Here is a 144,179-nt window from a genome sequence, read left to right as displayed (position 1 = left end):
CGCTTTGGTCCACCTCTCCTTCAGATGAAGAAAACCATTACACCGTGCTTCACGGTTGGGATGGTGTTCTTCGGCTTGCAAACCTCCCCCTTTTTCCTCCTAACATAACGATGGTCATTATGGTCAAACAGTTCTATTTTTGTTTCATCAGACCAGAGGACATTTCTTCAAAAAGTACGATCTTTGTCCCCATGTGCAGTTGCAAACCGTGGTCTGGCTTTTTTATGGCGGATTTGGAGCAGTGGCCTCTTCCTTGCTGAGCGGCCTTTCAGGTTATGTCGATATTGGACTTGTTTCACTGTGGATACCGATACTTTTGTACCTATTTCCTCCAGCATCTTCACAAAGTCCTTTGCTGTTGTTCTGGGATTGATTTGCACTTTTCGCCCCATAGTACGTTCATTTCTAGGAGACAGAACACGTCTCCTTCCTGAGCGATATGACGGCTGCGTGGTCCCATGTGTTTATACTTGCTTACTATTGTTTGTACAGATGAATGTGGTACCTTCAGGCATTTGGAAATTGCTCCCAAGGATGAACCAGACTTGTGGAGGTCTACCATGAGTTTTCTGAGGTCTTGGCTGATTTCTTTAGATTTTCCCATGATGTCAAGCAAAGAGGCACTGAGCTTGAAGGTTGGCCTTTAAATACATCCACAGGTACACCTCCAATTGACTCAAATAATGTAAATTAGCCTATCAGAAGCTTCTAAAGCAATGACATAATTTTCTGGAATTTTCCAAGCTGTTTAAAATGTATTTAATTTTCTGACCCACTAGAATTGTGATACAGTGAATTATAAGTGAAATAATCTGTCTGTAAACAATTGTTAGAAAAATGACTTGCACAAAGTAGATGTCCTAACAGACTTGCCAAAACTATAGTTTTTTAACAAAAAATTTGTGGAGTGGTTGAAAAACGAGTTTTAATGACTCCAACCTAAGTGTATGTAAACTTCTGACTTCTACTTTGTTTTTCCTTCTTAACACTTTTCATTTCACTAAAACAGTAGTCTCTGCCTGCTTATGTCACTAGGATGATGAATGCAACTTCATACTCCAGTTCAAATGTCATTACCTCCTTCATATTATTAATTACCTTGTCCTCTAACATTTTTAGGGCAGTTTCTCTCGCCATCCTGAGTGAAATTATTTGGGTTGAGGAGATTATCTTGTGGCACTTCATTCTCCTTGACGTTTCAGTTCAGTTAAGTCAAACCAATTATCTGCTCATTATTATTACCCAGAAGACACTTTAGTGGGGAAAGACATACTTTCTTCCAAAATATTTATGCCCAAGGTAAGTCAGACGACTGTGGTAAATGTTTCAACTCACGTATTTTATTTTTGAATGTAAACGGCACGGTGCTTTACAACACGGTGCTTTACAACACGGTGCTTTACAACACGGTGCTTTGCAACACGGTGCTTTACAACACGGTGCTTTACAACACGGTGCTTTACAACACTGTGCTTTGCAACACGGTGCTTTACAACACGGTGCTTTGCATCTTTGCAACACGGTGCTTTGCTGCTTTACAACACGGTGCTTTGCTGCTTTACAACACGGTGCTTTGCTGCTTTACAACACGGTGCTTTGCTGCTTTGCAACACGGTGCTTTGCTGCTTTGCAACACGGTGCTTTGCTGCTTTGCAACACGGTGCTTTGCTGCTTTACAACACGGTGCTTTGCTGCTTTACAACACGGTGCTTTGCTGCTTTACAACACGGTGCTTTGCTGCTTTACAACACGGTGCTTTGCTGCTTTACAACACGGTGCTTTGCTGCTTTACAACACGGTGCTTTGCTGCTTTACAACACGGTGCTTTGCTGCTTTGCAACACGGTGCTTTGCAACACGGTGCTTTGCTGCTTTGGAACGGTGCTTTACAACATGGTGCTTTGCTGCTTTACAACACGGTGCTTTGCTGCTTTACAACACGGTGCTTTGCTGCTTTGCAACACGGTGCTTTGCTGCTTTACAACACGGTGCTTTGCAACACGGTGCTTTACAACACGGTGCTTTGCAACACGGTGCTTTGCTGCTTTGCAACACGGTGCTTTGCAACACGGTGCTTTGCAACACGGTGCTTTGCAACACGGTGCTTTACAACACGGTGCTTTACAACACGGTGCTTTACAACACGGTGCTTTACAACACAGTGCTTTACAACACGGTGCTTTACAACACGGTGCTTTACAACACGGTGCTTTGCAACACGGTGCTTTACAACACGGTGCTTTGCTGCTTTACAACACGGTGCTTTGCAACACGGTGCTTTGCAACACGGTGCTTTGCAACCTGTACAGTTTCTATTAAGATGTCAGTCGAGATCCTGTAGTAAAACTGGAACAAATCCCTTCTTCCATAGTCATTGTGACATTCTTTGTCAGAGCTCCTACACATGCGCCAGATGCCTTTGAATGCTTGATGACAGTAACTTTCAGGGACTCTTCTCTTGTGTCAGAAAAAGGCTTGCTCAGACTTGCAGAATACCGAGCTTAACACCCACAACTTATTGTATTAAGAACCATTTTACATTTACATTTGACATTTTACCAGAAGCTCTTATCCAGAGTAACTTACAGTACACATAAAACATTGCGTATTTCAGCACAGTTTATTAACATAGGCCTAAATTGTGTAGCTGCAGGGTCAAAGTGAATATTGTTTAACTTGCTTTGGCACAAGAGAGGGATCATTTACAATCCAAAACAACCACGCAACACCATCTATTCCCCCCAGACCCAATTATTCACAAGAAGACACAATACAGTGGCATTGCTGGGCTCTGGTTGAATTGCTGCTCTCCATGACATTAAAACCCAAACCGCAGATACGATGGGATGACTCGGCTTCTCAACTAACACATCGTCACACACTGTTGTGGAACAGCGTTCTCATGGAAACCAATGATTCTTGCCATATGGTTAAAAACCTGTAAAACACCCATTAAAACTTTGTTCAGAGTTTAGCTTATTCACTTAAAGTTGGATGAAGTGCAAAGAAACATGCAGAATGAGTTGTCACTTTTGACGACCCATTTCAAAGATTTTTCCTAACTCTTAGTGTATTATGGCTTGCTTGCCTTCCTAAATGAATGAACGAAAACACCTTGAATCTCTGACTCGTACAAAAAAAAGAGAAAGAAGAAAAAGAAAACAATGTTCCCTCATTATTTCAACAGACTTTATCAAAGTGATCACGTGTTTTATATCTAAAAACAGTCATTAAAACACATTGGACTGTTTGCAAATTACTTTCTTACAGAAACCATTTGTCTACCGCCATACCTATGCTTGACAAAGCCACACAAACGCCCCCTCCTCTGTTCGTTAAAAATTTGCCCTGATTCACATTCAGAGCACTTTAGTAAAATGTTCCCTGCTTGACAGCTATGTCCTGCGACTCATCTTGTTTCCCCTGTGATTTCTGTGCCTACTCCCTCTCATCTCCATCCTTTCAAGGCCCTAACTGCTTCTGTAGTATGTCAGCGTAATCCCAGGCATGGTATGTCATAGTACTTACTTTATAGCAACGTGAACTTTTAACAAAATACAACAACAACGCTTCCTGTTTCGCTCTGGGGGGGGGGGGCTGAGTTTGTACATCATGCAGCACAGCTGACCTCAGACCTCTGTAGCTCAGGGGAGGAGAAAACACACAGGGAACAGGGAGGGAAACTAAATAAATTGGAGAGAAAGAGATTGAAGAGAAGAGAGAAGAATACACATTTGGTGGATGCCAGTGCTCCTGCACATTGGCTAACTGGGCTATCTGCATTGTGTCCCACCCGCCAACCCCTCTTTTACGCTACTGCTACTCTCTGTTCCATCATATACGCATAGTCACTTTAACCATATCTACATGTACATACTACCTCAATCAGCCTGACTAGAGCAGTGTATGTAGCCTGTGTTTTTACTGTTGTTTTATTTCTTTACCTACCTATTGTTCACCTAATCCTTTTTTGCACTATTGGTTAGAGCCTGTAAGTAAGCATTTCACTGTAAGGTCTACACCTGTTGTATTCGGCGCATGTGACAAATCAACTTTGATTTGACTTGATTTGATATATTTGTCCTATTTCACGCATCTACAAGTGCTAATTACATTTTCCAGGAGTTCTTATCCAGAGGACCCTCGGAGAGCAGTGTATGCAATTATCAAAAAGGAGGGGAGGGTAGAGAGGAGAGGAGAGGAGAGGAGAGGAGAGGGGAAAAGACGAGAGGAGAGGAGGAGAGGAGAGGAGAGGAGATACTGGAATAGAGGAATAGAATATAGAGGAGAGGAGAGAAGAGAAGAGAAGAGAAGCTCGGGCTCCCTAGTGTTGGATAGATTGTGCAAGCCAATACACACAACCCAATACGAACCAGACTGTTGCAAACTGTAGGCTGCTTCACAATAGAACAAACTACTGAAAGTATGATAAAATATGATACTGTGTTTATTTGTTAAAATTACTCTGCTCACCCAGTTATGGATGACAGGCCGTCATTGTTAATATAAAAATGTTCTTCACTCTCTTACCTGATTAAATAAAGGTTTTAAAAAGTATTAACATAGTTACAGTATTTAACATATTCCGTGAAATTGCCCTTTCAGACCCCATCTACCTTCTGTCAGTGGGGATGAATTCCGTCCCAGTGGCATTGACTACATTCATGTCTTGTCATGTCAAGACTACATGACATAAATCAACCAAGGTAATACAGTAATACAGTTCATTCAGATAGAAAACTGCTGTGGTAAAAACATCTTCAGTAATCAGTATTACATAGAACCCCAGAAAGACAGCACAAGCTGCATCCATCAAATCCCCTTCACAATGTTCCATCTCCCAGCTTCAAGAACCACTCGACATGGGCTCGGGCTCCCTAGGTGAATGCAGTGCTGTGGCCATGTGAGCAACTCTGACAATGAGGGCTGCGTCTTTAGGTCAGTGCAATCCCATCAAAGTGGGAGAGAGCACCTGGAGAGAAGATATGGTTTGATGAAGGCTTCAATCTTATCACAGACTCAGATGTCTCCAGGATGATGTGTTCCACCTGTGCAACTTTCAGTGCGTGTGTGTGTGTGTGCGTGTGTGTGTGGGGGGGGTGTGTGTGGGAGGGGTGTGCATGTGTGTGCGGAGGGGGGGGGGGGGCATGCGTGTGTGTGTGGGAGGGTGCGTGCGTGTGGGGGGCGGGCACATGTGTGTGGGGGGGGTCGTTTGTGCGTGCTTGTGTGGGAGGGGCATGCGTGCGTGCTTGTGTGAGCGGGGGCGTGCGTGCTTGTGTGTGGGGGGGTGCATGCTTGCGTGTGTGGGGGGGGGGGTTGGGGGCGTGCGTGTGAGTGATTGTTTTTGCATGTTTATGGGTGGAAAACCTTTCTCCTTGTTTAGGTAGAGAGAGGGAACCTTCTTGCCCTGTTGATGTTCATGGTACGGGCAGAATCCTGACATCAGTGCAACCACATCAAAGAGGGAAAGAGTACCTGATCGCAGCGAGACATCAATGATACGTTTGGTGAAGGATTTTACACCACAGAGGGTTGGAAGAGGGTCAAGGTGACATCTGCGACCTTTGCTGCTTCACAGTGTGTGTGTGTGTGTGTGTGTGTGTGTGTGTGTGTGTGTGTGTGTTTGCATGTTCGTGGGAGGAAAACCTTATTTTTCTTGAGGCAGAGAGTGAAAACCCTGTTTTCATGTTCAACCTCCGCTGTTCCTAAGAGCTCAGTTTCTCACAAAGCAGCTCAATGTTCCTCCACACAGACTTCCTTTGATGTCTCCCAACCTCTCTTTTTTTCAGCAATTATTTTCTGCATCTTCTCGACTAACTTTGGTATCTTCCTCTAAACAAATAATTCTATGTATACGTGGGAGACAAATGGCAGCACGGGTGATACTGTAGCTAGTTCCCTCCGCATCCCAGACAGTATTATAAGTAACAAACTGACAATCACGTACTCTTTATGTTCGTTGTAATGTCTTTGGTGTGTGACCTTAGTCTAGACCAGGGGTGGGCAACTCAAGGCCTCAAGGGCCTGATTGGTGTCACACTTAAAAAAATAAAAATAGAATTGCATTCTTAACTGAAGATCATGATTAGGTGATTATTGGAGTCAGGTGTGTTCGCTGGGGCTGGGGCAAAACTGTGGCACTAATCAGGCCCCCGAGGACTGGAGTTGCCTACCCTTGGTCTTGACAAACAGGCTGCTAGAAAACATAGGTGTTACAGTTTATCCTAGAAGGGACAAGAAGATTACACAAGACATAAAAGGGATTCCAAGGTGACACATACCGTAGAATCATTCTAATGACAATTGTAAGATTTTTTGTTTTCCATTATCCAGGTGTTAGCTATTCTCCAGATGGGATTCACAGATCTCTGTTGAGTCTTTCCATCAGACTCTTGGTGATAACAAGTTTAGCTGTATGTGTCTAGTTGACTGTGGCAGAAGCTGATATTGCTCCCTATTCCCTATAGGGCATCGCTTATGACCAGAGACCTTGTCAAAATTCTGTGACACACTGTGCTGGAACACCATGTTCAGACCTGTGTGTTTACTTATCACTGCCTGAAACACTGACTATCCTGCCGATCCTTGACTTCGGCGATGTCATTTACAAAATAGCCTCCAACACTCTACTTAGCAAATTGGATGCAGTCTATCACAGTGCCATCCGTTTTGTCACCAAAGCCCCATATACTACCAACCATTGCGACCTGTATGCTCTCGATGGCTGGCCCCTGCTTCATATTCATCGCCAAACTCACTGGCTCCAGGTCATCTATAAGTCTTTGCTAGGTAAAGCTCCGCCTTATCTCAGCTCACTGGTCACCATAACAACACCCACCCGTAGCACGCGCTCCAGCAGGGGTATTTCACTGGTCATCCCCAAAGCCAACACCTACTTTGGCTGCCTTTCCTTCCAGTTCTCTGCTGCCAATGACTGGAACGAATTGAAAACACCACTGAAGTTGGAGACTTATATCTCCCTCACTACCTTTAAGCATCAGCTGTCAGAGCAGCTTACCGATCGCTGCAGCTGTACACAGCCCATCTGTAAATAGCCCATCCAACCAACTACCTACCTCATCCCCATATTTGTTTTTCTGCTCTTTTGCACACCAGTATTTCTACTTGCACATCCTCATCTGCACATGGCTAAATTGTAATTACTTTGTCACTATGGCCTATTTATTGCCTTACCTCCTTACTTCATTTGCACACACTGTATACAGATTTTCTATTGTGTATATTGACTGTACGTTTGTTTATCCTATGTGTAACTCTGTGTTGTTGTTTTTGTCGCACTTTATCTTAGCCAGGTCGCAGTTGTGAATGAGAACTTGATCTCAACTGGCCAACCTGGTTAAATAAAGGTGAAATACATATTTTTTTTAAATAAAAACACAATATGAATTACAAATAGCTAATGTTCTGTGGGACTAAGCTCTCTCTTCAATGATAGACCCAGGGGCTTAGACAGGGATGGGAGGCAGTTGAGGTGAACGTTGAGCAGGTGCCTGAAGGGTAGGATATCCGTACCTCAGCTAGAGATTAACAGCCTGCAGTTTATCAACACTGAGTTGTTATCATATGTTGTAAGGTCTCTATGGCGATTCGGTAATTCAGTCTAAGCTGCACTTTGCAAATCAAAGACACTGTGTCTCTCAAGTCACTCACTCAGGGCTGATGTCACACTCAGTCAACCTTCTGTGGTGTCGAATGCATGTCAAAATGGGTATCAAATGAATTTTCATTCCTTGTAGAGATCCTCTTCTTGTTGACTGTTGGTGTGTGGTTGAGTCAACCACTAATATATTGAATTGTTTTAAGATGGTCATACCATGGATCATTTAGGAATTTGATTTCAAATTACAGGACCCCTTTAGGTATCAAAAAATATTTACAAATGATTTGATAAATATTGAATTTGGCCTTTACTACTATAGCCCATACAAGCCCATAGAAACCCATAGAAACCCATACAAACCCATACAAACGCATTGAATAACACTGATAAATGATTAAAAAAATATTGACCAAAAATAAATAATAAGGAATAAGGTTTTGAAGTGTCTTATACAAGTATCTTTTGTCCACATATTTAACCCCCTATTTTTGTTGGAACAAAACTAGCTCCGTACTTCCATTTGTTTGTATGGGTTACCGTCAGACGAGTCTCATGGGAGAACACCATTGTGTTCGTGAGAGTCTCCCCTATTCATGGTGGGGTAGCTCAAATCACAGGAGGCTGCTGAGGGGAGAACGGCTCATAACCATGTGTTTGATGTATTTGATACCATTCCCCTAATTCCGCTCCAGTCATTACCACAAGCCTGTTCTCCCCAATTAAGGTGCTTACCAGCCTCCTGTGGATCAAATGGTTCGGACACGACAGACAGAAGTTGAATACATCAGCATTACTGACTTCAGATGAGTACCATGACACTTCTAGGGGTCGTAGAGCAAAACAGCGAGACAATTTTGTAGGCCAAACCACTTGGAACCTACAGACGTTTTCGCGAGAAGACCAATCTGAAGGGATGTCTCACGGTCTGACAGACACAACCGTAGCTCGGCCACATTCCACCGCCGATGCGGAGGACCGACATTGATTGGATTGAGATGCAGCCCATGCAAAAACAGAAACTGACGGATTTTGATGGGGATTTTTTTAATCGTGGTTTTTAGATTGACTCACGGCTGCATCAATAGACTCTTAAGGATTAATGAGGACGAGCCAACCTTTTGATACAGGATGCAGTAATGAGTATTAAAACTGTCACCTGTGATAAAACAAAGGGCACTATGGTAGATGGCATTCAAAAGTTTAACCGTAGTGGCTGCTACATTCAGGTACAGTTGAAGTCGGAAGTTTACATACACTTAGTCATTAAAACTCGTTTTTCAACTACTCCACAAACTTCTTGTTAACAAACTATAGTTTTGGCAAGTCGGTTAGGACATCTACTTTGTGCAATACACAAGTCATTTTTCCAACAATTGTTTACAGACAGATTATTTAACTTAGAATTCGCTGTATCACAATTCCTTTAAACAGCTTGTTTAAATTATGGCATGGATGTATTTCAAGGCCTACCTTCAAACTCAGTGCCTCTTTGCTTGACATCATGAAAAAATCAAAAGAAATCAGCCAAGACCTCAGAAAAATAATTGTAGACCTCCACAAGTCTGGTTCATCCTTGGGAGCAATTTCCAAATGCCTGAAGGTACCACATGAATCTGTACAAACAATAGTACGCAAGTATAAGCACCATGGGACCATGCATCCATCATGCCGCTCAGGAAGGAGACGCGTTCTGTCTCCTAGATATGAACGTACTTTGGTGCGAAAAGTGCAAATCAATCCCAGAACAACAACAAAGGACTTTGTGAAGATGCTGGAGGAAATAGGTACAAAAGTATCTGTATCCACAGTAAAACGAGTCCTATGTCGACATAACCTGAAAGGCCGCTCAGCAAGGAAGAAGCAACTGCTCCAAAACCGCCATAAAAATGCCAGACCACGGTTTGCAACTGCACATGGGGACAGAGATTGTACTTTTTGGAGAAATCTCTTCCGGTCTAATGAAACAAAAATAGAACTGTTTGACCATAATGGCCATCCTTATGTTTGGAGGAAAAGGGGGAGGCTTGCAAGCCGAAAAACATCATCCCAACCATAGGGTGGCAGGGTAGCCTAGTGGTTTGAGCGTTGGACTAGTAACCGGAAAGTTGCAAGTTCAAATCCCCGAGCTGACAAGGTACAAATCTGTCATTCTGCCCCTGAACAGGCAGTTAACCCACTGTTCCTAGGTTGTCATTAAAAATAAGAATTTGTTCTTAACTGACTTGCCTGGTTAAATAAAGGTACTTCTTTTTTTAAAGCACGGGGTGGCAGCGTCATGTTGTGGGGGTGCTTTGCTGCAGGAGGGACTGGTGCACTTCACAAATAGATGGCATCATGAGGAGGACAATTATGTGGATATATTGAAGCAACATCTCAAGACATCAGTCAGGAAGTTAAAGCTTGGTTGCAAATGGTTCTTCCAAATGGTTCTTCCAACTTCCAAAGTTGTGGCAAAATGGCTTAAGGACAACCTAGTCAAGGTATTGGAGTGGCCATCACAAAGCCCTGACCTCAATCATATAGAAAATGTTTGGGCAGAACTGATAAAGTGTGTGTGAGCAAGGAGTCCTACAAACCTGATTCAGTTACACCAGCTCTGTCAGGAGGAATGGGTCAAAATTCACCTAACTTATTGTGGGAAGCTTGTGGAAGGCTACCTGAAATGTTTGACCCAAGTTAAACAATTTAAAGGCAATGCTACCAAATACTAATTGAGTTTATGTAAACTTCTGACCCACTGGGAACGTGATGAAAGAAATAAAAGCTGAAATAAATCATTCTCTCTGCTATTATTCTGACATTTCACATTCTTAAAATAAAGAGGTGATCCTAACTGACCTAAGACTGTGAATTTGAACTAGGATTAAATGTCAGGAATTGTGAAAAACTGAGTTTAAATGTAGTTGGCTAAGGTGTATGTAAACTTCCGACTGTAACTGTAAATGGTGTTACCATAGTCAAGAACTGGCAGGAAAGTTGACTGTACAATCTGCTTCCCGTTATTTAGACAGAGGCAAGATCTATTTAAAAAAACATATTTTCTTTTTAACTAGTTCATCAGTATGTTTTTAAAACGTTAAATCCTTGTCAATCCAAATGCCCAGAAATGTGTGAACCTGATAGATGGGACAACCATTCAATTAATACATATGTAGTCCATCTGAAACATTTTTGCAAGAATTAGAGAACAACATGCATTTAGTCTTGGTCACATTAAGTACAAGTATTATATCAACCGGGGCTTTCTGTAAGGCATCCAAATCAGATTTCTGGACCTGGTCTAGTTGGGGATAATGGCATACGTATAAGTATTGTCTGCATACAAATGAATATTACAAGTTTTAGCAGATAGACCAATATTATTTATGTAACTAGTAAAGAGAAAAAGAGAAAAAAAAAGAGAACTGGTCCCAGTACCGACCCCTGTGGTACACCTTTCCTAATATCCGGGAAACTAGTCTTAACACCATCACAAATCACACATTGTGTCCTGTCTGACAGATCCTTCTCAAACCACTTGCAAGAAGTCTGATCCAGGCCTACTTCAGTCAACCTTTGAATTAGAATGTCATGGTCAACAGTATCGAAGGCCTTGGAAAGGTCTCTAAATAAGGCAGCACAATGCTTTTTAGGATCTCAGTATTTTAACACATCATTATAAACAAGCGTAGTAGCTGAAAAGGTGCTATGTCCAGCTGTAAAACAGGACTGGTTCACATTAAGAATGGAGTGAGAAGTAAAAAGGGATTTTAAAACTTTGGAAAGGCAAGATAATTTGAAAATTGGACGTTAGTTATCTAAGTCAGATGGATCTCCTCCTTTATGTAGGGGGAGGACGTGCCGGTTTCCAGATCTTAGGGATAACACCAGGAACAATTGTCGAGTTAACAACACATGTAAGGACCGGCGCTGGAGATAAGGTGCAGGTATGGGGAGTCAACATTTAATATAGCGCAGACATTGAACAGGACAGGACCAGAGTCAGCACCGGGTAACATAACGACGTACAAATATCAATCTTAAACCTGGCAACAGAGCTTGGGAACAGACAGATATACTGTAGGGGAGGTAATGACACAGGTGATTGAGTCCAAGTGAGTCCAATAATTGCTGATGCCTGTGACGGGGGAAGGCAGGTGTGTGTAATGATGGTGGCAGGAGTGCGTAATGCTGGGGAGCCTGGCGCCTTCGGGTGCTAGGGAGAGGGCTCGGGAGCAGGCGTATCAATATAGGTCAATGGTTCAGCAATTAGTGGGGCAGAGAGCTGCATTAAGAAGGGATCAAGTGAACCAATCCTTATGGATTGTTTTAACATCAATCTTTTGCAAAGCACTTAGTACATCATAGACATTCCAAATGTTTGAAATTCAAATTAAGTATGTGAGTCTGTTAGTGCATCATTCTCTACAATCTGTTTAGAGGTGACTAAAAGACTCCCTCTAGTGGAGTTAGATACATTTTCAGAGACTATCCTTTCAAACAGGTGGCCAGCTGGAGGTTATTAAATGATTATTAAAAGCACCACAAATTTCTATTTTGTCTAGTACTGGACCAGAGACTGCCAAAACCTGATGGGTAAAGAGCGGCTAGAGTTTAAAATATTTTTAAAAAGACCACTTTCCGTGTCCTTGGGAAAACCAAGGGTGAAGAGGAAATTCCTCAACTCCTGGAGGACAGTGATCATTCATTGTTAAAAGTCATTAAAAAAAACATATTTCAGTACTTAATCTTCATCAAGGTTTTTCCCGTTTCACTTCAGTCAGTTTACTCCTCGATTCGTGCATCTTGGCTGGAGAGTGAAGCAGTGGCAGTGATCACTTCCCATTGGGAAAATCAGGATAAAAAATGTTCATTCAAGACCTCTGACTCAAACATTTGAACCAGTTCACATGCATAATGTAGGGACATTTCTGGTCTACTGATTAAAAAAAAGAAAGCATGACTGGGAAATTAACACCTACCAAACAACGTTTGCCATAAAATTACACAATATATGTCCCAACATGTTTTCAAAAGAATGGGTCATTACAGTGTTATGACCACATTATGACAGGTTATGACAAGTTATGTCACGTGTTATGACACTGGGTGTCAAGTGAAGCTTTACCAAAATGAACACATGAACTCCTACTGTATCTATGAGTATATACAGGCTGTGAAATCAGACTTTGAAAACACCAACACAAACATATTAATTCCCTTTAGACAGCTAGTAAGGTGGAGCACAGATTTGGTGCATAATTACAGTTTTAAGCAAAGTTGTACTAGTAAAAGCAAAGCAGCCCCAATATGATAAATAAGAACATAGTCTACGTGCGAGAAGTACTTATTACAGAGCAGTTTGCCCAGGCGACTGTAGGCGAGACGGATCAAAGCTAAACACTGCAATTATCTGGTGGGTTCTGGGTTTGGGTTGTGGAGGATGTAGAGGCTGTGGAGGCTGGGACAGCACAGTACACCATGTCACCTGCTGAGTGGGGAGATGAAAGTAGTAACATCAGAGGGTTGCAACATGGTTAACACCATCTCATCCAACCATTCGATCGCGCGTGCGTGCGTGCATTCAGTGTGGTTGTGTGTGAGAGTGCATCAGCATGTAAAATCTGTTTCTGCCTGCTTGTGTCTAAAGAACCAAGAAGAACATGTCAGTTTTAGAAACAGCCCAGATGGTATCTGCCTGGGGTCCTTTTCCCCACCTCCAAAGGATATTAGTGTTTAGCTCAGCAGGGATCAGGGCTTCTGTGGCATATGGGTCTACAATACAGAATAGAGACCAGAGTATTCCACAAATCAACATGTTTGATTTGCATGGAACAGAAACACTGCTATGTGTATAAACCAAAAAGAAATCTGGCTTGAAATCGAGTTAATACAAAGTGGTAATGTACTCACAGTCTTGTCACTTGTGTCTGGACTATTTTCCACCATTGGATGTAAATAGCTTATCTTTCAATTTGGTATACTTTGTCACATATTTCAGTTTCTCAGCTCCATGTGCTAGAGCTCTTTTTAGGGATGTAAATGCTCAGTTGTGCTACATTTTAGCATATCATCGACAGCCATTTTGAGTCTTCGGTTTTAGCTGTTTGATTTGTTGCATCTTTGAGGACTAAAAGCTCATGAGCAGCTTTAATGCTAGAAAGACATCCAAACCCCAAGGACATTAGAGAGTGTGAAAACTGTTGCTAACCGGGCAAGCTTTAAAAGAATATTCAAGTATGTTGTGTCTAAACCCAAGGTTATTTAGAATCCACAAAAACCACAAACACAGGCAGGAGGTTTTCAATTCTCTTTTTACAAAGGGGGTTTACAAGATATTAAAAGACAGAACAAAACACAAGGACAGGCCCGGGAACACACTCACACCACATTCATGACAGAGTTCATCTTTGGCTGGATGCCATCGCGGTCCGAGAGCTGTCGTCGTCGTGGTCTCGTCCATGGCTCACTGGCTGGGTTCCAGTCGAGAGAGAGAGGAGAAGCTGGATCAATAACATAATCACTCGACAATGTAGCAGTACTTCACTCAGACAAGATTGCCCAAATGCAGTATCAATAAACTGGCTGTACATATGTCAGTGCGTGTCTCTCTCTCTGTTTTCTACCTGCTTCCACTACACTAGACTGCTGCTAAGCCTATCATCACTGGGGCCAGAACACCAGGGGACCCACTGGTCAGCCAAATGCTCAATATAAATTATTATGACAACAGAGAAATAGCGCAAAGGCATTAAAAATAACTGGTCCATGGGCCTCCTGCTGTGTCATATCTCAAAAAGATATATAATTTATGTTATTATTATTTTTTTTTAATTTCAACCATCCCACCCGAATAAAAGATGGCCCGGACCTTCTGGCATTTCACAGAACTGCCAGATGGCCAATCCACCCATGAAAAGGGATTGGGATGCAGGGGGACAATGCTAGTCAGTCACAGATGAGTCTCTCTCTGAGATCGATAACATCCTGCCAACATAAAAGTCATCGCGATAAAGTCCTCATAAAAACAAATCACTCCACAGCCACAAAGGACCAAATTTAGTCAAAGGACCAAATCGCCCCCTTTTGGGCTCATATGGGTGGAATGTTATTCCTATTTTTCATAATTTCATAAGGGGCAGTATTTTCATTTTTGGAGAAAAAAAACGTTCCCGTTTTAAATGGGATATTTTGTCAGGACAAGATGCTATAATATGCATATAATTGACAGCTTTGGATAGAAAACACTCTAACGTTTCCAAAACTGTAAAGATATTGTCTGTGAGTATAACAGAACTGATGTTGCAGGCGAAAGCCTGAGAAAAATCCAATCCGGAAGTGCCCCAGGTTTTGAAAGCGCTGCGTTCCAGTGAGTCCCTATTGAGCTGTGAATGTGCCATCAACGAGCTTACGCTTTCTACCTATTCCCCAATGTGTCTACAGCATTGTGACGTAGTTTTACGCATTTCTGTTGAATGAATAGCCGTAGGTTGTCGCATTGCGTAAGTGGTCACATGGTGGCTCCGAGAGAGATTCTCGTGTAAAATACAGAGGTAGCCATTACTCCAATCGGTCCTACTGAAAAACGAATTGTCCTTACGGATATATTATCGGATAGATATTAGAAAAACACCTTGAGGATTGATAATAAACAACGTTTGCCATGTTTCTGTCGATATTATGGAGCTAATTTGGAATATTTTTTTCAGTTTTCGTGACTCCAATTTCCGGGCGATTTCTCAGCCAAATGTGAAGAACAAACGGAGCTATTTCGCCTACAAAAATTATATTTTGGGAAAAAATGAACTTTGGCTATCTACCTGGGACTCTCGTGAATGAAAACATCCGAAGTTCATCAAAGGTAAACGATTTAATTTGATTGCTTTTCTGATTTGTGACAAGGTTGCCTGCTGCTAGCAAGGCATAATGCTATGCTAGGCTATCGATAAACTTATACAAATGCTTGTCTAGCTTTGGCTGTAAAGCATATTTTGAAAATCTGGGATGACAGGGTGATTAACAAAAGGCTAAGCTGTGTCTCAATATATTTCATTTGTGATTTTCATGAATAGGAATATTTTCTAGGGATATTTATGTCCGTTGCGTTATGCTAATTTTTGTCAGGTGACGATTAAGCTCCAGGAACGGGGATGGGGAATATCAAGAGTAATAAACATTCTTATTTTTAAAAACTGCGAAACCCCGGTGTTTATGTCAATAGGTTTGGTTCTGTTTCAGTCTTCTGTGATGTGTCTAATGTGTAATAATGCGATGCAAACTCATTTCAACACTATATCTGACCGTGAGCATTTTCCCACTGAAGTCGGATACAACACCAAACTGCAGTCAGGTCAAGACCCTGGTGAGGACGTAGAGCACGCAGATGAGCTATCCTGAGACGGTTTCTGACAGTTTGTGTAGAACTGATCAAACCCACAGTTTGATCAGCTGTCGGGGTGGCTGGTCTCAGACCATCCCGCAGGTAAAGAAGCCAGATGTGGAGGTCCTGGGCTGGCGTGGTTACATGTGGCCTGCGGTTGTGAGGCCGGTTGGACGTACTGCCAAATTATTTTAAACTACGTTGGAGGCGCCTTATGGTAGAGAAATGCTCTTCAATGCTCTGGCAACAGCACTGGTGGACATTCCTGTAGTCAGTGTGCCAATTGCACGCTCCCTCAAAACTTTAGACATTTTTATTGTCCTCAGCACAAGGTGCACCTGTGTAATGATCATCTAATTAATATGCCAGACCTGTCAGATGGATGGATTATCTTGGCAAAGGAGAAATGCCCACTAACAGGGATGTAAGCAAATTTGTCCACAAAAGTTTAGAGAAATACGTTTTTTGTGCGTATGAAACATGTCTGGGATCTTTTATTTCAGCTCATGAAACATGGGACCAACACTTTACATGTTGCGTATATCTTTTTGTTCAGTGTAAATTGAGGGTTTAACATTTCTCATAACAAAACACAAAAATATGAATTCCAATTTATTTGGACTCTTACCCCAAAAAAACACATTAATGCTTTGATCCATTTAGTCTTTCTTAGGGCTTGTTCACTTTACACAAGAAATCTCAAGGCCATCCACTTGAGGTGAATGAAGAGGAGAGAAATACCAACATCTTTGGATGATTAAAGTGAGGACATGTGTAGAGGACACGTGTGGGGATACGGAATACAGAAGCATTTCTAACACACATAGCAAATTAAACCTGTTACCTTCAGAAACACAAATGAACCTATAACGAGCTAGCGGTGGATGATGAAAACAGTCGTACCCTCATACTGAAACAGTCACCAGTGGAACCCTATTCCCGCGTATAGTCCACTACTTTTGACCAGGGCTTCTTGAATAGGGTGTCATTTCGAATGCAATCTATATATTAGCTGCTATTGAATGTTATTACACTGCTAAATACTGTAAATGATTCTATTTAAGAACTCACAACATATAATTTCTCTTTGAATGGAAGTATAAATGTATACAATAACACTTTCAATGCCCTTTGCTAAAAATGGCCAATGTCATCTCAAAGCTTTAGTTGCAGCATACGAGGGAAAAGGAACAGGCGTGCAACATTATGTTATGTTATTTTCAAATCTAATTTCACTTTGTGGCTATTACAGAATTTCTATGCTTTCCATGTATGTCCATTAGTTTTAATTATGCCAATTTCTATCAAATTCTACATCAATAATATTTAGTAACATGCAAGAGAATGTCTGTTTAGGTAGAAGGTTTAATTTGCAATTATCAGCATGTGTTCACTGTGAGCAGATCAGCAATTACCACAGAGCTCTATTTTCATGTCATCCAACAAATGTAAACACCTGGAGTTTGTTGAACGGCATTGGCACTTGGATTGGAAATGGTGCTATGGTCAGATGACATGGAAATAGACGTCTTTGGCCACGCACCCCAGTGGTGGGTTTGGCGTTGAAAGAATAATGTACAGTCAGCACAGTAAATAACCCATACTGTGACTTCGGGAAGTTTTCAGACCCCTTACCCTTTACCACATTGTGTTATATTACAGACTTATTCGAAAATGGACTTAAAAAAAATATATATCCTGATCTATCTACACACAATACCCCATAATGACCAAGAGAAAACAGTTTTTTTTAAATAAATGTTTGCAAATGTATTACAAAAATAAAAACAGAAATGTTCCCCATCCAACCTGACAGAGCTTGAGATGTTCTGCAGAGAAGTGCACTGTACCTACTGTAAAATGTGGTGGCGGTTCTTTGATTTTGCTGGGCTGTTTTGCTTCCACTGATCCTATGAAGGTCAATGGCATTATGAACTTTACCCAGTACCTGACGTTTTGCCCAAAACCTGGTTACCTCTACCAGGAAGCTCAAACTTGGCAGCAAGGGAATCTTCCAGCAAGACAATAACCCCAAGCACACAACAAATAAATGATCAATTGACAACAAAATCAACATTTTGCAATGGCCAGCTCAGTCTCCGGACTTGAACCCGTTTGAAAACCTGTGGGTTGAATTGAAGAGGACAGACCATAAGTGCAGGGGAAGGATATCAAGGATCTGGGACGATTCTGTATGAAGGAATGGTGTAAAACCCCTTTCAATGTGTCCTCCAATCTCATAAAATAATTTTGAAAAAGGCTCAGTGCCGTTATCCTTGCAAGGGAGAGGGTGCTAGAGTATTGAAAACAGGGGTGCCAATCACTTTGACCACTTACTTTTCGAGTAAAAAAACTATTTCTCTGAGCAATTGTATTAGTACAAAATAGTATAATTTACCTATTTTTCCAACCAGACAATATAGCTCAGTATTTGTATTCTTTATTTTAGACAGTCATTTTTTACTCATATTTATCGATCAAGGGTGCCAATAATTTTGGTCATGACTGTTTATACAGCCAATTGTAGCAGTAAGTTCCAATGTCAAAGAGAAACATTCAGAGAAAATAATGCCTTCTGATTATGCCTTCGTGGCAAGAAAAAAAAAACATTTTGGAAGGTTAATTCCTCATACATTTATCATAACTTATTACAATCACATCTTATCCTGAGAATATTAATAATAATTTATCAGTCAGAGATCATCTCTTCTGAGTGTGAATCACTGCCTTGCAGAATAACCTCTGTTTAGTGACAATAACCCATAAAGAGCTAAATCTGCACAAAATTAGAATATTACTTGGTAGTCTTAATAGGTGTAATGAAAAAAGTTGACCTTGTTGGAATGGTATAAAAGAGGTCTATCTCTCTTGGACAGTGTTATAGTCATATCTGTACCCTAGCAGAAGGACTGTTGTCCAGGAATACCATAACCTTTCTGAGAACATAATTCCCAGAGCAAACATGTTTTTATTTTTCATTCCCACAGCTTTTCCTCTTATATAGCTTTATAGGATCATCAAGGACAACAACCACCCGAGCCACTGCCTGTTCACCCCGCTATCATCCAGAAGGCGAGGTCAGTACAGGTGCATCAAAGCTGGGACCGAGAGACTGAAAAACAGCTTCTATCTCAAGGCCATCAGACTGTTAAACAGCCACCACTAACATTGAGTGGCTGGAGGTCAGTACAGGTGCATCAAAGCTGGGACCGAGAGACTGAAAAACAGCTTCTATCTCAAGGCCATCAGACTGTTAAACAGCCACCACTAACATTGAGTGGCTGCTGCCAACACACTGACTCAACTCCAGCCACTTTAATAATGGGAATTGATGGAAATTTATGTAAAATATATCACTAGCCACTTTAAACAATACTACTTAATATAATGTTTACATACCCTACATTATTCATCTCATATGTATATGTATATACTGTACTCTATCATCTACTGCATCTTTATGTAATACATGTATCACTAGCCACTTTAAACTATGCCACTTTGTTTACATACCCTACATTACTAATCTCATATGTATATACTGTACTCGATACCATCTACTGCATCTTGCCTATGCTGTTCTGTACCATCACTCATTCATATATCTTTATGTACATATTATTTATCCCTTTACACTTGTGTGTATAAGGTAGTAGTTTTGGAATTGTTAGGTTAGATTACTCGTTGGTTATTGCTGCATTGTCGGAACTAGAAGCACAAGCATTTCGCTACACTCGCATTAACATCTGCTAACCATGTGTATGTGACAAATACATTTGATTTGATTTGATACTGTTACTCTACCTGTTAAGCAATTCATTCATATCAGTCTGGCCTGTGGTGCAATATATTCCAGTGACTCTACTGGAGAATGTTCTGGAATATTTGTTGGGGGTTCTGTGAATGTATGCAACTCAGATGAAGTGGCTTACATAGAGTACCATATGGATAGATCATATTCTTCTAGTTCCTATTAGCTTCCCTTGTCCGGCGTATAGTAGCTGGCAACAAGAGTAATTCACCATTAGGGTTGCAAAATTCCGGCAAGTTTCACAGAACATGCAGGTTTTCCAGAAATCCTGGTTGCAGGATATTGGATGTCCACCTGCTTATTCCCTTGTGATTCTGGGATTATTCCTCTTCCAACCGGGATTTCCGGAAAACCTGGGAATTTTCTCAACCCTACGGTGGGTAACTCTTAATGCCAGCTATCGGTATACACTTGACAAGGGAAGCTAATGGGAGCTAGAATAATATGTACAGTTGAGTTACATAAGTAACCAGGAAAGTAACTCGAATATTGAAACCCTACCCACCATATATTAATAGTGCTTTGCCAACCTATGATCTCATACACTTTTAGAAAAAGAAGAACCTTTTTATCTTTTCTTCCAATTCCAAAAATCAACACTCAGTAGAGCATGCTGGGAAATATGATAATGATGGGCGTGGTTTTGAGACAATCACCCTCAACTCTGGTTATTAACAATAACACAACAACAGCACTGGGGATCTTTTACACCACTGGGTGTTAAATTAATTTAACTTGTGAATCAACACTAGAAATGTTACACTAGAAAAAAAAACACTGGGCGAAACTGGCAAATTTGCAGTGTACCATTTAATGCAGTACACTGCTGGTTCATACTACCTTCTATTCTCCTACTCTCTGCTCAATAAAATCACAAAAATACTCATTTGAAAGACATAATTCATGGCAAAGATACCAACAATGTCAGTACTGTATATGTACAATTATTAAGGGAATGCTAGATATACAGGACCTTCAAAAAGTATTCAGACTCGTTTGCTTTTTCCACATTTTGTTACATTACTAACTTATTCTAAAATGGATTAAATTGTTTTTTCCCCCTCATCAATCTAAGCACAATACCCCATAATGACAAAGCAAAAACAGGTTTTTAAAAATGTTTACTAATTTATAAAAATAAAATCCTGAAATATCACATTTACATATTCAGACTCTTTACTCAGTACTTTGTTGAAGCACCTTTTGGCAGTGATTACAGCCTCGAGTCTTCTTGGGTATCACGCTACAAGCTTGGCACACCAATATTTGGATATCCTTGGCATATCCTCTCAAGCTCTGTCAGGTTGAATGAGTGGCATTGCCACACAGCTATTTTCAGACCTTTCCAGAGATGTTCGATTTGGTTTAAGTCCAGGCTTTGGCTTGGTCACTCAAGGACATTCAGAAACTTGTCCCGAAGCCACCCCAGGGTTGTTTTGGCTGTGTGCTTAGGGTTGTTGTCCTATTGGAAGGTAAACATTCGCCCCCAGTCTGAGGTCCTGAGCACTCTGGAGCAGGTTTTCATCAAGGATCTTTCTGTACTTTGCTCTGTTCATCTTTGCCACGACCCTGACTAGTCGCCCAGTCCCTGCCGCTGAAACACATCTCCACCACCATGCTTCACCATAGGAATGGTGCCAGGTTTCCTCCAGACGTGACACTTGGCATTCAGGCCAAAAAGTTAAATCTTGGTTTCGTCAGACCAGAGAAACTTTAGATGCCTTTTGGCAAACTCCAAGCAGGCTGTCATGTGCCTTTTACTGAAGAGTGGATTCCGTCTGGCCACTCTACCATAAAGGCCTGATTGGTGGCGTGCTGCAGAGATGGTTGTCCTTCTGGAAGGTTTTTCCATCTCCACAGAGTGTCACAACTTCTACCGAAGTTAGCTCCTCTCCGGGTTCGGCCGGCGCTTGGTGGTCGGCGTCGCCGGTCTACTTGCCATCACCGATCCCTTTTTCCTTTTCTGTTTGTTTTGTCTTTGGTTCTTTTTCACACCTGGTTTCATTGCGTTAATTTCTGTGTGTATAATTGTAACCTGTTGCCTGATTAGTCGTTGATTGTGAGGTGTTAATAAGTATAACCGTTATTTGTTTTCACGGGTTCTGAAGTATATGAGTGTCGTAAATTTGTTTGTTCCTCCGTACATTTGTATGGGTTTTCTGTTGTCGAGGGCGTTGTACTTTTTGATTGTGCCATTCCTGTGTTGGTGGACTTTCTTATTAAAAACACGCTTCTCAGACATCCCTGCTCTCCTGCGCCTGACTCCTACACCTACCACCTAGACACACGTTGTCACACAGAGCAACTCTGGAGCTCTCAAGGCCCTTCTCCCACTATTGCTCAGTTTGGCCAGGCGTCCTGCTCTAGGAGGAGTCTTGGCGGTTCCCAACTTCATCCATTTAAGAATGATGGAGGCCACTGTGTTCTTGGGGACATTCAATGCGGCAGATATTTTTTAGTACCCTTCCCCAGATCTGTGTCTCAACACAATCCTATCTCAGAGCTCAGAGTTATGGGTTATTGCTCTGACATGCACTGTCAACTGTGGGACCTTATATAGACAGGTGTGTGCCTTTCCAAATCATGTCCAATCAATTGCATTTACCACAGGTGGACACCAATCAAGTTGTAGAAACATCTCAATGATGATCAATGGAAACAGGATGCACCTGAGATCAATTTAGAGTATTTCTGTTTAAAAAGTTTAATACATTTGCAAGAATGTCTAAAAACCTGTATTTGCTTCGTCATTATGTGGAATTGTGTGTAGATTGCTGAAAAAGAAACTTAATCCGTTTTAGAATAATGCTGTAACATAACAAAATGTGGAAAAATGAATGTCTGAATACTTTCCGAAGGCACTTGTATGTACAAATATTCCCATAGAAATTCAAAACATTCCCACACCTGTCTTTTTAAACTAATCAGATTACTCAAACTCCTGGTGTTGAAGTTTAAACATGATTTAAAATAAATACAATTGAATTAAAAATGCATTTAAAAAGCTGATTCAGAAGGGATCTATGTAGAACCCAATTATCAAATAACCCTTTATTCTAAACAAGTTTCTTAGGATGAAAACATTTCTAGTTAGACCTCTTTGCCATACAAAGAACTCTTATTTTCCAATAATTATTCTGATAATTAATCTGATAATCTTGGTAGAACCCTATTCCTCCGCAAAGAACCCTTTTGGAACCCTTTTTTCATTTTTTTTCTTTTCGTTTTTCGTTGAGCATTGAACATAAAGCATTGAATATACTGTAGCCTGCAGTAGCACTCTGTTATTAGAGCAAAACAGCCTACATTGCTCATAAGGGACATTGGACTTAATTATAGTCCTGAATATATGTTGTAGCCTACAGTGGTAATGTTTTGTGTGAGTTAACTGAGAATTACAGTGAGGTGGACAATAAGGCAAGCAGTCTCTAAGAATAATGACTCGCAGTAATAGTTGCTGCCATATTGCACAGAGGCATACTAAGCAACAAGACAAAGGCAAGAACACATTGTTTACCACCTGTTGTCCATGTCTGCATGTACCAAGGGCACGGTGAGTAAAATCAATGGAAGCTGTCATGTTATTTTTGAACTCCACACAAGCTACTGAGTACAACCTGTCTTGGTGACTTTTAATGAATATGATTGGGTTAAACTGTCCACACATACACACATTGGCAAGGAGTGAGGAGCTAGAGAGGGAGGGAGAGGGATGTTGTACTTTGGCAGTATAAGCACATGTTTACCCCTTTGAATGTAATTGAATTGAGAGAGGGAGAGATAGGGGCGGAGAGAAAGGGGGGAGGACAGGTTATGTGCACACTGCCCATAAAATGAGGTGGAAACTGAGCTGCACTTCCTAACCCCCTGACAAATGTATGACCATATTAGAGACACATATTTCCCTCAGATTATACACATCCACAAAGAATTCGAAAACAAACCCAATTTTGATGAACTCTCATATCTACTGGGTGAAATAACACAGTGTTCCATCACAGCAGCAAGATGTGTGACCTGTTGCCACAAGAAAAAGGCAACCAGTGAAGAACAAACACCATTGTAAATACAACGTTTATTTATGTTGATTTATTTTCCCTTTTGTACTTTAACTATTTTCATATCCTTACAACACAGTATATAGACATAAAATGACATTTGAAATATATCAACCGTTTACAGGTCCAGGGACATGTACTAGTGGCGACCTAAATTCCAGAACTGAACAATAACCTGACACTCTTAGCACACAGGGTGACAAACACCTACCTGGAGGTGACAGCATTCTCTCCCAAATGTGCCACTCTAGACACAACTATTTTTTTACCTTTATTTAACTAGGCAAGTCAGCTAAGAACAAATTCTTCTTTTCAATGACGGCCTAGGAACAGTGGGTTAACTGCCTGTTCAGGGGCAGAATGACAGATTTGTACCTTGTCAGCTCGGGGATTTGAACTTGCAACCTTACGGTTACTAGTCCAACGCTCTAACCACTAGGCTACCCTGCCGCCCCGCTTTGAGGGGACTCTTACGGTAGGTACGCCTACTGCTCATCTCTTGGCAGTGGTACTGTAGATTACTTTATCACTGACCTCAACCCAGTGTCTCAGAGCGTTCCCAGTCCGCCCACTGACACCTCCATCAGATCACAGCAAAATCACAGTCTACTTGAACAGAGCAATACTCAATCATGCTGCATCAAAGCCAGAGGAACTGCATAATATTAAGGAATGCTATAGATGGAAGGAAAGTAGTATAGAAACCTACCCCAAAACAATTAGGCAACAACAAATCCAATCCCTTCTAGCCAGCCTCCTCAGATGAAACGTTTCTGTATATAGACATAATATGACATTTGAAATGTTTCATGTCATTTTTTGTTGTTGTTTATTTCACTTTTTTATATGATCTACTTCACTTGCTTTGGCAATGCTAACATATGTTTCCCATGCCAATAAAGCTGTCACGTCCTGACCTTAGTTCCTTTTTTATGTCTCTGTTTTAGTTTGGTCAGGGTGTGAGTTGGGGTGGGCATTCTATGTTTGTATTTCTGTGTTTGGCCTGGTATGGTTCCCAATCAGATGCAGCTGTTTATCGTTGTCTCTGACTGAGAACCATACTTAGGCAGCCTGTTTTCCCACTATGATTTGTTGCTAGTTGTTTTCTGTGTCTGTGTATACCATACAGGACTGTTTCGTTTTTGATTTATTTCTCTTGTTCTTTTGTATTCTGTGTTCAGTTTAATGAATATATTATGGACACTTACCACGCATTGGTCCGATCTCTCATACTCCTCGTCAGAGGAAGAAGAAAATCGTTACAAAAGCCCTTTGAATGGAAGTGAGAAAGAGAGAGCGAGCATGTATCTTTGTTCAAATGAGCCAGTGGACATTGATGATATTGTAGCCTACAATCTCTTGTGTGAGCTACCTGAGAATTACAGTGAGGTGGACAGTAAGGAAAGCTGTCTGTAAGTATAATAGTTATATATTTTGCCATATTGCACTGAGGCATACTAAGCAACAGGACAAAGGCAAGAACACATGGTGTACATCTGCAGTGTCGGGGAGTAGTAAACTATATGTAGTTCAACTAGTAATTTAACTTTATTTTGCAGTAGCTTGGTGGTAGTTGAACTCAATTCAAATATTGGTAGTGTTTTTAAGGGTGGAAAAGGGTGGTGATTGGGCAGAAGGAATAAAAAAAAAATCAAATTTTTTATATTGTTATATAAGTAAAGAATCCTTCATTTATGAGGCCTTTTTTACATTTTTTTTTTTTTGCCAACTACTGGCACACTACACACTACTTTTGTGCAAAAATAAAATATGGGTGAAGTAGACAAGAACATCGTTTTTGTATTTAATATGCTAAATTACACCTTCTGTTACCATATGATGCCAAGGTGACCTGTTCTTGCTATTTTTTTGTCTATGACATTACAGATTTAACTATGATAATTTTTCACAAAGTAGTTTGCATATAGTGAACTACTTTTTCAGTTATTTTAGCTAAATAAACAATATTTTTTATTAAGGCTGTTTTTAGTGTAGCTTAACTTCTTCCAGTATGATGTAATATTGGCTAAACTATATTTTCAGAGTAGCTTCCCCAAAACTGTGAGTTGAGCTCAACCCAATCCAACGGACGATTCTGATCTGACAAGCCTCACAGTAGGCATTGAATTCAATGTGCTCAGGATCGAAAAATGAGAAATGCTCAGTGGTGGAAAAAGTACCCAATTTTCATAATTTTGTAAAAGTAAAGATACCTTAACAGAAAATGACTGTTAAGTAAAAGTGAAAGTCACCCAGTAAAATACTACTTGAGTAAAAGTCTAACAGTATTTGGTTTTACATATACTTAAGTATCAAAAGTAAATGTAATTGCTAAAATATACAAAAGTATCAAAAGTAAAATTAAAAGTATAAATCATTTCACATTCCTTATATTAGGGAAATCAGACACCACCATTTTTTATTTATTTAATTTAAGGATAGCCAGGGGCACACTCCAACACTTAGACGTACAGTGGGGCAAAAAAGTATTTAGTCAGCCACCAATTGTGCAAGTTCTCCCACTTAAAAAGATGAGAGGCCTGTAATTTTCATCATAGGTACACTTCAACTATGACAGACAAAATTGAGAAAAAAATCCAGAAAATCACATTGTAGGATTTTTTATGAATTTATTTGCAAATTATGGTGGAAAATAAGTATTTGGTCACCTACAAATAAGCAAGATTTCTGGCTCTCACAGACCTGTAACTTCTTCTTTAAGAGGCTCCTCTGTCCTCCACTCGTTACCTGTATTAATGGCACCTGTTTGAACTTGTTATCAGTATAAAAGGCACCTGTCCACAACCTCAAACAGTCACACTCCAAACTCCACTATGGCCAAGACCAAAGAGCTGTCAAAGGACACCAGAAACAATTGGAGGCTGACTAAATACTTTTTTTCCCCACTGTAATTTACAAACAAAGTGCTTGTGTTTAGTGGGTCCGCCAGATCAGAGGCAGTAGAGATGTTCTCTTGATAAGTGTGTGAATTGGACCATTTTCCTGTCCGGCTAAGCATTTGAAATGTAAAAAGTACTTTTGGGTTTCAGGGAAAATGTATGGGGTAAAATGTGCATTATTTTCATTAGGAATGTAGTCAAGTAAAAGTAAATATAAAGTACAGAGACCCCTAAAAACGACTAAATTATTTTTTACTTAAGTACACTGACAATGCTAGGGATTACCATTGTGTAATTGCACATATATTGTCCAGAATAGAATTTGAAGTGAAGTGCCGTTGTATTGATTTAGTTGAGAGGCTTGATGATTAGAGCTTTAGGGGAACTGATGGTTTAGGGTGACTGATGCTTTAGCAGGTATTCCAAAACTGGGGTATACGTACCACCAGGGGTTCGCGCAATGCTCTCGGGGGTACGCCAAATAGAAATCTGATTCGCATTTTTTATATATATTTAAAAAAGACACCATTGTATTTAATTTTCTTTTACATTTTCAAACAGTCCATTTAGATTTTCCAACGGGGCTATACATATGAATGAGGTTTTTTTCTTGCCTGAGTAGCCTCGTTTCACTGCCAAAAATAAAATATAAACATCTAGTGTTCAGCGAAATAACAACACAATGTCAAATACAGGTAGCCTATTCAAATAATTAACATCCAATCACATTAACTGTTACTCTCTCGCGGGAATTCCACTAAAGGTCCGTATGTAGCAAAACATAGCTGCTGCTCATTCCGTTTGCTAAAAAATGTATTAATGGTTAAAGAAAGTAAAGCCCGCGTGATCTGAATCTAGTATTTACAGGGACTCTCTGTAACTATATTCAATGTGCGGGACAAAATTGAGGCTATGATTAAGAAGTTGGAGCTCTTCTCTGTCTGCATTAAAACTTCTTCGGGATAGGGGGCAGCATTTTCACTTTTGGATAAATAGCGTGCCCAATTTCAACTTCCTGCTACATATAAGATATGCTTGCTACTCATCCCCAGAAGATAAGATATGCATATTAATACTAGATGTGGATAGAAAACACTATAAAGTTTCTAAAACGGTTTGAATCATGTCTGTGAGTATAACAGAACTTATGTAGCAGGCAAAAGGACAAATCATTCAGATGAATTTTTTTTGAGCTCACTGTCTATTCAATGATATTTTCATTGGGAAACTAGATTTCTAAGGGACTTGTTTGCAGTTCCTATCGCTTCCACTGGATGTCACCAGTCTTTAGAAATTGGTTGAGGTTATTCATTTGTGTAATGAAGAAGTACGGCCATCTTGAATGACTGTCACGTTATGTGTACTGTTTGAGAGTTGCGCAAGACCAGAAAGGTAGCGTTAGTTTGTTGTCTTCCTGTATTGAACACAGATACTCCCGTATACAATTTGATCGATTATTGACGTTTAAAAATACCTAAAGTTATATTACAAAAGTAGTTTGAAATGTTTTGGCAAAGTTCACAGGTAACTTTTGAGATATTTTGTAGTGACGTTGCGCAAGTTGGAAGCTGTGTTTTTCTGGGTCATACATGCCAAATAAATGGACATTTTGGATATATATAGACGGAATTAATCGAACAAAAGGACCATTTGTGATGTTTATGGGACATATTGGAGTGCCAACGAAAGAAGCTCGTCAAAGGTAAGGCATGATTTATATTTTATTTCTGTGTTTTGTGTAGAGCCTGCAGGGTTGAAATATGCTTTCTCTCTTTGTTTGCTGTTGTGCTATCATCGGATAATAGCATTTTATGCTTTCGCCGAAAACCCTTTTTGAAATCTGACATGTTGGCTGAATTCACAACGAGTGTAGCTTTAATTTGGTATCTTACATGTGTGATTTAATGATTTTTATAGTATATTATTTGAATTTGGCGCTCTACATTTTCCCTGGCAATTGGCAAAGTGGGACGCAAGCATCCCCCCTATCCCAGAGAGGTTTTGACAAGGACAACACACAGGTCTTTCCATCATTGTATGATTTTTTGGTGTGCAAATTAATTTAAGCTTACGGACAATGTCAAATGTGATATAGCGAAGCACCTGAGTTAGTTGGGTGCGCAATTACGCAGGTTCTTTCCCGAAATGGATGACACAAACAACTGGATTCGTTATCCCTTTCATGCCCTACCTCCAGCCCACTTACTGATATCTGAAAAAGAGAGCCTCATCTAAATTGCAACAAGCGCTTCTGTGAAAATTGAATTTAATCAGAAGCTACTGCCAGATTTCTGGATAGGGCTGCGCTCAGAGTATCCTGCCTTGGCAAATCACGCTGTTAAGATACTGATGCTCTTTGCAACCACGTACCTATGTGGGAGTGGATTCTTGGCCCTCGCTAGCATGTGTGGAAACGTATTTAAGACTGAGACTCTCTCCAATACAACCAAACATTTCAGAGTAATGGGCATTCTTTCAAGCACACCCTTCTCAAAAAAACTACTACATGAAGTAGCAGTCAGATGTCCTTTGTCCTCTTAATTTTTTTTTTCTAAAACTCAACTTCAAAACACTCTCCTGCAACCGGCCTCACCCAATGTGGTGCGGATCTGTTATTTTGTAAAGTATTATTCACCTCAAATAAGGAATCCCACAACTGAAGCTAGCCAGCTCACTAGCTACTAGCTAGCAGTCAGCTAATCATTGCTAGCGGTCATCAGCTAACCTTTAGCTCAGAAAGCTCTCGCCAGTTTGTACAACGCGACTCAAACCAGAGCATACCGGACCTATTTTCTCTACATATCCCCGGATTCCTACCGCAAGCTCTGGACATTTTCACCTGAATCTTCGGAGCTAGCTAGCTGCTATCCAGGACTACCTGACATGATATGACATGATGACTCCTTGCTGTCCCCAGTCTACCTGGCCATGCTGCTGCTCCAGTTTCAACTTCCACCTGACTGTGCTGCTGCTCTAGTTTCAACTGTTCTGCCTTATTATTATTCGACCATGCTGGTCATTTATGAACATTGAACATCTTGACCATGTTCTGTTATAATCTCCACCCGGCACAGCCAGAAGAGGACTGGCCACCCCACATAGCCTGGTTCCTCTCTAGGTTTCTTCCTAGGTATTGGCCTTTCTAGGGAGTTTTTCCTAGCCACCGTGCTTCTACACCTGCATTGCTTGCTGTTTGGGGTTTTAGGCTGGGTTTCTGTACAGCACTTTGAGATATCAGCTGATGTACGAAGGGCTATATAAATAAATTTGATTTGATTTGATCCGAGTACTGGCTAATGTCGGTCCCGGAGCAAGCACTAATTAGCCTGGAGCCCATGCTATGCCCTTTCTCCCGGCTTGCTAGAGGACCATCAGCCACTCCTGGGCTACAATACTCGGACCCCGTCTAGTGCCGGCTCGGGACATGGAACCCCGCCGATCCTTCACGACTGGACTACGACTTTATCTGCCCGAGGGGGTACTCAACTGGCCTCTACATCGTGACCACCCCGCTAGCTGTCTAGAGCATATTGGACTGTTAGCTGTATAGATCCATCGGCCAATTTCTTGGGCCAGTATACCTTTTTTATCAATTGGACTTGGACCCCTCTGCTACTCGGAACCCTACTAATCCATCACGACTGGCCTATCGACGTCACCAACGCGGAGACCAAAACAGACTTTACTCTGTCGAGACGTCACTCTAAGGCCCTTTTGATAGCTTGCTAGCCCTGGTCTGCTAGCTTGTTTCCCTGGCCTGCTAGCTGTCTGAATCGCTGTGTCTCCAGCCACCCCAACCACTCACTGGACCCCTATTGATCACCCGGCTACAAATGCCTCTCCCTAATATCAATATGCCTTGTCCATTACTGTTGGTTAGTGATTATTGTCTTATTTCACTACCCCTGCTCAATATGCCCACCATTTAGTTCCACCTCCAACATATGCGCTGACATCACCTGGTTTAAAAGTCTCTAGAGACAATATCTCTCTCATCATTACTCAATGCCTAGGTTTGCCTCCAATGTACTCACATCCTACCATACCTCTGTCTGTACATTATGCCTTGAATCTATTCTCTCATGCCCAGAAACCTGCTCCTTTTGCTCTGCTCGGAACGCACTAAACGACCAATCCTGTTAGCCTTTAGCCGTACCCTCACCCTACTCCTCCTCTGTTCTTTGGTGATGTAGAGGTTAATCCAGGCCCTGCAGTGCCTAGCTCCACTTCTACTCCCCAGGTGCTCTCATTTGTTGACTTCTGTAACCGTAAAATCCTTGGTTTCATGCATGTTAGCATTAGAAGCCTCCTCCCCAAGTTTGTTTTATTCACTGCTTTAGCACACTCTGCCAACCCGGATGTCCTAGCCGTGTCTGAGTCCTGGCTTAGGAAGTCCACCAAAACCCCTGAGATTTCCATCCCTAACTATAACATTTTCCGACAAGATAGAACTGTCAAAGGGGGCGGTGTTGCAAGCTACCGCAGAGATAGCCTACAGAGTTCTGTCTTACTATCCAGGTCTGTACCCAAACAATTTGAACTTCTACTTTTAAAAATCGATCTTTCCAGAAACAAGTCTTTCACTGTTGCCGCTTGCTATAGACCACCCTCTGCCCCCAGCTGTGCCCTGGACACCATATGTGAATTGATTGCCCCCCATCTATCTTCAGAGCTCGTGCTGCTAGGTGACCTAAACTGTGACATACTTAACACCCCGGCCATCCTACAATCTTAGCTTGATGCCCTCAATCTCACACAAATTATCAGTCAATTATCAATTATCAATCCACCAGGTACAACCCCAAATCCATAATCATGGGCACCCTCATAGATATCATCCTAACCAACTTGCCCTCCAAATACACCTCTGCTGTTTTCAACCAAGATCTCAGCGATCACTGCCTCATTGCCTGCATCCATAATGGGTCTGTGGTCAAACAACCATCCATCATCACTGTCAAACGTTCCCTAAAACACTTCAGCGAGCAGGCCTTTCTAATCGACCTGGTCCGGGTATCCTGGAAGGATATAGACCTCATTCCGTCAGTAGAGGATGCCTGGTTACTCTTTCTTAAATAAGCATGCCCCATTCAAAAAAAATTGAACCAGGAACAGATATAGTGCTTGGTTCTCTCCAGATCTGACTGCTCTTGACCAGCACAAAAACATCCTGTGGGGTTCTGCATTACCATCGAACAGGCCCCGTGATATGCAACTTTCAGGGAAGTTAGGAACAAATATACACAGGCAGGTAGGAAAGCTAAGGCTAGCTCTATCATGCAGAAATTTGCATCCTGTAGCACAAACTCAAAAAAGTTCTGGGACACTGTAAAGTCCATGGAGAATAAGAGCACCTCCTCCCAACTGCCCTCTGCACTGAGGCTAGGAAACACTGTTACCACTGAAAAATCCACAATAATTGAGAATTTCAATTAATATTTTTCTACGGCTAGACATGCTTTCCACCTGGCTACCTCTCCCCACAGCAACTCGCCCAAACCTCCTCCACTTCTCCTTCACCCAAATGCAGATAGCAGATGTTCTGAAAGAGCTGCAAAATCTGGACCCCTATAAATCAACCGGGCTAGACAATCTGGACCCTCTCTTTCTAAAATTATCTGCTGAAATTGTTGCAACCCCTATTACTAGCCTGTTCAACCTCTCTTTTGTATCGTCTGAGATTCCCATAGATTGGAAAGCTGCCGCAGTCATCCCCCTCTTCAAAGGGGGAGACACTCTAGACCCAAACTGCTACAGACCTATATCTATTCTACCCTGCCTTTCTAAGGTCTTTGAAAGCCAAGTTAACAAACAGATTACCAACCATTTCGAATCTCACCGTATCTTCTCCGCTATGCAATCTGGTTTCAGAGCTGGTCATGGGTGCAGCACAGCCACGCTCAAGGTCCTAAACGACATCATAACCGCCATTGATAAGAGACATTACTGTGCAGACGTATTCATTGACCTGGCTAAGGCTTTCGACTCTGTCAATCACAACATTCTTATTGGCAGACTCAACAGCCTTGGTTTCTCAAATGATTGCCTCGCCTGGTTCACCAACTACTTCTCCGATAGAGTTCAGTATGTCAAATCGGAGGGCCTGTTGTCCGGACCTCTGACAGTGTCCATGGGGGTGCCACAGGGTTCAAATCTCGGGCCGACTCTCTTCTCTGTATACATCAATGATGTCGCTCTCACTGCTGGTGATTCTTTGATCCACCTCTACGTGGACGACACCATTCTGTATACCTCTGGCCCTTCTTTGGACACGGTGTTAACTAACCTCCAGATGAGCTTCAATGCCATACAACTCTCCTTGCGTGACCTCCAACTGCTCTTAAATGCAAGTAAAACTAAATGCATGCTCTTCAACCGATCTCTGCCCGCACTTGCCCGCCCGTCCAGCATCACTACTCTGGACGGTTCTGACTTCGAATATGTGGACAACTACAAATACCTAGGTATCTGGTTAGACTACAAACTCTCCTTCCAGAGTCATGTTAAGCATCTCCAATCCAAAATGAAATCTAGAATCACTAGATTACATACCCTCGTAAAACTGACCATCCTACCGATCCTCGACTTTGGCGATGTCATTTACAAAATAGCCTCCAACACTCTACTCAGCCAATTGGATGCAGTTTATCACAGTGCCATCCGTTTTGTCACCAAAGCCCCATATACTACCCACCACTGCAACCTGCATGCTCTTGTTTGCTGGCCTCCGCTTCATACTCGTCACCAAACCCACTGGCTCCAGGTCATCTACAAGTCTCTGCTTGGTAAATCCCCGTCTTATCTCAGCTCACTGGTCACCATAGCAGCACCCACCCGTAGCACGCGCTCCAGCAGAAATATCTCACTGGTCACCCCCAAAGCCAATTCTTCCTTTGGCCACCTCTCCTTCCAGTTCTCTGCTGCCAATGACTGGAACAAACTGCAAAAATCTCTGAAGTTGGAGACTCTTACCTCCCTCACTAGCTTTAAGCACCAGCTGTCAGAGCAGCTCACAGATCACTGCACCTGTACATGGCTCATCTGTAAATAGCCCATCCAATCTACCTCATCCCCATACTGTATTTATTTATTTATTTATCTTGCTCCTTTTCTCCTTTGCACCCCAGTATCTCAACTTGCACATTCATCTTCTGCACATACTACCATTCCAGTGTTTAATTGTTATAAATTGTTATATTGTAATTCCTTCACCACCATGGCCTATTTATTGCCTTACCTCTCTTATCTTACCTCATTTGCACATGCTGTATATAGACTTTTCTACTGTATTATTGATTGTATGTTTGTTTATTCCATGTGTAACTCTGTGTTGTTGTATGTGTTGAACTGCTTTGCTTTATCTTGGCCAGGTCGCAGTTGCAAATGAGAACCTGTTCTCAACTTGCCTACCTGGTTAAATAAAGGAGAAATAAATTAAATAAATAAATAAATCTGCCGAGTTCAGGACGAGTTTATTCTCTTCTTTTACCATCAGATGGAAGATGGAACAGAATCATAAGAGAACCCCCTCTCACACGCACTTTTGGATACAGCAGTAACACAGACTGTGTGTTTTCCTGTGCAATTATTGATGTTTCACTTTCCTCTTCTTATCCTGCCTCCAACCCAGGTCATGAATAGGTTCCCGACTTCCTGCTCTGCACATTATGTTTCTGAATCAACAAGTAGTGGTACCAAGTGTTATATTTTAATTATAATTGATAATTGAATGCTGGGAGGGCGCCATGACAACAAGATCTCATAGCTTCCCTTTTATTAGACATATTATGAATGACGTCTTTTTTTCTGACACATTCATTCGCATGAACAACTCAAAGGTTAAAAGAGTTTAGGTATTCATTCCCAGTGGTTAAGGTTAGGGCTATGGTTTGGTGAAGGATTTGCAAACCAACCAACCTCATACCATCAAGTATCATCAAGTATTCTCACAGCTTGCTAGAGCATTGTGAACTGTGGTGGCGCAGTAGTCTGAGCAGCACGCTTTGGATCCAAGTATCATGAGCTTTGCGCCCAGTGCTTGTCAATCTTTTTTATAAAATGCTTTGTTAAGTGCCGAGGAATCTGAAATATTTACGTTCTCTGATCCTTTTCAATTGTCCGAAATCTACCAGGGAAAGGATGGTTTAGTGTGATGTGCACACATACACATGCATTTATGGAAGCACTCACCCGCACACATGCACACACACCACACACAGAAGCTCACACACAAGTGTGCACACACACAGTTTAAAGATTGAGTAGCTTCTGCTCATAGTCTGCTTGCACTACTTACGACCTGTTGTACATGCCTGCAGTGAGGAGCTAGATGGGGAGGGAGAGGAATGCTTTTGTTCTGGCAATGTCAGCACATGCTTATCCCTTTGAATTGAATTTAATTGAGAATGGTAGCGAGAGAGAGGTGGGGGTGAGAGAGAGGGGTGGGGGTAAGAGAGAGAGTGAGCGAAAGAGAGGGGGTGGAGAGCGAGAGAAAGAGGTAGGAGAGAGATAAGTGGGAGAGAGAGAGTTGGGGAGAGAGAGAGGGGTGTAGAGAAAGAGATAGTGGGAGAGAGAGAGGGCGGAGAGAGAGAGGGGGGTGTAGAGAAAGAGAGAGCGAGAGAGGGAAATAGATAGTGGGGGAGAGAGAGAGAGAAGGTCGAAGAGAAAGAGAGAGAGGTCATCTTGGTATGACATCGGACGTGTTTCCCCCACCTCGTTGAAGAATGATAGTTTTTCCTGTATTTCTAGGGCACCATCGATCCAATTTCGTGTCTGTCCTTCTAACGAAGTTTCAGCACCATGGATAGCTCCTCCCCTTCTTCAGCAGTGCAAAACGAGAACAGAGAAGAAAAGCACGCAAGCACGCAACTCAAACGGTCCTTTAATAGAAAAGTTTCTGAACTATTTCCTTAGTCAATACTTGCTTTAAAGTGTGTTTCTACCGATGATACATTATAAAATAGTGACAAAATCTAAACTTCTGTGGAGTCAAACCTGGAGAGTGATTAATGTATTAGGTGGAGTTTCGTGTCAGGCTGTGTAGCGCTGTTGGTTTCCTGTTCAATGCTGAAATAACTGTGTGCACTGAACGGACAAGGGCTGACTGGAAATTAAGGAAGAGAAAATTGTATTTTATCCCCGCGCTCAATAGTTTAGTTGTATCTCCAGCACGTACCTATTTAAGTCTTCACCAAGCTTGGCCAGGACCGGGAATTCGCGCCCTTCTCTCCAAAAGTGTAGACATTCGGATACAGGCACAACAACTGGAATGGATGTATAAACTTGTTCTGAGACGTCGTGGCAGAAGAAGAAATGTGTGTTATGGATAAGGAATTATTTTCATGTGTTTGCATGCGCTCTCTGACCTTTTCCTAGTTTTTGAGCTTGTGTCACCTGCGCGGGAAATGTATATTTTATGAACCTTTTAACTTTTATTTTTAAAGATTTTACAGTCATAGTCGAAACAGTCGGATATGTAACATGTTTCCTAATACGGGAATGGTGAACCTGATGACGACCATGCAATTCGTAATGGCAAATCATTTTTAACCTAAAAACTAATTTTGAGTTTCAAACACCAGATAGCCAACGCTTTTTTTTTTTTTACAAACAGCTATGAGAAAAACTGCCTTGTTTGGGGGTATGGTGAAGTGGATCTTATGGAATTTGGTCTCATTCCTCCTGTGCTGGACTTTTGTTGACGCACAGGTAAGAAGCAAAGCTTAGGCCTAATTGTTCAGCTGTGTTGGAAATATGACATTACATTTTGTTTTAGAAGCGGGAAGTAGGGGTGCTGAGGGTTCTGCACTCTCCCCTGAATTTGTTGCTCGTTTTTTCCCACAAAAGTATTACTCTGGGCCTTTACTAGTAATGCATTAGTGGAACAATATAGCCATTTGTAGCTTTGTTGTTTAGATTTGGTTTTGATGGGTGCATTATGTTTTAAATAGTATAAATTGCCAAAGTTGAATTAATTACCCTTCAGAAATACTTCTTAAAGGACTCAGAATATGACAAATCTGGAAACATTGCAAAAATGCCACATTGGGCTTCAATGGTACTGTAGGAATAATGTGTGGTAAGACAACTGTGAAATTCTATTAAAATCACATCCAAATGGATGAAAAGCATTTACATGTGATGGAAAATATTGTCTGTTGGTATATAAATCCGATGTTTTATTATGTCTGAAATGACCAAATTGATCAACATGACCAATACTTTTTTTTGTATATTGCGATCAAAAACATATATATTTGAAAGGTGAACTATTTTGTAGGTTTTCTATATTTAATTGTAATAATATTTGGTTGTCCTTCTGGCTGAATTTGAAGAGTTAACCTCGTATCTTACTTCTTTGCTATAAAAGGAATGTTCGTCAATGGAAGTATTCTGACCTCCTAAACCACACCTTTAAATTGTTATATATATATATATACACACTACCGTTCAAAAGTTTGGGGTCACTTAGAAATGTCCTTGTTTTTGAAAGAAAATCTATTTTTTTTGTCCATCAAATTAACATCAAATTGTTCAGAAATACCATGTAGACATTGTTAATGTTGAAAATTACTATTATAGCTGGAAATGGAAGATTTTTTATGGAATGTCTACATAGGTGTACAGAGGCCCATTATCAGCAACCATCACTCCTGTGTTCCAATGCCACATTGTGTTAGCTAATCCAAGTGAATCATTTTAAAAGGCTAATTGATCATTAGAAAACCCTTTTGTAATTATGTTAGCACAGCTGAAAACTGTTGTTCTGATTAAAGAAGCAATAAAACTGTCCTTCTTTAGACTAGCTGAGTATCTGGAGCATCGGCATTTGTGGGTTTGATTACAGGCTCAAAATGGCCAGGAACAAATAACTTTCTTCTGAAACACGTCGGTCTATTCTTGTTCTGAGATATGAAGGCTATTCCATGCGTGAAATTGCCAAGAAACAGAAGATCTCGTACCACGCTGTGTACTACCCCCTTCAGTATTGGGTTCTCGGGGGGGGGGGGGGGGGGGGGTTGTTAACACAGCTTACAGTACCTGCATGTGCAACAGATCTAAATCACTGACATGCCGTGACAAACACTTTCCCCTTCCCTGAGACCTAGGAAATGTTGTTCTTAGCCTGCTTCCACTGATGACAGATTTCTTAGTGCGTAAATGAGATGACAGATGGACTGAATTCATTATTTTAATCCTGTGAGACCCAAACACTACATAGTTCATCTCTAGATGTATCTCTTAGTAGTGTTTGTTCTATGTCAGTATTATTATTGTGGCATCAGTAGGAAGCTTCTACAACATTCTACAAAGTCATTCATGCAAGTACATAACATGAAATAAAGAAATTGAGGAAGAAACATTTTGAGCCAGAGCTAGAGAGAGTTTTGAAAGTGTTGCAAAAACGTAACATTGGTCTTAAAGGGTTGAGGAAACTGAAACATTGGGACACATTCGTATCGATAAACAAATTAGAGAGATCGTTCTCCTTCCGAATTCTGCAAATATGGATAACCAAATACTTCAAGAGAAAATTTGAGGCCCCCTTTATACATCAAAATAACAAACATTCATGGCATGACCAGGTGACATTGTTAAATCCAGGAAACAGTTTAAAGAAGGATTTTTAAACCTTAATCAAATTGAGATTGTGTATATGGGTGCCAGAGGGTGAACGGGCAAGACAAAGTAGAACTAATATCATTCCATTTAAAATGCTCATCAATTGAGGTTCTTGGTCCCCATGCTCCCCCATGCCCCTCCATGCCCCCCCCCCCATGCCCCTCCATGCCCCCCCCCCCATGCCCCTCCATGCCCCCCCCCCCCCCCCATGCTCCCCCATGCCCCCCCATGCCCCCCCCCCCCCCCATGCTCCCTCATGCTTCCAGGCTTCCTTTGGACAAGAGCTGTCCATCACAGCACACATTCACCTTCTCTCGTTTCCCTTTCTATTTGACGCTTCTAATGTATCTGTGTCTGTGCCTGGACTTAAACTGTTGAGGTTGTTAGCGTCTGTAAGGTTGACCCCTAGTCAACGCCGTTCAATCAGTCAGGTGTATGTAATTCAGCCTGCCAGTGAAGGTCCATTCAGCTCCTGGCCTTGATGGACAAATATCAGTTACATTTTTCATGAATAGGTTTGCAATTCAAAGGAATACAGTACAGTACAGGTTATGCATGTGGACCTTGTAATATTGAAATATATTGTTCTGTGCAAGGACATGCACCGTCTAAATAGTGATTCACATGGCAACGTGAAGCACATTCATTATCTTACTTTGAAACGATATACAACCAGGAACTAAAATGTAAACGCTTTCAACTCCTTCCTGTACTTTAGACCACTTCAGGATTGCAGCAGGGCTTACACAAAGACAGACTTAGAAGAGGTTTATTTTTCCATATGGGACAAATATAACAACATAACGAGCTAATAAAATTTTTTAAAAAATGTCCTTAAACAATGTTTAATATTTTGAGTGGGATTTGAAAAGGAAGCATTACTTCACCTGAAGGACATTACATTCTTCTCCTCTTCCTCTTCCTCTTCCTCCTCCTCCTCCTAGTTCTCTGGTCTCAACTTCTTCACCATAATAAACAGCATGTTTATTATCAACAGGAAGATAAGGGGGAAAGAAACGCACAAACAACAACATCATTAAACTCTTCTGGTGAATCCTCATTAGGTAGTTCAATGTGCACTACTTACTTATTTTGTTAATCAGAGCTAAGAACTACAATAACACTCTATAGTCCATGAAGAAGACTATTTGAAGAGTGAGTGAACCATCTGAAAATAATTGCTTGCTCTTCTGGCCTGCAGTCTGGTAATTTACTTTGAGAGTGCTGAAATTGTGCGGCAACTATTATAGAAATAATGCGTATTGTCGCAGTCTGATGTCCAAAACTGAACATTTTCAGGAAATTGTAAAAAAATGACCATATTTTCGCATGAACAAACATAGAAATATGAAACTTTTCTGAATACATTTTCTTGGTCCTAGAGTCATGAAATGTTCAGAGTCACTTAGGAGATTTACTGTTACTGTTTTTAGTTTAAAAAATTTTTTGCTATGAGGTTTTCATCAGACAACAACGATATGCATAATTCACAGTTCTTCAGGTATGATGTGGGTGCATTATTCTTCATGAGGCTTGCATAAAAACATTTGTATTTTTAATATGTAGCATTTGTTATCTCTTTTTACATTGTGATATGTCTTTCATTACTTGTAAATCAGGTAAGAAAAAGTCTGTGACAAATCTCCAGGTCTCTGTGTAAAATAAGGTGGTAAAGAGATCTCAGCAGATAAACGTTATCACTGCTGAACTCATAACCTGTATTGACCTGTTTAAAGAGCGACTCCATTCCAGTGGCTGAATTCAACCTTTCCCCACCCAAGCTGGGAGTGCTGTGATGGGGAGTGCTGTGATGGGGAGTGCTGTGATGGGGAGTGCTGTGATGGGGAGTGCTGTGATGGGGAGTGCTGTGATGGGGAGTGCTGTGATGGGGAGTGCTGTGATGGGGAGTGCTGTGATGGGGAGTGCTGTGATGGGGAGTGCTGTGATGGGGAGTGCTGTGATGGGGAGTGCTGTGATGGGGAGTGCTGTGATGGGGAGTGCTGTGATGGGGAGTGCTGTGATGGGGAGTGCTGTGATGGGGAGTGCTGTTATGGGGAGTGGTGTTATGGGGAGTGGTGTTATGGGGAGTGGTGTTATGGGGAGTGGTGTTATGGGGAGTGGTGTGATGGGGAGTGGTGTGATGGGGAGTGCTGTGATGGGGAGTGCTGTGATGCAACAATTAGGTTGAGTTTTGACACAAGTGACCTCTACCAAGACACAATGTTGTTGTTTTGCTAAAATTAAAATGTTAAACTCCCAATGCTTGTCGCCTGCAGGGTGGATCTGAGGAGAGCCTGACAGCAGAGGAGCAGATGTACATTCTTTATGACATTAAACTCCAGTGCCACCAGAACCTCTCCACCCGCAACCCAGCCGGTAATACAACATCAAACATGCCCTAACATGCCCTATGTCTGTGACACTGTACTGCTTCCGCTACTGTATAGACAAACATACAGTAAGTAAGTATGAATTGCTGTTGGTAAGAGCGTCTGCTAGATTACTTAAAATAATACTCCAGTGTTGCCAGAACATCTGGATCCACAAACCTACAGGTAATGACAACATAACTGGCACCTCAGACATGTCATGATACTTGTTACTGTTATCGCTTATTCTTATCCACATTTTTTGAAATTGCACTGTCGGTTGGGGCTTGTAAGTAAGCATTTCACTGTAAGGTCTACCACCTGTTGTATTCGGCGCATGTGACGAATACAATTTGATTTGATTTGACTCTGTGGTACTACCTAATATATAGCTAGGTAGACCTCTGTAAGTAGGAGTACAAGTGTGATAAACTTTCCTGAAGGTGTGAGGGGGACTCAGATCACTTCTTGCATTTCAATACATTTTGTCCTGAGGCTAAGAGAAAATGTTTGCTGTTTTATAGCTCATCAAATCAAATGTTATTTGTCACATGCGCCGAACAGGTGTAGACCTTCCTGTGAATATGTACTTACAAGCCCTTAGCCAACAATGCAGTTCAAAAAAGATATCAGAAAATATTTTGAATATATTCAGAAAATTGGCTTCTTCAGAGCTGGTCCTTAAAGTCTCTGCTCTGGCTCTGGTCTGTGTCGCAGTCAGATCCACAGGATTAGGAGCAGTGTTACTCCAGAACTCCAGCCAAATCCTTACCTCTTTTATTCATGTGAATTCCCCACTTAACACTGTGCTATTATGGGTCACAGCTGCTATTAACACACGGTGAGTAAAAGCTATACGGAGTGTACAAAACATTAGGAACACCCTTCCAAGAGGCTTCTAAACAGCTTCTACCCCCAAGACATAAGATCTAGTCAAATGGCTACCCAGACAATTTGCATTACCCCCCCCCCCCCACGCTTCACGGTTGGGATGGTGTTCTTCAGCTTGCAAGCATTCCCCTTTTTCCTCCAAACATAACAATGGTCATTATGGCCAAACAGTTCTGTTTTTGTTTCATCAGACCATAGGACATTTCTCCAAAAAGTACAATCTTTGTCCCCATGTGCAGTTGTAAACTGTAGTCTGGCTTTTTTATGGCGGTTTTGGAGCAGTGGCTTCTTCCTTGCTGAGCGGCCTTTCAGGTTATGTCGATATAGGACTCGTTTTACTGTGGATATAGATACTTTTGTACCTGTTTCCTCCAGCATCTTCACAAGGTCCTTTGTTGTTGTTCTGGGATTGATTTGCACTTTTTCACACCAAAGTACGTTCATCTCTAGGAGACAGAACTGAGCGGTATGATGGCTGCGTGGTCCCATGGTGTTTATACTTGAGTATTATTGTTTGTACAGATGAATGTGGTACCTTCTGGTGTTTGGAAATTGCTCCCAAGGATGAACCAGACTTGTGGAGGTCTACAATTATTTTTCTGATGTCTTGGCTGATTTCTTTAGATTTTCCCATGATGTCAAGCAAAGAGGCACTGAGTGTGAAGGTAGGCCTTGAAATACATCCACAGGTACATCTCCAATTAACTCAAATGATGTCAATCAGAAGCCATCACATAATTTTCTGGAATTTTCCAAGCTGTTTAAAGGCACAATCAACTTAGTGTATGTAATCTTCTGACCCACTGGAATTGTGATACAGTGAAATAATCTGTCTGAAAACAATTGTTGGAAAAATGACTTGCATAAAGTAGATGTCTTAACCGACTTGCCAAAACTACAGTTTGTTAACAAGAAATGTGTGGAGTGGTTGAAAAATGAGTTTTAATGACTCCAACCTAAGTGTATGTACATTTCTGACTTCAACCGTAGGTCTGGGTAAAGTGACTATGCATAGATGTGAAAACAAATGGTGGGAGGGTGTCAATGTAAATAGTCCGGGTGGCCATTTGATTAATTGTTCAGCAGTCTTATGGCTTGGGGGTAGAAGCTGTTAAGGAGCATTTTGGTCTCAGACTTGGCAGAGAGAACAGTCTATGACTTGGGTGACTGGAGTCTTTGACAATGTTTTGGGCCTTCCTCAAACGCTGGTATATAGGTTCTAGATGGCAGGATGCTGACCGGTTGCCGTACCAGGCAATAATGCACCCGGGCAGGATACTCTCGATGGTGCAGCTTTGGAATTTATGAGAATCTGGGGACTCGTGCCAAATCTTTTCAGTCTCCTGAGGGGGAAAAGGTGTTGTCATGCCCTCTTCACAACTGTCTTGGTGTTTGGACCATGATAGTTCGTTGGTGATGTGGACACCAAGGAACTTGAAACTCTCGACCCGATTCCCTACAGCCCCATCTACAGTGGGGCAAAAAAGTATTTAGTCAGCCCCCAATTGCGCAGGTTCTCCCACTTAAAAAGATGAGAGAGGCTTGTAATTTTCATCATAGTTACACCTCAACTATGACAGACAAAATGAGAGAAAGAAAATCCAGAAAATCACATTGTAGGATTTTTAATGAATTTATTTGCAAATTATGGTGGAAAATAAGTATTTGGTCAACAACAAAAGTTTATCTCAATACTTTGTTATATTCCCTTTGTTGGCAATGACAGAGGTCAAACGTTTTCTGTAAGTCTTCACAAGGTTTTCACACACTGTTTCTGGTATTTTAGCCCATTCCTCCATGCAGATTTCCTCTAGAGCAGTGATGTTTTGGGGCTGTTGCTGGGCAACACGGACTTTCAACTCCCTCCAAAGATTTTCTACGGGGTTGAGATCTGGCTAGACCACTCCAGGACCTTGAAATGCTTCTTGCGAATCCACTCCTTTGTTGCCCGGGCGGTGTGTTTGGGATCATTGTCATGCTGAAAGACCCAGCCACGTTTCATCTTCAATGCCCTTGCTGATGGAAGGAGGTTTTCACTCAAAATCTCACGATACATGGCCCCATTCATTCTTTCCTTTACACGGATCAGTTGTCCTGGTCCCTTTGCAGAAAAACAGCCCCAAAGCATGATGTTTCCACCCCCATGCTTCACAGTAGGTATGGTGTTCTTTGGATGCAACTCAGCATTCTTTGTCCTCTAAACACGACGAGTTGAGTTTTTACCAAAAAGTTCTATTTTGGTTTCATCTGACCATATGACATTCTCCCAATCTTCTTCTGGATCATCCAAATGCTCTCTAGCAAACTTCAGATGGGCCTGGACATGTACTGGCTTAAGTAGGGGGACACGTCTGGCACTGCAGGATTTGAGTCCCTGGTGGCGTAGTGTGTTACTGAGGGTAGGCTTTGTTACTTTGGTCCCAGCTCTCTGCAGGTCATTCACTAGGTCCCCCCGTGTGGTTCTGGGATTTTTGCTCACCGTTCTTGTGATCATTTTGACCCCACGGGGTGAGATCTTGCGTGGAGCCCCAGATCAAGGGAGATTATCAGTGGTCTTGTATGTCTTCCATTTCCTAATAATTGCTCCCACAGTTGATTTCTTCAAACCAAGCTGCTTACCTATTGCAGATTCAGTCTTCCCAGCCTGGTGCATGTCTACAATTTTGTTTCTGGTGTCCTTTGACAGCTCTTTGGTCTTGGCCATAGTGGAGTTTGGAATGTGACTGTTTGAGGTTGTGGACAGGTTTCTTTTATACTGATAAGAAGTTCAAACAGGTGCCATTAATACAGGTAACGAGTGGAGGACAGAGGAGCCTCTTAAAGAAGAAGTTACAGGTCTGTGAGAGCCAGAAATCTTGCTTGTTTGTAGGTGACCAAATACTTATTTTCCACCATAATTTGCAAGTAAATTCATTAAAAATCCTACAATGTGATTTTCTGGAATATTTTTTCTCATTTTGTCTATCATAGTTGAAGTGTACCTATGATGAAAATTACAGGCCTCTCTCATCTTTTTAAGTGGGAGAACTTGCACAATTGGTGGCTGACTAAATACCTTTTTGCCCCACTGTATATTAATGGGGGCCTGTTCAGCCCGCATTTTCCTGTAGTCCACGATCAGCTCCTTTGTCTTGCTCACATTGAGGGAGAGGTTGTTGTTCTGGCACCACACTGCCAGGTCTCTGACCTTCTCCCTTTAGGCTGTCTCATCGTTGTCAGTGATCAGGCCTACCACTGTGGTGTCGTCAGCAAACTTAATGATGGTGTTGGAGTCGTATTTGGTTATGCAGTCATAGGTGAACAGGGAGTCCAGGAGGAGACTAAACACACACACCTGATGGGCCCCAGTGTTGAGGATCAGCGCTGCAGATGTGTTGTTACCTACCCTTACCACCTGGGGGCGGCCTGTCAGGAAGTCCAGGAGCAGTTGCAGAGGGAGGTGTTTAGTCCCAGGGTCCTTAGCTTAGTGATGAGCTTTGTGGGCGCTATGTTGTTGAATGCTGAGCTGTAGTCAATTAACAACATTCTTACATATGTGTTCCTTTTGCCCAGGTGGTAAAGGGCAGTGTGGAGTGCAATTGAGATTGCCTCGTCTGTGGATCTGTTGGGGCGGAATGGGTCTAGCGTTTCCGGGATGATGGTGTTGATGTGAGCCACGACCAGCCTTTCAAAGCAATTCATGGCTACCAATGTGAGTGTTATGGGGTGGTAATCATTTAGGTAGGTTACCTTCGCTTCCTTGGTCACAGGGACTATGGTGGTCTGCTTGAAACATGTGTGTATTAGACTCGGTCAGGGAGAGGTTGAAAATGTCAGTGAAGACTCTTGCCAGTTGGTCCGTGCATGCTTTGAGTATATGTCCTGGTAATCCGCCTGTCCCGGCAGATCTGTGAATGTTCCCAAGCGGCGCAGTGATCTAAGGCACTGCATGTCAGTGCAAGTGGTGTCACTACATTCCCTGGTTCAAGTCCAGGCTGTATCACATCCGGCCGTGATTGGGAGTCCCATAAGGCGGCGCACAATTGGCCTAGTTCGTCCGGGTTTGGCCTGGGTAGGCCATAATTGTAAATAAGAATTTGTTCTTAACTGACTTGCCTAGTTAAATAAAGGTTAAAAAAAATTAAATGTTGACCTGTTTAAAGATCTTGCTCACATCGGCTATGGAGAGTGTGATCACAGAGTCGTCCGGAACAGCTGGTGCTGTCATGCATGCTTCAGTGTTGCTTGCCTTGAAGCAAGCATGAAAGGCATTTAGCTTTTCTGGTAGGCTAGCGTCACTGGACAGCTCTCGGCTGGGTTTCCCTTTGTAGTCTGTAATAGTTTTCAAGCCCTGCCACATCCGACGAGCGTTGGAGCCGGTGTAGTAGGATTTTATCTTAATCCTGTATTGACACCTTTCCTGTTTGATGGTTCATCTGAGGGCATAGCGGGATTTCTTATAAGCGTTCGTATTAGTGTCCCGCTCCTTGAAAGTGGCAGCTCTTGCCTTTAGCTCAATGCAGGTGTTGCCTGTAATCCATGGCTTCTGGTTGGGATATGTACGTATGGTCACTGTGGGGACGACGTCGGTGATGCACTTACTGATGAAGACGATGACTGAGGTGAAATACTCTTCAATGCCATTGGATGAATCCCAGAACATATTCCAGTCTGTGCTACCAAAACCTTCCTGTAGCGTAGCATCTGATCACTTCCGTATTGAGCGAGTCACTGGTATTTCCTGCTAAACATTTTACTTGAAAGCAGGAATCTGGCGGATAGAATTATGGTCACATTTGCCAAATGGAGGGCGAGAGAGAGCTTTATATGCATCTCTGTGTGTGGAGTAAAGGTGGTCTAGAGTTTTTTTTCCCTCTGGTTGCACATGTGAAAGCTGGTAGAAATGAGGTAAAATGGATTTAAGTTTGCTTGCAATATATTCCCCGGCCACTAGGAGCGTCGCTTCTGGATGAGCATTTTCTTGTTTGCTTATGGCCTTATACAGCTCGTTTAGTGTGGTCTTGGTGCCAGCATCGGTTTCTGGTGGTAAATAGATGGCTACAAATAATATAGATGAGAACTCTCTTGATAGATAGTGTTCTACAGCTGCACCATTGAGAGCATCCTGCCTGACTGGTTGCATCACCACCTGGTGTGGCAACTGCTCAGCATCCAACCACAAGGCGCTACAGAGAGTCATGCGTATGGCCAAGTACATCACTGAGGCCAGGATTCCTGCCATCCAGGATCTCTATACCAGGAAGTGTCAAAGGAAGGCCCTAAAATTTGTTAAAGACTCAAGTCACCTGTGTCATTGACTGTTCTCTCTGCTACCGCATGACAAGTGGTACCGGAGTGACAAGTCTAGTTCCAAAACTTTCCTTAACAGCTTCTACCCCCAAGTCTTAAGACTGCTGAACAATTAATCACATGGCCACCCGGACTATTTACATTGACACCCCCTCCTCCATTTGTTTTAAATCAGTCTGCATATGCAAATTAGAGTGATGACAACGTAGTGAATGCGATTCGAATCATACAGATGACAGAGAATCCTCGCACTACGGTCTTAATCATGCCTGAGGGGAGGCATACTTCCTAGATGAAACCCACTGACCCTCAGCCTTAGCCCATCCCAATTCCTGCATCATCTTGGTCTTATTGCCTTGTTAATTCATCAGCACTCATTTCTGTAGCTTTCCTCAGTGTAAATTTGTGGGAGATTAAAGCTACAGAATGTTGCTTCCGGGGAACAACAAGGTGAGACTCTGAATGGTTTCCTGGCAGCCTCTAATGGGTTTTATTAATGAGTGGTGAATCTGTGAGGTAATGAATGTAGACACACACTATCCCGGTTTGGATCTAAGATGAGTCTCACCTTCACCTATGTATCAATGCCTGTCTGCTGGTGGGATGCAAGGGAAATTCATAGAGGAGCACTAGGTTCTCTCTACTGTAAGGTCAAGGTGAAGAAGACATAGTATACTGGGAATATTCTGTAACCTAACCTCCCACTGACTTCATTAATTGGGATATTCATGTGATAATGCTCTCGAAGCCAGTATTTGGAGGATATATTGGCACGAGTGTTGTCAGGCCCTGGACGAAGTCGACAGCCGGCAAACCGTGCCAGTATATCCTTCAAACACCGGCTTCGAGGGCATTATCACTTTTATACAACTGGTTAACAACATATTCAAATAATGATTGACATATTTTCATAAACTTTATTTTGATTAATTAATTTATACTATTTCATCCTTCCACAAGATATAGTCCCGACACAAATCTAGAGAGTCTCCCCAAGCCAGCTGATTGTTCGTTTTATCGATTCGGTTGCCAGAGATGTGACCCAGTAGTTTGTTGCAAATGATCCATTGCCATACTAGCTGACAAAATTCTTATCCCTTGGTTGCTAGCTAGCCAACTACGGCTAACTTACAGTCAAGGTCGAACAGTGCAGGCAGAATAACAACAAAGTAGCTGCATTTGCATTTGTTTAAGTTGTTTTCTAGTCACATTTATTTGGATACATCCATAACAATGAGCTAATGATATACGATTTCACTTGGCATAGAAAATGTGCTCACTTGTCAGGACACTGTTGTTTAGAGCAGAGGAGCTAGCCAACAACACAGCTAGCACAATCACTTCAAACTGAATCTGGAAAGACTGCAAACTTGCTGCATTTAGTTTCGTTTGACCTATTTTCTACTACATTTCTTTGTATACTGTATATCAATCAAAATGAATCCGCTTTCATGATTTCGACTGAATGAGAAGGTTGCCTGCCTGTCTCCTCCTGAACACGTTCATTACTATGGGACAGCTGGAGATCGAATTTCAATATTGAAACAATGTTGAAAATGTTGGAGAGACAGACAGCAAGTGTTTATACAAATCTCTGCTGTTGAATATCAAATGTTAGTCTAAAAGGAATGTGAGATAATGTCTAGATGAGATCAAGTTTATAAATTTGCCTGGATGGGCTGATGAGACAGTGGATTGCGCAGTGAGATGAAATAGGCATTTTAACGTCATAGCTTTAGCCGGTGGTAACATGTGGAATAGACACCGGCTGGAGTACAGTTTTAACCAATCAGCATCCAGCATTAGACCCACCCATTGTATAAAATCAATATAACTCATATGATCAAGCTATAAAATTATCCAAAGTGTACAATGCTGTATTCAAACGTCAATATAGTAGAACCTCAAAGTTAGGAACATTTCAGCATTCGAACAATCTCCATTCCCAACGTGTTCCTACTGTATCTCTGAGGTCCTGCATCGGTCACACACTGTAGTTGAAAAGAGTGTTCTGCCTCTCCACTAGATGACCTCTGCCCCCCTGGTTGGGATGGCCTTATCTGCTGGCCACAGGGTTACCCAGGAGCTGTCACCAAGGTCCTCTGCCCCAGCTACATCTTCGACTTCAACCACAAAGGTAGATGACACCCCACTCTGCCTGCATGGCAGAACAGGTTCCAGGTTCCCCATAGAAATATAATTTGAACACAACATCTCTGTGTTGTTCCCCTTTACCTGTGTATGGTTGATACATAGCTAGTTTATATTAATACTTGAATTATGTATTGTCTAATCCAAGTATACAGAAAGTATTATGACAAACAACTCTGCCTGCATGGGAGAATGGGTTCCCGTTTACCAATGTATGATTGATATAGTGCATTTAGAGTGGATTCATAGTGACTTTAGAAATTTGAATTATGTACTGTCTCACTTAAGGTGCCAAGTGAAACCAAGTAAGCTACAGAGATACAGTATGTTGATTTGTTGATATATATATATTACAGGTCATGCCTACAGGAAGTGTGACATCAATGGGTCGTGGGTGTTTGTGGAGAGCCTGAACAGGACGTGGCCTAACTACTCAGAGTGTCTGGGCCCTGGGTTCTTGAAGCCAAGCAACGAGAGGGGGAAAGTGAGTACTGTTCTGTAGCTACTGCAGCGGCCGTATCCCCACATATGCAGGAAACCCTACAATGCCACTGTATATATTGAATTGTCTTTTAGCAGATGGTTTTATCCAAAGCCAGTTATCCATAGAATAAAAATTATCAGCAACAAAAGAGTGATCCAATTAAGATCCTACATCTGTACCTACACTACCTGTATCCTTCTCCCAGCAGGACTTCTTTGAGCGTCTGTATGTCATGTACACCGTAGGCTACGCTGTGTCCTTCAGCTCTCTACTAGTGGCTATCTTCATCATCGGATATTTTAGGTGAGTGTGTGTGTGTGTGTGTTTGTGTGGTTTGGTGACCAGAAGTCCCCACAAGGATAGTAATAAAAGGAACATTTGGACAAGTGGGGACATTTCGCCGGTCCCCACAAGGAAGAAAGCTTTAGGGTTAGGGTCACAATTAGGGTTAGAATTAGGGTTTAGGTTAGGAGTTTGGGGTTAAGGTTAGGGTCAAGGCTAAGGGTCAAGGGTCAGGGAAAATAGGATTTTGAATGGGAATTTTTTGGGGGGGGCACCGACACGTATAGTAAAACGAACATGTGTGTGTGTGTGTGTGTTTGCGCCTGTCTGGGTGCATACTTGCATGTGTGCATGCGCATGTCTTTCTGAAAGAGTGTGAGAGGCTTCCAGTAATAATCAATAGATGAAAACAGACAGAGGCCTAATGGGAGTTTGGCTCAGGCAAATGAGAACTAGGAAAGCCAGTGTGGAAATAGCAGTTTCCTGGCTGTGCACTGCAGAGTGTGAAAATACATTTGGCAACATGGAAATGCAGAGTAATCTGAAATGAAAGCAAATGAGTTGAAAAAAGCTCAAATACTCCAAACATTGAGAGGAGGGATATTAAAGTAAAGAATAAAGATTTTAAGCATGGTCAAGAAGCCTTTTTAGATAGGGTTTCTGAGAAAGTGAGTATGTTTCAAGGCCAACAAACAATAAGCAAAATAGAAAGACCTGGCAGCAGTACTGGATGAGCTTTAGTCCGTCATTAAATTGTCTCATCAGGCATATTGAATGATGCAGATAGACGGGTTGGTTGTTTAGCAACAAAACCAAGTCTGATTAAACCAAGATTGAACTCTATGGCCTGAATGCCAAGAGTCACATCTGGAGGAAACCTGGCACCATCCCTACGGTGAGGCATGGTGGTGGTGGCATGTTTTTCAGCAGCAGGGACTGGGGAGACTAGTCAGGATCAAGGGAAAGATGAATGGAGCAAAGTACAGGGAGATCCTTGATGAAAACCTGCTCCAGAGCGCTAAGTACCTCAGACTGGGGGCGAAGATTCACCTCAAACAGGACAACAACCCTAAGCTCACAGCCAAGACAACATAGGAGTGGCTTCGGGACAAGTCTCTGAATGTCCTTGAGTGGCCCAGCCAGAGCCCGGACTTGAACCCGATCTAACATCTCTGGAGAGACGTAAAAATAGCTGAGCAGTGACGCTCTCCATCCAACCTGACAGCTTGAGAGGATCTGCAGAGAAGAATGGGAGGACCTCCCCAAATACAGGTGTGCCATGTTTGTAGTATCATACCCAAGAAGACTTAATGCTGTAAACACTGCCAAAGGTGCTTCAACAAAGTAGTAAGTAAAGAGTCTGAGTACTTATGTAAATGTCATATTTCAGTTTTTTTTTTTTCAAAAATTCTAAAACTCTGTTTATGATTTGTCATTATGGGGTATTGTTTGTAGATGATAAGGGGGGGGGGGGGGAATGATTTAATATATTTTAGAATAAGACTTTAATGTAACAATGTGGGAAAAGTCAAAGTGTCTGAATACCTTCCAAATGCACTGTATTTGTCACCTCCAAATGTTTATTGAAGCATAAATACATTCGCACAATGAGCCCTTGTTGTCTCTCAAATATATTGTTATAGTTCACTGTTATTGGTTATTGTTATTATTGTTATATAGTTATTAGTTAACTAGCCAGTAATTTTTTTTGCCATATTAGCGTAGACATGACATCAGTCAAAACACCTCAAAACAAGATGTGGTATCAATAACAAGATACAACGAGCTGAAACGAGCCACCTATGATTCCCCACACTGCAGCTTCTTGTCATTGCTGCTAGGTATCTGACCGTTCAGAACCAGAAAACCGCATGCCTTCTGGCCACATCGAAGCGTGTGTATCATTTTAGTGATGTTGTCAGATAAATATGAAACTCTCTGGATGAACAGACTGAAGAGAAATACTATATAATGATAATAATATTAGACTCTGTGCTTCAAAACAAGACCATGTTTACTCCTCCAGAAGTTGATGTTTTCTACCTCAAGTTCAAACCACCACAACATTCACTTCAATGTGCTCCTTATGGGCAGGTTTTGTTGCCACTCCAAACAGAGAGAGGAAGCAGTGAGCACCCTCAAAGTATATATGTTACATTAGGAAGAGGAATTTTACTTAACTAGGCAAGTCAGTTAAGAACAAATTCTTATTTACAATGACGGTCTACACCACCCAAACCCAGATGGGCCACTTGTGCACCGTCCTTTGAGACTCCCAATCACGACCGGTTGTGATACAGCCTGGATTCGATCCAGGGTGTCAGTAGTGACACCTCAAGCACTGAAATGCAGTGCCTTAGACCTCTGTACCACTCAGGAGCCCAAGGAAATTTGGTAAAGTGCAGTTGAAGAAAATTCATCTCCGATGTACTGGTGTTGTCAACTCCTCTTAAATCATATCAATGTTCATTGGTCGCATACACAGTTTAGCAGATTCTATAGTGATTGCAGCAAAATGCTTATGTTACTAGTTCCTAACAATGCAGTGAAATGAAAAAGAAGTAGACAAATAATATATGTATTTTTTTACAAAAAACTATCTCGAAATGTCTGAACGAATCCAATTAACCCAAATAACGCTAACAGTAATCCAAATCAAATCTATTCGTATATACACCGGATTCATTTACACAAGATATACTATGAATGATATCTGCATTATTACCCTCCCTCTCTTGCTCTCTCTCTCTTTCTCCTCGTTCCCTCTCTTCTTTTCGTCACATTCATTTACAAAGGACAGAATGCGCTCCAAGTAAATTTGAGTCAAGATACTTTGAATATAACGTTGTGTACCATTTGTATACATGTATATATATTTTTTGCAAATGTTTAAATACCTCATACTCTGCACTTTTCTCTGCTGAGCAGGATGTTTCCAATTGTGGATGTTCTCAGATCAAAGCATTATCATAGAGAGTCTGAAATAGCCCAGATTGAATGGGCTGTGCCCAACATGCAAAACTGGCTATTATGACCTCATTACAACCACAAGCTGCTTGTTATCTATTCTATTGTATTGTCATTTTTACCCATGTTTACCAGCTATCTTACTGTTTTAGGCTACTTTTACACAGGCAGATGAATTCTAATATTTTGCCAATAAGCTCATGTAACCCAATATTTCAAGCTGTGAAACCAGGACTAAGAAGAGGACTTCCTCACCTCTGTTTTGTTTGTGTGGGATTTCGTCAGCTAATGACCGCCACATGCTAATGAGCAAACCAAACAGCCAATTAGTAATTTATCTGTTTTCCTTTGTTACATGTGGCTGGTAATTAATACATGTTCATCGTTTATGCACCTTTTGTGCAGTTGCCTTTGTTATTACAATTAGGCCTGCTATGCTTGCTACCTTATGAGGTGTATTGTTTGTTTGCCACATGACGTGTGCTTCGCTATGTAGACACTGTTAGCCTGCTTTGGTCTTCCATGACACTTTCTACTACACCCCATTTATTGCCCTTAATTGTTAACTGCTGTTACAGTGTGTTTATGCAGAGGTTTATTCATTCATAGGCTTATCGAATTTACATATTATTATTGAATATTGTCTGTTATTATTTGTACTTTGTATCCCTTTAGCGAAACCAAACATACCTGTTACCTATCCTACATACCCAACCGGCTGGTTACTGAGTCATGTCACTGTTGAACACATCAAGACATCTAAATGACATGTTCTATGCGTTGCATCACCTTTCTCCTCTGAGTACATAAAGACTCTTAACTGAACTCCATCTCTGCCTCTGGTCCTGCTCTTATTGGAGTCCCACAGAAGATGAGCACCATCAATAAACTGTCACTCAGTTACATTGGTCCTTTGAGCCAGATGCAACACCACCTACTGTGACATGGCAGAGCAGCAAAGAAACACAGCAACATTCTCATCGTCAGATGATCCCATTCCAGGATGTGATCTCAGAAACCGATGGATACCGATATCATTACAATATCGACAACAACCTGTGGCAGCACATGGCTAACCTCTACAACCAGCATCCACAGTTTACCTGACTCCACAAGCAAGAGAGCAGGTGCAGAGTACCAGCACCATGGAGCCTGCAGCCCCCCCTTGACCAACTATCCCCTTTGCTCAGGTCCTCTGACCCCACACTGCACAGGCGAAGAAAATTCACTACCCTCGACTACATTGAATCACGTGTAGGGAACCTAAGTGCCCTGACCACCGCCGTGGCCTCCCAACTCGGTGAGGCCGTATGGATCCATTCACCCGTATCAAGCCTGTTCAGTAAGGTCCAGGTCCCCACAGTTCTACCCCAACCTCCTCACAACACACCCAGTACAACGAACTGTCAATATCCCACACCCAGCTCATGGATAGGCCAAATGACACTGCTGCCCACGTTTCAGTCCCTCTACCGCTAACATAGTGCCATGGAAAGCCGCTACAGAGGCCACCATGACCACGCAGACCTACACTGCCACAATCCCTGCCGCAGACAGTTGTTTCAAGTAGGCAGTCAGCCGAAACTCTCTAAACGGCAGTATGGAGATGTGACCACGCACTCTGCCTTGATGCTGTTAACTCCACCAAACCAGCCATGGACTGGGGGGGAACACCCGGAGCAACCAGTTTTCCAAATACTTTGCCTTGCTCAGGCTGAGTCTGCATCACAACAGCCATTATCCACTGTTCCAGGCTATTCTGGTCTACCACCTGTTCAGACTCAGTCCACCGAACAACCCTCCATCAGCTGCTCTATCCTATTTAACTGACCAAACGTGGACTGCACCTGCCCAGCCAGGTTATCCTCCATGGACCTCTCCTCTCCAGCGGACTTATCAGCTGCCACCTGCTGCACCTCTCCATCCAGCTCACCCGCCAGTACCTGCTGCACCTCTCCATCCAGCTCACCCGCCAGTACCTGCTGCACCTCTCCAACCAGCTTACCTGCCAGTACCTGCTGCACCTCTCCATCCAGCTCACCCGCCAGTACCTGCTGCACCTCTCCATCCAGCTCACCCGCCAGTACCTGCTGCACCTCTTCAACCAGCTTACCTGCCTGGATCTGCTGCACGGTCAGCCTATTCACCAGCCTATCCGCTCCAGCAACCGCACCTGCTACCAGTACCTGTGTTAAGGCTTCCCAATCTAGTCCACAACAGTGAAGTGAGTTCGCAGACTTCAAGATGACACTGGACTACCTCTTGAATCCTCATATAGAACACTTCAAGCACAGGGTCCTCATGCTTGAGCTCAAGCATGTCGACACTACCAGCAGCCCTACACTGCAGCTATGCAGGCTTTGTAGATACGATACGGACAACCACACCAACTGGCACAGAGGGAGTTCACTGCGATCCTCAACGGCCCTAATGTTAGTGGAGATTCCAAGGCCTTCCAGAGCTTCGCCCTCAGAGTAGACCTCCTGGTAAGCCTGTGGAAATCCCTTGAAGGTCCCCAAGGCATGGAGCTGTTATGCACAGGCCACATAGACCGAGTGCTGCTCCCGAGGCAGGTACTACAGGGAAAGCTTTGTGGAGCACCTACCTGCAACCTGACAGACCTCTCTGACTGGCTCAAGACCCAGGCCGAATCACAGCTGCTCTCCTCCAAGATGGCACAGCATCACCAAACAAAAAAGCCACAAAGCCCTCAAAGGGAACGACCATCCCCTCCAAGGCCAAAAAGTCAACCTGTCACCACCATTTAGCATTGCTCTGTCCAGCCCAGGTCTAGAGACAGCCAGGTTGGCAATACTTCAAAAGTCCAGACATCCACTGTCTCAAATGTCTGTGCCTCTTTTCCCACAGTGTCAAGAGCTATAATTCTCAGTGCACATAGAGTGTTGGACTAGTAACCGAAAGGTTGCAAGTTCAAATCCCCGAGCTGACGGGGTACAAATCTGTCATTCTGTCCCTGAACAGGCAGTTAACCCACTGTTCCTAAGCCGTCATTGAAAATAAGAATTAGTTCTTAACTGACTTGCCTAGTAAAATAAAAATAAAAATAGTGAAGCAGACGCCAGAACAGATCGAAAAGCCGGATTGAAGACGGAAAGCGTTGACTGAAGTGTGGTCATAATAACCATGGGCCCAATGCACCCAGAGGAAGCCATGTGGAAAAGTACATCTCAACGTCCTTCAACATGTAGCCAAGCCGAGCCCCAGTGTCCTGTTTGTCAACCATCTAGACAGAGTTTACCTTACTCACTCCAATCAGAACGAACGAGCACTGCTAAGGAGTGGACAGAAGTCCCTGAATACGTACGCCATATTAGATGACGGAGTAGAGCGGACAATCATCCTCCCCACAGCGGTTAGACACCTCGACCTCGAAGGCCAGGAGGAGTCATTAGCCCTGCGGACAAATCGCCACGACGCTGTACATCTTACCGGTTCCTCAGTAGACTTCCAAGTACAGTGCGTTGCAAAGTATTCACCCCCTTGACGTTTTTCCAATTTTGTTGCATTACAACCTGTCATTTAAATTGATTTTTATTTGAATTTCATGTAATGGACATACACAAAATTGTTCAAAATGGTGATTGTTTAAAAATGTAAATAAATTCAATAAAAATGGAAAAGTGATGCATTCATATGTTTTCACCCCCCTTTGCTATGAAGCCCCTCAATAATATCTGGTGCAACCAATTACCTTCAGAAGTCACATAATTAGTTAAACAAAGTCCACCTGATCTGTCACATGATCTCAGTATACAGTTGAAGTTGGATGTTTACAAACACTTAGGTTGGAGTCATTAAAATTTGTTTTGCAACCACTCCACTTAACAAACTGTAGTTTTGGCAAGTCGGTTAGGACATCTACTTTGTGCATGACACAAGTAATGTTTCCAACAATTGTTTTACAGACAGATTATTTCACTTATAATTCGCTGCATCACATTTCCAGTAGGTGAGAAGTTTACATTCATTAAGTTGACTGTGCCTTTAAACAGCTTGGAAAATTCCAGAAAATTATGTCATGGCTTTAGAAGCTTCCTGTGGAAGTATTTCAAGGCCTACCTTCAATCTCAGTGCCTCTTTGCTTGACATCATGGGAAAATATAAAGAAATCAGCTAAGACCTCAGAAAAACAATTGTAGACCTCCACAAGTCTGGTTCATCCTTGGGAGCAATTTCCAAATGCCTGAAGGTACCACGTTCATCTGTACAAACAATAGTACTCAAGTATAAACACCATGGGACCACACAGCCGTCATGCCGCTCAGGAAGGAGACACGTTCTGTCTCCTAGAGATGAACGTACTTTGGTCCGAAAAGTGCAAATCAATCCCAGAACAATAGCAAAGGACCTTGTGAAGATGCTGGAGGAAACAGGTACAAAAGTATCTATATCCACAGTAAAACGAGTCCTATATCGACATAACCTGAAAGGCCGCTCAGCAAGGAAGAAGCCACTGCTCCAAAACCGCCATAAAAAAGCCAGACTACAGTTTACAACTGCACATGGGGACAAAGATTGTACTTTTTGGAGAAATGTCCTATGGTCTGATGAAACAAAAACAGAACTGTTTGGCCATAATGACCATTGTTATGTTTGGAGGAAAAAGTGGGAGGTTTGAAAGCCGAAGAACACCATCCCAACCGTGAAGCACGGGGGTAGCATCATGTTGTGGGCGTGCTTTGCTGCAGCATCTCAAGCAACATTTCAAGACATCAGTCAGGAAGTTAAAACTTGGTCGCAAATGGGTCTTCCAAGTGGACAATGACACCAAGCATACTTCCAAAGTTGTGGCAAAATGGCTTAAGGACAACAAAGTCAAGGTATTGGAGTGGCCATCACAAAGCCCTGACCTCAATCCCTTAGAAAATGTGTGGGCAGAACTGAAAAAGTGTGTGTGAGCAAGGAGGCCTACAAACCTGACTCAGTTACACCAGCTCTGTCAGGAGGAATGGGGCAAAATTCACCCAACTTATTGTGGGAAGCTTGTGGAAGGCTACCCGAAATATTTGACCCAAGTTAAACAATTTTAAAGGCAATGCTACCAAATTGTAATTGAGTGTGTGTAAACCTCTGACCCACTGGGAATGGGATGAAATAAATCATTCTCAATACTATTATGCTGACATTTCACATTCTTAAAATAAATGTATTTGGCTAAGGTGTTTGTAACATCCCTGTTTTGCTTGTTATTTTGGCATTAATGTGTCACATATCAGTTTGCAAACTATGTAAAAAAAAACATCTGACACTGCTGAACATATAGCACTACCGCCAATGCTAAGATTTACCATGGCATTGTTAAGATAGAGCCCAGAGTCATAGGTATACTAAGAGATTTATGAAGCCATTTTAAAGACAGAATAACACAATACAAATTGAACAAGGGCTACTTACAGTATATGTAGGCAAAGGTGTTTTAGTGTATTCATTCGAGCCATATTGGATTCAGAATCAAATTGATTCACACCAACAGTCTTTATATGCATGAATGTTGTACACAATTCTGGAAAAACTTTCTTTCATTTACAAAATTCAAGTTTACAACTGATTTAACATCCTTTTTTAAAATAATTTTTATTTAACATCCATCAAATGTTATTATAGCAGCCATATTGGATTTTGGACGCCATATTGGATTTGCGGCAAAATAGAAAGATAATTTGTGATGCCACCCTGACTTAATTGCAAGACTAGGGACTAAAGATACAAAATCCTTTAACCAGTTATGCATTAGGAGGTTCTTTATTAAAATGTAATTTCAATGTCTTGCTATTTGTTTGTGTATGTTGGGCAGACAATTGACTACTTGTATTCCACATTTGAGCAATATCAGAGCTTGCAATATTGGGTTCCATGTATTGGGCTACATGACAAAACACAACCAGGGCTGTCTTAAAATGTTTGTGGCCTTGCCTATTAGCTTTGTCTGATGTGTAAGGCCAGTGCTTTAGCCCTGAGTACACTAGAGAGAGGGAGCACACAGGCTATTCGACAGTGTGGGAGAGGTCTCTTTATTAAGAGCCGTTTCGGGAGAATGAATAGACTCTTTCTCCGGTTAATGTATTAATGGAGCTTTTGAACAGAGCACACTCAGGGATTGACTCTACAATCCCCAGAATCATTGAGAGTGGGTGGCTCAGAAAGAGTATCTTGACAACTTCAGAGTAAATCTGTAATGTTCTCCTCGTTTAGCCTAATAGTCTTCCAAGCTCAAATAACGGGCACTTAGCAGTTGTTTTTTAATAGATAATTAGATTTTCAGCAACACATTTTGGAACTAAGGAAATTTGATTCCCCTGGGCAAAGCATAACCAATTTGGTCTAATATCCAGCTAAATTGTGTGAGACTTCTGGAGACGGTTAGTCTATGAGAGCAGCCTGTCCTAGAGTCAATCCTCAAAGAAGGACACTAACATGCTGACCGGACCGCATGCGTGCGTGTGGATTTTGTCCCCCCACACCAGATGCGATCAGGACACGCAGGTTGAAACGTCAAAGCAAACTCTGAACCAACTATATTAATTTGGGATCAGGTCGAAAAATATTAGACATTTATGACAATAGCTGGCTAGCTTGCTGATGCTAGCAAATTTTAATTGGGATATAATCACTGGGTTGTTATTTTACCTGAAATGCACAAGGTCCTCTACTCCGACAATTAATCCACATATAAAAGGGTAACGTTAAACCAAGTTAGTTTCTAGTAATCATTATACGCCGGGGGGCCTGGTTTGAGCAAACACGGAACAGAATGTGACATACCACGTAACATCCTGCACCAAAGTGGGCCACCAGTTTTTCTCAGTGAGGGAATGGATGGTGCGAGAAAAACCTGGATGTCTAGCGACAACAGCTGTGTGTGCCCAGGTTAGCACCTTATCCCTGTGGGAACGTAGATGTGCGTGGGAGGACAACTCCAGGGTACGGGTTCCCTCTCTAGAGCCTGGCGGATGTCCACATCTACGTCCCAAACCACTGGACCCACAACTTGGGAGGATAGGATTATGGGTGCCCTCTGGAAAGGACCCTCTCCTGAATCGTAGATACGGGACAGGGCATCGACCTTGATATTCTTAAAACCTGGGTGATAGGTCAGCTTGAAGTTGAACCTAGTGAAGAAGAGGGCGCACCTGGCTTGACACAGATTCCGTCTCTTCGCTGTCCGTATGTACTCAAAGTTCCGATGGTTGGTGAGGATGACGAATGGTTCCTTGGCGTCCTCGATCCAGTGTCTCCACTCCTCTAATTCCAACTTCACTGCCAAGATCTCCCGATTGCTGATGTCGTAATTCTTCTCTGTGGGGGGACAGTTTTTTGGAGAAGAAAGCACAAGAATACATTTTTTAATGGGTCCCTCTGTTTTTGTGACAACTGCCACCACACCCACATCTGATGCATCTACCTCAACCACAAAAGGTAGCATGGGATCTGGGTGTTTTAGCAAGGGGGCGGAGGTGAAATTCTCCTTGAGGAGACGAAAGGCCTCGTCGTCTGCTGGAGACCAAACCAACCATTTGACTAGATGTTCAGGAGTCTTATGGCTTGGGGTAGAAGCTGTTTAGAAGCCTCTTGGACCTAGACCAGACATTGTGCTGAACACTGTCTTCCACTCATCCCCCTCCCGGATGCGAAAGAGATTGTAGGCACTCCACAGGTACAGTTTGGTGAAGAACCTGGCCCTGTGGAGCTGCTCGATGGCTGACGGCACCAGCGGGAGAGGGTACCGATACTTCGTGGTGATGTCATTGAGTCCTTGTTAATAGATACAAGGGCGTAATCCCTCTCCTTCTTGGCCATGAAGAAGAAACCAACTGTCATCCGACGTGGAACCACAGGGGACAGGGAAGCAGGTCCTCCGGAATTCAGGTGACCAGTCTGTGATTCTCACCCTCGACCATGAGATGGTAGGGTTATTGTGCTGAAGCCAAGGTAGGTTGAGGATGATCTTGTGAACTGGTGCACTAATGATGAAGAAGGGAATGTTTTCCTGGTGACTGGGCTCCACACAGAGTGGTTGGGTGATATGTGTGATGGTTTCAGATCCTAGACGCTGACAATCGACACCGTGCAGGTCAGGCAGCAGGCTGTTAGCCAGCCTGCCAGCATAGTGGAGTCTGCCACTAGCACAGTCAGTGTAGTCAGCTCAGCTATCCCCATTGAGACCGTGTCTGTGCCTCGACCTAGGTTGGGAAAAACTAAACATGGCAGTGTTCGCCTTAGCAATCTCACTAGGATAAAGATCTCCTCCATTCCTGTCATTATTGAAAGAGATCATGATACCTCACATCTCAAAATAGGGCTACTTAATGTTAGATCCCTTACTTCAAAGGCAATTATAGTCAATTAACTAATCACTGATCATAATCTTGATGTGATTGGCCTGACTGAAACATGGCTTAAGCCTGATGAATTTACTGTGTTAAATGAGGCCTCACCTCCTGGCTACACTAGTGACCATATCCCCCGTGCATCCCGCAAAGGCGGAGGTGTTGCTAACATTTACGATAACAAATTTCAATTGACAAAAAAAAAAATCTGATCTGCGAAATAGAGGGAGCACTGAAGGAGAAAGCCACGGCACTTGGATGGTGTCCCGTCATATTTCTCAGGGAGGGATAGACGGGCATCGCTGACCTGAGCGGGTTGCTGGAAGGGCTGGTGTGCTGACTCGTTGGGTAGACTGGCTCTATAATATCCTCTGCTGTTGAGATGTTGTAGACTGCGGAGAACATCTTCCATGGCCGTCCCCAGTTGAGCCAGCTGATCATGGTGTTGATGAAGAAGCTCACCTTGTTCGTCGATCATCTGGGAGATGTCCGGTTGTCCTGCTGCTTCCATATTTTGAGTTGGTATTCTGTGATGATGGAATGGTGAGTCGGAAGCAGGTCCAGGTGAAACGTTTTAATAAAACAACAAAAACAAAAACATGACACTAACATGAGGCAGAACGCCGATACACAAGAACAATATCAACTGGTGAGTGAACATGGGGGATGATGAAGGTAATGAAGTCCAGGTGTGAATCATAATGATTAACACGTGTGCGTAATGATGAGTGCCAGGACTGGTGGCTAGTACTCTGGTGACGTTGTACGCCGGATGGGAGGAGCAGGAGTAGACGTGACAGTCACAAATTGAACCAAGTTCTATTTTAGCACCTTGATGCGGACGAACAGTGTGGGTGCAATGATTGAATAACATGTATGTGTACATTTATTTTGCAATGCCCACGCACGTGACATGAGTGGTGTGGTCAGCATGTTATGGGTGTTTTTGATTGGTTACTTAGTTGCAAATTGGGGTTTTCAGCAAAACTGCAGAACATTGTGGACCTTAGGAAATGTGATTGCCCTGGGCAAAAAGTAAGCGATTTGGTCTTACACAGTTGTGTGGAAGACCATTATGTCCATTATGTCCCATTATGTCCCATTCATATCTAACAGTGGTTTAACATCTCGGCCTTAAGAAATGAGACAAACTGCTAAACGATGTCCGCGCACCCGTGGAAATTCTGTTATCATAATAAAAAAAATCCCCATCATAAATACGTCAGTTTAAGCCATAGATATCTTTTGCATTGGATGCGTCTCAATCCACCACATCACCCTATGTTGCACTTCCGCATATGCAGTGAATGGTGACAGAGGTAAAGCGGTGTTAGTCAGTTCATGAGTCATCATGAAAATCGGTCTTCTCACAAAATCGTTTGTAACGTCTGAAACTGTTATAACCCCTCTATGGAAAGATTAGATTTTCGCGAACACGACGGTGTTCTCCGTTTTGCTCTATGACTCCCACAAACATCTAGGGACTTGTCTGTAGTCGGTACAGCCAGTCTGCCAACTTCTACTATGACCTCTGTGGAAAGGTGAGACTCTCTAAGACGCCCACAGGCTTCACAGGATTGGTCTGAAGGTACCCTGGTAGCAGCTGAATAAGTGAATGGAAGTATACATGAATACTGTTTAGTGGGTTAAATACATGTCCCCAATTTTTTTGGTGTGTTATTTCTTGCATTATTGGCCCATAATTAGCCCATTTTGCATTACTACATATAGCTGGAAAGAACCTTTGGATATCAGAGCGGCGGTAACTCACCAGCATTACCACCAGGATTATGACTTTCCCAAATTGGATCCTGTGTTCGTACCACCCAGGGCAATTTAACTTGTTCCAGAGACGGCTCCAAAACACTGCCGGCGGAGAAGCGGACTTCTAGTCCGACTCAGGTGTGCACATCACCCACCGCTTCCGAGTGTATTACTTTCAAATGTTCAGTCTCTGGATAATTAGTAGACGAGCTCAGAGTGAGGATCTCCTTCCAGAGAGACATCAGGGATTGTAGCGAAGTCTGTTTCATGGAAACATGGCTCTAACGGGATATATTGTCCCCATCTATTCAGCCATCTGGGTTCTCAGTACATTGCACAGACAGGAATAAAGAACTCTCCGGGAAGAAGAAAGGAGGGGGTGTATGTTACATGATTAACCACTCATGGTGTGATTATGATAACATACAGAAATTCAAGTCCTTTGTTCACCCAACCTAAAATACCGACCATATTACCTCCCAAGAGAATTCTCTTTGGTTATAGTCACAGACGTGTATAATCCCCCTCAAGCCGATACCACGATGGCCCTCTTAGAACTACACTGGACTTTATGCAAACTGGAAAAAACGTATCCTTTATTGTAGTTTGGGATTTTAACAAAGCAAATTTGAGGAATACGCTACTGAAGTTCTAACAACACTGACCATACAGTAGTACTCGAGTTGGTAAAACATTGGACCACTGCTACTCAACTTTTTGAAATGCCTACAAGGCCCTCCCCCGCCCTCCATTCGGCAAATCTGATCACGACTCTTTTTTGCTCCTCCTATGCTATTTGTAGAGGTCTTGATTATGGAACGAGTTGCAGCTGGTAAGGATTTGCTCTGACTCCAGCACACCTGTCTTCAACCACACAATCACACAGAGAGGGAGAGAGAGGGAGTGTACAGGGGGAGTAACTGCAGGTCAAGAAGACACCGGATGAACACCAGAGGGCGTAGCAGGAGTAGAAGTAGATATGACAAGGAACTCAACAACCCGAGCCGCGGCCTGTTTACCCCGCTATCATCCAGAAGGCGAGGCCAGTACAGGTGCATCAAAGCTGGGACTGAGAGACTGAAAAACAGCTTCTATCTTAAGGTCATCGGACTGTTAAATAGCAATCTCTAGCCGGCTTCCACCCGGTTACGTAACCCTGCACCTTGGAGGCTGCTGCCCTATGTACATAGACTTGGAATCATTGGCCACTTTAATAATGGAACACTAGTCACTCTCTAGGGTACGTAAGACGGTAGCGTCCCACCTCGTCAACAGCCAGTGAAACTGCAGGGCACCAAATTCAAAACAGAAGTCCCATAATTAAAATTCCTCAAACATACATGTATTTTACACCATTTTAAAGATACACTTGATGTAAATCCAGCGATAGTGTCCGATTTCAAAAAAGGCTCTACGACAAAAGCAAACCAAATGATTATGTGAGGTGAGTGCCTATTCACAGAATAACACAGCCATTTTTCCAGCCAAAGAGAGGATTCACAAAAAGCAGAAATATCAATAAAATTAATCACTAACCTTGATGATCTTCATCAGATGACACTCTTAAGACTTCATGTTACACAATACATGTATGTTTTGTTAGGTAAAGTTCATATTTATATCCAAAAATCTGAGTTTACATAGGCGCGTTGTGGTCAGAAATGCATTGTCTCAAACAAACATCTGGTGAAAGTGCAGAGAGCCACATAAAATGACAGAAATACTCATCATAAACATATACAAGTGTTTTCATGGAAATATAGACAAACATCTCCTTAATGCAACCGCTGTGTCAGATTTCAAAAACACTTTACGACGAAAGCACACTTTGTGATTATGTTAGTTAGCCACAGAAACGCATACAGCCATTTTCCAGCCAAGGAGTGTCACAAAAGTCAGAAATAGCATAAAAATGAATCACATACCTTTGATCTTCATCTGGTGTAACTCCCAGGTCTCCATGTTAGACAAATGTTTGTTTTGTTCGATAATGTCCCTCTCTTTATGAGCAAAAACCTCCTTTTTGTTCGAGCATTTTGCCCAGTAATCCGAATGCAGAAGGCATTTAAGTTTTAAATAAGTATAATAAAAGTTAGTAGAAACATGACAAACGATGTTTAAAATCAATCCTCCGGTTGTTTTTGTCATAAATGATCAGTAATATTTCAACCGGACAAAATCTTTGTCAATAGGAAAGGAGAAACTAGAAATGCGCGCTCCCGATCAGGCGCATGGCTGATGAATGGAAATTTCCACTGGTCACTGATTGAAAGTGCTGTACCTCCCTCATTTTTCAGAGTAGAAGCCTGAAACAATGCCTAAAGACTGGTCACATGTAGAGGAAGGCACAGAGCTTGTGAACTGGGTCCTAAGTCTTTGTATGGTGGATAGGCTTTCAATGGAAAAACAGCCTTTCAAAATAATAGTACTTCCTGGGTGGATTTTCCTCGGGTTTTCGCCTGCCATATCAGTTCTGTTATACTCACATACATTATTTTAACAGTTTTGGAAACTCCAGAGTATTTTCTATCCAAATCTACTAATTATATGCATATCCTATATTCTGGGACTGAGTAGCATATAGTTTAAGTTGGGCATGCTTTTCATCCAAAAAAGTGTGCTGCCCCCTACCCTAGTGAAGTTAACCTCATATGTATGTATATACTGTATTCTATTCTTCTGTATTTTAGTCACTCTAACATTGCTCGATCTAATGACTATATATTTTTAAAATTTCATTATTTTACTTTTAGATTTGTGTGTATTGTTGTGAGTTATTTTTAGATACTACTGCACTGTTATAGCTAGGAACACAAGCATTTCGCTACACCCGCAATAACATCTGCTAAATATCTATATGTGATCATTTAACCAAATCAAATAAAACTTTTTTTTTTATCTTTCAGACATAGGACAGACACTTCAGAACAAACTTATTGCGGGGCTATCTGTTCCATGTAGTGAATTTGTTATTCAATGTGTTTTTTTTTATACTTGAAGGAGTTTTAAAATTCAAGATCAAATAGCAAAATGATCCTTGGTATGACCTTCTTAAAACAATTCCATATAGCTTAGTAGACCATCCCTCCCCTTCCCCCAGCTTAGACAGAGCTTAGACTGTAGAGGGGTTATAACATACTCTTATGGGAAAAACCAGCGGGCCTCTGACCAGAATATCGACCACCTGCTGGGTGTGTTAGTGCTCATACAGAAGGTGGTTGCTAACACAACGCGGCCACACGCTGCTTATAGAAGTTTATATTTTCAGAGTGTCTCAGCTATTAGAGATTTTAACATTTCCTGTGCCTCTGTTTCCTGTCAGGCGTCTCCACTGTACCAGGAACTACATCCACATCCACCTGTTTGTCTCCTTCATGCTCCGAGCTGTCAGCATCTTCGTCAAAGACCGGGTGGTGCACACCAGCGCCGGCCTGCAGGAGTTTGATGCCGTGCTCATGGATAACTTCAAGACTGTGGCCATGGCGCCGCTGGATAACTCTCAGTATGTGAGTAGTATTTGTGCTGCATCTCCTGCCTGCACCTCCCACTCTTGCTCTCCTCCACTTCTCTATGCCGCTACTCCTTCACTCCTGCCCCTCCTTCACTTCTTCTCCCTAAGAATCCCAATAACCCCTGCTCTTCCAGGACTCATGAATAAATAAAACAGTGACCTGCACACACAATTGCTCCATTAGACACAATTGCTCCTTTAATTAGTCTAGTGAATGCAGCTGTGTGTGCGGGTCCTACTTCATTTCTACACATTTTCTTCGGTCCAGCACCCCTGTGATGTGCCCTTGAAAAATACAGATTAGACTTCCATGGGAGAGGCTCTCTCTTTTTTGGGATTCTGTTTGCACGTTTTGACACGTTCTTCCCATGTAACGGGAGTAGTACTAGTTTCAAGCTTCTTGTTTCCAGGCATCTTATGACAAGCGTCCTTTTGCATCGTGGTGGACACATAATTATACATGCTCTGATCCCTAATTTACCTTTATTTAAGTAGGCAAATCAGTTAAGAACACATTTTTATTTTTACAATGATGGCCTACCCCGGGCCAAACCCTCCCTTATTTTTTATATTTTTTTGACCAATTGCAGCAGAACTTTTCACATCAGAACATTTTCAGAGCTGATCTGATTGATCAAAAGATCAATTAGTGAAAAAAAAATATGATAATTGGGCTGCCTGTCTAAACACAGCCAAAGCCATGCATGCTGATGCACTGGAAAAGCTCATTAGACAGGCTGAGCTCAGTAACCCAAGGCTATAGTCTTCACTAACATGGATGTGGTTTCCATTCAATATCAACCTAAATTTCAACCCTCGTCCAGCTCTGAAAAACTCTAAGTCTGACTGTTCCCCTACTGCAACCTCCTCTGCTCTGTAATTACTGTATAGTCAGAGATACACACACTGAACATGTGAGGGAGGATAGACCACTGGGAGCACTAGCTTAGCTCTATAGCCTGCTAGCCAGCGGCAATAGGCTTCACAGGCATCACACACATTTTTTAAATGTATTTTGTTTATCAGGGAAAGCTGGTTCAAATAGTTCAAAGCTATACAGACTGGAATGTTTCACTTTAAAGGGATAGTTTGAGATTTTGGTAATTAAGCCTTTTATCTACTAGAGTCAGAACGATACCATTTGTGGATACCATTTTTATGCTAGCTGTTCCTGTAGACTACCAGTCATTGTGCTAACGCTAGTTAGCGTTGGCTCACGAAACTAACTTCCTTCATACTGGACCCAGAGACATAAAAAAAGGGATAGATAGATAGTAGATAAAGGGGTGGCAGGGTAGCCTAGTGGTTAGAGCGGTGGACTAATAACCGGAAGGTTGCAAGTTCAAACCACCTGACCTGACAAGGTACAAATCTGTCGTTCTGCCCCTGAACAGGCAGTTAACCCACTGTTCCTAGGCTGTCATTGAAAATAAGAATTTGTTAAATAAAGGTTAAAAAAAAAGGGCTTCACTGCCAAAACCTCAAACCATCCCTTTAACCTCTTCCCTTTTAATGTAGTTGTTCACCAGGAACATTTAGAATGGTTTGTGCTTCTTACTGTACTGTATTTTGTTTTCTGTTTTGCTTTAAATAGGGGCTAAACTGATCCTCGGTTTCAATCCTCCTCATTAGGAAATGCCACTGAGAAAGAGATTTTGGTCTTGGATGTGTGCTTTGATGTGGGTGTACATTCACTCTGCCAAAATGGTATACAGTTAGTTACTCACCTTTCTAGATCATTTGAAACCAGATCTGGAAGTAGCTTAGGTTTTGCAAGCTAGCAAACTTCATTCGCCAATTACTGTAGCTTCAGCCGGCCTGTGTACAGTACTACCTTGGCAAAGTTGGCTTGGCTATGGATAGGCTATCAGTGGGGCTAGTTAGGGACCGCCAGCAAATTACACAGTGTAAATTTGAAAACATTTTCATGTTGCATATCTTTTAATTATCTTTTTTCTGCTTTCAATACTTTCAATAGTTTTCTGATTTCTACAATTTATAGTTGGTTTGAAATGTATTGGAAAGTTATTTAAATTTCGAAATGTGAAAATATTGTCCTATATTGTGTAAATGAATGTACTTAATTTACTGATGGTCCCAAACAGGAATATCCAAAGTCAAATCAAATGTACCACAGTCAGTCTGCATTACGTTCAGGTTCAGGTTTCATGCAGCTGCGCTCTGAATGTATGATTACTTGGGTGCTGACAGCTGTGGGCATGTGGGCAGGACTGAAATAAATCCAACCCAAGGAAAACTGTTACATACCCTAGATTCCTTATGTCTTGCAAATCTTTATTTTGGATGATACTGACTTTAGGACCAAAATGATCCTATTTACACTTTGTAGTAAATGTTGGCACTAGAGTAAATGCTTCTGACTCATATAGATGACACATAAGCCTGAAGGCTGTCTGTTATGTGTTTACTGAGAGCTGCCACAGAACAATACGTATTTACACAGTCGTTGGTCTCTCAGGTGCGAGACACCAGCTGAACCTTTATGGTTTAGGTCACAGTGCTTTTGCTCAGAGCTTGTCCCAAAAAAGTAGTGCCAATGGCTCTTACCATGGGATGTGCATCTTTAAAAAAAATACTTGTATGCTTTTTGTTTTATGAGTGATTTAATGTGCAATTCTGCAGTCCGCTTGAGATAAGATTATGTTTTCAGTTAATTAGCTGTGTGATTTAATCTCTGGCTGAATTGTGAGTGGGCTTCTGCCCGTGAGACTTCAAAGTAGGAAGTTCGTCAAAGCATACTGACTGACCTGATGATCAGAATCAGCTAAATCTAGACAATTAGTTACAGCAAATTCCAAATGTGAGTTTTCTTTCCTCCTCCCTCTTCTCTTCATCCTGATCCTTCTCTTCCTTCTTCTCTTCCTCCTCTTCATACCCTGTGTTTCACTTCAAGGCTCCTGGATGGGTTGCAAAAAAATATATATATATATATTTTCTCCTTCAGATTGGTGAGGAGAGAGTTGACAGAAAAGCTTTAAACATACTGTAGCTTTAGGGTTCTTTCAAAGGTGGATGGATGACTATGTGGACACAAACTAAATGGAACATATTATTATTGGAACATATTATACAGTATACTGCAGTTTAGTGCATTCGAAAGGTATTCAGACGCCTTGACTTTTTCCAAATGTTGTTACGTTACAGCCATATTCTAAAATGGATTCCATTGTTTTTCTCTCTCATCAATTTGCACACAGTACCCCATAATGACAAAGCAAAAATAGGTTTTTAGATTTTATTTTGCTAATTTATAAAAATAAAGAAAAAAGGGAAATATAATTTACATAAGTATTCAGTATAACAGTGGGACCCCGAAAGTGGGACACACAAAGTGGGAGAGCAGAGACTATAAATATCTTAATCTTGCATTTCGCAGTTGTGAGTAACCTGAGGATGTCCTTCGGACTGATCTTCAGTACGTTGGGGCAAATTGGTCATTCCCCATAGCTCAATGTGGTGATGAGAGGTGCCAGAGCTTCAAACTCAGGGTTTCTGGATATTATAACATGGTCTCTAGTAGCACTGTCAGCAGATACAGAGGGAATAGAGAAAAGAAGCAAGAGAAAGGGTGTAAGAGAGACAGTCACAGAAAGAGAGGTGACTGAGGGATCCAGTGGTGGCAAAAGTACCCAATTGTCATACTTGAGTAAAAGTAAAGGTGCCTTAATAGAAAATGACTCAAGTGAAAGTCAGTCAAATAAAATACTACTTGAGTAAAAGTAAAAAAGTATATATCATTTTAAATACCTTATATTAAGCAAACCAGATGGCGCCATTTTGTAGTTTTTATTTTATTAATGGATAGACAGGGGCACACTCCATTCCTCAGACATAATTTACAAACGAAGCATGTGTGTTTAGTGAGTCCGTCAGATCAGAGGCAGTAGGGATGACCAGGGATGTTCTCTTGATAAGTCTGTGAATTGGACCATTTTTATGTCCCGCTAACCATTCAAAATGTAACCAGTACTTTTGGGTGTCAAGGAAAATGTATGGCGTAAAAAGTTAATTATTTTCTTTAGGAATGTAGTGAAGTAAAATAAAAAATAAAAACAGGTACCCCAAAAAACTACTTATGTAGTACATCAAAGTATTTTTTTACTTAAGGACCATTGAGATGGTTTGGGATGAGTTGGACCCCAGAGTGAAGGAAAAGCAGCCAACAAGTGCTCAGCATATGTGGGAACTCCTTCAAGACTGTTGGAAAAGCATTCCCCATGAAGCTGGTTGAGAGAATGCCAAGAGTGTGCAAAGCTGTCATCAAGGCAAAGGGTGGCTTCTTTGAAGAATCTCAAATCTAGAAATCATTATACACAGGCAGTTAGAAAAGCCAAGGCTAGCTTTTTCAAGCAGAAATTTGCTTCCTGCAACACTAACTCAAAAAAGTTCTGGGACACTGTAAAGTCCATGGAGAATAAGAACACCTCCTCCCAGCTGCCCACTGCACTGAAGATAGGAAACACTGTCACCACTGATAAATCCACCATAATTGAGAATTTCAATAAGCATTTTTCTACGGCTGGCCATGCTTTCCACCTGGCTACTCCTACCCCGGACAACAGCACTGCACCCCCAACAGCAACTCGCCCAAGCCTTCCCCATTTCTCCTTCTCCCAAATCCATTCAGCTGATGTTCTGAAAGAGCTGCAAAATCTGGACCCCTACAAATCAGCCAGGCTAGACAATCTGGACCCTTTCTTTCTAAAATTATCTGCCGAAATTGTTGCCACCCCTATTACTAGCCTGTTCAACCTCTCTTTCGTGTCGTCTGAGATTCCCAAAGATTGGAAAGCAGCTGCGGTCATCCCCCTCTTCAAAGGGGGGGGACACTTTTGACCCAAACTGCTACAGACCTATATCTATCCTACCGTGCCTTTCTAAGGTCTTCGAAAGCCAAGTCAACAAACAGATTACCGACCATTTCGAATCTCACCATACCTTCTCTGCTATGCAATCCGGTTTCAGAGCTGGTCATGGGTGCACCTCAGCCACGCTCAAGGTCCTAAACGATATCTTAACCGCCATCGATAAGAAACATTACTGTGCAGCCGTATTCATTGATCTGGCCAAGGCTTTCGACTCTGTCAATCACCATATCCTCATCGGCAGACTCGACAGCCTTGGTTTCTCAAATGATTGCCTCGCCTGGTTCACCAACTACTTCTCTGATAGAGTTCAGTGTGTCAAATCGGAGGGTCTGCTGTCCGGACCTCTGGCAGTCTCTATGGGGGTGCCACAGGGTTCAATTCTTGGACCGACTCTCTTCTCTGTATACATCAATGAGGTCGCTCTTGCTGCTGGTGAGTCCCTGATCCACCTCTACGCAGACGACACCATTCTGTATACTTCCGGCCCTTCTTTGGACACTGTGTTAACAACCCTCCAGGCAAGCTTCAATGCCATACAACTCTCCTTCCGTGGCCTCCAATTGCTCTTAAATACAAGTAAAACTAAATGCATGCTCTTCAACCGATCGCTACCTGCACCTACCCGCCTGTCCAACATCACTACTCTGGACGGCTCTGACTTAGAATACGTGGACAACTACAAATACTTAGGTGTCTGGTTAGACTGTAAACTCTCCTTCCAGACCCATATCAAACATCTCCAATCCAAAGTTAAATCTAGAATTGGCTTCCTATTTCGCAACAAAGCATCCTTCACTCATGCTGCCAAACATACCCTTGTAAAACTGACCATCCTACCAATCCTCGACTTTGGCGATGTCATTTACAAAATAGCCTCCAATACCCTACTCAACAAATTGGATGCAGTCTATCACAGTGCAATCCGTTTTATCACCAAAGCCCCATATACTACCCACCATTGCGACCTGTACGCTCTCGTTGGCTGGCCCTCGCTTCATACTCGTCGCCAAACCCACTGGCTCCATGTCATCTACAAGACCCTGCTAGGTAAAGTCCCCCCTTATCTCAGCTCGCTGGTCACCATAGCATCTCCCACCTGTAGCACACGCTCCAGCAGGTATATCTCTCTAGTCACCCCCAAAACCAATTCTTTCTTTGGCCGCCTCTCCTTCCAGTTCTCTGCTGCCAATGACTGGAACGAACTACAAAAATCTCTGAAACTGGAAACACTTATCTCCCTCACTAGCTTTAAGCACCAACTGTCAGAGCAGCTCACAGATTACTGCACCTGTACATAGCCCACCTATAATTTAGCCCAAACAACTACCTCTTTCCCAACTGTATTTAATTTTAATTAATTTATTTATTTTGCTCCTTTGCACCCCATTATTTTTTATTTCTACTTTGCACATTCTTCCATTGCAAAACTACCATTCCAGTATTTTACTTGCTATATTGTATTTACTTTGCCATCATGGCCTTTTTTGCCTTTACCTCCCTTCTCACCTCACATTGTATATAGACTTGTTTATACTGCATTATTGACTGTATGTTTGTTTTTACTCCATGTGTAACTCTGTGTCGTTTTATCTGTCGAACTGCTTTGCTTTATCTTGGCCAGGTCGCAATTGTAAATGAGAACTTGTTCTCAACTTGCCTACCTGGTTAAATAAAGGTAAAATAAATAAAAATAAATAAATAAAATATAAAATGTATTTTGTTTAACACTTTTTTGGTTGCTACATGATTCCATATGTGTTATTTCATAGTTTTGATGTCTTCACTATTATTCTACAATGTAGAAAATAGTATAAATAAAAAACAAAAACAAAACCCTTGAATGAGTAGGTGTGTCCAAACTTTTGATTGGTACTTTATATATATATATATATAGTTAATATGTATGTAAGTGTGTATGTATATATTTGTAGGTGGGTGTGTATATACATATTCTTCGTTTTTAATCTGTATCATTCATTTACTCTTCAACATCATATACATAATAGCTGTGTCAAAGCATAACTTTCAACTGTTCTACATGTTACTGACATAGGTCTCAACTGTTCTAAATGTTAGTGACATAGCTAACAACTGTTTTACATGTTAGTGACATATCAAATCAAATGTATTTATATAGCCCTTCTTACATCAGCTGATATCTCAAAGTGTTGTACAGAAACCCAACCTAAAACCCCAAACAGCAAGCAATGCAGGTGTAGAAGCACGGTGGCTGGAAAAAACTCCCTACAAAGGCCAAAACCTAGGAAGAAACCTAGAGAGGAACCAGGCTATGAGGGGTGGCCAGTCCTCTTCTGGCTGTGCCGGGTGGAGATTATAACAGAACATGGCCAAGATGTTCAAATGTTCATAGATGACCAGCAGGGTCAAATAATAATAACCACAGTAGTTGTCGAGGGTGCAGCAAGTCAGCACCTCAGGAGTAAATGTCAGTTGGCCAATCATTAAGAGTATCTCTACCGCTCCTGCTGTCTCTAGAGAGTTGAAAACAGAAGGTCTGGTACAGGTAGCACGTCCGTTGAACAGGTCAGGGTTCCATAGCCGCAGGCAGAACAGTTGAAACTGGAGCAGCAACACAGCCAGGTGGACTGTGGACAGCAAGGAGTCATCATGCCAGGTAGTCCTGAGGCATGGTCCTAGGGCTCTGGTCCTCCGAGAGAGAGAAAGAAAGGGAGAATTAGAGAGAGCATACTTAAATTCAGACAGCAGAAGTACTCCAGATATAACAGACTGACCCTAGCCCCCTGACACATAAACTACTGCAGCATAAATACTGGAGGCTGAGACAGGAGGGGTCAGGAGACACTGTGGCCCCATCCGATGATACCCCCGGACAGGGCCAAACAGGCAGGATATAACCCCACCTACTTTGCCAAAGCACAGCCCCCACACCACTGGAGGGATATCTTCAACCACCAACTTACCATCCTGAGACAAGGCCGAGTTTAGCCCACAAAGATCTCCGCCACGGCACAACCCAAGGGGGAGGCGCCAACCCAGACAGGAAGATCACGTCTGTGACTCAGCCCACTCAAGTGACCCACCCCTCCTAGGGACGGCATGGAAGAGCACCAGCAAGCCAGTGACTCAGCCCCTGTAATAGGGTTAGATGTAGAGAATCCCAGTGGAGAGAGTGGAACCGGCCAGGCAGAGACATAATTATTTATTTCTGAACACAGTATGGAGTCTCCTGTTCTTTGAGCTGCTGTAGTGTTGATCTACTCAAGTTTAGCTAATAGGCTGATTAAAACACCCCGAGGGCATCTTACAGCATGGAGTTAAGATCAATATGACTAGTGCTTGTCAAGGCATCTGTCAATCCCCTGGCACATTTGATCTACTCAACGACATCGAATACACACCCATGCTGATGTGTGAACGTGTACAGAAGGTCAATTGTTTCATGAGTCTCCTAATGCAAATGGATAATACCATCTAATTGGTCAAAGCAGCTCCTTTTAATATGAGAGTTAAAAGTATCACTAAGAACTAAGGTTCGCATCACGTCAATGCTCTCTGTTGTGTTGTAAATAGCCAATAAGGTTATCAACCACAGTCATCGCAAGTTTACACTGCAGTTTTATTTTTCTCTCAGTTTGAAGATACACTGTGTAAAGTTTACAGTTCACAGTGTAAAGTTGGTAAACAAGGATCTTGGTTCAGCATCACAAAGGGATCCAGAGTTCATTATCGAAGGGGAGTAGTTCCTGTAGTTCAAATTCTGGACGGTTAAATACAAATCAGATACCCAAAGCCAGTAGTGTAGAAAGAAACTCAGTCAAAGCTTGGCAATGAGCAATACTAATGTGGCTCTTTCTTCTCTAATGGCTTGGCATGACTAAATGTGGGCTGGCAGGGAAGCCATTTAGAGAAAAATCACATTGTAAGTCGTTGTCTCAAACTGTGATGGATGTGTCTACATGTGTTTCTTGGATGCTGTTATTTCCATTTAGACTCAAACTTCCTTTGGCACTTAACAGACCTTAGGCTGGAAATGGGAGTGTTGCGTCCCCATAATTACTTGTCGTCAGTTATGAAAAGCATCTGCTATCTCCCTCCCGCTTGTCTCTCAACATCTGAGATAGCATGGGCCTCCCTGGAACCAGAACCACTTACCTCTTTAGAAAGACGAGAACTTGAACAGGGACTTTGATTTAATACCTGTGTTGAGAATAAATGATTTTTTTGCGGGGGAAGGATGATTGTGAAAGACAGTGAAACCCTGGGGCAGTTCCAAAGCTTTAACGAGGTTCTATATTGATTTCTCTCCCCTCCCCATTTCTCCCTTCTCTCTCTCTCTCTCTCTTTCACTCTCTCTCGCTCTCTCTCTCTCCAGATTGGGTGTAAAGTGACAGTGTTGCTGTTCATCTACTTCCTGGCCACTAATTACTACTGGATCCTGGTGGAGGGTCTGTACCTCCACAGCCTCATCTTCATGGCCTTCCTCTCAGACACCAAGTACCTGTGGGGCTTCACCCTCATCGGATGGGGTGAGTGTGTGTGTCGAGATTTCCATTTTCATTTCACTACAGATGATTTTCATTGAGATGAAAACTATTTGGTTACAGAGACCTGTGTCTGGTGATGTCATCATAGGGCCGCAGCCTTTATGAGATTGGATTGGATTGGGTTGGTGTGCATTCTAAAAACGCATTTAGTGTCCAAATCGTTGTTTATTTAATCAAGAGCTTTGGTAATAATGCTATCAATATTTATAAAGTTGACCAAAGTACATGTTTGTCATCTAAATTAGATTTTCATCCATGTTTGCTGTGCTAGCAGCCAATACACAATGATATTGCACTGATACCTGGGGTGTTTCTCAATATGCATACTACCGTGCTCCACACTCTCATGCTCCAAGAGCATTCTCAGAGGGCGTTCTCTTGAGTACGTTCTTGTGAGGACGAGAGTGTGGAGAATGTATAAAACATTACTTTTGAGAAGCACTCGCACTCCCTCTACTGTATTACCTCGCACTCCCCCTACTGTATTACCTCGCACTCCCTCTACTGTATTACCTCGCACTCCCTCTACTGTATTACCTCGCACTCCCCCTACTGTATTACCTCGCACTCCACCTACTGTATTACCTCCCACTCCACCTACTATATTACCTCCCACTCCCCTACTGTATTACCTCGCACTCCACCTACTGTATTACCTCCCACTCCCCCTACTGTATTACCTCGCACTCCCCCTACTGTATTACCTCCCACTCCCCCTACTGTATTACCTCGCACTCCCCCTACTGTATTACCTCGCACTCCCCCTACTGTATTACCTCGCACTCCCCCTACTGTATTACCTCGCACTCCACCTACTGTATTACCTCCCACTCCACCTACTGTATTACCTCCCACTCCCCCTACTGAATTACCTCGCACTCCACCTACTGTATTACCTCCCACTCCACCTACTGTATTACCTCGCACTCCACCTACGGTATTACCTCCCACTCAACCTACTGTATTACCTCATGTTGCATCTCCCCATTCACTGAACCTTCTTCCAGTCAGGACAATGGCAACAATAGAGACACAAAAAGCAAACTTTTTACTTCTTAATTATCAGCTAGATACAGTGCCTTGCGAAAGTATTCGGCCCCCTTGAACTTTGCGACCTTTTGCCACATTTCAGGCTTCAAACATAAAGATATAAAACTGTATTTGTTTGTGAAGAATCAACAACAAGTGGGACACAATCATGAAGTGGAACGACATTTATTGGATATTTCAAACTTTTTTAACAAATCAAAAACTGAAAAATTGGGCGTGCAAAATTATTCAGCCCCTTTACTTTCAGTGCAGCAAACTCTCTCCAGAAGTTCAGTGAGGATCTCTGAATGATCCAATGTTGACCTAAATGACTAATGATGATAAATACAATCCACCTGTGTGTAATCAAGTCTCCGTATAAATGCACCTGCACTCTCAGAGTTCCGTTAAAAGCGCAGAGAGCATCATGAAGAACAAGGAACACACCAGGCAGGTCCGAGATACTGTGACCAATGTTATCCAATGTAGATTTCAATTCTTCATTGGTAGCTAGCTAACAATTATTCGTGGCTGTTTGGCTAGCTAACATTAGTAGCTAGCCAGTTAGCTCTATTGACTTACTATTGGCTTGCGACCTACACACACTACTGTGGTAATTGTAGGCAGGTAACCATTCCAAATTATTATTATTTTTTTTTAAGTATTTGTTAACGTATCAAGATCAAATATTGTTTTCAAGCAACATATTAGATGTGAATAGGCAACATTTCAATTCAAAGGGTGGGGTGTATTTTCTCACGCTTCAGCTCAAATAATGGCCGCCATTAATTTCAAGAAAATGTGCATAATGTTTTTAAGTGGTTGTCATTTCTTTGCATACTTTCCTTTGAAGCTTACATCGATACATGCTTCAAAACACGTACAGATGGAGTACTTATTCAAGAAGTGCCCTCCATGCTCCGTTTCGTATATTTTGATTTGGACTCATACTCCGTCCCTCGGAGCACGGTAGTATGCATGATGAGAAACACCCCTGCTCTGTCCAGCACAAACTATTTATCAGCGACAGCAGGCTTTAGACCAGGGGTCTCTAACAGGTGAATCGTAAGCTACCAGTAGCTTGCAACCCACATGTGAGTAGCCTCCAAACAATTCTGAAAGTTCATGCAATTTTCACATGTTCTACCACAAACTGTCATTAACAAATCTCACAAGTATCAGACACAGCAAGCTCCCAGCTACTATGTAATCAACACAACATTGACATAATCCCACCCCTGGTTAGCCACTATTGGCTTAAAAAGACAAACCTAACACAATATCTGCCAATTAATTTCCAGCAATATTTCCCCTGTCTGTCTGTGTGGTCCGTGCATTTGTCTATCACTCTTTGTGTAGTCATTTGATATGATAACTGTCTTGTGGTTTGAATAGAAATACTTTACCCCAAACCGTATCAATTAGATTTTAATTGCAAGGTAGGCTTACCTGACAAAAGTACACTCAGAACTATGAAATAACACATGTGGGATCATGTTGTAACCAAAAAAGTGTTAAACAAATCAAAATATATTTTATATTTGAGAGTCTTCAAAGTTGCCACCCTTTGCCTTGATGACAGCTTTTCACACTCTTGGAATTCTCTCAACCAGCTTCACCTGGGATGCCATTCCAACAGTCTTGAAGGAGTGGTTACTACATGATTCCATATGCTTTTCATGGTTATGATGTCTTCACTATTATTCTACAATGTAGAAAATAGTAAAAATAAAGAAAAACCCTCGAATGAGTAGGTGGTGTAAAACTTAGTGACCAGTAGTGTATATTATTTCTGTCTATTAGTTGTTATTTGCAAACATTGCCATGAAAGACTGGCACATTAGACAGCACATTCCACATGCACTAGATGCACAATGAAAGGGTCAGATGCACAATGAAAGGGTCAGATGCACAATGAAAGGGTCAGATGCACAATTAAAGACAAATTACACTCAAAAATCTAAATGTGTTAGTTCTTCCAGAACCCCAAAAAATGTGATTTCAGCATTGACATGGACAATTTCATTGTTTCTTTACGAACAATTTTTATTTTAAGAGTGAAAAACTAAAAAATCCTAATTTGGGAAAATATCACAGAATTTGGTGGGGGAAAAAATCACAGATTTTATAGGGCCCTCTTAGAGTTGTTTATTAACCATTATTTTACCATATTGACATAAAACATACTGCACTAGTACACGAAGGACCTGAGAAAGAGCTGCGGTGAAGAGTTGCAGTGGAGAAGAGAAGAACGTGCCTGTTTAATGTCTAGCAAAAAGAATTGTAGCTCACGACATGATTCATTTAAAAAACAAAGTAGCTCTCATGCAAGAAAAGGTTGGGGACCCCTGCTTCAGAGAGAGTTAATTGAACCACACTTCAGCCCACCATGATGTCCAGTCATCAAACAACCCTGCAAAGAATGTGTGTGTGTTTGCCACCTGCTGATGATAAGTACTCATTCCATAGATTCCAAATGAGTCCCCAGTACTATAGGATCACCTACCATTAACTCCTATATTGGTGTAAAGGTCTGACTCAATTTTAAGGGCTAAAACCATACTGGGGTAGAGTTCATTGAGACAGCGTGATAGTGGTTCTACCACAGGGTTTCAGGTGTGTTGCTCAGGTAGGTGTGTTGTGGGGGAAGGAACTGGCATCTACAGGTGGCAACAGTGATGTCGGTTATTTAGCTTGAGGAGACCTCCCTTTCCGCCTGTCTCACGTTGCTGATTGAATACGAGACTAGGAAGTTTGTTGGACGTTGTCTCGTTCTTCTTTTAAGAACTAATATTCATTTATATTTCTTTAAAAAAAATGTGTTAAATCATTCTTTGGTTCTTCATCAAAACAAATGCTCCCTTTGTCCTTGGAACCCCTTTACTGTAAGACCCACAGGGTTGATGTTTAAAAAATGTTTCCCACTAAGCCATTGATATTGTAATCCTTACTTTCATGATCCTAGAAACCACTTAACTGTACGACCCAAAAGGAGACTTTATAGGACACTTCAGTGCTGTTCTTAACCCCTTTAATCAGGTGACATGATAGAAACTCAAGGTACGCCACTGTCCCCACAGGTAGACAAATCTACCGTCACCGTACAACAATGCACTGTCCCCGCAGGGAGACAAATCTACCATCACCGCACAACAATGCACTGTCCCCGCAGGGAGACAAATCTACCATCACCGTAATTCAAAGCACTGTGTCAGCAGATAGACAAATCTACCATTACCATTTAACAAAGCAAGCTGAGCATAAGCAAACATACACTGTACTCATGCCCTGCTTTGTGACATAACTCCTCTTTTCAATAACACGCTGAATGTGATTTCGTAGAGCATATTTCCTCCCACTCTTTTTATTCAGTTGTCCCGCGCCAGGGAGAATTGATTGTTGATCTGACATCTCTGATATTAGATTAGTCTCTTCTCACAGCCACTGAATTAGAGTAGTCTGTTCGTCATCACAAACTGTATTAGAGTAGTCTCTTCTCACAGCCACTATCAGTAGTCTCTTCTCACAGCCCCTGTATCAGTAGTCTCTTCTCACAGCCACTGTATTAGAGTAGTCTCTTCTCACAGCCACTGTATTAGAGTAGTCTCTTCTCACAGCCACTGTATTAGAGTAGTCTCTTCTCACAGCCACTGTATTATATTAATCTCTTCTCACAGCCCCTGTATTAGAGTAGTCTCTTCTCACAGCCACTGTGTTAGTAGTCTCTTCTCACAGCCACTGTATTAGAGTAGTCTCTTCTCACAGCCACTGTATTAGATTAGTCTCTTCTCACAGCCCCTGTATTAGAGTAGTCTCTTCTCACAGCCACTGTATTATATTAATCTCTTCTCACAGCCCCTGTATTAGATTAGTCTCTTCTCACAGCCCCTGTATTAGAGTAGTCTCTTCTCACAGCCCCTGTATTAGAGTAGTCTCTTCTCACAGCCCCTGTATTAGAGTAGTCTCTTCTCACAGCCCCTGTATTAGAGTAGTCTCTTCTCACAGCCCCTGTATTAGAGTAGTCTCTTCTCACAGCCACTGTGTTAGTAGTCTCTTCTCACAGCCACTGTATCAGTAGTCTCTTCTCACAGCCCCTGTATTAGAGTAGTCTCTTCTCACAGCCCCTGTATTAGAGTAGTCTCTTCTCACAGCCACTGTGTTAGTAGTCTCTTCTCACAGCAGCTGTATTAGAGTAGTCTCATCTCACAGCGACTGTATTAGAGTAGTCTCTTCTCACAGCCCCTGTATTAGAGTAGTCTCTTCTCACAGCCCCTGTATTAGAGTAGTCTCTTCTCACAGCGACTGTATTAGAGTAGTCTCTTCTCACAGCCCCTGTATTAGAGTAGTCTCTTCTCACAGCCCCTGTATTAGAGTAGTCTCTTCTCACAGCCCCTGTATTAGAGTAGTCTCTTCTCACAGCCCCTGTATTAGAGTAGTCTCTTCTCACAGCCCCTGTATTAGAGTAGTCTCTTCTCATAGCCCCTGTATTAGAGTAGTCTCTTCTCACAGCCCCTGTATTAGAGTAGTCTCTTCTCACAGCCCCTGTATTAGAGTAGTCTCTTCTCACAGCCCCTGTATTAGAGTAGTCTCTTCTCACAGCCCCTGTATTAGAGTAGTCTCTTCTCACAGCCCCTGTATTAGATTAGTCTCTTCTCACAGCCCCTGTATTAGAGTAGTCTCTTCTCACAGCCCCTGTATTAGAGTAGTCTCTTCTCACAGCCCCTGTATTAGAGTAGTCTCTTCTCACAGCCCCTGTATTAGAGTAGTCTCTTCTCACAGCCCCTGTATTAGAGTAATCTCTTCTCACAGCCCCTGTATTAAAGTAGTCTCTTCTCACAGCCACTGTGTTAGTAGTCTCTTCTCACAGCCACTGTATCAGTAGTCTCTTCTCACAGCCCCTGTATTAGAGTAGTCTCTTCTCACAGCCCCTGTATTAGAGTAGTCTCTTCTCACAGCCACTGTGTTAGTAGTCTCTTCTCACAGCAGCTGTATTAGAGTAGTCTCATCTCACAGTGACTGTATTAGAGTAGTCTCTTCTCACATCCCCTGTATTAGAGTAGTCTCTTCTCACATCCCCTGTATTAGAGTAGTCTCTTCTCACAGCAGCTGTATTAGAGTAGTCTCTTTTCACAGCCACTGTGTTAGTAGTCTCTTCTCACAGCCCCTGTATTAGAGTAGTCTCTTCTCACAGCCCCTGTATTAGAGTAGTCTCTTCTCACAGCAGCTGTATTAGAGTAGTCTCTTCTCACAGCGACTGTATTAGAGTAGTCTCTTCTCACAGCCCCTGTATTAGAGTAGTCTCTTCTCACAGCCCCTGTATTTGAGTAGTCTCTTCTCACAGCCCCTGTATTTGAGTAGTCTCTTCTCACAGCCCCTGTATTAGAGTAGTCTCTTCTCACAGCCCCTGTATTAGAGTAGTCTCTTCTCACAGCAGCTGTATTAGAGTAGTCTCTTCTCACAGCCCCTGTATTAGAGTAGTCTCTTCTCACATCCCCTGTATTAGAGTAGTCTCTTTTCACAGCCACTGTGTTAGTAGTCTCTTCTCACAGCCCCTGTATTAGAGTAGTCTCTTCTCACAGCCCCTGTATTAGAGTAGTCTCTTCTCACAGCCCCTGTATTTGAGTAGTCTCTTCTCACAGCAGCTGTATTAGAGTAGTCTCTTCTCACAGCCCCTGTATTAGAGTAGTCTCTTCTCACAGCCCCTGTATTAGAGTAGTCTCTTCTCACAGCCCCTGTATTTGAGTAGTCTCTTCTCACAGCCCCTGTATTAGAGTAGTCTCTTCTCACAGCCCCTGTATTTGAGTAGTCTCTTCTCACAGCCCCTGTATTAGAGTAGTCTCTTCTCACAGCCCCTGTATTAGAGTAGTCTCTTCTCACAGCCCCTGTATTAGAGTAGTCTCTTCTCACAGCCCCTGTATTAGAGGCACATTCAGAAAACAATCATCAATAGCATCTACCCCAATCCTCTTACATCCTCTTCTCCTCCCCACTCGGCCTCACAGTGACTCTTGCTTGTTTGTTTTGATACTTCCCCTCCCTCTTATGGTAAATGTTGTTTTTATTCATCTTCCATTCTCGTTTGATGTGTTCTTCCTGTTAGAGAGCAGAGACCATGACAGATGTTTGAAATGTAGATGTAAAAATAACAACTTTTCTCAGGCGAAAGGAGCTGGAAATACGCTCCCAGGGAACTTTGTGTTTGTTGACTAACGCAGGCATGCTGGCAAGCAGACAGGCACACAGACTTACACACACAGACTTACACACACAGACTTACACACACAGACTTACACACACAGACTTACACAAACAGACTTACACACACACAGACTTACACACACACACATGCGCACACACACAGACTTACACACACACACACACACACACACACACACACACACACACACACACACACACACACACACACACACACACACACACACACACACACACACACACACACACACACATACACACTTAGAAACAAACCATCCTTTCTATCACAGTCAATCAATGTGATTTTGTCTCTTTGGTTAAGCCACTCAGCCGAGACAGAGAATTACAACTGCGATCCATGTCAACCCAGAGAACCATGTAATTACATTTATGTGAAGTAAATATGAGGGTGTCGGAGTAAACAAGTTGTTATGTTAGAACGGTCATATTCAGCAGAGTGGTTTGTTTTCTTGCTTAAAGTAAAAAACATGCAAATGTGTTTTCTTATGTAATATACCAACATTAAAGTTGTCCTACCTTACGTGCAATGGTTTTACACCCGCAAACACAGTCATATATATATATATACACAGTTGAAGTCGGAAGTTTACATACACCTTAGCCAAGTACATTTAAACTCAGTTTTTCACCATTCCTGACATTTAATCCTAGTAAAAATTCCCTGTTTTAGGTCAGTTATGATCACCACTTTATTTTAAAATGTGAAAAGTCAGAATAATAATAGAGAGAATTTTTTATTTCTGCTTTAATTTCTTTCATCACATTCCCAGTGGGTCAGAAGTTTACATACACTCAATTGATTGAGGTCAAGGGCTTTGTGATGGCCTCTCCAATACCTTGACTATGTTGTCCTTAAGCCATTTGCCACAACTTTGGAAGTATGCTTGGGGTCATTGTCCATTTGGAAGACCCATTTCCGACCAATGTTTAACTTCCTGACTGATGTCTTGAGATGTTGCTTCAATATATCCACATAATTATCCTCCCTCATGATGCCATCTATTTTGTGAAGTGCACCAGTCCCTCCTCCAGCAAAGCACCCCTACAAAATGATGCTGCCGCTCCCTTGCTTCACGGTTCGGATGGTACTCTTCAGCTTGCAAGCCTCCCCTTTTTTCCTCCAAACGTAACGATGGTCAATATGGCCAAACAGTTCTATTTCTGCTTCATCAGACCAGAGGTCATTTCTCCAAAAAATACAATCTTTGTCCCCATGTGCAGTTGCAGACCGTAGTCTAGTTTTTTTATGGCGGTTTTGGAGCAGTGGCTTCTTCCTGGCTGAGCAGCCTTTCAGGTTATGTCGATATAGGACTAATTTTACTGTGGACATAGATACTTTTGTACCTGTTTCCTCCAGCATCTTCACAAGGTTCTTTGGTGTTGTTCTGGGAATGATTTGCACTTTTCAGACCAAATTACGTTCATCTCTAGGAGACAGAATGCGTCTCCTACCTAAGTGGTATGACGGCTGCGAGGTCCCATGGTGTTTATACTTGCATACAATTGTTTGTACAGATGAACGTGGTACCTTCAGGCATTTGGAAATTGCTCCCAAGGATGAAACAGACTTTGTTTGTTAACAAGAAATTTGTGGAGTGGTTGAAAAACGAGTTTAATGACTCCAACCTAAGTGTATGTTAACTTCTGACTTCAACTGTATATATCACAGTAATATATGATTTATGGACAACAAACATTGCATATTTTTATACTGCTCAGCTATCAATTCGTGTTTTGTTTTTGTACACCAATCTATGATGACTAATGTGTATAGAAGTATATGTAAATATATATATATATACATTATACAGTACCAGTCAAAAGATTGGACACACCTACTCATTTATGTAGTAGTAGTAACCAAAAAATTGTTAAACAAATCTAAATATATTTGAGATTCTTCAAAGTAGCCACCCTTTACCTTGATGAAAGCATTGCGCACTCTTGGCATTTTCTCAACCAGCTTCATGAGGTAGTCACCTGGAATTCATTTCAGTAAACAGGTGTGCCTTGTTAAAAGTGAATTTGTGGAATTTCTTTCCTTCTTAATGCGTTTAAGCCAATCAGTTGTGTTGTGACAAGGTAGGGTGGTATACAGAAGATGGCCCTATTTGGTAAAAGAGCAAGGCCATATTATGGCAAGAACAGCTCAAATAAGCAAAGATAAATGATAGTCCACCATTTACTTTAAGACATAAAGGTCAGTCAATCCGGAACATTTCAAGAACTTTGAAAGTTTCAAGTGCAGTTGCAAAAAACATCAAGCCCTATTATGAAACTGGCTCTCATGAGGACCGCCACAGGAAAGGAAGACCCAGAGTTACTGCACCTCAGATTGTAGGCCAAATAAATGCTTCACAGAGTTTAAGTAACAGACACATCTCAACATCAACTGTTCAGAGGAGACTGCGTGAATCAGGCCTTCATGGTCAAATTACTGCAAAGAAACCACTACTAAAGAACACCAATAAGAAGAAGAGACTTGCTTGGGCCAAGAAACACAAGCAATGGACATTAGACTGGTGGAAATCTGTCCTTTTGGTGTGACTTGAAATGTTTGGTTCCAACAGCCGTGTCAAACTAGCCTGTTCCTGTGCTATTGCAGCTGTTATTAGTGAGCTGTTACATAGGAACAGAACAATGCAACAACATAGTTATGAAAAAAGGAATAACACAAATTCAATAGAAAACCATCAATTAAGTAATTTCGTTATGTTAGGGCCCTGGTGCTCTATTTAATTAGTGTTTAGAACATTTGTAGGAAGCTGCTGTTCTTTTCATCATTCCAATTCCAGGTGTTCCAGCTCTGTTCGTGGCAGCATGGGCAGTTGTCCGGGCAACACTAGCAGACGGAAGGTGAGTGAGAACCTAGTCCACATTCAATATGCAGATGCTTTATGTATAAATATCTAATAGCTATCCCCAATTATCTGATCACCAGATGGAATCCTCCAGCTATGGACCTCTCAAGCACCTTGTCATGCCTCCTTTATCACCCCCCTGCTCTTCATAATTATGCTCTGTATAAATATGGATTTATGTAGAATGACCGTATCAAGAGCACCATCTCTCCTCCTCCAGTTAATTGGGATTCAAAACATTAAGCTATTCAACATCATGAATACATTTAAATTATGCCGTGACTGCAGATCCAATTTTTCCTGGACTTTTTTTCTCCAAACTAAAGATCCCGAAGCTCCTGAGCATGTGCGGATCACGCTCTGCGCATGTGTTTCTTTACCTCTACTTTACTTTACTCACATATTTCTACATAAAGCAATTTAAAATAACATAACCATAGTGAATAGATTTAAGCTACCTCCGTTTCATAGCTTATTAGATCATTATACTGTCTGTCAGTCTGAGCATTTGTACCAGCATCATTTTTTGGATCAATCAAAAGACTGTTGATTTTATGATGTACAGTGTTCAGACCCCTTGACTTTTTCCACAATTTATTACGTTACAGCCTTACTCTAAAATATATATTTTTTTAACTTAAATTCCTCAGAAATCTACACATAATGACAAAACAAAAACACATTTTTGAATTTTTGCAAATGTATGAAACATATTAAACAGAAATTCCTTATTTACAATATTATTATTATTATTAATTATTTACAAATTCAGACCCTTTGCTATGAGACTTAAAATTGAGCTCAGGTGCATCCTGTTTCTATTGATCATCCTTGAGATGTTTCTACAACTTGATTGGAGTCCACCTGTGGTAAATTCAATTGATTGGACATGATTTGGAAGGTGCACACCTGTCTATACAAGGTACCACAGTTGACAGTGCATGTCCGAGCATAAAACAAGCCATGAGGTCAAAGGAATTGTCCGTAGAGCTCCGAGACAGGATTGTGTCGAGGAACAGATCTGGGAAAGGGTACCAAAAAATGTCTGCAGCATTGAAGGTCCCCAAAAACACAGTGGTCTCCATCATTCTTAAATGAAAGAAGTTTGGAACCCCCAAGGCTCTTCCTAGAGCTGGCCGCACGGCCGAACTGAACAATCGGTTGAGAAGGGCCTTGGTCAGGGAGGTGACCATGAATCCAATGGTCACTCTGACAGAGCTCTAGAGTTCCTCTGTGGAGATGGGAGAAACTTCCAGAAGGACAACCATCTCTGCAGCACTACACCAGTCAGGCCTTTATGGTAGAGTGGCCAGACAGAAGCCACTCCTCAGTTAAAGGCACACGACAGCCCTCTAAAGAGTCTCAGACCATGAGAAACAAGATTCCCTGGTCTGATTAAACCAAGATTGAACTATTTGGCCTGAATGCCAAGCCTCACGTCTGGAAGAAACCTGGCACCATCACTACGGTAAAGAATGATGGTGGCAGCATCATGATGTGGAGATGTTTTTCAGCGGCAGGCACCTAGAGACTAGTCAGGATCGAGGCAAAGATGAACGGAGAAAAGTACAGAGAGATTCTTGATGAAAACCTGCTCAAGAGAGCTCAGGACCTCAGACTGGGGCAAAGGTTCACCTTCCAACACGACAACGACCCTAAACACACAGCCGAGACAATGCAGGAGTGGCTTAGGTACAAGTCTCTGAATGTCCTTGAGTGGCCCAGCCAGAGCCTGGACTTGAACCCAATCTAACATCTCTGGAGAGACCTGAAAATAGCTGTGCAGCAACACTCCCCATCCAACCCGACAGAGCTTGAGAGGATCTGCAGAGAAGAATGAGAGAAACTCCCCAAATACAGTTGTGCCAAGCTTGTAGCGTCATACCCAAGAAGACTCGATGCTGCAATAGCTGCCAAAGGTGCTTCAACAAAGTAACGAGTAAAGCGTCTGAATACTTATGTAAATGTAATATTTCCGTTTTTTTATTTGTAATACATTTGCAAAAATATCAAAAAACCTATTTTGGCTTTGTCATTATGGGTTATGATGTGTAAATGTATCAGGGGGGGGGGATTATTTAATACATTTTAGAATAAGGTTGTAACCTAATAAAATGTGGGAAAAGTCAAGGGGTCTGAATACTCTGAAGGAACTGTAAATCATCAAATGTACAGTACCAGACCAATCTGCTGGCTAGGTAACATGATTTAATTGTAATATGGATGTTAAGTACTTGGTAATGGTAGTGATTTGACTTCCTATTAGTGGCTTGTACTATGCACTGGAGGCAGCAGCAGGTCTCTTCTGCACCAAAACACTGTAAGGATAAACTAAGGGGGCGGTAGACGGAGGAACATACTCTCCTCTCAGGGATGATTTGGTGGGTTGCCTTGTGATGATTTTGGGGATGATTTGGTCGGTTGCCTGTTGAATCTGGTGCTGAATAGTTGTTCCCAGGGTTTCTTTCATCAGGTATTCAGGATGGGTACACTGTGTGAAAGCCTGAATAGTGAGACCCTGGGCTTGCTTGCAGTTCTCTCTTTTCTCTCTCTCTCTTTCTATTGCACCTTCTCTACAGTATTCCATTAAGCTGCCTTTAAGTGTTTTTCCTCAATTATCCTCTCAGGAAGCAACCTTAAGAGAGAGTCAGCATTTGTAGAAAGATCCAGCGTTTGTAGAAAGATCCAGCGTTTGGAGAAAGAGCCAGCATTTGGAGAAAGAGCCAGCGTTTGGAGAAAGAGCCAGCGTTTGGAGAAAGAGCCAGCGTTTGGAGAAAGAGCCAGCGTTTGGAGAAAGAGCCAGCGTTTGGAGAAAGAGATAGCATTTGTCAGATGTAGCATTATCATGTGAAACATTATCAGATGTAGCATTTGTCAGATGTAGCATTTGTCAGATGTAGCATTTGTCAGATGTAGCATTTGTCAGATGTAGCATTTGTCAGATGTAGCATTTGTCAGATGTAGCATTTGTCAGATGTAGCATTTGTCAGATATAGCATTAGCAGATTTAGAATTATCAGCTGTAGCATTATCAGAATTAGGATTATCAGAGTTAGCATTATCAGATGTGGCATTATCAGATGTAGCATTTGTCAGATGTAGCATTATCAGATGTAGCATTATCAGATTAGCATTTGTTAGATGTGGCATTATCAGATGTGACATTTGTCAGATGTGACATTTGTTAGATGTAGCATTATCAGATGTAGCATTTGTCAGATGTAGCATTAACAGATGTAGCATTTGTCAGATGTAGTATTATCAGACATAGCATTATGTACATAACAAGTTAACACTACATTAAGGAATCATCAGTCATGTACAACTCCCTCCATGGTTAGCTCTCTCCATTTGGGACACACTGCTGTGCAAATCACACACTTCTTAATTAAAGCCTAGTGCATAAAACACATTATATACAAGCACTGAATACTGACCTCCATCGCCTGCACATTCAAATTATGGCTAGCTATCATACCTAAATGTGGCAGATCCTTGGAGGGAAAATTTGACAAATGCAGACTCTCTTTCCTCCAACGGGTTCCTATCTAATGTGTGACCAAAAACCTCCCAAATCATGTTAACAGAATGTCCATCCAGAATCTCCCTCGGTTCCCGGGATGAATCCTTCTCTTTGATTGGATATTCTATTTTCAGAGCTGCTCTCTTTGCAAATCATGAAGTAAACACCCGTAACTGGATTAAGTGTGCACAAATAGAGGGTAACAAATCTTGCTCAAATACTGACTGAATAAACAAAACATATTCTCACAATGAATGGGTAGGCAGACATAGCCTTTGCCATTGGTCCTGATGGAACTCAGTGATGTTTCTTTAGCTGCCCTGTCGGTCACTGTAATGAATAGGGAGAGAGGATCTCTTTAGCTGCCCTGTCGGTCACTGTAATGAATAGGGAGAGAGGATCTCTTTAGCTGCCCTGTGTGTCACTGTAATGAATAGGGAGAGAGGATCTCTTTAGCTGCCCTGTGTGTCACTGTAATGAATAGGGAGAGAGGATCTCTTTAGCTGCCCTGTCGGTCACTGTAATGAATAGGGAGAGAGGATCTCTTTAGCTGCCCTGTCGGTCACTGTAATGAATAGGGAGAGAGGATCTCTTTAGCTGCCCTGTCGGTCACTGTAATGAATAGGGAGAGAGAATCTCTTTAGCTGCCCTGTCGGTCACTGTAATGAATAGGGAGAGAGGATCTCTTTAGCTGCCCTGTGTGTCACTGTAATGAATAGGGAGAGAGGATCTCTTTAGCTGCCCTGTGTGTCACTGTAATGAATAGGGATAGAGGATCTCTTTAGCTGCCCTGTCGGTCACTGTAATGAATAGAGAGTGTCTCTATTTAGCTGCCCTGTCGGTCACTGTAATGAATAGAGAGAGTCTCTATTTAGATGCCCTGTGTGTCACTGTAATGAATAGAGAGAGAGGATCTCTTTAGCTGCCCTGTCTGTCACTTTAATGAATAGAGAGAGTCTCTAAATGGAGTTCATTATCCTGCCCAGGGAATGATCGACTTCTCTCTCCCTCCCTCTCTCTCTCTCTCTCTCTCTCTCTCTCTCTCTCTCTCTCTCTCTCTCCCTCCCTCAGTCCCTCCACTTCTCTTTCTATTTCTTTGTTTTGATACCTCACCCCTACTTCACACCCTCCAACTTTATTCCTCCTTGTTTGCCTTTCTTCAACCATCTATTTTCCTCTTCTTCTTTTCTCTCAATGATTCTAGGTGCTGGGAGTTAAGTGCTGGGAACATTAAGTGGATATACCAAGTCCCCATTCTGACAGCCATTGGGGTAAGGCAGAGTTCTGCTTTGCTTGCTGCCTCCAGTCTGTCTGTGTCTCAGAGTTGGTGTAGGATGATATGCTGCCTCACAGAAAAGTAGATCAAGTTTTCCCCTGAACTTTACGCTGTTTCATAACACAGCTGAACACCTCTGTGGCAGGGACACAGACAGATATCAGAGCAGGAAACGAAAACTCAATTCATATGATAATTGCTCTTTGTCTCTCTCTCTCTCTCTCACTCATATGTGCGTGTGCTTGTGCATGCATGTGGCTGTGTATGTATGTTTGTGCGTGAATGTGCTTATCTGAGGATCCCATCCATGATTTACCAGTCAACACCCACAATCGAAGGTCTAATAATATCATTACCGGAAAAATACCAACAACATTTTCACTAATATGTAAAGTACCAGTCAAAGTTTTGGACACACCTACTCATTCAAGGGTAGAGTGTTTAAAGCTGTCATCATGGCAAAGGGTGACTACTTTGAAGATTCTCAAATATAAAATATATTTTGAGTTGTTTAACAGTTTTTCGGTTACTACATGATTCCATATGTGTTATTTCATAGTTTTGATGTCTTCACTATTATTCTACAATGTAGAAAATTGTAAAGAAATAATGAAAAGCCCTCGAATGAGTAGCTGTGTCCAAACTTTTGACTGGTTCTGTACCTCCAGACAAAGTGATAAGCAGCATCTAATGAAAGACAAGGACAACATGAGTTCAGATGTCTTCTAATGACCTTGTTTACCATGTTACCATGGCGAACACCAGAGGCCAGAGAGGCAGGAGCTGTAGTACGAGGATGGAAAGTGTGCGACTCAATATTAGGAAGGTGCTACTAATGTTTTGCACACTGTGTATTACGATAGGTTACTGAAGGCATGTGCATATCATGATGATTAGTTACTGAAGGCATGTGCATATCATGATGATTAGTTAATGAAGGCATATGCATATGATGATTAGTTACTGAAGGCATGTGCATATGATGATTAGTTAATGAAGGCATATGCATATCATGATGATTAGTTACTGAAGGCATGTGCATATCATGATGATTAGTTACTGAAGGCATGTGCATATCATGATGATTAGTTACTGAAGGCATGTGCATGTGCATGTGCATGTGCATATCATGATGATTAGTTACTGAAGGCATGTGCATATCATGATGATTAGTTACTGAAGGCATGTGCATATCATGATGATTAGTTACTGAAGGCATGTGCATATCATGATGATTAGTTACTGAAGGCATGTGCATATCATGATGATTAGTTACTGAAGGCATGTGCATATCATGAGGATTAGTTACTGAAGGCATATGCATATCATGAGGATTAGTTACTGAAGGCATGTGCATATCATGATGATTAGTAAGTGTTGTCTGTTCATTTGATTCACGGATCCATTCAAACCTACATGTATCCGTTATTACTCTGTTATTACTGCCGTCTGCTGTTACAACTACTGTATACACAAATCCCTGGGAGGAAATATTGACACCCGTTTGGCGTCTATCCACTGCCTCATTACTATCTAGTTCAGATGACCTACTTGTTTTGTCAGTGATGTGATTTAAGCATTGACGTGGACCCAGAACATCCATTTTAGTTGTTTCTGCATGAATAATTGTTATATTGAGAGTTTAAAAAAAAACTATCTAAAACCAGGAAAAATAAATCCGATTAAACAGAATTTAGGAAAATACAAAGATAATTTGATGCGGCCTGTCATACCAAATACTGTTTATTTACCATAATATTACCAGGAACAGTATATTGACAGAACACATCTCTTCTATACCATGGCCCCAGGGAAGAGTTTCAGGGTAGAGGAGAATGATGTGCCTATTTGAAAGAAAGAAAGAAAATGAGCAGCTGGCGACGTTTCATTTCTTTGAAGTACCTTTCATGCTAGAAAAGGTTGTAGAGTCCTGCTCTAGATCTTATGGAGACCCATTTTAGCATTCATCATTTTATGAAAACGCTCAGCGTGTGGGTTTTTGGGAGCTTTAAAGATTAGACACACAGTCCCGCCTACTGAGACCCATCACCAAGCTTTTCAGAAGCTGAAGGAAGATAGACAGTAAGAATGTCTGCTTCTTATTGTTTATGGGTTTCTCTCACATTACTGAAATCAGATAATGTTGTGGAAAATTGGGGATAATAGTGGAAAATTGCACGGCGGCAAAATATTTTGATTGGGATTAAAAATTCAACTCTGCCCCCAGCTGCCTTTGTGTGTGTGTTAACTCTGGAAATGTGAGAGATAGCAACTGATATGGAAGCACACTTATCTTGGGTCGTTCCAACAATTCGGGGCCTTTTGAGAAGTGTAACTTGATTTCACCTCATTTTAACATCCTGTCATAAATAGCACATTTTCAACTTCATAAACACATTTCCCACCTTGAAGTTAAGTAACAAATACTATAGTAAGTTCCTATTAAGTGCTGGGCTGACCGTAACAGGGTTGACCATAAATGGGTTGACCATAAAAGGGTGGATGATTTCATATTAAATCAGTCATAAATCTGCTTGTGACAGGAGAATGGAAGCTTATTGTGTGGATCAAGGACCACAATTGAATGCAAAAAAAAGACAATTAAGACATTTACAGCCTGTTGATCTATAACAGGGTTGACATGTTACGCTCAACCCACTCAGTTTACCAGCACAAAACACAAACAAACGGCCAAAAAGAGTTGAGCCAGCTCCCCTGCTTTTACACTATGATTTGACTATTAGATGATCAATGTTTCCTTAAAAAATGTATCTATTTAAAAAGGAATAGGTTCACCATATATGACCAACCCGCTCGATTCGGTCTTATGTAGCAACATTTGAATTGTGTTTTTTACATTGGATAAAAGTAGAGACTCGGAGCTAGAAAATTGTATGTCATACACTACAGTTGAGGAAGAATGGGAAAGTCATTCTGCTTTGAAAGTTGATAAACTTGTAAACTCACTTTTGAGAAAATGGCCTTTGAATGTTTCGTTACACGAACTGGAGAGCTCTTCTTTGTCTACACCCATTCAGCATCGTTCACACCCTCTTAATCTATAGCCCCGCCCGTAAACTCAGAGCTTTGTCAGATTGTCCGTTTGTAAATTCATTGTTTTGCTCTCGGAGCATTCAGAGGGCACACTGGACGCTCTAGCCAGTAGGGTTGATCCAAGCGTTCTGTCCAAACAACAAGCAGTCAAACACACAAGCTAACTGGCTAACGGTGGCTAGCTTGCTAGCTACTTCCAGACACAAATGAGAGAACACCCAACTTTGACCTTTTTACATACCCTAGCAGAGCTGGTTAGGCTGTTTTTATGTTATCCAGAGCGTTGGTGACTGCAACTGTGCTGCTGGCAACAATTTAATTATGCTTTTTTGCCAACATTTACTGCAACCGGGAGCGTTTTTTTCTTCTTCTTCTTTTCATAAGTTTGTCAGTTACTTCTGCGCTCTGGCACACTCAGACGAGAGTGCTCTGAAATCGGAGTAGATAGCCAGAGCGAATTCACCAGCTACGTCTATTAACAGTTGATGCATTGACATCATGAACATTCTATTGAAATGGTCACTTGGATAGTGGAGTCTTGTGTTAAGACATGTAGCTAGCTAGCTAAAAAAAGAACCATAATCCCAACTCATGACTACACTGCATAAATCTGCAGGAAGCTAACCAACCAGGTTCAATGTCAGCTAGCTAAAATTAGGCTAAAACTAGCAAAGCAAATGGCTCTGATATATGAATAATATTACTACACAGATCATACACATCTCATTAGCTAGCTAGCCAGCCAGCTAACATTAGCTATCTAGCTACCAGTACACTTTAACTTGAAATGAAAACAACTTTCTGACTAAATTAGAAATGTGTAATATCTGAATATGTAGCTAGCTAGACTATCTTACCCGTATACATGGATGGACGCTTCTCCCTCTCTGTCACAGATGCCATGGTTGGCCTTAGTTTGAAGATGTAATCCGGAGACAGCCGTTTTATCCATCTCCTTAGCTATCATACTCTAATTCCACTCGATCTCTTGGCATGTCCAGCCCACTCATTATCTCATCCAATCATGGCTAATGGGAAGGTTGCTGACTTTTTCTATGGCTAAACCATCTAGGCTCGCAATTTAAAATGTTATTCGTATTTACAGATGGAATAGAAGTTTGTTATTAAAGCACATGAACATTCACCTGTTCCAGAAGGAATTACTGCCAAGAAAACACATTTTGATATAAAAATAAAGTTGACGTTCAAATGACTCTCATGTGAAGTAGTGACGTGTGACATAGGCCTAGTTTCCTGAAATAAGTCACATATTAAAGTGAGAGTTCAGTTCACGTAACAGGGTTTACCTTAAAATAAGGGACAGACGTAAATGAATTACTAATCACATTAAATAAATAATAATCTTCAGAAATTACTTTGTGAAAGCAACAACATAACTAGGGTTTTACAGTGACGGTGAACCTTAGGAGACATTTTGGAGTTAAGTGGGTTAAAATCTTCCCAGAAGTCTCAGAGGGTCGAGGGTCAAAATGCAGGATTTTATTCATATAAAAAATAGGAATGATTGAATTCTCCCAAAATCCTGTGTGTCGATCTAAGTAACATAATTTAAAAAAATCCCCATCAAAATGAATCTCAATCCAGGGCATCCGCCTCTGTCGGCTTTCCGCATCTGCAGTGGAAGGTGGCCAAGCTACAGCGGTGTTTGTCACACCATGAGACACCCGGAAAATCGGTCTTCTCACGAAAACAACTGTACAGTTTGACCACACTATGGACAGATGTCTCTCATGAACAACATCTTCCACACCTTTTGGGCTACAAACTAATCAACTCGGGTCGCAGAGCATTTCGGATTATTCTTTATGTAAATCCGAGACACTACATTTAGGATGATATGCTAAGTTTCATATGGTATGTATTAATTTGTGGATATCCATCACCCATTTTGTATGATAAGTTATCAATTACAATTCGTAATGTATGTTATGTTACAATATGTTACGAATTTGCTAAACGTATGATATGTTAAAAATTTTAGCTAGGTGGCTAATGAAAGCTAGGGTTAGGAGTTAGGGTTAGCTCAAAGGGCTAGGGTTAGGGGAAGGGTTAACTAACATGCTAAGTAGTTACAAAGTAGCTCAAAAGTAGTTGAAAAGTTGAGAATGGTCTAAAAATGTCACTGATGAGATTCAAACTCCCAACCACCCTACTTTCTTTATCCCCAATTTTGTGGTATCCAATTGGTAGTTGCAGTCTTTTCCCATCGCTGCAACTCCCGTACGGACTCGGGAGAGGCGAAGGTCGAGAGCCGTGTGTCCTCCAAAACACAACCCAGCCAAGTCGCACTGCTTCTTAACCCAGAAGCCAGCCGCACCAATGTGTCGAAGGAAACACCGTACATCTGGCGACTTGCTAAACCCTCTCTTAACCCAGATGACGCTGGGCCAATTGTGCGCCTCCCCATGCGTCGCCCAGTCACGAACCAGGATCTCTAGTGGCACAGCTAGCAACTGCGATGCAGTGCATTAGACCACTGAGCCACCAGGGAGGCCACTACTTTTGTTTTTGACCTTAAATAACCATCTGTCTTAAACCACTTCAAATGTAACATATCATACTAATTTGAGTGTCTATGAGACCAGGCTGAACTAATATGACCCTGTAAAAAGGGAAGACTCTCACGAACACAATGGTGTTCTCTGTTTTGCTCTACGACCCTCCACAAGTGTCACGACCCCCACAAGTGTCACGGGGCTCATCTGAAGGTAACCCACACAAATGAATGGAAGTAGTTTTGTGCCAACAAAAACAAAAACACTTCCTGATCTTTCTTATATCTCCTAGATGTAGGACACACACTTCAAAACATTACTCCTTATGATTTTTTTGCCATTTATGATTGTGTTACTGAATACATTTCTATGGGCTATAGTAGTAAAGGCCAAACTTATAATTTTTTATATACATTAAGTATTCTTAGCTAAATGATCCATGGTATGAGTGACTATCTTAAAACAAGAAGCTTTCCTCTCCTCAGCTCAGCTCTGTTCCTTTTGGGTCAGAGCCTTGAGGGAATGTGTATAATTACACTGATTTCATATGGAGGAGTATGATGAAGTCATTGGGATCTGAGGATGATCTGAATCTATACGTTAGGTGGGATGAATAAGATGTGAGGGTTGAGTCGCAATTGGCACCCTATCCCCTTTTAAATAGGGTGACATTTGGGATGCACCTGGAAACTCGCACCTGGAAACTGGCTAGAAGGTTGGAAGGAACTCTTGAGGTTGAGATTGGTAATGAGATCATATCTGTTTTGATAGACGTCTGGGTCTCCAAGCTTTCCATCCAACGATGCTGTTAAGGCTAATAAGCAGATTTACGCTCATTTAATTATGGTCCAGAGAGAAGACTTAGTTGAATATTTAGTAAAATATTTGAATGAAAGTCAGTTATAGAGTTTTCTTGTCAGATGTCATATGTCACATATTTACTCCTCGTGAATGGGATGTCTTTCAGTGATATGGTTGAGATTACAAAATTAAAATACCATCCATAGCAATTCTGTTCCCACTGCAATGGATGGCACAATAACCCATCACTCTGAGATGGGACTACCTTTTTTAACCTATTCTGCATTCATATTGACGGGGCTGCAGGGGGCCTAGTGCGTCTAGCGTACCGACTAGTAACCGAAAGGTTTCTGGATCCAATCCCCGAGCTGACAAGGTAAAAATCTGTCGTGCTGCCCCTGAACAAGGCACTTAACCCACTGTTCCCCTGAACAAGGCAGTTAACCCACTGTTTCCCTGAACAAGGCACTTAACCCACTGTTCCCCTGAACAAGGCAGTTAACCCACTGTTCCCCTGAACAAGGCACTTAACCCACTGTTTCCCGGGCGCTGAAGACGTGGATGTCAATTATGGCAATCCCCTGCACCTCACTGATTCAGAGGGGTTGGGTTAATGTTTTAATGTATTCTGTATTCATGTGGTTGTGGTTTTAATGTATTCATATTGTCATGGTTTTAATGTATTCTGTATTCATATTGTTGTGGTTTTAATGTATTCTGTATTCATGTTGTCATGGTTTTAATGTATTCTGTATTCATTGTCATGGTTTTAATGTATTCTGTATTCATGTTGTCATGGTTTTAATGTATTCTGTATTCATTGTCATGGTTTTAATGTATTCTGTATTCATTGTCATGGTTTTAATGTATTCTGTATTCATGTTGTCATGGTTTTAATGTATTCTGTATTCATGTTGTCATGGTTTTAATGTATTCTGTATTCATTGTCATGGTTTTAATGTATTCTGTATTCATGTTGTCATGGTTTCCTCATACAAAGTGACAGGTTGTTTAATGGATGTTGAGTTCCATTAGGAGCCCCATTCTAAGAGCCCTCTGTCAGAATGAAAGCCTAAATACGTAAACGTCCCATTTGCATTTTTTTATTATTAATTAATTATACTGAGGCAAAAGGCATTCAACTGATTGCCACACGTCTCAAAATTAATACTTTTCATCATGCCATTTTCACCCGTCGCTGAGGTGTTCCTCAGAGAGACTCGATCATTCTTCATGAACAATGACCTGATTCTGTATATGAATCAGGCAAAATGACGAGTTTGAAATCGAATGCCCTCTCAATACTCGTAATCCTCCTTGAGCCCCATTTCAAAGCCTGTAGTCTCTTATTATATTACATTTGGAGTTCTATAACTCATACTTGTACTGAATTGCTTGATTCATTGATAGACCATGGTAGATAGAACCTTGTTTTCACATGTCCAGGCACTGTATGGTCTATCATCAGGGTTCGTGAGTAACTGATTACATGTAATGGATTACTTTTTTTCTTAACCGTAATCAGTTATGTTACCAGTGAAAAATATTGTAATCAGAATACAGATACCTTCATAAAACTAGATGATTACTTATTGGATTACTTTTTAATTCTGAAAGGATTTTTGCAGGAAAATATGTTAATAAGAAACCTTTCTATTTTCTCAATGACATTCAATTCAGCATTTAAATAAGGTGCAAATTTAAGTTTGTTCCATCACAGCAAATGAATTTTATGGATCGTTTTTGTCCTCTTCTTATGCCTCTTAAGAGGAAAGTAACAAAGTAATCAGATTACATTACTGAGTTTTGATTACAATTATGGACAGGTTACTGGTTGCAATATTGGACGTGTAACTGTAACTGATTACATTTAGAAAGTAACCTACTCAACTCTATATCATATATCAACATACAGTCAAGCCCATGTTATCTCTCAATGGATTGTGAAGAGATATTAAGTGCTAAGAAGATGGGCTTTTGAGATAGAATTGAGAGGAGATTAGAGAAATGGGGAGATTAGAGAAATGAGGAGATTAGAGAAATGAGGGAATATGTTTCAAGCAGAGGACTTGTACTCTCTGCAATCACATGTCTATTATCTCTGGTTCAGCTAATTAGATTTTTTTTCCAATTGTCTTTTCAGCTGAATTTTATCCTTTTTGTGAACATTGTGCGAGTGCTGGCAACAAAGATCAGGGAGACCAACGCAGGGAGATACGACACAAGAAAACAGTACAGGTGGGTAAAAAGATGGCAAAAGATGACCCACTAGTTTCTGTGAGGACCCACTAGTTTCTGTGAGGACCCACTAGTTTCTGTGAGGACCCACTAGTTTCTGTGAGGACCCACTAGTTATTTGAATGTCTATTGATCACACTGAAAGTCAACTGTAGTAAGGCATTTGACCTTTTTTTCTCCTGTAGAGTTGAACATTGTTGAACATTGTTGATTTAAAAAACACTCAGAAGGTTATAGACAAACTATATTCAGACTGCCTCTTGTGCTCTTACCTTTTAGTACTTCCTTTAATGTTCCCTTTTAACAATGACTTGATATGGGTGTACATCTTGTCTTGGGTGTGAAATGTCTTGCCACTAGCTTAGAATTTATGTTCGGTCTGAAATCTCCTCTGTGCTTCGTTATCGTTTCAAAGTGGGATGGAACACCATAAAACATACACAAAAGCACATATTAGTTGGTATTATTATTATTATTTCTATCTGCAATTACCCATGATGCTACTGAACAACATCCATAGTGGATGTTGAAAGCCTCTGTAATGATAGGGCTGCGTGTTGGGGAGGTGAGAGTTATTCCGAGGTTCATTCAGATGATGTGTCTCAAATCTCACCCCTAGTGTTCCCTATATAGTGCACTGCTTTTGAATACGGCTCATAGGGCTCTGGTTTAAAGTAGTGCACTATAACGGGAATAGAGTGCCATCAGGGACTGATCCAGAGTGTTTCCACCAGGGTCGAAGCCCCACGTCACTCTGCTAGGTTTAATAACAGTTATACAACGCACACACACACACACACACACCAGCGTTTGAGTCACCTTACAGACACCAGCGTCTGAGTCACCTTACAGACCAGGAGAACATTACCCTGCAGGAGACTGTCAACCCTGCTGTGGGCGTCAGTCGTGTTCACTGGACTGTAGCATGAATGATGATGACAGATATGAGGGAGGCACGCTCCCATCTTAACTAAGTGTGCCATTTACACACCATTTACACCATTTACCCATCTGAAGTCTGCCTGCAGGCCATTTATAAATGCTTAATAATTACCGGTAGGTTTCGTTGTTTATTGGCATTTTCACTGATGGATCCGGAGATTGTTTAGATAGATCATCAATACAGATCAGATCTGAGGGGAAGAACCACAGGCGAGGAAAGCAGAATTTTGCAAATGTGACATGACTGATGGCCATCTGTGACATGTGAAACCCTGTTTACTAAACAGGGAGTTGTTGGTGAGATTGTCATGGCTGAATCCACTGCGATGTAAAGACAGGTGACCTTTAGCCTTTCTGTGTGTGACAAAAACAACTACATTGAAGTCTGACTGCACAGAATTACTGATCACCTTCCATCCCAAATAACGACCTATTATGAGATAAAGATTCAGCATCTTGTCTTGTCTTGCTCAAACTGATCCTCTCCAACCTGTTGCTTGTGTCCGTACCCACAGGAAGTTGGCTAAGTCCACCCTGGTGCTGGTGCTGGTGTTTGGGGTCCACTACATTGTGTTTGTGGGGATGCCTCACACCTTCCAGGGCCTCAGCTGGGAGGTCAGGATGTACTTCGAGCTCTTCTTCAACTCCTTCCAGGTAACTGGTTATTCATACCATCTTTTTGAAAATTAGGTACAGATGTAGAACCTTCATTTGAGCCAGTTTCCTATAGCAGGAAAATAGTCCTGCATCAACAGGAAATGTGCATTTTTATGTGGATTATAATTACATTTAAATTTTTGTAGGGATTGATACATTTTTCATTATGGCAAATCAAGTTAGAATTTTCAAAGTGGAAATTGCCAACTTTAGAAGCCTTTTTAAAACTCAAATAAACTGCAAGTTTTACATTCTCAGCAACAAAAGAGTCATACTATTAAGATGCTACATCTGCAGTCATTTCTTCGTAACTTGAGGGAGAACTTTACTTTCCAACACTGCTTGAACTTTATCCCCTAAACATAATTTCTCACCTGAGGGAATTTAGGCTCTTTGTGGCCATAGTCCCACCAACATCCATGAAAAACAAGCAATGAAATGACGATTTGCTTCATCAATCTTACCTTTATCTATCGCCACAGACCAGTGACATTGTTGGCCGATTCAAAACTCTGACATAAGCTTTGGGAGAGATGGTCAATACAACTGATTGCTACTGTACTTCCTACATGATTATTTTCCTTCTCATTATCATCTTCCTCCTTAGCACAAACTGGCCCTCACAGTCTAGACCTGGATACAGTACCTGCAGGAAAAGTTGGAAAATTAGCCAAATTTTGCTTCCAGAAAACAGGAGTTTCTACTAGAGATCCTTCTACTGAGGAGGTGATAGCAATAGATGACCCTTACTCCCTGGAGAGAGGAGAGCAATCTACTAGGAATAATTACAGAGAGGCTGCTATAGTGCACTCCAGTGGCAACACTTCCAATGACCCTGGCCCACAGGTAATGGGAAGGGCTGCTCTGAATCATACAATCAGTTGTAATAGTGGTGCCAATACCATATGTGTCCCACTCTCTTTTGGAGCCCATAGTCACATACTATACTGTTGATTTATTTTCACATCAAATCAAATTTTATTTGTCACATGCGCTGAATACAACAGTGAAATGCTTACTTACAAGCCCTTAACCAACAAGAAGTTCAAGAAATAAAGTTAAGAAAATATTAAAAATATTTTATTTTTTAAATAAATCAAATCAATCAAAAAAGTAACACAATAAATGTACATAACAATATCAAGGCTTTATACAGGGTGTACCAGTACCGGTTAGTCGAGGTAATTTGCAAAGTGACTATGTACAGCAGGGCTACCCAATGCTCTTCCTGGAGATCTACCGTCCTGTGGGTTTTCAGTCCAACCCTGTTACTGGAGATCTACCGTCCTGTGGATTTTCAGTCCAACCCTCTTCCTGGAGATCTACCGTCCTGTGGGTTTTCAGTCCAACCCTCTTCCTAGAGATCTACCGTCCTGTGGGTTTTCAGTCCAACCCTCTTCCTAGAGATCTACCGTCCTGTGGGTTTTCAGTCCAACCCTCTTCCTGGAGATCTACCGTCCTGTGGGTTTTCAGTCCAACCCTCTTCCTGGAGATCTACCGTCCTGTGGGTTTTCAGTCCAACCCTCTTCCTGGAGATCTACCGTCCTGTGGGTTTTCAGTCCAACCCTCTTCCTGGAGATCTGCCATACTGTGGGTTTTCATTCCAACCAACTTCCTGGAGATCTACCGTCCTGTGGGTTTTCAGTCCAACCCTCTTCCTGGAGATCTACCGTCCTGTGGGTTTTCAGTCCAACCCTCTTCCTAGAGATCTACCGTCCTGTGGGTTTTCAGTCCAACCCTCTTCCTGGAGATCTGCCATACTGTGGGTTTTCATTCCAACCAACTTCCTGGAGATCTACTGTCCTTTGGGTTTTCAGTCCAAACCTGTTACTGGAGATCTACCGTCCTTTTGGTTTTTGTCCAACCCTCTTCCTGGAGATCTACCGTCCTGTGGGTTTTCAGTCCAACCCTCTTCCTAGAGATCTACCGTCCTGTGGGTTTTCAGTCCAACCCTCTTCCTGGAGATCTACCGTCCTGTGGGTTTTCAGACCAACACTCTTCTTGGAGATCTACCATCCTGTAGGTTTTCAGTCCAACTCTAATTTAACACACCTGATTCTACTAATTAGCTGCTCAACGTGACCTTAACTAGCTGAATCAGATATGCTAAATTAGGGTTGGACTGAACCTACAGGACAGTAGATCTCCAGGAAGAGGGTTGGGCAGCCCGGATGTACAGCATAGATAACAAACAGTATCCACTGTAAATGGATGGTGTTTACTATGTTCGGTAGGCCTAGCTCATAATAGTTATTCAAATTAAGGTTAGTGCATGTAACCCATCATTACCTTTATAAGTGTGTTCTATGCAGTTTCCCTAATGAATTAACTGATGTGGTAGAACAAGCCACTATATTCTGAAAGATGTTCCCCACCCGTTGAAGCCAAATTGTTAAATTGAATGAGGACTTTAGGAGTGAGGGGAAGTACACCATTTGAATTCCACATGAGAACCCTCTCACCCCTCAAAATTGAAAGTGTCTCTGAAAGCTGATAAAACAGTATTCAATTAAATGAAGTAGGATCCAGTTTTAAAATAAAGCTTTAAAGTAGTTACAAATAAAAAAGACTTTGGGACAGGAGTTAAGCAGTGAAAGCTACGTAGCATTCACTCTGTACAGTTCAATCAGACTGGTGTGGTTTGACAGGGTCTGCTACAGGTCAGAGACTGAGCCTCAGGCAGGTTGGAAGATTCCCTGCATCCTGGCACTTTCCCTTCATCTCCCTGTCTAACTGAGTCTAGCCGAGGCCAATAAAGACAGGGAAGGTCCTTCTCCGGACCAAGGGTTTGTGACAGATCATGTTCACTCTCAGTCAGTCATGAGAGCCTTTTGTTTAATGTCAGTTGATCACAGCTGAGCCAGACAGGGTAATAGTGTGTTGGACACCCCGTTAGTAGCTCATCACGAAACAATTTATTATCCTTCTACTAATATAACATTTCAGCTTCAAATCAGATTTTTATGATTTTGAATTGAATGATTTAAGGGGATAATTATAGAGACAACCAACTGTTGTTCAAAAGAGCTACTCTGACTGACAGCTGGCCTATCAGAAACCTCTTATAAGCTGCTCATCGTATCTTAGACTCTTTGTTGTTGCTTTAATAGTTGTTCTGACAGAAAGAACAAAGATTTTTTTCTTACAACGAAGTTTGACTAGCCACGCAAAATGTATCACTGTGTTGACTACAATAGTGGATGTCATGTACAGAACTTTCATCTTTGTTGTTTAGTTGTCTTCCTATGGAATTACCCAGAGGATAACAGCTTTCCTCATGGTTTGTGTTTCCACGTTTGTTTCAAATGCATTTTGTATTGTTTGCCTCCCCTCGTCTCCAGTTAGCTAAATTAATTCCTTCATATTCTGTCTGTTTCTGCACGTACGTCATAGCCATAATACCCCATGACATTATTATGTTTCTACATGTAGATCATAGCTATATTCCCCCAAGGCATTATTCAGTTTCTACATGTCGATCATAGCTATATTCCCCCAAGGCATTATTCAGTTTCTACATGTAGATCATAGCCCTATTCCCCCAAGGCATTATTCAGTTTCTACATGTAGATCATAGCCCTATTCCCCCAAGGCATTATTCAGTTTCTACATGTAGATCATAGCCCTATTCCCCCAAGGCATTATTCAGTTTCTACATGTAGATCATGATTGTATTCCTCCAAGGCATTATTCAGTTTCTACATGTAGATCATAGCCCTATTCCCCCAAGGCATTATTCAGTTTCTACATGTAGATCATGATTGTATTCCTCCAAGGCATTATTCAGTTTCTACATGTAGATCATAATTGTATTCCTCCAAGGCATTATTCCGTTTCTACATGTAGATCATAGCAGTATTAATCCAAGGAGTTATTCAGTTTCTACATGTAGATCATAATTGTATTCCTCCAAGGCATTATTCAGTTTCTACATGTACATCATAGCTGTATTCCCACAAGGCGTTATTCAGTTTCTACATGTACATCCTGGCTGTATTCCTCCAAGGAATTGTTCTTCATATAGCACAGTGTATAGTGGGGATCATTTTCATACAAACATTATAGCTATGTGTTTTATGTACAACGTTTACATCTCCACTTTTTTTGAGTGAACATATGAGTCACCATCACTGAATAATATGACAGTTTGACTCATTGTGTATCTTTGTTTACCAGCTGAAGGAGGTGATACGATAAAAGAGTGAGAACAACACCATGTCTCTTCACATCACCTTACTAGGCTAGTCACATGCCTGATTTAGCTCAGTCAAAGAGTCAAAGCCAGCCAGCACCATAGATCTGCAACCTTTCCATAGCGCAACAGGGTGCTGCTGCTTGCACAAAGACAGGCAGGAGTGGAGGAAAGGGGAATATCTGAAAGAGAGAAGAACAGATATAATGGTCTGTAAGATATAGCAGAAGTGATGCTAATCAATGCATGACCTTTCCATACAGAGTAATAATGATTTGATGAATAAAGGTTGAAAAATTAATATGAATTATATCAAAACATCTCATACATTCATAAGCCATATCAGTAGATATGTGTTACGTTGAATAGAGACATAGAATGAAGGAGAGAAGGGTACAGATGTAAGATCTTAATTTGACCCAGGTTGCTACAGAATGGAAATAATCCTGCAGCAAAAGGAAATGTTAATTATTATGTGGATTATAATTATTGGACATTTTTGTAGGGGTTGATACAATTTTTGTTAGGCTAAATCAAGTCTGATGTTTTAAAGTGGAAATTACAAACTTTAGAAGCCTTTTTCAACCAGTAATACACAAGTTTGCATATCCTTCTGTGCAGGAACATTCTCAGCAACAAAAGAGTGATCAAATTAAGATCTGTACTTTTCCCCCTGGGATATGTCACCAGATTGACAAAGTTTTCGCAATGTTATCAACCTTCCATTGCTTTAGAGTAAGAATGGAATTCAATAGCATCTGCAACACAAAAATAACTCCTCTTTTCTATTACACTGGTTCTCAACTCTTCTGTCTCTTCCAGGGCTTCTTTGTATCAATCATCTACTGCTACTGCAATGGAGAGGTGAGTGTGGATGATTCTACACTCTCTATAAGTTGTCTAACTTCAGCCAGAGAGGAAGAGGCAGGATGGCAACAACAACTCACGAGTTACACCAGGAACGCACAATCCCTCCATCAGTGCTCAGAAGAGGGCTGAATCTGCCGCAAAATCTGTCTGTTCGAAAATGAAGGGAAAGGGAAAGGGGGAGACCTAGTCAGTTGTACAACTGAATGCATTCAACTGAAATGAGTCTTCCGCATTTAACCCTCTGAATCAGAGAGGTGCGGGGGACTGCCTTAATCGTTGTCCACGTCATCGGCGCCTAAAGCATTTTGTATGAAGGTCAATGGGAAAGTGTCGAATTTGACCAACATAAAATTGTATTGCTCATTTTCTACTTGAGAGTTATTTGATCAAATGTAAGTTTTGTAATGTTTAGGTTGTCACATACTGATATACATATATGTATGTATATATGTGGACACATGCCATTGCGGCAACTTTTGAGAAAAACAACGTAATATCCGTAACATCTGAATTGTGCCTGTTCTTGTCTGCTCCCGCCTGCCCTCTGCCTCTACAAACATTTATTCCCATTGTTAAAGCACTGAGTCCTGTATCTTGTCAGTATATAAACTCAACAAAAGAAGAAACGTTCTCTCAGTGTCAACTGAGTTTATTTTCAGCAAACTTAACATGTCTAAATATTTGTATGACCATAACAAGATTTGAGACATAAACTGAGTTCAGTGACTAACAGAAATAGATTAATGTGTCCCTGAACAAAGTAACAGTCAAAAGTAACAGTCAGTATCTGGTGTGGCCACCAGCTGCATTAAGTACTGCAGTGCATCTCCTTTTCATGGACTGCACCAGATTTGCCAGTTCTTGCTGTTACCCCACTCTTCAACCAAGGCACCTGCAAGTTCCCAGACATTTCTGGGGGGAATGGCCCTAGTCCTCACCCTCCGATCCAACAGGTCCCAGACTCAATGGGATTGAGATCCGGGCTCTTCGCTGGCCATGGCAGAACACTGACATTCCTGTCTTGTGGGAAATCACGCACAGAACGAGCAGTATGGCTGATGGCATTGTCATGCTGGAGGGGGTCATGTCAGGATGTGCCTGCAGGAAGGGTATCACATGAGGGAGGAGGATGTCTTCCCTGTAACGCACAGCGTTGAGATTGCCTGCAATGACAACAAGCTCAGTCCAATGATGCTGTGACACACCGCCCCAGACCATGATGGACCCTCCACCTCCAAATCAATCCCGCTCCAGAGTACATGCCTCGGTGTAACGCTCATTTCTTTGACGATAAACGCAAATCCAACCATCACCCCTGGTGAGACAAAACCGTGACTCGTCAGAGAAGAGCACTTTTTGCCAGTCCTGTCTGGTCCAGCGACAGTAAGTCCGTGCCCATAGGCGACATTGTTGCCGGTGATGTCTGGTGAGGACCTGCCTTACAACAGGCCTACAAGCCCTCAGTCCAGCCTCTCTCAGCCTATTGCGGACAGTCTGAGCACTGATGGAAGGATTGTGTGTTCCTGGTATAACTCGGGCAGTTGTTGCCATCCTGTACTTGTCCCGCAGGTGTGATGTTCAGATGTACCGATCCTGTGCAGGTGTTGTTACACGTGGTCTACCACTGAGAGGACGATCAACTGTCCATCCTGTCTCCCTGTAGCACTGTCTTAGGTGTCTCACAGTCAGGACATTGCAATTTATTGCCCTGGCCACATCTGCAGTCCTCATGCCTCCTTGCAGCATGTCTAAGGCACGTTCACATAGATGAGCAGGGACCCTGAGCATCTTTCTTTTGGTGTTTTTCAAAGTCAGTAGTAAGGCCTCTTTAGTGTCCTAAGTTTTCATTACTGTGACCTTAATTGCCTACCGTCTGTAAGCTGTTTGTGTCTTAACGACCGTTCCACAGGTGCATTTTCTTTCATTGTTTGTGGTTCATTGAACAAGCATGGAAAACAGTGTTTAAACCCTTTACAATGAAGATCTGTGAAGTTATTTAGATTTCTACGAATTATCTTCGAAAGACAGGTTCCTGAAAAACGTCTGTTTCTTTTTTTGTTGAGTTTATATAATCTTTGTAGACAGTTAGCAACTAATGGGTGTGTGACTGTGACCAATGATAGCTACTACCACTGTGGTGGGTGTAGGCAGACAGGAAGTGAAGCAAAGCGAGAGGCTTGACTCCACCCCAAAATCTGACCCTAAGAAAAATACAGTGAGAAGCAGACCAAGTGGGGATTTTTTTTGGTATGGAGTGGCTGCGGATTTGACTTTTCTGGACCTCTCTTTCCGATAGCTAATGGTCCCGAAGCTTCTGCTCTGCTAGTAGAGAACAGGCTACTCTGGCAAATGGTACTCTTTTAATAAAGTTAGATCAAAGCTGAATCAATGTCTGCAAGATCACATAATGAAAGTGTTCGACATAAAATAAATTATATTATATTAGCAGAGAATAACGTTATTGTAAGACAAAAACACTACCTCATTTCTTGTGACATTTAAGGATTGTTGTGCGAATGGTCACATTTTTCTGTCATGTGGCCAAAAGTCAACAGCGCATTTTGTGGATGTTTCGTAATGTTTAGGCTGTTACGAGTGTACTGATATATGGTGCATTCGGAAAGTCTTCAGACGCATTGACTCTTTCCACATTTTGTTACATTACAACCTTATTCTAAAACGGATTAAATTGTTTCTTTCCCCCCTTATCAATCTACACATAATACCCTATAATGACAAAATGTGTAAAATAACAAATACTGAAATATCACATTTACATAAATATTCAGACTCTTTACTCAGTACTATTTTTGAAACACCTTTGGCAGCGATTACAGCCTTGAGTCTTCTTGTGTATGACGCTACAAGCTTGGCACAGCTGTATTTGAGGAGTTCCTCCCATTCTTCTCTGCAGATCTTCTCAAGCTCTGTCAGGTTGGATGGGGGCATTGCTGCACAGCTATTTTCAGGTCTCTCCAGAAATGTTACATCGGGTTCAAGTCCGGGCTCCAGCTGGGCCACTCAAGGACATTCAGAGACTTGTCCTGAAACCACTCCTGCGTTGTCTTGGCTGTGAGCTTAGGGTTGTTGTCCTGTTGATAGGTGAACTTTGCCCCATTTTTTTAATTTTACCTTTATTTAACCAGGCAAGTCAGTTAAGAACATATTCTTATTTTCAATGACGGCCTGGGAACAATGGGTTAACTGCCTGTTCAGGGGCAGAACGACAGATTTGTACCTTGTCAGCTCGGGGGTTTGAACTCGCAACCTTCCGGTTACTAGTCCAATGCTCTAACCACTAGGCTACGCTGCCGCCGTGATGTCCTGAGCACTCTGGAGTATGTTTTCATCAATGATCTCTCTGTTCTTTGCTCCGTTTAACTTTACCTCGATCCTAGTCATTGCCGCTGAAAAACAGCCCCACAGCATGATGCTGCCACCATCATGCTACACCCAAGGAATGGTGCCAGGTTTCCTCCAGGCGTGACGCTTGGGAGAACCTTCCAGAAGGACTATGCCATCTCATCCACAGAGGAACTCTGGAGCTCTGTCAGACAGTCTTGGTGGTTCCAAACGTCTTCCATTCCAGAACGTTGGAGGCCACTTTGTTCTTGGGGACCATCAATGCTGCAGAAATGTTTTTGTTTCCTCTTCCCTCGACACTATCCTGTTTTGGAGCTCTACGGACAATTCCTTTGACCTAATGGCTTGGTTTTTTCCTCTGACATGCACGTTCACCTTTTGGACCTTATATAGGCAGGTGTGTGCCTTTCCAAATCATGTCCAACCCATTGAATTTACCACAGGTGGACTCCAATCAAGTCCTGGAAACATCTTAAGAATGATCAATGGAAACAGGATCCACCTGAGCTCAATTTCGAGTCTCTTAGCAAAGGGTCTGAATACTTATGTACAGTAAATAAGGTATTTCTGTTTTTTGTCTTTATGGGTATTGTGTGTAGATTGATGAGGAAGAAAATGTATTTCATACATTTTAGAATAAGTCTGTAACGTAACAAAATGTGGAAAAGGGGAAGGGGTTTGAATCATTTCCAAAAGCATGTAAGTGGACACACGTGGCATTCTGGGCAACTTCTGAAAAAGTTTGTGTCTGTTGTTCACACGCGTATCTGCCCACTCTACATTTTTTCCCATTGTAACAGCAGTCAGTCAGTATTCTGTATTCTCAGTATACAGTATAAATGGTCTTTCCTTCAGCGCAAGACACTTCAGGTTGAGAGCTTCCCCTTAGATGTCTGTTCTTTTGACATAAGAAAAACCAGGGCTAAGATTCACCCTCTTCCTCTTTTCTCTCTTTCTCACCATCTTCCTCCCCCAACCACCCCACCTCAACCCTCTTCCTCCACCAACCACCTGACCTCAACCCTCTTCCTCCACCAACCACCTGACCTCAACCCTCTTCCTCCCCCAACCACCCCACCTCAACCCTCTTCCTCCACCAACCACCTGACCTCAACCCTCTTCCTCCCCCAACCACCCCACCTCAACCCTCTTCCTCCACCAACCACCCCACCTCAACCCTCTTCCTTCCTCAACCACCCCACCCTACCTCCACCCTCTTCTTCCCCCAAATTCCCCACCTAAACGCTCTTCCTCCCGTATCCACCCCACCTCAACCCTCTTCCTTCCCTAACAACCTCCTCTCCGCCTCTCCTCATCTCCCCCAAAGGTCCAAACGGAGATAAAAAATACATGGACTCGTTGGAACCTTGCGTTGGACTGGAAGGTTCCGGTGGTGTGCGGCCGTTACCGCTACGGCTCAGTGCTCACCGGGCTCAACAACAGCTCCAGCAGCCAGTCTCAGCTGGCTGGGGGCGGGCCCGCCATCCGCTCAACCACCCTCTTCTCCAGCCGTGTCTATCGTAGCAACGGACCCCCGACACTGTCCACCCACACCACCCTGCCTGGCTACGTCATCAGTAACTCAGACCCAGACAGCGTCCACCCCTCCATCCCTGAGGAACCAGAGGAGGGCAGTGCCAAGCAGGTGGATGACATCTCTCTGAAGGAGACGATGCCTGTCCTCAATAATAGTACGACCGCAGATGATGATGAGGAGACGTTGTAGACATGGGGAGAGACGGGAGGTTTTTCTGAATGTGACTGAGCTGGGAAAAACAACAGGCCTTTGGGATAGAGACCAAAGACTACTGGCTCCTAGACATGGGACCACATGTACATTCATACAGATTATTGGCACAGGTAGATACATACATGTAAAGACACACACACACACAAACCACATAAAAAACTGACAAATAAGAAAAGATACGTCTCATCTTTGTTCATACTCACATACTGCCCTTTTGTAGCCAATTGATTGACATTTTTGGCAAAAAAAGTATTGCTTTGTCTACAACGTTTTATTTTTTATTTTATTTCACCTTTATTTAACCAGGTAGGCTAGTTGAGAACACCTTTATTTAACCAGGTAGGCTAGTTGAGAACACCTTTATTTAACCAGGTAGGCTAGTTGAGAACACCTTTATTTAACCAGGTAGGCTAGTTGTGAACACCTTTATTTAACCAGGTAGGCTAGTTGAGAACACCTTTATTTAACCAGGTAGGCTAGTTGAGAACACCTTTATTTAACCAGGTAGGCTAGTTGAGAACACCTTTATTTAACCAGGTAGGCTAGTTGAGAACACCTTTATTTAACCAGGTAGGCTAGTTGAGAACACCTTTATTTAACCAGGTAGGCTAGTTGAGAACAAGTTCTCATTTGCACCAGCGACCTGGCCAAGATAAAGCATAGCAGTTCAACACAAACAACAACACAGAGTTACACATGGAATTAACAAAACACAGTCAATAATACAGTAGAAAAAAAGAAAACAAAGTCTATATACAGTGAGTGCAAATAAGGTCAAATAAGGGAGTTAAGGTGGCGAAGTAATTATAATATAGCAATTAAACACTGGAATGTTAGATGTGCAAAAGATGAATGTGCAAGTAGAGGTACTGTGGTGCAAAAGGAGCAAAATAAATAAATACAGTATGGGAATGAGGGAGGTAGATGGGCTGTTTACAGATGGGCTATGAACAGGTGCAGTGATCTGTGAGCTGCTCAGATAAGCTGGTTCTTAAAGCTAGTGAAGGAGATGGGAATCTCCAGCTTCAGTGATTTTTGCAGTTCGTTACAGTCAGTGGCAGTAGAGAACTGGAAGGAAAGGCGACCAAAGGAGGAATTGGCTTTGGGGGTGACCAGTGAGATATACCTGCTGGAGCGTGTGCTACGAGTGGGTGCTGCTATGGTGACCAGCGAGCTGAGATAGGGCGGGGCTTTACCTAGCAGAGACTTGTAGATAACCTGTAGCCAGTGGGTTTGGCGACGAGTATGAAGTGAGGGCCAGCCAACGAGAGCGTACAGGTTGCAGTGGTGGGTAGTATATGGGGCTTTGGTGACAAAACGGATGGCACTGTGATAGACTACATCCAGTTTGCTGAGTAGAGTGTTGGAGGCTATTTTATAGATGGCATCGCCGAAGTCAAGGATCGGTAGGAGGGTCAGTTTTACGAGGGTATGTTTGGCAGCATGAGTGAAGGAAGCTTTGTTGCGAAATAGGAAGCCGATTCTAGATTTAATTTTCGATTGGAAATGCTTAATGTGAGTCTGGAAGGAGAGTTTACAGTCTAGCCAGACACCTATGTATTTGTAGTTATCCACGTATTCTAAGTCAGAGCCGTCCAGAGTAGTGATGCTGGATGGGCAGGCAGGTGCGGGCAATGATCGGTTGAATAGCATGCATTTAGTTTTATTTGCGTTTAAGAGCAGTTGGAGGCCATGGAAGGAGAGAAGTATACAGAATGGTGTCGTCTGCGTAGAGGTGGATTAGAGAATCACCAGTAGCAAGAGCGAATCTCGGGCCAAGGATCCATGTTTTCTGTCAAACTCTCCCCAGCCATTGACACTCAGACATGCCATCCTTCAGGGGAGGTCTAAAGTCAGTTCTAAGGGCTATAGGAGCTGGACTGCATCATGTGTTGGTCTGTGCAAAGTACCTTTTTTTTCAATCCAAAATGAAGTGACTGACTGACAGATGTCTAAATGCAACAGTATTGCGATTGCCCCCTTAAGCTGAGGTTTATCCAGTCTACAAAAATACATTAAAAAAAGCTAATTTGTGTCAGCGACTGGCTTGTTGTTGGCTTAAAATGAGATTACAGTCCTGTCTCAGTGATATCTGTTGTTCGTTAATCTGTTTACCTGTGATAAATGTTATTTCCCTGTTCCCGACTCTTTCTGTCTTTTAGAGTTACTGTCACTCATACAGAGAGAGGATACAGATGTAGGATCTTAATTTGATCATTCTGTGGCAGGAGAACTTTCCTGCAATATAGGACATTTGAGGTTTAAAAAGGAATTTTGTACATTCCACTTTGGAATGTCTGACTTTATTTTCCCTTACGAGAAAAATTTAACCCCTACAAAAATGTCTATTAATTAGGGGCGGCAGGGTAGCCTAGTGGTTAGAGCGTTGGACTAGTAACCGAAAGGTTGCAAGTTCTAATCCCCGAGCTGACAGGGTACAAATCTGTCTTCTGCCCCTGAACAGGCAGTTAACCCACTGTTCCTAGGCCGTCACTGAAAATAAGAATTTGTTCTTAACTGACTTGCCTAGTAAAATAAAGGTAAAAATAATAATCCACATTTGTTGCTGCAGGATTGTTTTCCTACTGTGGCAAACTGGCTCAAAATATGATTCTACATCTGTAATTCAGTCTGCATTGTAGACAGCTCTTCTCCTCCCTTAGGTCTGCATTTACTGTCATTCTGTCAGACAAGGGTCTAATCTAATCAAACCTTAACTGTGTTTCTACAGCTTAGGCTATTCAAGTCTAGTTCTTGGATGCACTTTTAGTGATGGTTGAGTCCAGAGGAGGCTGGTGGGAGGAGCTAAAGGAAGGCAGACTCTGTTGGAATGGAATAAATGGAACAGTATCATAAAAATAAAACATATCGAAAACACGTTTGACTCCATTCCATCGATTGCATTCCAGACATTACAATGAGCCCGTTGCTCATTCCTACTGTATTCCACTGGTTGATTCCTATATGCGTAAATATAGATATGATCCTAAATTCTACGCTACTGTTACGCACGCCTCTATGAAGAGGGAACGCAACACCCTGCTACAACTCAACTCTCCGTGAAGCGAAAGAGGTATTGACTGTAGGCGTGAGTCTGGACTGTAGGCGTGAGTAAGTACGACAAAAGGCAGAATGTAGTACCGTTTACAAGGAATTTATTCCGTCCCACGGTAATATGGGGAAATGGGGCTGGACGGAACCAAAGCATAGAAAGCAAATGCCCTCTCCTATCTTACCTGCCTAACCCCTACTTACCTAACCTACCTCTCCTATCTTACCTGCCTAACCCCTACTTACCTAACCTACCTCTCCTATCTTACCTGCCTAACCCCTACCTCTCCTAACCTACCTCTCCTATCTTACCTGCCTAACCCCTACCTCTCCTAACCTACCTCTCCTATCTTACCTGCCTAACCCCTACCTCTCCTAACCTACCTCTCCTATCTTACCTGCCTAACCCCTACCTCTCCTAACCTACCTCACCTGCCTAACCCCTACTTACCTAACCTACCTCTCCTATCTCACCTGCCTAACCCCTACTTACCTAACCTACCTCTCCTATCTCACCTGCCTAACCCCTACTTACCTAACCTACCTCTCCTATCTCACCTGCCTAACCCCTACTTACCTAACCTACCTCTCCTATCTCACCTGCCTAACCCCTACTTACCTAACCTACCTCTCCTATCTCACCTGCCTAACCCCTACTTACCTAACCTACCTCTCCTATCTCACCTGCCTAACCCCTACTTACCTAACCTACCTCTCCTATCTCACCTGCCTAACCCCTACTTACCTAACCTACCTCTCCTATCTCACCTGCCTAACCCCTACTTACCTAACCTACCTCTCCTATCTCACCTGCCTAACCCCTACTTACCTAACCTACCTCTCCTATCTCACCTGCCTAACCCCTACTTACCTAACCTACCTCTCCTATCTCACCTGCCTAACCCCTACTTACCTAACCTACCTCTCCTATCTCACCTGCCTAACCCCTACTTACCTAACCTACCTCTCCTATCTCACCTGCCTAACCCCTACTTACCTAACCTACCTCTCCTATCTCACCTGCCTAACCCCTACTTACCTAACCTACCTCTCCTATCTCACCTGCCTAACCCCTACTTACCTAACCTACCTCTCCTATCTCACCTGCCTAACCCCTACTTACCTAACCTACCTCTCCTATCTCACCTGCCTAACCCCTACTTACCTAACCTACCTCTCCTATCTCACCTGCCTAACCCCTACTTACCTAACCTACCTCTCCTATCTCACCTGCCTAACCCCTACTTACCTAACCTACCTCTCCTATCTCACCTGCCTAACCCCTACTTACCTAACCTACCTCTCCTATCTCACCTGCCTAACCCCTACTTACCTAACCTACCTCTCCCATCTCACCTGCCTAACCCCTACTTACCTAACCTACCTCTCCCATCTCACCTGCCTAACCCCTACTTACCTAACCTACCTCTCCCATCTCACCTGCCTAACCCCTACTTACCTAACCTACCTCTCCCATCTCACCTGCCTAACCCCTACTTACCTAACCTACCTCTCCCATCTCACCTGCCTAACCCCTACTTACCTAACCTACCTCTCCCATCTCACCTGCCTAACCCCTACTTACCTAACCTACCTCTCCCATCTCACCTGCCTAACCCCTACTTACCTAACCTACCTCTCCCATCTCACCTGCCTAACCCCTACTTACCTAACCTACCTCTCCCATCTTACCTGCCTAACCCCTACTTACCTAACCTACCTCTCCCATCTCACCTGCCTAACCCCTACTTACCTAACCTACCTCTCCCATCTTACCTGCCTAACCCCTACTTACCTAACCTACCTCTCCCATCTCACCTGCCTAACCCCTACTTACCTAACCTACCTCTCCCATCTCACCTGCCTAACCCCTACTTACCTAACCTACCTCTCCCATCTCACCTGCCTAACCCCTACTTACCTAACCTACCTCTCCCATCTCACCTGCCTAACCCCTACTTACCTAACCTACCTCTCCCATCTCACCTGCCTAACCCCTACTTACCTAACCTACCTCTCCCATCTCACCTGCCTAACCCCTACTTACCTAACCTACCTCTCCCATCTCACCTGCCTAACCCCTACTTACCTAACCTACCTCTCCCATCTCACCTGCCTAACCCCTACTTACCTAACCTACCTCTCCTATCTCACCTGCCTAACCCCTACTTACCTAACCTACCTCTCCTATCTCACCTGCCTAACCCCTACTTACCTAACCTACCTCTCCTATCTCACCTGCCTAACCCCTACTTACCTAACCTACCTCTCCTATCTCACCTGCCTAACCCCTACTTACCTAACCTACCTCTCCTATCTCACCTGCCTAACCCCTACTTACCTAACCTACCTCTCCTATCTCACCTGCCTAACCCCTACTTACCTAACCTACCTCTCCTATCTCACCTGCCTAACCCCTACTTACCTAACCTACCTCTCCTATCTCACCTGCCTAACCCCTACTTACCTAACCTACCTCTCCTATCTCACCTGCCTAACCCCTACTTACCTAACCTACCTCTCCTATCTCACCTGCCTAACCCCTACTTACCTAACCTACCTCTCCTATCTCACCTGCCTAACCCCTACTTACCTAACCTACCTCTCCTATCTCACCTGCCTAACCCCTACTTACCTAACCTACCTCTCCTATCTCACCTGCCTAACCCCTACTTACCTAACCTACCTCTCCTATCTCACCTGCCTAACCCCTACTTACCTAACCTACCTCTCCTATCTCACCTGCCTAACCCCTACTTACCTAACCTACCTCTCCTATCTTACCTGCCTAACCCCTACTTACCTAACCTACCTCTCCTATCTTACCTGCCTAACCCCTACTTACCTAACCTACCTCTCCTATCTTACCTGCCTAACCCCTACTTACCTAACCTACCTCTCCTATCTTACCTGCCTAACCCCTACTTACCTAACCTACCTCTCCTATCTTACCTGCCTAACCTCTACTTCCCTAACCTACCTCTCCTATCTTACCTGCCTAACCACTACTTACCTAATTTAGCACCACCTGGTGCACTAACCAAAATACAGAAGGCACTCCCTAGTTGCCTTACCCTTCCCCCCTGGGAACAAATGAAACAGGATAACAAACAATTTCACAAACCAAAACACTGCATCCTATTGACACACAGACATAACCAATCATCTCTCTCACTCAACCAATACAGGACACACTAATCATCTCCCTCTGAGAACAACCAACACAGTATATCACCCTCAGCTATCAGCCTCCGCTCTCAGCAAACATCTTTCTGCAATCATCTTTCTGCAATCATCTTTCTGCAATCATCTTTCTGCAATCATCTTTCCCACAATGATCTCTCTTCTGAACAGAACACTGGCTTTTATATAGCTTCAGAAGGAATGGGTAATTGGAGAGAGCTGCGTCTTGACAAGGGGGCGGGGTCAGCTCTCCAATTAGCCATGGAGTCGACCAATCAGCTGCTTGAGGGATTTCAGGAAGCCATTTCCTGAAATAAACACATGCAAATACACAAACTACAACACAAAAACTGGGGAACGTAACAACTACATAGATAAGCCAAATGGCTCTGTCATGTTTGTTAGTCTATATATGCATGGGCACATCCCCATGCCTCTTCCTTTTAGTCAACCAACAACTTTTGTCAAATAAATATGGCCCTCAATGTAACAGAGGGCCAAGAGAACCCCAAAGGATCAATACTGGTAGTTAGTGTATGGGCACTCATAGGTAAAGGCCTGTTGAGGCCATACATCCTGACATAATCAAAAGGTAAAAACCTAACAGGTGGGTAAATGGAAAAAGATGAATGAAAGGACATTTTCTCCTAGTTTTCATTTAACACTGACATTAATCTTATGGAAAAAAAGACAAGTGAATGTCACGTGAAGTGTTCCAAAAAAAATGTTAATGTGATCCCATGATCATATGTAAAGTTATTGTGATAATATGAATTTCAAATATGAAATTTCATGTTAAATTATGTGATTTTCCACATGTGAAATCATATGTTTACTATGTAAGGCTTGGTATGCCACATCCACAAATGTCACTTAATTTTTTATATATGCAGTGAATTAGTCCACAAATCCTGAAAAATAGGCTGCGATCAGCTGGATATAAATATATTTCAAGTATATGCACTTGGGTATAATCAGGTAGGGGTGATGTTGAATGGGGTAGAGGGCGAGAACTGGATTCAGAGTAGAGGACCATTAACAAGCCATGCCCCATTCAAATTGCTCGTATAATGGCCTGTAATTACTGTGCCAGGCTGCCAGCGCATTTAGCCAAACCCAACCCACCCCATTGATCCAGCACCACCGTGGCACCTCTAACATCATGGGTTGCGGTGGTGAAATAGTAATATCCCAGCCCCCAAGAGGTGTGATTAGTGGGACAGTGGATGGAGTCAGTGTCCTCTATAGAGAGTTGGAATTAATTGCATGGAATTAACGGAAATACTAAAAAGCCAAACAGCTCTGACTTTATGGGAAAATACATCGGAAAGAGCACCTTTTACCTCTAAGATTAAACGCTGTTCAGTTTGTTAAATGTTCAGGGGTAAATGAGAATAGTGAAGAAGTCTGATTGGGACAAAAAGCAGAGTTGAACTTGTTCAGGATAGGGGGCAGTATTTCCCCTTTGGATGAATTGCGTCCCATAGTAAACTGCATCAAAATCTGTCCTAAATTGCTAATATATGCATATTATAATTAATATTGGATAGAAAACACTCTGAAGCTTCTAAAACCGTTTGAATTATGTCTGTGAGTATAACAGAACTCACAGGGCAGGCAATCTTCCAAACTAGTTTTGGAATCCTGAAAGTTGGGGCAACTTTGACGTCATCGCCCCCTCCCTTCCCAACAAGTTATGGATCTGGAAACACTTCCTATGTCTTCCACTAGATGTCCTCATTCAGTGGAAAGTGCAATGGAGCATTTGCTGTGAACTTTGACCTAATGGGAGGGAAATTACTACAGTGTCACAAAAGATTCATGTGCTTGAAAGCGCGTATGCGTTTGGAGTGAGTCATCTGTTCCAATCAGCCCCAGATGAACTAGGATTGCCCGTTTGGAATGCCATTCGTTTTGTACGTTTATAACATCCTGAAGATTGATTCTGCACTTAGTTTGACCAGTTTCGTCTACCTGTAATATGTAATTTGGAAGTTTTGATGCAAAATTATCCTGGACTAGAAGTCATTTTTTGGGCATTTGAGCTGAAAGTGGTAGCAGATGCTGCTACATGGACACTAGAATTGAACATTATGAAACAAAACGATTTATTGTTGAAGTAGGACTCCTTGTAGTACATTCTGATCGAAGACCATCAAAGGTAAGGGAATATTTATGTTGTAATTTTGTATTTCTGTTGACTCCAACATAGCGGAGAAATATTGTTACGTCTGAGCGCTGTCTCAGATTATTGCAATGTTAGGCTTTTTCCGTAACGTAAAAAAAATGTGACACAGCGGTTGCATTAAAGAACCAGTGTATCTTTTTAATCATATGTATAACATGTATCTTTAGTCAAAGTTTATGATGAGTATTTCTGTTATCTGGCGTAGCTTTCTATAATTCCTCTGGACATTTTGGAGAATTTTCTGAACATGGCATCAATGTAAACCGAGATTTATGGATATAAAATGCATATTATCGAACAAAACATAAATGTACTGTGTAACATGTCATATGACTGTCATCTGATGAAGATTTTCAAGAGGTTAGTGAATTATTATTTTTTTAATCCTGCTTTTGTCATTTTATATTTTGTGGTACAAAATGGCTGCCTTTTGTCTTTGTTTTGGTGGTGGTCAAACATAAATATGTGCACATAGAGAGCTCACCTCTCTCTCAGTCACCAGCATCAACACAGAGAGCTCACTTCTCTCTCTGTCACCAGCATCAACACAGAGAGCTCACTTCTCTCTCTGTCACCAGCATCAACACAGAGAGCTCACTTCTCTCTCCGTCACCAGCATCAACACAGAGCTCACCTCTCTGTCACCAGCATCAACACATAGAGAGCTCACCTCTCTCTCTGTCACCAGCATCAACACAGAGCTCACCTCTCTCTCTCTGTCACCAGCATCAACACAGAGCTCACCTCTCTCTCTGTCACCAGCATCAACACATAGAGAGCTCACCTCTCTCTCTGTCACCAGCATCAACACATAGAGAGCTCACCTCTCTCTCCGTCACCAGCATCAACACATAGAGAGCTCACCTCTCTCTCTGTCACCAGCATCAACACATAGAGAGCTCACCTCTCTCTCTGTCACCAGCATCAACACATAGAGAGCTCACCTCTCTCTCTGTCACCAGCATCAACACATAGAGAGCTCACCTCTCTCTCTGTCACCAGCATCAACAGAGAGCTCATCTCTCTCTCTGTCACCAGCATCAACACATAGAGAGCTCACCTCTCTCTCCGTCACCAGCATCAACACATAGAGAGCTCATCTCTCTCTCCGTCACCAGCATCAACACATAGAGAGCTCATCTCTCTCTCCGTCACCAGCATCAACACATAGAGAGCTCACCTCTCTCTCTGTCACCAGCATCAACACATAGAGAGCTCACCTCTCTCTCCGTCACCAGCATCAACACAGAGAGCTCACCTCTCTCTCCGTCAAGCCTGTTTTGATGAGCTCTGATCCAATTGTTCTGACTCCCTGGAAAGTGGGGGCTGATTGCATTGATGAGAGAAAGAAGGAGAGGAATAGTGAAACGGGGATATAGTCTTTGGCAGGTAGGAGTTGCCCCCCACCTCTCAATGAACAGCTTAATTGGGAACCTGTCTTCTCCTGTCTGCCTCTGTGTATGAGACACACATGGCACAAAGGAGTCACTCTGAGACACGTGGAGTGCCCAGGGCTTAGAAAAAGACTTTCCTGTTGTTCTGTGCTCACTACCGCAGTGGCCCATTAGTAGGGAGAGTGTATGACGTCTGAAGCCTGTTAGAGCGACTCTCCGACAAACAACTTTCAGCAGCCTAGCAATTCTCAATTGTTATGAATATGTAGATGTTTCATATCATGTTCTACACACTTAGAATAAATGGTTCCATAAGGGTTCTGCGGCTGTCCCCAAAAGAGATCTTTTTGGTTCTTTTGGAACACTAAAGAGTTCTACCCGGAACCAAAAAGGTTTCTTCAAAGGGTTCTCCTATGGGGACAGCCAAAGAACACTTTTAGGTTCTAGATAGTTTCTAAGAGTAGAGTGTTGCAGCACTGCAGCCAATGTACATATTAATGTGTTGTGTTATTCCTCCAGTTGGGTTCTGTTTATTAAGGTTCATTTAAGTTCTCATGTACATGTGGTTCACAGTATGTATGTATGTACATTACCAGTCAAAAGTGTGCACACGCCTTCTCATTCAAGGGTTTTTCTTTATTTGTACAATTTTCTACATTGTAGAATAATAGTGAAGACATCAAAACTATGAAATAACACACAAAGTTCATTTGCGTTTGAGACAATCAGTTGTGCTGTGACAAGGTAGGGTGGTATACAGAAGATAGCCGTATTTGGTAAAAGACCAAGTCCATATTATGGCAAGAACAGCTCAAATAAGTAAAGAGAAACAACAGTCCATCATTACTTTAAGACATGAAGGTCAGTCAATCCGGAACATTTCAAGAACTTTGAAAGTTTCTTCAAGTGCAGTCTCAAAAACCATCAAGCGCTATGATGAAACTGGCTCTCATGAGGACAGCCACAGGAAAGGAAGACCCAGAGTTACCTCTGCTGCAGATGATAAGTTCATTAGAGTTAACTGCACCTCAGATTGTAGGCCAAATAAATGCTTCACAGAGTTCAAGTAACAGACACATCTCAATGTCAACTGTTCAGAGGAGACTGCGTGAATCAGGCATTTATGGTCGAATTGCTGCAAAGAAACCCACACTAAAGGACACCAATAAGAAGAGACTTGCTTCGGCCAGGAAACACAAGCAATGGACATTAGACTGGTTGAAATCTGTCCTGTGGTCTGATGTGTCCAAATTTGAGATTTTTTTGGTTCTAACCACTTTGTCTTTGTGAGACACAGTGCAGGTGAATGGATTATCTCTGCATGTGTAGTTTCCATCATGAAGCATGGAGGAGAAGGTGTGATCATGTGGGGGTAATTTGCTAATGACACTGTGATTTATTTAGAATTCAAGGCACACTTAACCAGCATGACTACCACAGCATTCTGCAACGATACACCATCCCATCTGGTTTGCGCTTGGTGAGACTATCATTTGTTTTTCAACATGACAATGACCCAAAACACACCTCCAGGCTGTGTAAGGGCTATGTGAACAAGAAGGAGAGTGATTGAGTGCTGCGTCAGATGACCTGGCCTCAACCCAATTGAGATGGTTTGGGATGAGTTGGACGGCAGAGTGAAGAAAAAGCAGTCAACAAGTGCACGGCATATGTGGGAACTCCTTCAAGACTGTTGGGAAAGAATTCCAGATGAAGCTGGTTGAGAGAATGCCAAGAGTGTGTAAAGCTGTCATCAAGGCAAAGGGTGGCTACTTTGAAGGATCTCAAATATAATATTTATTTTGATTTGTTTAGCATTTTTTTGGTTACTACATGATTCCATATGTGTTATTTCAGTTTTGATGTCTTCACTTCACTTCACAGAAAAACCCTTGAGTGAGTAGGTGTGTCCAAACTTTTCACTGATACTGTATATACAGTTGAAGTCGAAAGTTTACGTACACCTTAGCCAAATACATTTTACTCCTAGTAAAAATTCCCTGTCTTAGGTCAGATAGGATCAACACTTTATTTTAAGAATGTGAAATGAAAGAATAATAGTGGAGAGTGACTTATTTCAGCTTTTATTTCTTTCATCACATTGCCAGTGGGTCAGAAGTTTACATACACTCAATTAGTATTTGGTAGCATTGCCTTTAAATTGTTTAACTTGGGTCAAATGTTTCGGGTAGCCTTCCACAAGTTTCCCACAATAAGTTGGGTGAATTTTGGCCCATTCCTCCTGACAGAGCTGGTATAACTGAGTCAGGTTTGTAAGCCTCCTTCCGTTCACACGCTTTTTCAGTTCTGCCCACAAATTGCTAAGTGGTTCCAAGTCGCAGATGTTAAGTTTTCAAACAGAATCATTAAGATTCCTGACCTTGTTCCATTGATTAGAATTCTGAAACACAACTTGGAATAACCAGGGGCGCAACTTTGGTTTTGGAAGTAAGGGGGACATAAAAAAGTTATTTTAATAAAATATTTTATCTGGTCGGATAAACACTCAACAGCCTACCAGACCGCTCGGAGGTGTCCACATGGTCCTAAAGCACACCGTTGCCTCGTTTTGTATAACATTCCAATGATAAAACTGGGGGGGGGGGGGTGATAGTTGCACCCCTGTTAGAACTGATTAGCGTTACCCTCCCTCGGGAAAAGAAGGAAGGTTAGCAGCATCACCTGGCGGAAAATGTAATAAAGTGACCTGAATAATAAGGCTCACTCCAATTTAACATCCACAACCTTTATCAAGAAATTATGGGAGACACAGACGTCTCTCTATTCACTTTGTGTCTGGAGGTCCTTGTGCCCTGCTGAAACAATACGTTGGTTTTCTAAAGAGAGAGCTCATGTGTCTATGTGGAGTGGGTGTATGGTTCACCACACAATTTACTGTAGTTTAGGTTGTCCTGGTCTCCGACTCTCCTTCAATAACCCTCGTACAGTAGGCCTGAGTAAGCCAGTAAAACCAAGAATAGATTTGCAGCATCCATGTGTTATCCAGACAGAAGAGAGAAATAGGCTAAATAACATTTGAATTTAGATCAATACAAATTGTAATCATTTATCTGAGAAAACCAGAAACCTTTCAATATATAAATTCAAACAATACTTCAAAACCCATTTAAATATAATACATAGGAAAGTTGTGCTGGACTATGGTAGATGAAGAATCAATCTGTAAATCCCCTCTGTAAAATCATCTATGTAAATCCCATATGTAAAATAATCTCTGTAAATCCCCTCTATAAAATCATATTTGTAAATCCCCTATGTAAAATCATCTCTGTGAGTCCCCTCTATAAAATAATCTCTGAGTCCCCTCTATAAAATCATCTCTGTCCCCTCTGTGAGTCCCCTCTATAAAATCATCTCTGTGAGTCCCCTCTATAAAATCATCTCTGTGAGTCCCCTCTATAAAATCATCTCTGTGAAACCCCTCTATAAAATCATCTGAGTCCCCTCTGTGAGTCCCCTCTATAAAATCATCTCTGCAAGTCTCCTCTGTAAAATCATTTTTGACTTCTCAACTCTGTGTCAATGTGATCTCCTCCCTATTTTTTTCCTTCTAAGCCAAACACCAGTTGAAAAGATGATATCCTTATTCAGTTTTTTCCTTCCCTCCCTCCCACACAGTCAGTCTAATTAGGAGACGGGTACTGTGTTAAATTAGTGTTAGTTCAAACTGTGAAACTTCAAAAAGACGACACAGCGCTTCCCCGATTTGATGTGCCTAAATAAAAATTGGAGGGAAGCCCTCACTAGAGCAATTCAAATCTTAATTATTCATCTCATCGATCACCATTTGTAAGACCCAGCTGACCCTCAACCATGTCTGTCTGCAGTCTCCAGATGGACATGGCTCAGAAAGCACATGAAGAAACTCCTGCCAACTTCTGACAAGACAGTTTATTTAAGTGTGAGGGAGTGTGTTTGTGTGAGTGTATTGTTGTATTGTTGTATTTACGAAGGATGTGTGGGCTTGATGCTTTATTGCTCTAAGAGTATTTATACATAAAGTACATACAACTCGCTATATAGCCTGTGGTCCTTTCAGCTTAGCCAATCAACAGCCACTGTGCTTCGCTCCGTTGCTCCTGAAAGCTGCTAAGAGTTCTATGATGGCAGTACATTATAAACTATTTATCTTCGTCTTCTAAGATGTCTTCCCACCTAGATGCCATGTAACATAATACTCTGCCCTTGACCTCAAACAAACACTTCACAACAAATAGCCTAACTCCAAGTAACTCCAGAGGGAAGGAGATGGATTTGATGGATAATTGAATGGAGAGAACATAAGGTAGAGAGTAACAAGATTTCCGATGCATACTTTGACAAAGGAGCATGTTGAGACATGTATAACTGTGAAGAAGGGATGCTGGTATTCTGTACATTTTCTCTTCACATACAAAGAAGGTCTTTAAAGTCATGAAATTCTATTTTACAGAAACACATGTAACCGGTGTGAAATGGCTAGCTAGTTAGCGGGGTACGCGCTAATAACATTTCAATCGATGATGTCACTTGCTCTGAGACCTTGAAGTAGTTGTTTCCCTTGCTCTGCAAGGGCCTTGGCTTTTGTGGAGTGATGGGTAGCGATACATCGAGGGTGTCAGTTGTTGATGTGTGCAGAGGGTCCCTGGTTCGAGCCCAAGTTGGGGCGAGGAGAGGGATGGAAGGAAAACTGTTACTCACATATATAGACAGTGAGTGACTGAGTAAAGGAACAACAACACATCTTTTTAGCTCAAAGATATGCCGGGGTTTCCTGTCATCTTCTTAATCACCCAACTCTGATTGACAGCACAGTCCCGAAGAGAAATGTCAAAATGTCACAACAGTAACCTTTAGATTGTCCACCAAGGAATGGCCACCCATGAAAACATTTGAAACCAGTGTTAGGTTCTTATTTTGCAGAGTAAATAACCCACTGACACTAGAGAAGCTTTAACCAAGTTGAATTCTTCCCAAAGGTTCTGTACAGCGTAACAATATTAACAAGATCCAAAACCCTTATTACTACCTTCACCTGTCCTCACCTCCTGACCTCAACCCCTCCTTCACCTAATCCACAGATGTCCATCTGTCTCCCCTGTATCAACACGGTGCTCTGCTCCCGTCCCCCAGCACATTCCAACACATTCCACAGCTATCTGTCCTTCTACAGAGAACCCTTCACTTTCTCCTTTGATTCTATCAATCATTTATTTAATATCTCAATGTTCAAAATGTCAAACCCAATAGTCCCTCCTCTTGAACAACAGCATCCTAATGTTCAATTCATATAAACTTGGAAATTACTAATAAATGTATCAACAATGATAATAAAACATGAATGTAAAAACACTAAACAGAGGATTATAAAACATGAAACAAACAAACAAACAAATGAACAAACAATGAACAAACAGTCACCGCGAGGTGTACAAATTCAGAGACTTATGGCCTTCGAACTATGATCACGTGAGCTGAATCTGTGGTTTCGTTCAATGGCAGATGGAGCAGCTTTTAGTTTCTCCACTTTCCCCTTCTGTTCCTAAGAGAGTTAAAAAAAAACATAACAGTATTAACAATGTGATAAGCTATGCATATTTATATATGCATAAAAACCAAAGTCTGAAACCATGACAATTCCCACTCTCTCTTCACCTGACTTTACGCCTCCAGGATCATTTTCTGCTGGGTTCCACAAAAATGAAAGCTCTCAAAAGCTCCCTCATGCTTTCACCCAGTCTTCCCCTTTAGGCCCCAGGTTCCGAGAGGCGTTCCCCAGTCTTCCCCTTTAGGCCCCAGGTTCCGAGAGGTGTTCCCCAGTCTTCCCCTTTAGGCCCCAGGTTCCGAGAGGTGTTCCCAAGTCATGTCATTTTCACTTTGTTCCCCATGTCCTCCATTTCACCTGATAGGCACGTCAGCTGATATACAAGTGCGTGTCCCTAATCCACATTACATCCTCTTGAGGGAACTCAGCACTGTATCTGCTTTTTCATCAATGCCTTTAACATTTTGTTCACAGTACAATTACCTCTCTATCCTCTATCATATGATGTATTAATCCATAAAGCAGCTAAACCCCAATCCAACTATGATGTTTATAGTAGCTCCCAGTCCCAACCCATCTGTATGTCTTACAGTGGACTCTAGTCTGTCTCTCGCTCCTCTTCCTGTGTCTTGACTCACCCATTATGCAGTTGGACCTCACATCACGTGAAAACTACCCCCCACGGAGAGACATGACGATCTTAGCCGCTGCAGGTACTGTACGGAGTAGTGTCTCTCAAACCAATGCTGTTCCAACACCTTTCCTGGTGTTTCTTGATGTACACTCAATCTCCAGAATTCAGCCCGTGCCCTTGGTTATATCTTGGTTCCAACTGAGGATATACACACTGCAACACATGGGTTATTTCCTGACAACATCATTTGTGATATTTGAATAACCGCATCCCCTGTCCTCCCATTGGTCTCCCAGTTACTAGTAACCAATCCATGTGACATAAGTCATCATAAACTGATATCCCAACAATGCTACAAAAGTAACCATTGCTCCTTCCAACATGGCCCATGATTATAGTCTCACAATACCCCTCATTTGCGCAGTAGTCCAATTCCATGCTATTAATATAGCATTCTACTCTTCTACTGCAGCTCCTTCTGTTACTGTCCCTACAGCTCCTTCTGTTACTGTCCCTACAGCTCCTTCTGTTACTGTCCCTACAGCTCCTTCTGTTACTGTCCCTACAGCTCCTTCTGTTACTGTCCTACAGCAACTGCTGTGAGAATAGCTATTGCTTGGAATTTGTCTCCTGCTCTCCTATTGTCTTTGTGTTTTACTGATAAGTCTAGGACTGAACCTTTCAGATACCCCCTACCTGTTTCCCAGTTAATCCCTTGGTCTCTAGCCACCAACATCTCCAATGACCTCCTGTGTTCTGCTACAGTTGGTACCTGTGGATAATACATCCCAGTGCTCAAGGTAGGTACATATCTCTCATCCCAAGGCCGATCCACCCGTTTGTAAACACCCTTGTAGGCTTTGGGCTCCAACGGTTGATAAGCAGCCACCTTCTGACACGTACCATTTACCGTGGTTCTGTCCCAATCTACTGGGAGGTATGTCAAATGTTTACTAGCTGTCAGAAATGGGGGGGGGGGGGGGATATTAGTGGCGTTGGAAGAGTATCCAACTGTACAAAACTCTTTCCAACTGTACAAAACTCTTTCCAACCGTACAAAACTCTATCAAACCGTACAAAACTCTATCCAACCGTACAAAACTCTTTCCAACTGTACAAAACTCTATCCAAACGTACAAAACTCTATCCAACCGTACAAAACTCTATCCAACCGTACAAAACTCTTTCCAACCGTACAAAACTCTATCCAACCGTACAAAACTCTTTCCAACCGTACAAAACTCTTTCCAACCGTACAAAACTCTTTCCAACCGTACAAAACTCTTTCCAACCGTACAAAACTCTATCCAACCGTACAAAACTCTATCCAACCGTACAAAACTCTATCCAACCGTACAAAACTCTTTCCAACCGTACATAACTCTATCCAACCGTACAAAACTCTATCAAACCGTACAAAACTCTATCCAACCGTACAAAACTCTTTCCAACCGTACATAACTCTTTCCAACCGTACAAAACTCTATCCAACCGTACAAAACTCTATCCAACCGTACAAAACTCTATCCAACCGTACATAACTCTATCCAACCGTACATAACTCTATCCAACCGTACATAACTCTGAGTCACATGTTTCTTAATCACACTCTGCAGGAGATGTGATGCTATTATCACAGCAGACTTCCCTTCTGGTGATGTGGCCTCCTGTATACAGGAATCAGTTGCTGTCCTTTCAAGTATGATGCCTTCTGTGACAAACTGAAAGTTGACAATAGTGTCTGAAATGACAACACTATCTCTGCTACTTTCACCATGATCTGGGTATGTGTAATGTTCAATTAAATCCCCATAGTGTTTACAGTTAGCTGCTCTCCCTCTTCTATAAGCATCTCCTGTAACAATATACAGTCTCTGGGAATGATACTCCTATCATTACATCTAACCCATAACACACAGTACTCCTAATGCACTTTCTACATTTACAAACCTACTAACACATTCTCAAATCAGTTAGTCAATATACATCATTCCTTCCTCTGGAACAATGAACACCCTCATGTTCCACCAAACCTAAAGACATATTGACTTGAAAAGGAAAGATAAACAAAGTACATGTTTAATAAATCAGCACCACTGAATAAGCACTGACTGATCTCAGTGCTTACTTTGAGTCTAGGGCTCTAATTCCAGTTTATCAATTTAGCACAGATCATCCCTGTTAGAACATACATTTATAAACCACCTTTTATTGCCTGTCATAACTCTTCTCATTACAGACCCCCTTTTGTCCCTGTTTTCCTGTCATTAGTGGCCTGGTAATTAAAGATCAGTATCTCAATGCATTCTTAGTTTAAATAGTTAGCAGGGCGTAACCCCCCCCCCCCCTTTCTGTCCCCCGGCACTTATCATTCTAATGTGTCGTCTTCAGATATCGTTTACAGTTATTTTTCCCATGTCACATGTAACTTTTGCCTGTCACATTTCATGGCCCTTGATAATGTCCCGATTTTATATCCAAGTAGATACTTCTGTTTCTCCCATTTACACGAGCCTCTCACCTGAGCTTGTTCTCTGTCTCCACTCTCACTCTACACACGCTCTCAGCACTCCGGCCCTGGTCTCACTCCACACACGCTCTCAGCACAACCGGCCCTGGTCTCACTCCATATGCGCACCCCGGCCCTGGTCTCACTCCACACACGCTCTCAGCACCCCGGCCCTGGTCTCACTCCACACACGCTCTCAGCACCCCGGCCCTGGTCTCACTCCAAACACGCTCTCAGCACCCCGGCCCTGGTCTCACTCCACACACGCTCTCAGCACTCCGGCCCTGGTCTCACTCCAAACACGCTCTCAGCACCCCGGCCCTGGTCTCACTCCAAACACGCTCTCAGCACCCCGGCCCTGGTCTCACTCCACACACGCTCTCAGCACCCCGGCCCTGGTCTCACTCCATATGTGCACCCCGGCCCTGGTCTCACTCCACACACGCTCTCAGCACCCCGGCCCTGGTCTCACTCCACACACGCTCTCAGCACTCCGGCCCTGGTCTCACTCCAAACACGCTCTCAGCACCCCGGCCCTGGTCTCACTCCACACACGCTCTCAGCACCCCGGCCCTGGTCTCACTCCATATGCGCACCCCGGCCCTGGTCTCACTCCACACACGCTCTCAGCACCCCCGGTCTCACTCCACACACGCTCTCAGCACCCCGGCCCTGGTCTCACTCCACACACGCTCTCAGCACCCCGGCCCTGGTCTCACTCCACACACGCTCTCAGCACCCCGGCCCTGGTCTCACTCCACACACGCTCTCAGCACCCCGGCCCTGGTCTCACTCCATATGCGCACCCCGGCCCTGGTCTCACTCCACACACGCTCTCAGCACCCCCGGTCTCACTCCACACACGCTCTCAGCACTCCGGCCCTGGTCTCACTCCAAACACGCTCTCAGCACCCCGGCCCTGGTCTCACTCCACACACGCTCTCAGCACCCCGGCCCTGGTCTCACTCCACACACGCTCTCAGCACCCCGGCCCTGGTCTCACTCCACACACGCTCTCAGCACCCCGGCCCTGGTCTCACTCCATATGCGCACCCCGGCCCTGGTCTCACTCCACACACGCTCTCAGCACCCCCGGTCTCACTCCACACACGCTCTCAGCACTCCGGCCCTGGTCTCACTCCAAACACGCTCTCAGCACCCCGGCCCTGGTCTCACTCCACACACGCTCTCAGCACCCCGGCCCTGGTCTCACTCCACACACGCTCTCAGCACCCCGGCCCTGGTCTCACTCCACACACGCTCTCAGCACCCCGGCCCTGGTCTCACTCCACACACGCTCTCAGCACCCCGGCCCTGGTCTCACTCCACACACGCTCTCAGCACCCCGGCCCTGGTCTCACTCCATATGCGCACCCCGGCCCTGGTCTCACTCCACACACGCTCTCAGCACCCCGGCCCTGGTCTCACTCCACACACGCTCTTAGCACTCCGGCCCTGGTCTCACTCCAAACACGCTCTCAGCACCCCGGCCCTGGTCTCACTCCACACACGCTCTCAGCACCCCGGCCCTGGTCTCACTCCACACACGCTCTCAGCACCCCGGCCCTGGTCTCACTCCACACACGCTCTCAGCACCCCGGCCCTGGTCTCACTCCATATGCGCACCCCGGCCCTGGTCTCACTCCACACACGCTCTCAGCACCCCGGCCCTGGTCTCACTCCACACACGCTCTCAGCACCCCGGCCCTGGTCTCACTCCATATGCGCACCCCGGCCCTGGTCTCACTCCACACACGCTCTCAGCACCCCCGGTCTCACTCCACACACGCTCTCAGCACTCCGGCCCTGGTCTCACTCCAAACACGCTCTCAGCACCCCGGCCCTGGTCTCACTCCACACACGCTCTCAGCACCCCGGCCCTGGTCTCACTCCATATGCGCACCCCGGCCCTGGTCTCACTCCACACACGCTCTCAGCACCCCGGCCCTGGTCTCACTCCACACACGCTCTCAGCACCCCGGCCCTGGTCTCACTCCACACACGCTCTCAGCACTCCGGCCCTGGTCTCACTCCACACACGCTCTCAGCACTCCGGCCCTGGTCTCACTCCACACACGCTCTCAGCACTCCGGCCCTGGTCTCACTCCACACACGCTCTCAGCACTCCGGCCCTGGTCTCACTCCACACACGCTCTCAGCACTCCGGCCCTGGTCTCACTCCACACACGCTCTCAGCACTCCGGCCCTGGTCTCACTCCACACACGCTCTCAGCACTCCGGCCCTGGTTTATGGCTCGGACTCAGATAGGATGGTAAAAGTCACTGTCTCTCATTGCACGCCTTTGTCGCTCTTTCTTCAGTTGGTTAGGGAGGGTTTTGAGGTTGACACACACTATCTATGGACAAATTATTTCTACCATGCATTGAAACACGATCTGACGGCACCTTCCATGATAACCTAAAAAAAAAACACAGATCATAACAACAATTAAGTTCATTACACTTCTGTTTCAGGACACTAGATAAACATTGACTATATGACGAATTATGACATTAACCTTTTCTTTATACCATCTCTAAGACAAATGTCAAAAAGCATAACAATGTTACTGCTAAAAAAAAAACATTTTCTAAATTAGTCAATACTCCCTTATTCTACTGGCGACCTCTAGGATGGTTATCAGATCATGGAGATAACAATACATACATCACAGTCCATTTGAGGTTACTGTCATCCCTTATTAGCATATACTTCCCTTTCTATATGCAGCCTGAACACAGTACCACTGTATAAGTACCCCAAAGACCAGGACCTCAGGGAACTGATCATTTACCCCTTTCAAACACATGATAAAACAAGTACCCCAAAGACCAGGACCTCAGGGAACTGATCATTTACCCCTTTCAAACACATGATAAAACAAACATGTTAAATCAAAAATAAACGATATAGAATTACAACTCTTTATAACTCCCTACAGAAATAATATTAATCTCCTAAAGTAATGGTACAATTTGGATAGAGAATGGTGTTTCTCATTTAGTTTAGTTTCACATTAATTTTATAATGAACCCCTCCCCCCGTCTATTTAATTCCTAATGAAGTTGATTATTCTTCATTCGGAATTTTTTTACATTCAGGGCTTTTGTCACCATTAAAATGTTTCCTCTCCCTTTCTTTCCCTGTCCTTCAGAAACCATTTAAATACCTCTTCCAAACATTTCATCCTCCTATATACCCACTTTAACTGAATTAAAAAGATAAATCCCACAGCACGGCGATAGTATCTCTCCACCGAGTCTAACGAATCACTGGTCTCCTTTTCCCCATGATTCTCCATAACCGTCATACCATATCAAATGTAAGTTTATTTTAGGTTTGGTACCCCAATGCTAATTCCTCATGACCCCTCCACTCTTTCGTCCATTCTAGAATCCCATTCCAGAATAAGACGACATCAAATGTAAATACAAAAATCAAACCACATAAACTGTCTAATGATTTAAGACCTTTTGAATGAGTGCTGTGTCATATAATTTAAATGTGTTACCTCTAGAATCCATTCCCTTGGCATGTCGCCTAGAATCTTCATCCCAAAATACGTTTTCCAGTGGCAAATTTAGCCAGTGTCTCATCGTAAGGAATCCGCAATATATACATGAGGTTCCACAACACTTTCTCTCACCAAGGCATCCGCCATTTCATCTGATTTACGATTACCTATGGCGATTTTATCTGATTTACGATTACCTATGGCGATTTTATCTGATTTACGATTACCTATGGCGATTTTATCTGTACGACAGAGCTTCACATTTCACCATTGCTAATTTACTGGTTAACTAACATTACTCTAATAATACATCTACCTCCAGACCATTATTATTGGGGTTCCTGTCGCTGCTAACATGCCCCGTGGTGACCACAATGTACCCAAATCATGAATTACTCCAAATGCTTACCACACACAGCGCACTCCTTTACTCTATCCCCTTCTGTGTTCATGTAACTAGAGCCATCTGGATACAATACTTTTTTCCTGATTCCAATGCTGTCTTGCAAATCAGGCCTAGGTTTTGGAGGGAATCTGACCTGGGTCACATGTATGTGATTCACCCTCCCCATGCAACAGCATTAACAACGCAGGATTCAAAGCACCCATCTTATGATTTTGTAGATATTCTCCATTTAACTCCCAGTTTGTCCATCTTGCACTAGTAACATGTTGTGCTTTGTCACACATGCTTTATGACCCTGTTCCGCCAAATTGTCTACCAAGTTTCTTCGTCTTTTGATGCTAATAACAAATCCTCCACGTATTGTACCAACACAGAACCTACAATTGACACCCTTTTAACGATTGTTTCAATGCAAAATGATACAACGTGTGACTATTTTGTAAATCCCATCGGTACTCTACTAAAAGTTAGGCAAAACGTGATCTAATATGTCTTCCATCACATAGAAACTGTAATCTCTATGTACCTCTTATCGATGGAACAGAAACTATACAACGCTAGGTGAAAGTTACATTCTTGCTAACCTCAAAACGAGTAGTTGTTGCTGTTTTGAAAAAGATGCAAACTCTTGTATTTAGCTGTATTTCCTGCTAATACACTAGGTTCCAGTATCACCTTACACTCATTCTTCCAATGCCCGATAGTCCCACATCTAAAACAGGGAGCCATCTCCTTACGTTTATGTTTTTTGCTACGTTTCTTAGTTTTTCCCTGGCCATTGAAACTATTATTAGTGATCTCTTTCTATGGCCCTATTATCCCCTCGCACGTCTGCGAGGTGAGCGGAGTCATATTCCACTCTCAAAACATTGTCTTGAATTAAATCTACTACCCCCGCAATTACCGTTTTGATCACAGGGTTCAACCCCGTCATTAAAGCAGAAGCACACATTCTATCAATACACTCCCGTTCCCAGGCCTTCTGTAATAAGGTACTGGTGTTACACTTTCTGGGTTTATCGTTAGGCATTTTCTGTTGATAGAATGCCGACATCAAAACGCTGGTATATTGAGGTTTTGATTCTGGTTTTATGTCCTTGTGCCAAGTCATAATTGCCTCCCTGAATTCTTTATTTGATTTGAATTCTCCGTCAGCAGGAAAATGTTGTCCAATTTTCCAGCCGAATTGGTAGAATGCTTGTGCTCTTCTTTTAGCTCTTCCATGGCTTTATTAAATTCTACTAGTCCTATTTTACAGGGAGGAACGGGTCCGTTTGTCGCCATATCAATAGATATTATTCCCGAATGTCACGTTCGCTGTCTTCAAACTCCCTGTCATTGATGAGCCAAGGCGCAGCTTGTAAATACACATCTTTTAATCGTAGTGAAACTTTCACACAAAAAACAGGTAAAACAGAAACCGAACGTGACGCACACAACCACACACAGAGAATAAATAATTACCCACAACATTAGGTGGGAAAAGGGCTGCCTAAGTATGATTCCCAATCAGAGACAACGATAGACAGCTGCCTCTGATTGGGAACCACACTCGGCCAAAAACAAAGAAATAGACAACGTAGAATGCCCACCCAAATCAGAGGCACCTAAACACTCCCGACGGTGTTCATGGTATTTTATATTCCTTAACTCCCTTCTGTAATACACACCTTTTATTTACTATTATCTAAGATAGCACTACACACTTCCCCAGATAATAATGAATTGGACAAAGCACTTAATACCTTGTATTAAAACCGATACCATAAATGTCTGCGACTCTATTACTGGAGAAGGCAGATTTCTTAATGTCTTTCTGCTGTATCTCCTCCAATATCACCAAAATGATTCACACTTGTCTTCCTATTTCCACATAATCTGCCATAGTTCATCACTCCAACAGGGCACACAACTAACCTTCCATTCACACACACACTTTTATGGCCAATACAACTAGGCTCTGACCCCGTTATAGCTAAGCAGGGAACCAACCCCGCTGGTATTTACCCACTAGGACTCACCCTTCGCAGGTTCCAGCCTGCGCAGGCTTACCTATAGGGACTCGCCCTATATTAATAGTAATCACAGGTATTAATCCACTGGGATTTACTATTGTCTTTATAGTACTAGCAGGAACCAACCTACTAGGGATTTACCCCCTAGGACTTTCCCTACAGGTACCAGTCGGTATGAGTTTACCTTCCGGGCCTTACCATTTACTATAAAGCTACGACCGGTCGTTACACAATGGGCTTATGTAATTAAACTCAGGCTCTCCAGGTCCGTATCCCATAATTAGTTCAGCCAACGATTCTCATCTCCCCAAGATGTAAAAATGAGTGGAAACAGATCTAGGAACTAGCCTACCTTGTTTGTTGTGCCGGCTCCTGTTCCACTGATCTGGACTCTATGGTTTGACTACAAATCATGGTGAACTCTGCTCGCAGCACCCTCTGTTCGGTTCTTATTTTTCAGAGTAAATAACCCACGGACACTAGAGAAGCTTTAACCAAGTTGAATTCTTCCCAAAGGTTCTGTACAGCTGTAATCAGACAACCCAACATTTGTCCCATCCAGATATTTATATCCCACTTAAGACACTCCTCCTTCTCTCCAATCCTTCTTATGGTTTAACAGGAAAAGAGTAACAAGATCCAAAACCCTTATTACTCCCTTCACCTGTCCTCACCTCCTGACCTCAACCCCTCCTTCACCTAATCCACAGATGTCCATCTGTCTCCCCTGTATCAACACGGTGCTCTGCTCCCGTCCGCCAACACATTCCAACACATTCCACAGCTATCTGTCCTTCTACAGAGAACCCTTCACTTTCACCTTTGATTCTATCAATCATTTATTTAATATCTCAATGTTCAAAATGTCGAACCCAACACCAGCGAGACAAGCATGTAACATGTAGCCTATGTGGCCTATAGATCTCATCTGGACCCTAACCATCTTCCAGTCTTCAGTAGGTGAGTTTGCCAAAGTACTGTACTGGTACTAGAGTAACACTAGCGTTCATTAGGTTCATCCTAAAACCACTTGAATCAACAAACGTAAGAAGTGTCCTGGTCAGTCGTTTATGATACTGTAAGGTGAGGTGTCTGGATTCAAGGGTCTGTCTGGTCTCTGTGTCTGTCTGGACCTGCCTGGTCGATGTGAGTTCAAAAATGTTTTTAAGTCATTGACAGCTTTCGAAATAGCATTCACATTTACAGACAACCGAAGACTAAGATGACATATCACTATTGGGAGCACATCAGAGTTGCTGAACATTGTTCTATTCTATTTTCTAGTAAAAGCCTGGTGGCTCAGGGAATTCTGACAGGTTTATCTGAAGATGTAGACAGCTATTCAATTACTGGACAGAAATGTCTCTGGAAGGTTCTGTGTTTTGAAAAACAATACTTTGTAGAATCGCCTTTGGCAAAGATTACAGCTGTGAGTCTTTCTGAGAGCTTTCCACACCTGGATTGTGCAAAGTTTTCCATTATTCTTTCCAAAATTCTTCAATCTCTGTCAAATTGGTTGTTGATCATTGCTAGACAACCATTTTCAGGTCGTGCCATAGATTTTCAAGTAGATTTAAGTCAAAACTGTAACTAGGCCACTCAGGAACATTCACTGTCTTCTTGGTAAGCAACTCCAGTGTAGATTTGGCCTTGTGTTTTAGGTTATTGTCCTGCTGAAAGGTGAATTTATCTCCTAGCGTCTGATGAAAAGCAGACTGAACCAGGTTTTCCTCTAGGATTTTTCCTGTGCTTAGCTCCATTCTGTTTCTTTCTTATCCTGAAAAACTCCTTAGTCCTTAACGATTACAAGCATACCCATAACATGATGCAACCACCACTGTGCTTGTAAATATGGAGAGTGGTACTCAGTAATGTGTTGTATTGCATTTTCCCCGAGTGTAACACTTTGTATTCAGGAGAAAAAGTGAATTGCTTTGCCACATTTTTTACAGCATTACTTTAGTGCCTTGTTGCAAACAATTTGCAAGTTTTGGAATATTTTTTATTCCGTACAGGCTTCATTCTTTTCACTTTGTCAATTTGGTTAGTAATGTGGAGTAACTACAATGTTGTTCATTCTTCTTCAGTTCACTTCTCCTATTACAGCCATTAATTAAACTGTGTAACTGGTCAAATACCTGAGCGGTTTCCTTCCTCTCCAGCAGCTGAGTTAAGAAGGCCCCTGTATCTTTATAGTTATTGAGTGTATTGATACTGTAACGGTCATCGTTGCATGAAGAAGTGGACCAAAGCGCAGCGTGGTAAGTGTTCATAATTTATTAATAGAACTGAACACTGAATAACAAAAACAACAAAGAGAACGAACGAAACAGTTATGTCTGGTGCAGACACAAAAACAGAAAACAACTACCCACAAAACACAGGTGGGAAAAGGCTACCTAAGTATGGTTCTCAATCAGAGACAAAGATAGACAGCTACCTCTGATTGAGAACCACACCCGGCCAAACACACAGAAATAGAAAACATAGAATGCCCACCCCAACTCATGCCCTGACCAAACCAAAATAGAGACATAAAAAAGATCTAAGGTCAGGGCGTGACAGATGCACCATCCAAAGTGTAATTAATAACTTCCCCATGCTCAAAGGGATATTCAATGTCTGCTTTTTTACCCATCTACCAATAGGTACCTTTCTTTGTGAGGCATTGGTAAACCTCCCTGGTCTTTGTGGTTGAATCTATGATTGAAATTCACTGCTTGACAGAGGGACCTTACAGATAATTCTAAACTCAGTAAAAAAAGAAACATCCCTTTTTCAGGACTCTGTCTTTCAAAAATAATTCATAAAAATCTAAATAACTTCACAGACCTTCATTGTAAAGGGTTTTAACACTGTTTCCCATGCTTGTTCAATGAACCATAAACAATTAACGAACATACACCTGTAGAACGGTCGTTAAGACACTAACAGCTTACAGACGGTAGGCAATTAAGGTCACAGTTCTGGAAACTTAAGACACTAAAGAGGCCTTTCTACTGACTCTGAAAAACACCAAAAGAAAGATGCCCACGGTCACTGGTCATCTGCATGAACGTGCCTTAGACATGCTGCAAGGAGGCATGAGGACTGCAGATGTGGCCAGGGCAATAAATTGCAATGTCCTGACTGTGAGACACCTAAGATAGTGCTACAGGGAGACGGGATGGACAGTTGATCGTCCTCACAGTGGCAAACCACGTGTAACAACACCTGCACAGGATCGGTACATCTGAACATCACACCTGCAGGACAGGTACAGGATGGCAACAACAACTGCCCGAGTTATACCAGGAACACACAATCCCTCCATCAGTGCTCAGCCTGTCCACAATAGGCTGAAAGAGGCTGGACTGAGGGCTTGTAGGCCTGTTGTTAGGCAACTCCTCTCCAGACATCACCGGCAACAACGTCGCCTATGGGCACAAATCGCTGGACCAGACAAGACTGGCAAGAAGTGCTCTTTACTGATGAGTCGCGGTTTTGTCTCACCAGGGGTGATGGTCAGATTCACATTTATCGTCGAAGGAATGAGCGTTACACCGAGGCCTGTACTCTGGAGCGGGGTTGATTTGGAGGTGGATGGTCCGTCATGGTCTGGGGCGGTGTGTCACAGCATCATTGGACTGAGCTTGTTGTCATTGCAGGCAATCTCAACGCTGTGCGTTACAGGGAAGACATCCTCCTCCCTCATGTGGTACCCTTCCTGCAGGCTCATCCTGACATGACCCTCCAGCATGACAATGCCACCAGCCATACTGCTCGATTTGTGCGTGATTTCCTGCAAGACAGGAAGGTCAGTGTTCTGCCATGGCCAGCAAAGAGCCCGGATCTCAATCCCATTGAGCACGTTTGGGACCTGTTGGATCAGAGGGTGAGGGCTAGGGCCATTCCCCTCAGAAATGTCCAGGAACTTGCAGGTGCCTTGGTGGAAAAGTGGGGTAACATCTCAAAGCAAGAACTGGCAAATCTGGTGCAGTCCATGAGGAGGAGTTGCACTGCAGTATTTAATGCAGTTGGTGGCCACACCAGATACTGACTGTTACTTTTGATTTTGACCCCCCCCCCCATAAACTTGTTCAGTTTATGTCTCAGTTGTTGAATCTTATGTTCATACAAATATTTACACATGTGAAGTTTGCTGAAAATAAAAGCAGTTGACAGTGAGAGGAAGTTTATTTTATTGCTAAATATATGTGTGGGGTACAGCGATGAGGTAGTCATTCAAAAATGAATGTTAAACACTATTTTTAAACACAGAGTGAGTCCATGCTACTTATTATGTGACTTGTTAATAAGCAAATGTTTTGCTCCTGAACTTAACAGTATTTAGGCTTGCCATGACAACGGGGTTGTATAGTTATTACCTCAAAACATTTCAGCTTTTCATTTTCTATTAATTTGTCCATTTTTTTAAAGCATAACTCCACTTTGACATTATGAGGTATTGTGACATACAATCTCAATTTAATCCACTTTAAATTAAGGCTGAAACAACAACATTTGGAAAAAGTCAAGGGGTGTGAATACTTTCTGAAGGCACTGTGTTGTGAAGAGACATGGTGGATATATATTGTGGAGAGATATTGTGACTGATAGAAGTGCAGTATGTGTTATGTCAGATAGTAGAGTAAGCTGAAGACATCTTTGATAAATCTTTTCAAATGTAACTAAATTGTCAGTTTGTTGGCACATTTTTGGGTGACTGTGTAATCCATTTTTTATGAAAGCCGTTGGGTTCTATGCTTGATTTATGTTACGTCAGGATCCTGGTTTTCACAGGATAGTCACACCCAGGAAGCTGTCTACAGTCTACTGTGCAAAATAAATCATTTGTTATCTTGAAAACATGCAATTGAAATTAATTGAGAAGGTACTTTTACCTAGGACCTCTTAGAAAGCATTCCCATGGGTCTTTCAGGACCTGCAGAAACAAACAAGACAGATTGTTGAGATGTCAACATAGATTGCTGAGATGTCAACAGATTGCTGAGATGTCAACAGATTGCTGAGATGTCAACAGATTGCTGAGATGTCAACAGATTGCTGAGATGTCAACAGATTGCTGAGATGTCAACAACCATTTCAGTGAAGTGTGCACATGGCATACTGACAATACAATTGCGACAATTGCGTTTATAATACCACTTTATATTCTACTGTATGAAACTAGTGTAGTGTAGAATGGGAGACATTGCATACAATTACCATGTGTTTTTCTCCTTAAACGGTCGACATACACCCAACATATGTGTGTGATTAGAGAGGCACTCCACTATGCCCACTATAGCAATCACAATTCCCTCTCGTCACACCACCAAAAAAGGACCCGGTTCATAATCAAGCATCCTCTCTCATTCCCTTTTACATGGAACATATTTACACACAGAAACACACGATGTCATTTACATGCCATTCAAGCATGTTTTCAACCCATTGAAGATGTATTGAAAAACAAAATGGTCGCAAAGCCATGCTGACACATGGACACGCCTGTCATCTAGAGAACTAATTAGGACGTTAATTAGCTGGTACTTACAAACAGAAAAACAACCATGCTGACGTAAGACTATCATGACAATCAATCTATAAAGGGCCATATTCATCTCCCACTCTAACAAGAACAGCCACTTACGGAGGCCCCCAAAGTGTAGCTGCAGGAGGCAGAATGAAAACCATCTGCTCCTCTATTGGAAGACAGGAGAGACAACCTCAACCTCCTGGGTTGCATCCCAAATGGGACGCTATTCCCTTTATAGTGCACCACTTTTGACTGGAGTCCTTATGAGCCCTGAACAACAGTAGTGCACTATAAAGAAGTGTCTCTAGGATTTGGGGTGATAATTATTTGTAGTTAAAAATGACAAATTTTTCTTCTGCAATTCTGACATTTTTCATGGCAATGTGCAATGATTTTGTCAAATGTATCGCAGAAATGCACTGACAAGGGAAAATGTTTGTTGACGTGTGGGTTGATTTGAACCATATTATGCGATAAATGTGTGGTGATTGGTTGAAAATACGAGCCTTCTTTTTGTACTGCTGTGATAGGTCCGTTTTATGCTCTAACATTGGGATGATATTACCGTTTTATGTGGAAGTAGTGCGGTGATTGGTCAAATTTGCAACCCCCCGCATAATTAGCAGGTGAATTGTTGATTTTTCCAAAAGTGCTGCGATCGCAGAATCACGAGTTGGAATCCTGGGGGGACTGATGGAGGGAATCGGGTGTCATTTGGTACACAGACCTTGTTTCATGATGTGTCTGTTATGTCACAGATGGAAAAGCAACGAGTGGTCTCGATCTTACTGATGAGAAAAGGCTACACAGGTAGTGTTGAGCACAGGGTAGCTATTTATGAATTGAGAAAGGAGCTGAGGGATTGTAATTCTATTGTATCCTCTGCCCAGGCCAAAATCATCCTGGACCCGTATTTAGAAAGCCTCTCAGAGAAAGAGTGTTGATCTAGAACACTGCTTTACACTATGCACTGAGAGATGAATCATGAAAAATGTATGCACACTCATGCATGAACCGAAGCATCAGGGGTGAGTGCTTAGTCCCCTCCTGTAATCCATATTCAACCATGACCGACGCAGACAAACTCAGTCCCTGGAGTGAGGAGCTCGAGTGGAAAGACACGTCTATCCTTTCCTCTCCTATGGATGAAGGATCCTCATTTCTGTTGCTGAGAATATGTTCCTGCACAGCAGGAAATGTGAACTTGTAATATATTTAAGTTTTAAAAAAGGCTTCTAAATTTTGTAATTTCAGACTTAATTTGCTCCAACAAGAAATGTATCAACCACTTCAAACATGTATATTCATTATAATCCACATAATCATTTACATTTCCTGTTACTGCAGGACTATGTTCCTGCTGTAGCAAACATGTTGATACCCCCGAGACTCTCCTCTCCATGAACCTTGTGTCTGAGCATAGTTATCAAAACCTCCCCTGCTGAGACTATACATATGTTGAGACAGACTGACAGCTAGGATGAGATAGATACAGGAACAGATATGATAGTTAGGGGAACAGGTATGATAGTTAGAGGAACAGGTATGATAGATAGAGGAACAGGTATGATGAGATAGATACAGGAACAGATATGATAGTTAGGGGAACAGGTATGATAGATAGAGGAACAGGTATGATGAGAGAGAGGAACAGGTATGATGAGAGAGAGGAACAGGTATGATGAGAGTTACAAGAACAGGTATGATGAGATAGAGGAACAGGTATGATGAGAGACAGAGGAACAGGTATGATGAGAGACAGAGGAACAGGTATGATGAGATAGATAGAGGAACAGGTATGATGAGATAGAGGAACAGGTATGATAGTTAGAGGAACAGGTATGATGAGAGTTACAAGAACAGGTATGATGAGAGTTACAAGAACAGGTATGATGAGATAGACAGAGGAACAGGTATGATGAGACAGAGGAACAGGTATGATGAGAGACAGAGGAACAGGTATGATGAGATATAGAGGAACAGGTATGATGAGAGAGAGGAACAGGTATGATGAGAGATAGAGGAACAGGTATGATGAGAGATAGAGGAACAGGTATGATAGACAGAGGAACAGGTATGATGAGATAGATAGAGGAACAGGTATGATGAGATAGATAGAGGAACAGGTATGATGAGAGAGAGGAACAGGTATGATAGACAGAGGAACAGGTATGATGAGAGATAGAAGAACAGGTATGATAGACAGAGGAACAGGTATGATAGATAGAGGAACAGGTATGATAGACAGGAACATGTATGATGAGATAGATAGAGGAACAGGTATGATGAGAGAGAGGAACAGGTATGATAGACAGAGGAACAGGTATGATGAGAGACAGAGGAACAGGTATGATGAGTTGGATAGGGGAACAGGTATGATGACTTGGATAGGGGAACAGGTATGATGAGTTGGATAGGGGAACATGTATGATGAGTTTCAGGAAAAGGTAGGATGAGAGAGTAACATTTATGATGAGTTATAGGAACACGTATGATGAAATAGGGGCACAAGTGGCACCTACAGGAGACAGGGGAGCTGCATCCTCAAATACCTATCTAGTGTCTGTGATCTATTATCTTCGATGTCCCCCTGCTCTTTGCCATTTAGTGTGATTGAACAGGAGCGGGCTGTCAGAGCTGATACGATAAGAGGTTGTGCATCGCTCTCGTCCTCTCTGACTCCCAACAATCCCTCACCTCACGGTTGATTAAATGATTGGAGAGAAAACAGACCGTATGAGATTCTCTTCACTATGACATGCCGTCACCGCTGAGCAATAATAGTAGCCTCTTCACCACAGAAAGTAAACATCCAGCTTCTTACTGAGGTGAATAATTAAAATCCCCTTTGTGCCGAGTGCCTCCTGTTTTGTGCAGTGTGTATTATTTTAATCCTGATAACAGATGTGTTCAGAGAATCATATGAAAGTAGAATCTCAGAGAGAAACTGGAGATATTGTACTTTATGATAACACCAGTGTGATAAGACAGGCAGCCCACAGTTCTCTGCGTATTGTGGTGAACCACGTCCTTTCCCTTCCAAAGGATATGTGAGCACTTTGACCTTT

At 42.3% G+C, this 144,179-nt stretch overlaps 1 protein-coding gene across 1 annotated transcript; it reads left to right on the top strand.

Annotated features, from left to right (window-relative positions):
* Nucleotides 1–35,376: 35,376 nt before the first annotated feature.
* LOC109871437 (parathyroid hormone 2 receptor-like) lies at nt 35,377–111,897 on the top strand. Its single transcript, XM_020462332.2, has 14 exons — nt 35,377–36,062; nt 36,362–36,456; nt 40,647–40,746; nt 48,946–49,056; nt 49,427–49,554; nt 49,760–49,857; nt 66,238–66,421; nt 75,670–75,823; nt 85,903–85,963; nt 90,696–90,762; nt 99,282–99,376; nt 100,834–100,972; nt 105,990–106,031; nt 110,728–111,897. The coding sequence occupies exons 2-14, from the start codon at nt 36,364–36,366 to the stop codon at nt 111,124–111,126; spliced, it is 1,671 nt and encodes a 556-aa protein (XP_020317921.1). The 5' UTR covers nt 35,377–36,062; nt 36,362–36,363; the 3' UTR covers nt 111,127–111,897.
* The last annotated feature ends 32,282 nt before the right edge of the window (nt 111,898–144,179 follow it).

Source organism: Oncorhynchus kisutch, linkage group LG26 (genome assembly GCF_002021735.2).
Source record: "Oncorhynchus kisutch isolate 150728-3 linkage group LG26, Okis_V2, whole genome shotgun sequence".
In the NCBI taxonomy this organism is placed as follows: domain Eukaryota; kingdom Metazoa; phylum Chordata; class Actinopteri; order Salmoniformes; family Salmonidae; genus Oncorhynchus; species Oncorhynchus kisutch.
Note: the sequence above shows the minus strand (reverse complement) of the source record. Positions and strands in the feature narration are given on the sequence as shown.

Excerpts from the sequence above, each read along its gene's own strand:
- LOC109871437 (XM_020462332.2), top strand. The coding sequence starts at position 36,364 with ATGAGAAAAACTGCCTTGTTTGGGGGTATGGTGAAGTGGATCTTATGG. Across the intron at positions 99,377-100,833 it reads GACACAAGAAAACAGTACAG|GAAGTTGGCTAAGTCCACCC; the intron begins GTGGGTAAAAAG and ends CCGTACCCACAG. Across the intron at positions 106,032-110,727 it reads ACTGCTACTGCAATGGAGAG|GTCCAAACGGAGATAAAAAA; the intron begins GTGAGTGTGGAT and ends TCTCCCCCAAAG.